Source organism: Stenella coeruleoalba (assembly GCF_951394435.1).
Source record: "Stenella coeruleoalba genome assembly, chromosome: 5".
Taxonomy (NCBI): domain Eukaryota; kingdom Metazoa; phylum Chordata; class Mammalia; order Artiodactyla; family Delphinidae; genus Stenella; species Stenella coeruleoalba.
The window spans coordinates 3,299,160-3,442,566 of record NC_137150.1 but is presented as its reverse complement, the minus strand read 5'-3'; the positions used below and the strand labels follow the sequence as shown (position 1 = coordinate 3,442,566).

At 44.3% G+C, this 143,407-nt stretch overlaps 3 protein-coding genes across 7 annotated transcripts; 2 read left to right on the top strand and 1 right to left on the bottom strand.

Annotated features, from left to right (window-relative positions):
* Positions 1-33,162: 33,162 nt before the first annotated feature.
* Positions 33,163-109,908, top strand: UBE2E1 (ubiquitin conjugating enzyme E2 E1). Of its 2 annotated transcripts, XM_079922472.1 has the most exons (7): positions 33,588-33,603; positions 33,808-33,893; positions 34,919-35,103; positions 39,069-39,119; positions 105,954-106,086; positions 107,814-107,961; positions 108,997-109,908. In XM_079922472.1, the coding sequence occupies exons 3-7, from the start codon at positions 34,952-34,954 to the stop codon at positions 109,092-109,094; spliced, it is 582 nt and encodes a 193-aa protein (XP_079778598.1). In that variant the 5' UTR covers positions 33,588-33,603; positions 33,808-33,893; positions 34,919-34,951; the 3' UTR covers positions 109,095-109,908. The 2 variants fall into 2 exon arrangements, with proteins under 2 accessions (XP_079778599.1, XP_079778598.1); XM_079922473.1 differs by having other exon boundaries at positions 33,163-33,967.
* Positions 109,909-111,217: 1,309 nt separating this feature from the next.
* Positions 111,218-134,470, bottom strand: NKIRAS1 (NFKB inhibitor interacting Ras like 1). 4 transcript variants are annotated; one of them, XM_079921655.1, is made up of 4 exons: positions 134,093-134,470; positions 126,491-126,601; positions 118,930-119,171; positions 111,218-112,143 (listed from the first exon to the last, which is right to left on the bottom strand). In XM_079921655.1, the coding sequence occupies exons 2-4, from the start codon at positions 126,582-126,584 to the stop codon at positions 111,901-111,903; spliced, it is 579 nt and encodes a 192-aa protein (XP_079777781.1). In that variant the 5' UTR covers positions 126,585-126,601; positions 134,093-134,470; the 3' UTR covers positions 111,218-111,900. The 4 variants fall into 4 exon arrangements, with proteins under 4 accessions (XP_079777781.1, XP_079777780.1, XP_079777782.1 ...); XM_079921654.1 differs by having other exon boundaries at positions 134,324-134,470; XM_079921656.1 differs by lacking the exon at positions 134,093-134,470 and adding an exon at positions 126,714-127,722.
* A 60-nt stretch (positions 134,471-134,530) lies between these two features.
* RPL15 (ribosomal protein L15) lies at positions 134,531-138,177 on the top strand. Its single transcript, XM_079922828.1, has 4 exons — positions 134,531-134,619; positions 135,249-135,430; positions 135,630-135,766; positions 136,620-138,177. The coding sequence occupies exons 2-4, from the start codon at positions 135,259-135,261 to the stop codon at positions 136,923-136,925; spliced, it is 615 nt and encodes a 204-aa protein (XP_079778954.1). The 5' UTR covers positions 134,531-134,619; positions 135,249-135,258; the 3' UTR covers positions 136,926-138,177.
* The last annotated feature ends 5,230 nt before the right edge of the window (positions 138,178-143,407 follow it).

The following is a 143,407-nucleotide window of genomic DNA, read 5'->3' as shown; positions in this document are numbered from 1 at the left end:
GCAGTCAGGTGAACTTGAACAAGTAATTTAGCTGTGATGAGCCTTGATGTCCTTGATGGCCCCGTGGGGTGGTGGCAGAGCTAGGGACTCCTTTGCAGCATTGTTACGACACTTAAGTGAGAAATGAAAGTGGTGATGGATCAGTGGGACCGTCATTCTGATTACATCATGACCAGAGCCTCCCTGGTAACGTGACCCCAGGATTCATGCTTACGTCTCTCCAAAAGCGTGACTTCTTTGTAAAAAGGAGTTTGGCACGTCAGGAGATGGAGCTCAGTCCCAGGGACACTGTGGAGCCCAAGATTCCACCACATTCTCCTTCAAGGGCCCGTGCAAGGGTTGTCTACCCAAATATCCCCCTTCTGAGGAGGTTCTCCGCAGCCCCACAAGGGAGGCCTGAAGGAGCGGGCCTGGAGGCCGTGTGCTGAGTCACGTGGCTCTGCTGTCCCAGCCCCCTCAGGACCCCAAGTGACTGGACCAGGGAAAGACATGTGATCTAAGGTCAGCCTGTCTTGGGCTGGCCAGCACTTTTAACACTTGGGAACTTGAGCTGGGAAACCTGGAAGGCCCTAGGCTGCAGCTCTGGGACCCAAATCTGACGGTCATAAAGCTGGGAGACGGGGGTACACGGTGGGAATCAGAGCACCCAGAGGAAGAAAACAGAGCAGACCTGTCCTCCAATTCCCTTTCCTGCCCACTGGTCCCTGACCACAAAACGCCTTTCTTCTGGGGCCGAGGAAACGAGGGACACGCCACGTCTGGTGTAGCGGGCTGACCTTGGCTCCAGGAATGACATGTCCACATCTTAATGCCTGGAAACTGTGAATGAGACCTTATTTGGGAAAAGGGTCTTTGCAGATGTAATTAAGGATCTTGCAATGACATCATTTTGGATTGGTTGTACCCTAAATCCAGTGACAAATGTCCTTCCAGGAGACAGAAAAGGAGAAGACACAGAGAGAGACGGGGAGGAAGGCATGTGAGGACAGAGGCGGGGCCTGGAATTATGGCACCAGAAGTGGGGGGCGCCTGGAACCCCCCGAAACTGGGAGAGGCAGGGCAGGATTCTCCTCCAGAGCCTCTGGAGGAGGTACAGGGCTGCCCACACTTCTATTACCTACTTCTGGCCTCTAGAACTGAGAGAACATATTTCTGTTTTTTGTTTATTTGTTTGTTTGTTTTTATCATTGAGTTTTATTTTTTTAATTTAATTTTCGTTTTATATTGGAGTATAGTTGATTTACAATGGTGTGTTAGTTTCAGGTGTATAGCTAAGTGATTCACTTATACATACATATATATTTATTCTTTTTCAGATTCTTTTCCCATATAGGTTATTACAGAATGTTGAGTAGAGTTCCACGTGCTATACAGTAGGCCCTTGTTGATTATTTATTTTATATACAGTAGTGTGTATCTACTATATATAGTAGTGGTTAATCCCAAGCTCCTAATTTATCCCTCCATGTTTCCCTGTTGGTCACAAATTTCTGTTGTTTCAAGCCACCAAGTTTGTGGCAATTTGTACCAGAAGCCACGGGAAACTAATACATCTTGTGAACCGAAACGCCTGACTACAACAGATGTGTAAAAATTCAGGGAAAGTTTCTCTTTGAGGATTTATGACTACCTTAACCACCTCCTCAGTTTTCATCCCTAAATTTTGTTTACTGCTGCAGCTACAAGAAAATTATAATAGAAATGGCTACCGTTAATTGAGCACATACTATGTACCAGGAAATTTAATGTGTTTTATACTTAATCCTCACAGAAAATCTTTTTTCTTTAACCCTGACCTAATATCATTCCCATTTTATAGTTAAGGACATGGAGGTTTACAGAAGTGAGGTACCCAGGGCTAGAAGCCAGAGGAAGCCCTCCAGCCCAGAAGGGTGGGCATGTTCTCTGCTTCCACATCCCCAGGGGCAGAGGCAGAAGGGAAGGAAGGTAGAAGGAAGCCAGGTGGGAGAGGTCTCGGCAGGCTCACGGTGACACGTTAGATCAGGTACATGTGTCGGGTCCAGGTTACTTGGTTGGCATCGTGGCAGGTGGAAAGAAGTTGGTCTGAATCCCGGTCCCGACGCTGCTTCCTGGCTGAGGGACCTTGGGCCACTACTTACGCTCTCTGAGCCTTGTTTCCTCTCCTGGGCAAAAGAGATTAGAATACTCCTTGTCTAGCGTTAGGATAAAAATAGAACATTGTGCTCAGTAGGGCTCAGAAGTTCAGCAAAGCTTGTCTGAGCAGGGAGAAAGCATCAGATCCCAGGCTGGTCAGACAGGTGTTTACAGTCTCTCTCCAGAAAGCCGATTTCCCCCTTTTGTCTTTAAAACTACGTATTTTGGGACTTCCCTGGTGATCCAGTGGTTAGGAATCCTCCTTCCAGTGCAGGGGACACAGGGATCGATCCCACATGCCAGGGACAACTAAACCCGCACGCTGGGTGCTGCGTGCCGCGGAGCGGCTGGGCCCGTGAGCCATGGCCGCTGAGCCTGCGCGTCTGGAGCCTGTGCTGTGCAACGGGAGAGGCCACAACAGTGAGAGGCCCGCGTACAGAAAAAAAAAAAAAAATCCCTTTCCAGGGCATCAGCCTGGGTGCATTGAATGAATCTCTACTATGGGGAAGCCTGGGAATCTGAATTCTTTCATAAGCAGTCCCAGATGTTTGTTCAAATCAGAAAAGTTTAGGAATGTCTACACTAAAGCAGCACTTTTATTTTTTTAATTTAATTTTTTATTTTGTATTGGAATATAGTTGATTCACAATTTTGTGTTAGTTTCAGGCGTACAGCAAAGTGATTCAGTTATACATATACACGTATCCATTCTTTTCAGATTCTTTTCCTATACAGATTATTACAGAGTACTGAGCAGAGTTCCCTGTAGGTCGTTGTCGGTTATCTATTTTACATACAGTCGTGTGCAAAAGCAGCGCTTCTTAAACTTCAGTGGGCATGCCAACTGCCAGGGGATATTGCTGAAATGCAGGTTCTGGTTCCGCCAGCTGGGTGGGCCTGGGAGTCTGCATTTCTCACAAGCTCCCAGGGGATCCCCGTGTGGCTAGTTGGGGAACCACACGCTGAGCTGCAGAAGTAACGAACTAGCAGGATGTGAATGGAATTTACAAGCTTTAGTTACAATCCTCAAGGTCTATCAGTGCTTTAGTCTTTGCAGGACCCACACTGGTCTCCTTCAACCATCAGAACAATCGTAGGGGTGACCAGTATCCCCTTTCTACATATGAGGGTCCCAGCAGCAGGGCAGTCAGGCAGCTTTCCGTAGGGAAAATCGTAGTTTTCCACGGATGTGCATTTATCAAAGCCCGAGTTCCCGGCACACGCTCCCTCATGCCTGTGTGCACCCCCAGAGCAGAAACGTCGCCCCCCCCCCGAGGAGAGTGGGGCTCTCCGTGCTCTCTCCGCCTGTCGGGCTGACTTTCTGGTCCTGGAAGTGCTTTGGTAGCACTTTCAAGCTGTGTCATCCCTTACAGAAGTTTCCACTCTGGAATCTCCCCTTGAGCCACCCCGCCTGTCACTCTAACTGTCCCAGTTCCCACGCCTGTCTGCTCAGCGGGGTGAAGCTCTCGTCACTTCCCCACTTTCCTGAATTTAGACTTCCTTTCCCTTCGGCCTGGGTGCACACACTCATTCTTTTTCCCTAACTTTTTACATTAAAATAATTTCAAACTTTGAGACGAGTTGTAAGAACAGTACGCATAGCAAAGTGATGCAGCCACTTTGAAAACACAGTTTGGCAGCTCCTTTGACAAGTTAAGCATCCATTTACCATATGATCTAGCAATTTCACTCCTAGGTATATCCCCAAAAGAAGTGACAAAAGGGACTGGAACAGGTAGCAGCATTATTCACAGTAGACAAAAGGGGGGAAACAACCCAAGTATCCATCAGTGGATAAATGAATAAACAATATGTGGCCTCGACATAGAGTGGAATATTAGTCAGCCATAAAAAGGAATGAAGTCCTGATATATGCTACAACGGGGATGAACCTCAAAAACACTACGGTAAGTAAGAGAAACCAGATGTATAAGAGCACATAGTGTATGATTCCTTTTATATGAAATAGCCAGAATAGGTAAACCCATAGATACAGAAAGTATATATTCCAGGGACTCGGAAAGGCTGGAAATGGACATTGAGTGCTTCATGGGTATGAGGTTTTCTTCTGAGATGATGAAAACGATTTGCAACTAGGTAGAGATGGTGGTGGCACAGCACTGTGACTACATTAAATGTCATTGAAGTGTACACTTTTACATGGGTAATTTTATGTTATGTGAATTTCACCTCCATTTTTTAAAACTGTGCTAAGATTTATGGGACTCTAATTTTTTTCTCTCTCTGAACCGTTTATGCCAACCAAATAGTTCAGCATGAACAAAGACCGCTTACATAACTCCAGGAAAATTATCAAATTCAGGAAATTTAACATAATACAATACTATTACCTAAGCTACAGTCCACGATCAAATTTTGCCAATTTCCCAACGATGTCATTTATGGCAATTTTCCTCCCAACGCAGGATCCAGGATTATATAACGCATGAGTTGTCAAGTCGCTTCACTCTCCTTTAGTCTGGAACAGTCTCTCAGCCTTTAAAATGTTTCTTTTTAAAAAATTTTATTTATTTATTTTTATTAAAGTATGCATTTACTTTTTATTGAAGTACAGATTTACAATTTTGTGTTAGCTCTAGGTGTACAGCAAAGTGATTCAGTTATAACATATATATTATTTTTCAGATTCTTTTCCATTATAGGTTATTGCAAGATATTGAATCTAGTGCCCTATGCTATGCGGTAGGACCTTGTTGTTTATCTTTTTTATATATAGTGTGTATATGTTAATCCCAAACTCCTAATTTATCCCTCCCCCCACTTCCCTCTTTGGTAACCATAAATTTGTTTTCTATGTCTGTGGGTCTGTTTCTATTTTGTAAATAAGTTCACTTGTATCATTATTTTAGATTCCACATATAAGTGATATCATATGATATTTGTCTTACTCTGTCTGCTTTACTTCACTTAGTGTGATATTCTCTAGGTCTTTTTTATGGGGGGTGGCGTCTTTCCTGACATTGCCAGTTCTGAAGAGTCTAGGCCTGCTGTTTTGTAGGCTGTCTCTTGACATGCGTCTGTCTCATATTTCCTCGTGATTTGATTCAGGTTGTACACCTTTGGCAGGAATACCCCAGAAGTGATGCTGTCCTTCTCAATGCATCAGGTCAGTTTGTCCTCTTACTGACGACATCCACTTTAATCACTTGGTTCAGGCGGTGTCTGCTGGCTCTCTCCACTGTAAAGCTGCCCTTTGTCTCTTTGTATTTAATAATAGTGTGTGGAGAATATAAAGCTATATATATATATATATATATATTTATATTTATATATAATTTAAGATAGCCCCTGCCTTCAAAGAGCTCATTGCTTTGTTGGGGTGATAGGTTCCAAAGTCCCCAAATTCTGGAGTACTGATTCTGCCCATTATATTAGCTACTTCCTTTTTTTTTTTTTTTTGCGGTACACGGGCCTCTCACCGCTGTGGCCTCTCCCGTTGCGGAGCACAGGCTCCGGACGCGCAGGCTCAGCGGCCGTGGCTCACGGGCCCAGCCGCTCCGCGGCATGTGGAATCTTCCTGGACCGGGGCACGAACCCGTGTCCCCTGCATCGGCAGGCGGACTCTCAACCACTGCACCACCAGGGAAGCCCTTAGCTACTTCTTTTCTCAATTTTGTTAAGCTGACGGCAAGAGAAACGTGTATGAAAATCAAAGACAGATATAGTCACGCTGGCCACGAAAACCGAGCACTTGTTAAGCCTTTTGCCCACAGTAGGACTAATGAGTCTAGAATATTCCCCTGGATTGAGCAAAGAACTGAAATCATAGTACACAGGCTAATGCCCAGAGTTTTGTTGTAAAACCTGTTTCAATATTGTGTGCTTTTAAAATGATCATTGCTTTTCCTTTCAGCTTAATAGTTTTAGTGGGCTGATTCTTTGAATTGTTGGGATAAAACCTGAATTAAAAGGAACTGAGAGCGTAGTAAGAAGTAAGTCCCACCTGGGGGTGTGGTTAAAGGGCTGCCGTGTGTCTGCAAATGGGTGTGTTTTCACCTATTCACTTTCCCTTATGTGATTAATCTTTACTGTCTCCACCGTGAATCGTCAAAAGGAGGGGAAAAAAGCATACTGACAAAAATATATTTTTTTGTGCAACTTCCAAGTATTTATGAAACTGTGTCACTTTATTCATTCTGAGTGCTAGAAAAGTGATAAAAATACTATGTGGAATTAAAAAAACATTTTACATATGGCTCAGATATTTTAAAAGATAGTCCCCACTCTATTATTTGCTTGATTTGCATAATTTCAGATTGATTTGACTATTAAAATTACCTATTTTACTGCAAATATATATATATATATATATATATATGTATTTATTTATTTATTTATTTTAAATCACCTAACAGAATATAGGCTCAGTTTCTAACAATTTCACAGCAGCTTGGAATAAATGTACTAATCCAGTCACATTTTCCGTGACTTTTTCTAGAAAAGACAGGCACTATGGCCACAGTGTACCTGACAAAACACACAAGTAAGCAGCCCAAGGAGGGGGTCAATGGGCATCTTTAAGTCACTGCCTTCCAAATGTACGAAAAGCTTATTTGCTCTCAACTTGCCTTCTTGTAGGTCTGCTTACATTTCTAAATCTGTCAGCTGTGATATAGTTTTAAAAGCAGCTCTTACTTTGTACTGTTTAAGTCCTTTATACTCACCACAGAAAAGGTAGAATACAGCACAGGAAAAGAAAAAAATCACTCATAATTCCTATCCAGAAATAATCACATAGGAACTTCACTGGCGGTCCAGTGGTTAGGACTCTGCCCTTCCACTGCAGCGGGCATGGGTTCAATCCCTGGTCAGGGAACTAAGATCCCACAAGCCACGCCATACAGCCAAAAAACCACACAAACAGAAATAATCATGTGGAAATGATTGGATATATGAAACTTTTAAGGCATGCTGCGTTCCCTTTCATTGGTGAAATACATGTGTGTGTGCAATACCCAGGAAAAATGAAAACCCACCATCTCTCCCCCCGCCAAACCCCCGCCAAACCTTGCGCAGGTCCTCTGAGGCCCAACCAGAGAGCAAAGACAGCTTTTTCTACTCTTTGATTGCTAGTATATACATAGGGGCTGTGCCTGCTGACCTCCCCAACTCCACCACTGGGCAGGCAGCAGGGGCGCCAGGCAGAAGCCACCCTGGCTGGTCACTTCCTGCATCTCAACTCAACAAGGTAATAGTGATGTCTTCAAAATTGGGGGCGAACAAAAGCAAGGCCTGGGTCCCTCTCTTTAGACCCGCGTGTTTTGGTGCTGAGGCACAAAGGCTCAGGGATCTCAAGGAAATAAAAGAAATGATGGAACGGCAAACAAAATTCTAGGGCAAAAGCTGGATGGTCCCAGTAAAAATGGCCAACATTTAACAAGCACTGCTGTAGGCCACTCGTTGTGCTAAGGACCTAACTTTTTTTTTTTTTTTTTTTTGCAGTTCGCGGGCCTCTCACTGCTGTGGCCTCTCCCATTGTGGAGCACAGGCTCCGGAGGCTCAGGCTCAGCGGCCATGGCTCACGGGCCCAGCCGCTCCGCGGCATGTGGAATCTTCCCGGACCGGGGCACAAACCCATGTCCCCTGCATCGGCGGGCGGACTCTCAACCACTGCGCCACCAGGGAAGCCCCAGGACCTAACTTTTTATTCCATCCTTCCTACAAGATAAAAACTGTGAGTACTCTCAGTTTTCCATAGTACCGGAGGCTTAGAGGGTATAGCAGACACTCCAGTCACTCCACCCATATCTCCTTACCATTTGGGAGCAACTGAGTCTGGCTCCCAGTGGCCTGCCCCTGTATCTTTGTAAGAACCGCCTTTAGGCTGCAAAAATCCACTTTGCCCATGAACATGACAGGCCAGAACTGCCTGGGAGTTGACTACCCCCTTGGGAGGCCCTTAACGGGTATCCAACATGTAAGGGGTATACGTACCCCAGCCCCTTCACCCCTTGGCTGGGATGATTGTGAGTTTTGTGTTCCATACTGCTTCCTGGCGTTTCCCTGCCGGTTGAAGCTTCCGTTGCCCACTGCGGTAGCTGGCTTAATAATGCACCCTGTTGGCTGCTTCCATAGACTGAATGTTTGTGTCCTCCCCAAAATGTATATGTTGAAACCTAACCCCCAATGGGATGATATTTGGAGGTGGGGTCTTGAGGAGGTGATTAGGTCATGAGGGTGGAGCCTTCATGAGTGGGATTAATGCCCTTATAAAAGAGACCCTTGGGAGTTCCCTGGTGGCCTAATGGTTAGGATTCCAGGCTTTCACTGTCATGGCCCAGGTTCAGTCCCTGGTCAGGGAACGGAGATCCCGCAAGCCGCGTGGCATGGCCAAAAAAAAAAAGAGAGAGACATTAGTTGCAAACTTCTAGTTATGAGATAGATAAGTCATGGGAACATCATGTACAGCATGGTGACTATAGTTAATAATACTGTATTGTATATTTGAGAACTGCTAAGAGATTGGATCTTAAAAGTTCTCATCAGAAGAAAAAGAAATTGTCACTATGTGTGGTGATGGCTGTTAACTGAACTTACTGTGGAAATCATTTCACAATGCATACCTATATCAAATCATTATGTTGTATGCCCCCAATACAATGCTATATGTCAATTATATCTCAAAAATATTTTAAAAGGCCCTAGAGAGGGGCTTCCCTGGTGGCGCAGTGGTTGAGAGTCCGCCTGCCGATGCAGGGGACACGGGTTCGTGCCCCGGTCCGGGAGGATCCCACATGCCGCGGAGCGGCTGGGCCCGTGAGCCATGGCCGCTGAGCCTGCGTGTCCGGAGCCTGTGCTCTGCAATGGGAGAGGCCACAACAGTGAGAGGCCCGCGTACCGCAAAAAAACAAAAATAAAAAAAGGCCCTAGAGAGCTCCATTCCTCCTTCTGCCACGTGAGGACACAGTCTGTGACACAGGAGCAGGCTCTCACCAGACACGGAAGCTGCAGGCGCCTTGATCTTGGACTTCCAGCTTCCAGAGCTGTGAGAAACAAGATTCTGTTGTTTATAGGTCACCCGGGAAATGGTACCCATTAGGGCAGCCCAAATGCACTAGGACAGCTGCATTTCCCCCTTTCCCTGGGCTGTTCCTGCACCGACCAAGTCGCTCCTGCCCCGACCACTCATCTGAGGTTGGCCTCTGCAGGGACTCGGCTACAGAAAAGGGGGGACGGCCTGCCAAAGGCACTGGTGGTAACAGCGCCAAGGTTGCAATTGTGAGGTCTCTCCAGAGCCAGCTCCCATAACTTCAAAGATGAGTTGCTTCCCCAACTTGGGGAACCCCACGGGGCTGGCAGGGATCAAAGAGCTAGGGGGGAGGAAGTGGCTTTCTCAGGCTCTGTTCAGAGGCCCTACTGCTCAGCCCGCAGACACCACTACTTCAAGGCTCCCCCAGAGAAGGAGACATCCCTGGGCAGTCCTTGCGACACACCTGGCAGGCCACGCATGGTCCTCTGGTCTGTCAAACGAAGCTGCCTGTCCCGGCCTTTCTAACCTCACTCTGCGGTCCACGCCTATGTCTGGAGTCAAGCAGCCAGAGGGCGTGCGGGGACCCGAGGCTCACACCTGGGCCCTGGGCCCACTGCTGGGGCAGGAGCAGGGCTGTCTTTGTCCCCGAACAGCGTCCCCGTGGCCTGGGGCTGGCAGGATCCAGGGCTTTGCCCTCCGTCTGGCAGATGGGCAGAAAGTCTGGGCAGTCTGCGTGCCTGGCCCACAGCCTAAAAGGACACACAAATGTCTTTGTGGTGGATGCCAGGGCTGAGCCGTGCCACGGAGAGCCGTGCAATGCCTTTAGAAAAAAATGAGGCATCTTTCCTTTCAAAGGAAAGCCCGTGTTTCAGAACCTCTAGGGAGTACGCAGCCGACAACATGAAATCATTACCCTCTGTCCCTCTGGGACAGGGAGTGAGGTTGCAAGTTTCCCAAGGAAAGCATGTGATTCCTTTCTTGAAGGCATGATTCATTCCAGAAAAGTCCACTTTGTTCTCCGAGTGATGGGGAATTAGAATCAGTATCTTGAACGTAGAAACCGGAGCAATGTCCCCTGTTGTCACATAACAGAAAGCATCCGATTCGGTAGGACTCTTGGAGGGAGGAGGGATAATGGGGTTCAGGGTTTTCTGAACACTGTTACTATCTCAGATTGTGGGAAGAACCATTTTAGGCAAAAGTCTCTACCGTACATTAAAATCTGCTTTAGCACGGGTTATTACCTGAAATCTATCGTGGCAGCCCTGACGGGAGTACCCAGTGGCACATCTGAATTTGCAGGAAGGACCCAGGTCTGCGTGGAGCAGTAGGTGGCCCTCCACTCAGAGGCCAGCCTGCCACCCGCCGCCTGGGCGCCACCACACTTCAGGACAAGCTTCAGCTGCAGGCAGCCAGGCCTTGCTCCTGGGAGAGACCACCTCCCCGGGCAGGTCCCAGCAGTCAGATCCTTTGCTCTCTCCCACAACCCCCCAGCACCGTCCTCTCTGGCTCGTAGCAGCATCCCTGCCTCTCAAGCCTAGCACTGTCCTCCCAGCTTCCCTTTGCTTCTTGCCCTTTGGAAAAGCCCACGGGCCCTTTTCACAGGATGCTCTCATCACGAATTGCAGGGAGATGCACTAGGAGAAAGAAGATCAACAACCACGGGAAAGATATATATTTTTTAAACCATCATCGAATTACAGAATGGCTCTTGTGAGGATTAAGCGAGGTTATAGAGAAAGACTATTCAATGCAAGTTAAGTAAAAGAAATGGTAGAATTGCAAGGTTCTGATATGGGCCATGCCAAGCTGAGCTGTCTCAGTACTAACGGCCACCTCTTTTTTTTTTTTTTTGCGGTACGCGGGCCTCTCACTGCTGTGGCCTCTCCCATTGCGGAGCACAGGCTCCGGACGCGCAGGCTCAGCGGCCATGGCTCACGGGCCCAGCCGCTCCTGCGGCATGTGGGATCCTCCCAGACTGGGGCACGAACCCGTGTCCCCTGCATCGGCAGGCGGACTCTCAACCACTGCGCCACCAGGGAAGCCCTCTTTTTTTTTTTTTTTTTTTTAAGGCCTCACCGTACGGCATGAGGGATCTTAGTTCCCCAACCAGGGATCGAACCTGTGCCCCCGGCAGTGGAATTGCGGAGTCTTAACCGCTGGACCGCCAGGGAAGTCCCACTAATGGCCACCTCTTAATGTTCCCAGTCTAGAGGGCCAAATCAGAGCCATCCACAAGAAATATAATGCAAACCACATATATAATAAAATGTCTAGCAACCACATTTCCAAAAGTAAAAAGGAACAGGTAAAATCCATCTTAATAGCATATTTTTTAACCCAGTATTATCATCTCAACATGTAATCAATATAAAAAATTCTTGAGATTGTTTACCATCTTTTTTGCATACGAAGCCTCTGAAACCTGGTATGTATGTTACACTGAGAGCATGTCCCAGTTCAGACCAACCGCACGTGGATAGTGGCTGTCATACCGGACAGCTTTGGTCTAACGTGTTATTTTATTTCTCCTCTCTTCGAGTTGAGAACAATTACCACTCCCGTTTTACAAACGAGGAAACTGAGGCTAAGGGCTGTTTAGTAACCTGTCAAAGTGATCAGCAATGAACAGTGGTTTGATCATTAAACAGGGTCCCGTATGAATCGTGGTTTTGCCACTTCTGATTTCCGTGACCTCTAGCAGGCTGTTGCAAGTCTCCCAGCCTCAATTTCCCCATAACTGAAGTAAAAGAGAAGAAATAACACTGACTCTTAGTTTGCAGGGATTAGAGGTCATGTATGTGGCTGGCACATTTTTAAAAAGTTGAAGGAATGTTGTCTATTCTGGTAGTAAGGACCGAGCAGAATATCTCCTCTCGGGGTAAGTGACTGACTGCTTCCCTAGGTCTGTGAGCCTAAATGGGTACCTCCCTCTTTGTCGATCTGTCCTCTGCGGCCTCGACACCCTTGTGCAGACCCAGGCTGCCCCACCCACCGGTACCTGTCCCCCTGCCAGCTCCCATGCCTCCCCTGGGACGCAGGAATCCCCCCCCCCATCCCTGTCTTTTTCCCTGTGAGACTCGCTTTCCACTGGGTGACCGTTAAGCCCAGGAACCTCAGTATGTCTGGTCTAGTTGTGTATGACTGCATAAAAATGACCATAAAACTTAGTGGCTTAAAATGACATTTATTTCGCTCACAAATCTGCAACTTGAGCATAAACTCAGCTACAAAATTTGAGAGGAGTTTTGTGTGCCTATTCAGTGCCAGGCACCCTGAAGTTGTGGACATGGAAACGAGTCCTCCCCCAGGGGTGCCTGCCCACTCCCCCTCTGGCAGGTGTTCTACTCCTCAGCGAGGACACACCTCAGAAATTCCGGGTCCCTTTGTGGGGTGGGGTTTTAATCCAGGTAGCAGCTGTGTCTGCACTTCTAGGGACCTGCAAGCCCATGGCAAGGCAGGAAGCACTGAAGTGTGGAGAGGGTTTGGGTGGGACCTCCGTTTCAGAAATGTACCAGCAGCAAGTCCCACTAAGTAATTTCATTTGAATCCTGAAGCTGGAATTTCTTTTTCTCAGTGTTTTTTTTTTTTAATTTTTGTTGAAATATAGTTGATTTACAATGCTGTGTTAGTTTCAGATGTACAGCAAAGTGATTCATTTATACATGTATATTAAATATATATAGTCATTTTATAAATTCTCTCCCATTATAGGTTATTATAAGATATTGAGTAGAGGGCTTCCCTGGTGGCGCAGTGGTTAAGACTCCGCCTGCCAATGCAGGGGACACGGGTTCGAGCCCACGTCCGGGAAGGTCCCACATGCCATGGAGCAACTAAGCCTGTGCACAACAACTACTGAGCCTGCTCTCTAGAACCCACGAGCCACAACTACTGAGCCCATGCACCACAACTACTGAAACCCACACGCTCTAGACCCTGTGCTCCGCAACAAGAGAAGCCACCGCCATGAGAAGCCTGTGCACTCCAACGGAGAGTAGACCCCACTCGCCGCAACTAGAGAAAGCCTGTGTGCAGAAACAAAGACCCAACACAGCCAAAAGTAAATAAATAAATAAATTTATTAAAAAAAAAAAAGATTTTAAGCAGGATTTAAGGTTTAAAAAAAAAAATCGAGTAGTGTTCCCTGTGCTGCACAGTGGGTCCTTGTCGTTTATCTATTTTATATACAGCAGTGTGCATATGTTAATCTCAAATTCCTAATTTTTCCCTCCCAGCCCCACCTTCCCCTTTGGTAAACCTAAGTTTGTTTTCTATGTCTGTGAGTCTATTTCTGTTTTGTAAATAAGTTCATTTGTATTGCTGGAATTTTTTTTTAACTTAAGAAAACTTCGCTGTGCTGTTGAGAGAGGAAACCCTAGGAGTTCTCATCCCACGTGAAGTCATACATAACAGGACAACTAGAGATCGTGATGAGTTCTGTGAAGGAATAAAGCGGGTGTTGAAAGAGAGTGACTGGGAAAGGGAAGGCTTCCCGGGAGAGGCGACATTTTTAAGAGACACTGAACCAGAGAAGAATCCAGCAAAGCGGGGAGCTGTAAGACTCCCTCTTGGGTTGACAGAAAGTAAGCGCAAACTCCTGGAGGAGGAAAGGGCGCTTAGCATGTCCAAGCAAGAGAAAGAAGCAGCAGAGTGAAAGGCAGCTGGAGCAGGGGGAAGGTGTTGGTCTGAGAGCAGAGTGTTTGAAGTTGACCTTTGGTACCATGACTGGTGTTGCCAAGTCAAAGCTGCGACGGGGGATGGATGCTGGAGAGGGGGAACAAATTACTGACAGTCGGGGGTACTGAGAGACCCTGATGTGGGTGTCGAAATGACCAAGAATGGGGACAGGAGTCAAATGGAGAGGAAGACAGTAGGCTGAGAAGGTAAACCTTCAGTGAATAAAGTACGGCAGGAAGGCAGCTGGTTGATGGCTGCGTGGGGCGATGCCAGGAACAGAGGGAAACTGACAAGACCTTCCTAAGTCATTTAGGTCTTTGAGAGAGAAAGGAGGTGGGATGGTTCGACCATAGCTCTGGGGAGCGAAATGGACATCTATTCCCCTCCCTGGCCTAATGGACAATTTTTTAACACCTCGAAAATGGTCTGGAATGACACGCATCCACCTAGAAGGGAGGGGCTCTCTGTGTGGCCCTAGACGAGGGAAGGGGTTGTGGGGATTGTCTCTTTTGACTCACATAGTTGTGTTTTGTTTGTTTCGAACAAGGAATGTCTATGCACCACGTGTGCATTTTTAAAACAATGAAAACAAAAGATAGGATTCATGGGGGGAAAAGCCAACATAAACACTACACCACCCCCATCACAACAATTAACAGCAGAATATTCACAGGCAATCAATGGGTCTCAGGGTAGACGGTAGGCAGGACAGGTTCCCCAGACCCTGGAAAATCAGCCACTAGACTTCTCTGACGGAGGAGCTGGGCTCGTCTCCAGGTCACCGTTTTCGTACCAGAAATGAGCAGTAAGGAACCAGAATGGGTCCAGAGGGGCCACTATAATCGACTGGGTAGTTCATGATAGTCTCAAATTTTAAAAGGAGGTGTCCTTCTCAATCTATCATCTTGAAGCTTATCCTGACAAGATTAACAAGAATTATCTTTCCATCATCTCCAAAGAGAGTCTGCAAAATGTTGGATGCTTCTGAGAGGGTCTATTAAAGTGCAGTATTTGGGGGTGTTTGCTTCTCTACAGTTCCCTATCTGCCCTCCTTTCTGGGGAGATTCCTTTGTTGGTTCCCAGGAGAACATTCCAGAAGAACTGTCTCAGCGCCGGAATCTCTAAGAAGCCTCTGGGTGGAGTTTGTGGTTTCGGGCCGCTTGGGAGGAGCTTGCATCTCACACTCCCAGGGCGCTGGCTTTGCAAGGCCACCCTGACCCCCAACCTGCCCCTCAATGTAAGGGATCCAGATCTTGGGGGGTGGGACCCAGGAACCTACACACTTTTAACAAGATTCCCTTGGTGATTTCTTCTGCACCATAAAGTTTGAGAAATATTGATGTAGGGGCTTGACTAAAGTTTTGAAGGGTAATTTCAGAGGCATGACATCCGTTCATGAAATAAATACCCTGCCTCCTTCTTGGGCTTGTAGCTTGACAGGTGCCATTCCTGAAATTCAACGATACACTTAATAAATATAAAGACGGAAAGGAAACTGTTAGGCTGGTGCATCATTGATGAACTTAGACAATTTTTGGTAAGTAAGCGAAACTGAAACGCAGCCTATCTGTCACGTTGAGTTTGCATGAAGCTATGGATTTTCAAAAAAAAAATGTTTTAATCAAGTTAAGAAAAGTCATCTCCCAAACGCCTGAGTGTTTTGAACCCTGGCATTTAAACTTTAGCCCTGTCTGAGTCTGGATTTTCCTTTGAAATAAAAAGCACTGTAATAAAGAATAATAGAGAGGAACACTGAACTGGAAGAATGGTGATGGAACTATAAAAAAATAAAATCATACCGTTGTTCTTTAAGAGTTATTCAATATTCACGAAAAAAACCCCAAACAAACAATTAAGTTCCAGGCAAGGTTCTAGGCACTGGACCACAGCAGTAGAGGAAACTAAACAAGCATCCTTGTTCTAATGGAACTTCTATTCTAGTTGAGAAGGAGATACATAAACAAATACATTAAATGTCATGTGATGAGAGATGCTATGAAGAAAAATAAAGCAGGGTTGGGGGTAGAGAGTGGGGCAGGGGATTTTTTGGCGGGGAGAGGGAGGGAGAGTGTTATTATTTTTAGGCGGGCCAGGCAGGGCATTTGAGCAGAGCCCTGAGGGAAGCGAGGGAGTGAGGCAGGGTGGAACCTGGGGTGGGAACAGGGCAGATCTGTTCAGGCAGCTCAGGTACAGTGATCAAGGGGGAAAGAAACAGGAGATGGAATCAGAAAGGTGGCTGGGAAGGCCAGATCACACAGGACCATGTCGATTCAGATTCAGATTTTGCTCAGAGCTGGACAGCCACTGGAGGGTTTTGGACAGAGCAGCGACCTGATCTGACTTGGGATTTGCAGATGCAGATAAAGAATGTTTGGGGGCTACAGTGGTGGCAGGAAGGCTGACGAAGGGGCCACTGCAGGAATCGGGGTGCACGGTGATGACGGCTGTAGTGGGGTGGCTGTGAAGGCCGTGCGTGTTGCCCTCCTCACTTGCTTGCTGTTGGCTGTCAGCTGAAGAGCTGACTCAGAGCATTTAGATTCCCTATGAAGGGGACTTCCCTGGCGGTCCAGTGGTTAAGACTCCGAGCTTCCCATGCAGGGGGCCCGGGTTTGATCCCTGGTTGGGGAACTAAGATCCCACATGTCGTGCGCACAGCCAAAAAAATTAAAAAAAAAAACCAAACCAAAGATTTCCCTATAAAGACACGGCACAGAGCAAGTCCAAGTTCACCGAACCCCTTCTCTATTCAGGTGTGCCGTCTACCCAGTTCTGCTTTTGCCACTAGCCCTTCCCGGAGCCAAGCCTCCAGGTTGTAAGGGTCACACTGCCCCATCCAGATTATTCCAGCCTTGCCAGGGGTAACAGTGTCACCCCCAAAGCCCATTCACTGAGAAGATTCTACAGATCTCTCTGCTCCCGCCATTCCTGGAGCTTTTTAAGGTAAAGTCTCCTTGCTCCTGGGGACAACACCCTTAATGGGCAGATAATTTATGCATATTCAAATGGACAGAAAACTTAGTTTAGGAAACTGGCTTACCTAGAATATTATTGACCATGGTAAACCATAGGAAAACGCTTTCTTAAAATCCCAACATCAACATATTTGCAAAAGGCTAATAAATGACACAGGTAGCCCTCCCAGGGACGCTCGTTTGTGAGAACAGGCCTTCAAAGACTGCTGCAAGGAAGTAATCGCATGGTGGAATTTGAGGTGTAGGTGAGACCAAGGGAGAGTGGCAGGAGATGCCTCAGTTGTAGCCTTAGGCGGCTGCCCACCTTCTCCGCTTCCTTCCTTCTTTCATTCACCAACTCATTTATTGACCCATTCATTCATCGATCAAATTTACTGCATCCCTACTCTGTGCCAGCACAGTGCTGAGCGCTGGGGCACAGAGACTTGAAAACAAAAACGAAAAGCAGACAACTCCTACTTGGAAGGAATGTGCACAGCTGGAAGCCCAGCTTTCATTCCCTGTCCCACAGGCGGAGTCCCTGAGATGCCCAGAACAAACGTGGGTCCCCTGCAGGGCTCTGCAGTCTCCTGGGCCTGCCTGCAGAAGAGCACCCCCCCCCCCCCCCCCCGTGAGCTACTCGCTTGAAACACATGGGTTTATCTCTGAAACCCTCAAGCGCAGGGCAGTCCCGATCTTAATTCTTAAATCGAAGTAGAAGGAAATAAAACTAGATGGAAAGACATGATACAGCAATCCCACTCTGGGGCATATAGCCAGACAAAACTCTAATTTGAAGAGATACAGGCACCCCAATGTTCAGAGCAGCACTATTTACAATAGCCAGGACATGGAAGCAACCTAAATGTCCATCGACAGAGGAATGGATAAAGATGTGGTACCTATATACAGTGGAATATTACTCAGCCATAAAAAAGAATGAAATGATGCCATTTGCAGCAACATGGATGGACCTAGAGATTATCATACTAAGTATATGTGGAATCTAAAATGTGATACGAATCAACATATCTAGGAAACAGACTCACAGACGTAGAGAACAGACTCGTAGTTGAGGGCTGTGGGGAGGTAGGGGAGGGCTGGAGTGGGAGTTTGGGATTAGCAGATGTAAACTATTTTATACAGAATGGATAAACAACAAGGTCCTACTGTATAGCACAGGGAACTATATTCAATATCCTGTGACAAACTATAATGGAAAAGAATATGAAAAAGAATATATATATATATGTATAACTGAGTCACTTTGTTATACAGAAGAAATTAACACAACATTGTAAATCAACTATACTTCCATAAAATTTACAAAAAAAAAAGCAAAAAACAAAAATAACTAGATGGAAAGAACTTTCTGACTCAGAGTCTGAGCCCAGGAAGGCAGCTTGAGTATTCACGAGCTTAAAGAATTTTTTCAATGAGAAGAGAAAAAAATTCAGGGTGCAAATGTATACATACAGAATGATCCCTGTTTGTAGAAATAATATATTTAATCACAAACACATACACAGAGAGAAAATACTGGGGGAAAAAATGCAACTAAATGTTTCCACAGTTATCTCAGGATAGTGGATTTATGGGAGAATTCTATGTTTTCTGTATCTTTATTTTCCAAATCTCCTATACTGAGTGTGTATTACTTCTATTATCACTCCAAAGTAACTTTTTGAAAGTCAGGTTTTAACTTTTTGAAAGTCAGGTTTTAATTATGCCATTTACGTAGCGCCGTTTACAGAAACTTCAAAAAAGCTCCACAGAGACCTTTAGAAAGCGGCTGCTAAGTGCCACTGAATTCTCCAATCTTGTGACCATCTTCATTGTAGAAATGAGCAACTGAGCCTCCGGAAGGTAAAAAGCAGGGCCCGTGAGGGTCAGAATAAGACCGTGGACCCAGGAAAGCAGGGGAAGGTGTAGGCAGATCGCCCAGGGGGAGAGGGTGGGTGAAAATGCAGATTGCAAACGCTGCAGGTCCAGGACCCCACAGGAGAAGCAGGGCCTGGGGTCAGAGGCCTGTGTTAGGACCCCGGCTCTAAGACTGATTAGTGGGAGACTCAGTCTAGATCCCTTGCTTCTCTGGGTCTCGGTTTCCTCATCTGTAGATCAGGAAGATTCATTTCTACCTCGTGGGGGGGTTATGAATATAAAACAGGAAGATGGTGTCGGCAGGGCATTTCACACAGTGCATGGTCCCCAGGTTACACCATACTCACTCCTCAATACCCGCCAGCCTTACTGGAATCTATCAATGCCTCTCTTATTCCAAGTGCCCCAAGCACAGTCTCAACTCACCCACATGTAGATGTAAATATTGTCTAAGGGGCCTCTGTTTGCAAGAAGGCCTGGGAAAATACTAGGTCTTTCTTTGCTGGAGAAACTTATTTTGCACTTTTTTAAAAAGGTAAGGGATCTTTGGTTGAAATGTTTGCTTCGGGGCTGAGAATTAAAATGTATGTTCCTGAACCCACCAAAATCATTTGCTGTGAAAATTCCAGTTTTAAAAATAAGTGCCAAGAACCTTGGAGGAAGAAAAGAAGACAGCGTTGTGGTTTGTTGGTTTGTTTCACAGATGCTTCAAGGGGTTTCCTCTTACACAGATGGAAGCAGGGGGTGGTGACAAACAGAAGAGGGCTACAGAAGACCCAAGGGAGAAGCATGGTTTATTCACAAGCTCCCCAGCTCACCGTGCTGTCCTTTCTCTAAGGTCTGCCTGTCGGCACAACGGGGCCTCCTGAGCAAAGGCTAATGGTCACGCGTGCTCAGGTAAATCCCAGCAAGGAGGAAAACAAGTTAGGATGGGCCGAGGACAAGTCACCTGAGTTTTGTTTTCCCTCGTTTTGCCCTATAAGGGTGGATGAGGAGGGGAAGGTGGGGTGCTGCCTCTCTTGGTTCCTGGACCAGCCACCTGGGCAGGTGCTGTGCTCAAGCCCAGCATTTCTCTTAGCGATTGCTGTCTCCGGGGTGATTGCATGGCTTGATTACACAATCAGGTTGTTGGCCATCCGTCTAGACAACCACGGTAGTGACGGCTGAAATGGAGACCAGGAAGAGCAAGGGGACTCCTAAGGTTTCTGGGGCAAAGAGCAGGGGTCAGTAAATGCAAGATGACGACAGCATCAGAGCACTGCCCCACGTGACCTTATTTGATCCTTAGGACAACCTGGGAAGGATAACTTTTTTCTATCATAAATGGTTTATTTGCTTTTTTATATTATTATGGAAGTGTTGGAGACATAAAAAATAAATAAATGATTGTTAGTCAAAGGCAACAGCTGTCATTATTTTGGTATTTATGATTCCAGATTTTTTTTTTTTTTTTGGCCACTTGTCTTGCGGGAGCTTAGTTCCCCGACCAGGGATCAAACCAGGGCCCTTGGCAGTGAAAGTGCCGAGTCCCAACCACTGGACTTCCAGGGAATTCCCAGTTCCAGATATTTTTAACGTTATAATGTAGGTTGGTTTTTTTTTTTTTGCGGGGGGGGGCGGTGTTTGCGGGAGGGAGGGATAACTTAATAGCATCGTCTTATAACAGAGAGCAAGGATGAGATGTTGTGTCTGGACCCAATCACACAGACAGTAAAGTGTGGAATAATATTGAGGCCTCCAAGTATGAAATGTGAATAAATCATATAATATCTAATACAGAAAAAAAAATAAACATTCCCCAATTTCATATGAAGTTTGGTGAAATTTATACTCTGGTCAGGCTGAGGCTGTTTTAGGCCGACAGCTTCCTATTTATGGACCTCTGTGTACTTTTCCATTTGTGACTGGTTTGGTAGTTGTTTGTCCATTCACTCATTCATTCATTCGTTTATTCATTGAACAAATAGTTACTGATCGGCTGCTGGGTGAAACGCGAGAGGATGGGAAAGGAAGACGCACTGCCTGCCAGAGCTTGGAACGGGGGAGAGGAAAAGGGAGGGATGCCCAGCAGCTGCGGACACCCGGGTAGTGCTGAGTCCTCAGGGAGGATGCCCACAGGGGCTCCGGAGGGCGGGGCGCAGGGGGCCCCTCGGCAGTGCTGAGAATCCTCTTCACAGGAAATGTGAATCTAAGTCCAGCTTCTAGAAGCTCCGTTTTGCAACTCAATTCCTTGCGTGGAGTTGTTCTAGGTTCAGCACGAGGCACTCTGCTGCGTTAGGACTTTGCATGTTCCTAGGGGTTAAAATTCGGTTGATGGAAGTGGTAGTCACTATTCTCATCCATGGGCGGCCAGGGAAGTTGGGCCCTGGAGTCAGCCCTGAGTTTGAATTCCGACTCTGCCTCCCAACAGCCGGGTGACTCTGTTTGAGTTACTTAATCTCCCTAAGCCTCAGTGGTCTCATCTGTAAACTGGGGGTAATAAATACATCTGCCTTAAAGGGCTGTTGTAAAGGCTAAGTGAAATAATGTAGATGAAGTGCTTAGGACACAGTAAGCAATCATACATCCCAGCTGGTATTTATAACACTGTACAGCCCCCCAAAAGATCATTTTTAGTAGCTTTAGAGTGGAAATAGGCTATGCGAAATTTTCAAGAAACCATGTGTTTCTTTTTATAACCATCCGGGCATGATAAATGATATTTTTTCACTTTGTGATGCAGTTACCTTACCACAGCTTGCTGAGATCTTCACTGGTGATCTTCGTGTCTCTCTCCCATATTAGACTGATGTATATATATTTTAAATCTATTTCAAAGATCTTATTGGCTTTTATATGTTATTGTAAATATTTCCAGGGTTGGGATTATTACACTTACCAAATTAAACATATTGTAATTCTGATATTTGAAGTAGAATGAAAAGGCTGGGGGGGGGGGAACCTCCTAGTGACTTCAGTGGCAAAAATCGTTCGAAGAATGCACACAGTTTTCACAGCTATCTTTACTGTGTGTGGACATAAAACGTGATGGCTCTGGCTGAGGGTTCTGGGGGTTTAGATGCCACTTGCCAAGTATGATTTCACACCTTGGAGAGGACAGATGGTCATCTGAGAGGTTGAACCCAGAGGACCCACTGATGGCCATGCCTTTTTTAGATTGCCTTACGCACAGCCTTTAAAAAAGAAATCACGTGGTCATCATGTTTGGGTATGATTGACCAACTAATTCTCTTGATTCAAACATCCTGGGGAAAAAAAAACCCCAAAACATCTTTTACAGAAACAGCAGAACAGATCCTTCCAGAAACCACAGGGTCTGTTAATATTGTTTTAGGACCAAGTGAAGCCATTTGGAAATCGATATTTAAACATTTTTATGAAGTGAGCCGTATGTCAAATGAAACAGGACAAAAGGAGCAGAGCCACGAAGAAGCAAATACAGAGTATCTGTATAGGGCATCACTTAATATGTCTTTTCCTCTAGGCAAAGTTTTTACTATTGTTGATGTGATACCTTTTATTCTGTTGTCAGAACCACCAGCGAGCGCAGGTAAGTAATAACTGATTCTGACTGTTATTTTATATCCATAATGTATGTCTTCCTCTGTAAATACCTGTTCATGTTGTGGCTATTCAAGTAATAGGATAACATCAGTGAGAGTCTGAAAGAAAACAGAAGAACATCCTCTCCATTCGCTAATGCAACACCTGGTATTACTGTGACAATACTTCGCTTTTTATACGGTACTTACGTGATTTCCCATTTCCCACGTGGGCTCTGCGGTCAGGCTGGTTGCGTTTGCATCTCACCTCCTCTTCTCACCAGCTCTTTGACCACAGACAAATTGCTTCAACGTGTTGTGCCTCAGTTTCTCACCTGTGCAATGGAGATGATAGGAGTAGTACCTCCCAGGTTTCGAATCCAGGGATCCAACCAATCGCAGAACAGAAATATTTGGGGGAAAAAATTCCAGAAAATTCCAAAAAGCAAAACTTGAATTTGCTGCATCCTGGCAATTATCTACATAGCATTTACATTGCATTTACAACTATTTCCATAGTAATTTACATGGTATTAGGCATTATAAGTAACCTAGAGATGATTTCAAGTATACGGGAGGATGAGTAGGTTGTATGCTTATGCTACACCATTTTACATAAAGGAGTTGAGCATCCTTGATTTTGGTATCTGTAGGGATCCTGGAACCAATTCCTACCGACTGTATGGGTTTTGTCTCTAGCAAGAAATTTGAAGCGCAGTGAGGCTAAATGACCTTCACAGGTTCTGAATTCAGGGCCAGTGGTATTTTTTAAGACACATGAGAGGACTTCCCTGGTGGCGCAGTGGTTAAGAATCTGCCTGCCAGTGCACGGGACACGGGTTCGAGCCCTGGCCCGGGAAGATCCCACATGCCGCGGAGCAACTAAGCGCGTACACCACAACTACTGAGCCTGCGTTTCTAGAGCCTGCGAGCCACAACTAGTGAAGCCCATGCGCCTAGAGCTGAGCCCGCGCTCCGCAACAAGAGAAGCCACCGCAATGAGAAGCCCGCGCGCTGCAACGGAGAGTAGGGCCCACTCACCGCAACTAGAGAAAAGCCCACGCACAGCAACAAAGACCCAACGCAGCCAAAAATAAAATAAATAAAATTATTTAAAAAAAGACACATGAGAAATGGTACATGTTTCTGCTGCTCAAGAGATGCCTTTTAAGGGAGAAGTCATTGCCTCTTGATGTGATGCAACGGGAAGTATGCAGGGTCACCTATGACTGGACTGTCTTGCCCCAAATGTTTAACTGGAATGAATCACACCTTTCTACGAAACCTCGAATTTACAGGATACAAAAGGGATCAAGGGGTCACGTAAACGGTACCACAAGAAAAAACAAGCAAATCCCGGACGTGGGAACATTCTGCAATACAAACTCGTTGTGTCTTTTCAACAAGCCAATGCTTCAATTAAAGAAAGGCAGGAGAGGTGGAACAGCTGAGGATGTTTCTGGGTTAAAAGAGACAAAACAAACCCAATGTGCATGGTGTTGGATAGGATTCTGATTCGAACCTAAAGGGAAATCAGGGACTTGCATGTGTACAGAATATTTAGACAATACTACAGTTATTGCTAGTTTTGTCAGGTGTGATAATGGTTATGTGGTTATTTTTTGAAGAAGCAGGTTGAAGAATTTAGGGGTAAATTGTCCTGATATCAGTTTACTTTAAAATGTTTTAGTAAATAAAAATACATAACAGGGGAATTCCCTGGAGGTCCAGTGGTTAGGACTCCACTCTTTCACTGCCAAGAGCCTGGGTTCAATCCCTGGCCGGGGAACTAAGATCCCACAAGCAGTGCAGCACAGCCAAACAAACAAACAAAACACAGATATGAAAAATATGATCAATTCTTGAATGTAGGTAGTGAGGTGAGAGTACGGGGATACTTGTACTATTCTTTCTACATTTATGAATGTTTGAAATATTCATAATAAAAAGGAAACAAACGAAATAGACAAAAGTGGAGCTTTTTAGAAAGCAGAAGCTGTGTGTTAAAAGTTGTTGCAGAGATGGCCTAGCACAGCACACGTCCAGATGTCCACGCAGTGATGGTGACACACAGGACAGCTCTGCCTGCCACATCTTACACATCATGTATATTTCATAAGGCAAGGACACGAAAGTCCCATTTAAAAAACAAAAGTAAACTAAAACACCCTATATTCCTAAGGAAAGCCTCTCTAGCCATTCCTATAAAGGGCCAAACCTAAACTGTCTGTGTAGTATTTAGATGTGCAATAAATAAACAGTGGGATGGTATCAATAATAATACGTGTGTTTTATGTAAACGTATTGGAGCACCAAGCAATTTTTTTTTTTTTTAATTAAGAGGGTGGTTGATGATTTTGGTAAAGATGGATCCATAAGTGGGGACAGAACTAAGAAAAATCTATAGAATTTGAACTCCCGATTCTGGGCTCTGCTCTAAGCCACTCATTTACAAGTGAGAAAGTTTGAGCAAAGTAAATGTATTCACCTCCAGGTGCATAAAATCTTGATTTTACTCTCAAGCCAAGTTCAAGGAAAATCACAAGTTTTCATTTCATTCTCTAGCAGTTTCCAAAAATAACATCTCAGATACATACCTCTTAGACCAACCCACCATCCCAAGGATTTATTTTAAGCGAAGGCAAAACCGGAACTAAATAAATTCTAATTATCGGAGCGTAAATCTCAGTCTTCGAAAGGATCCTTCTAATTTTTCCGCCTCTATCACTCAAGGACACAGCAGTGCCAAGGAGTGACCCAGAGTTGTGAGTAACTAGCTTTTCCACTGTTGGAGGGTTTCTGAATATAAATCTCTACTTTATGTAATTATATGAAAAAAATCTGTTTTCAAAGAAAAGGTATAGCTTTCAACCCCTGAATATAGTAAAAATTTAGAACTCTAAGAAGAGGACAAATATTACCCCAATTACCGAGTTCTAAATCTCTCTCCTAGGTTGGACAGAACCTGAACAGCTCATAGATGTTGCAAAAAAAAATGACCTTTTCAAACCAAAACTGCCGATTATGATGGTGTTATTACTTCTGGGAATCCAATGTGTGACTCTTACAGGAGGGAAGAAACACGTAAGGAGACTAAACATTTGCACCAACATTGTCCATACTTGTCCATACTGTGATTGACAAGCTTCCTAGAGAAGTTCCTTGCGCTTTAAACTTCTTTGAAAATCCCAGCTTGCACACCATCGGTTTCCTTTCAGGACTCTTGATTTAACACTTTGAAGAGGCCGGACTAACCTGCCATCTAAAGAGAAAGAGAATGAATTCCGTGTAACAGACACAAATCCTCTGGAATGATCCTTCACCTGACAGTTCTCCAAACAATTTAAGTGGGAGCATCAGGTACTTGGGCCATTCTGACTCACTCATGGAAAGAAGAACGTTTCTGGTCAAACCCAAATGTTTTCTGACTTACCTGTTTGTTCGGGCTTTTAGAGGCTTGTGCCACCCTGACCACCAATCAGCAGGTGGCCACACAGCTCCCAGGGCGTGGCCTTGGGCTGGAGCTGGAATAGGGCAGGGGTCCCCCCCTTGCAATTTCCCAAGCGACAGGAAACAACCCAAAATAGTATACAGGTTGGCTGCGTGTACTTCCAATTTATTAACTCTGGAACAGCCAAAGAAAGTCTGAGCTCGCTGGATTAAGTCCTGAAAAATACTGATTAGACCAGGACAACGTGTTAGATTCGACCGATGATAGCTTAGGCCATGCCAGGCCCTGGACTAAGCAGTTTACAGACATTTCTCATTTAACCTTCTGAAAAATCGTTTTTTTTTTTTTTCCTTTTGGCCATGCCACGCGGCATGTGGGATCTTAGTTCCCCAGCCGGGGATCTAACCCGTGCCCCCTGCATTGGAAGGGCAGACTCTTAACCACTGGACCGTCGGGGAAGTTCCCCGAAAAATCTTATGTGGATAAACAACAAGGTCCTACTGTATAGCACAGAGAACTATATTCAATAGCCTATGATAAGCCATAATGGAAAAGAATATGAAAAAGAATGTATATATATGTATAACTGAGTCACTTTGCTGTACAGCAGAAATTAACACAACATTGTAAATCAAATATACTTCAATTTAAAAAATGAAAAAAAGAATCTTATGAAATGGGTTTTATTATCCCAGTTTGTTTGGCAGGTTGGAGAACTTTCCAGAGTTCACTGCTAGTCAGAGGGAGTGTGGATCTGGAAGGAGGTCTGCTCCTTCCCTAACTGCCCAGCCCTGCGCTCCTCCCTGAGGTGGTGGAGTGGGGAAGGGTGAGGCAGGGGAGGAAACTGAGCGAAGCTGAGTTACAGTGCTGTGTTCATCTCTGCTGTACAGCAAAGTGACTCAGTTATTCATATACATGCATTCTTTTCCATGAGGGTTTATCAGAGGATATTGACTATAGTTCCCCGTGCTATACAGTAGGACCCTGTTGTTTATCCATCCTATATATACATCTGCTAATCCCAACCTCCCACTCCATCCCTCCCCCAACGCCCTCCCCCTTGAGTACCACCAGTCTGTTCGTAAAGAGACTTCTTAAAGTCAGAAATGAGGAAGGGCATGTAGGAATCTTTGCTTCCAGCCTCACAGTCATGTGGGGCAAATGTCTGTCCCCACTTCACTGTAAGATTAAGGATGGCCTTCAGTTCAGTGAGTGTAATTCAGGAAGCAAGGTGTGTGTATGTGTGTGTGTGTGTGTGTGTGTGTGTGTCCGCACACATGTGCTGGATTAATGATTCTGTGCCCGGCCTGATGTCCACGGCTGAGGGGATGTGGCAGACAATGACGCAGACCAGGTCCACGGAGAGCAGTGCCGGGTGGACAGAACGAGAGCGCGCTCGCCTCCTTGGAGTTTACCTCTGGTTGCTGGGGTCCCCGCGGGCGCCCCATGTTTGAGATGTGGATTTGTCTTCTACAAGACCCCAAAGTCCACTTGCATTCCTCCAAGGGAGAGGTCTTGGTTCTGCTGCTAACTAGTTGCCTGACCTTAGGAAGCTCACCTAGCATTTCTGGACCTCAGCTTCCTCCCCTGTTAATACAACAGGGCACACTGGGTGTTGCTCTCCAGAGCTCTTCCAGGTTGGCATTCTGTAACCCTGATGTCAAGGCTGGGATTCCTTTCCATGCTGGGGGGCTAGGAGTCGCTTCAGGCCTCATCTTGGGGCCACTCGTGCTTCCCCGGCATCAGCAACACAGACCCCACACGTCCCTTATCGAGGGCTTGCTGGTGTAATCACACACCTGTGAATGACGGAACATTGGAGAAGGTGGGATAGGGGAGAACAACACTATTAAAACCATGGATGGTGGTCATTTCCTGCGTTCTTTTTTTTTTTTTTTTTTTTGCGGTACGCGGGCCTCTCACTGTTGTGGCCTCTCCCGTTGCACAGCACAGGCTCCGGTCGCGCAGGCTCAGCGGCCATGGCTCACGGGCCCAGCCGCTCCGCGGCATGTGGGATCTTCCCGGACCGGGGCACGAACCCGTGTCCCCTGCATCGGCAGGCGGACTCTCAAGCACTGCGCCACCAGGGAAGCCCATTTCCTGCCTTCTTTGGTTGTGTATTGCATGCCTACCAAGTGCCAGGCACTGTTCTAGAATAGTTCTAAGCAGACATGTTCTCCGCTATCACGGGATTTAAACTCCCCGAGCTCCAGCATTAAACAGTGATTAATGAGCACAGAGAATTAGGAATTAGGAGCTGCTTCCCTGAGCCCAGACTCCTCTGAGGGCTTCTTCCTGGTTTCCTGACTTCTTCCCCTCCTTCCCGGCTTTTCTATCGAACTAATCTTCTTAAAGCAGCCCTTAGGCTAAAATACCTCTAATGTCTTTTTCTTGTACTTTTATCCTGTAATGAAATCCAGGCTTCTCAGCTCACCTCTGCAAATTCGAGGTGACTACGTTTCACCCTTCCAGCCACCGCTCACTTTTCTAAGTCCTTCAAACAAATTTGTCTACTCACGGCCTCCCCAATCACTTCCTGAGTTTTTCTGCTTCCATATATTTTTCTTCTTTAAAGATTTATGTTTTTGCTTTTTTTTTTGATGTGGACCATTTTTAAAGTCTTTATTGAATTTGTTACAATGCTGCTTCTGTTTTATGTTTCAGTTTTTTGGCCTCCAGCCATGTGGGATCTCAACTCCCTGACCAGGGATCGAACCTGCACCCCCTGCACTGGAAGGCGAAGTCTTAACCACTAGACCACCAGGGAAGTCCCTAGTTGTTCGATTTTTAAAACGTAGTAAAAGAAGGCACACTTCTGTTAAGAAGTGAAACAGTACAGGGATATGTAATGAGTTGGCAGTCTCACCTCCATTTTCCCCCATTTCATCCCTCTGAGGTAACCACAGTTTTTCCCTCCAAATTTACAGGCAAGTCACAAGAATAATTGATACAGAGAACATTCTTCCACATATCCTTTACCCAGATTCACCGATTTGCAACATTTTGGCACATTTGTTTTCTTCCTCTCTCTCTCTTTCTAACACACATATTGTCATCTGTTTTTCTGAGCTATTACAATAGTTTTCAGACATCCTGCCTCTTTACCCCTTGATGTTTCACTGGGTATCTCCTAAAAACAAGAATATCCTCAGTATAGTTGTCAACCTCAGGAAATTTCACATTGATACAATACCTTTATCAAATCTAACTTCCATACTCCAATTTTTTCAGTGGACCCAATTATGTCCTTTATAATTGTCTTTCCCATTTTCCATCCAGTACAGGATCTGTTCCAGGATCATATATTACATTTAGTTCTCATGTTTCTTTAGTCTCCTTTCATCTGGAACCTCAACTTGTGTTTGTCTTTCATGCCAGCGACACTTTTGAAGAATAAGGGCCAATTTCTCTCTTTTAATTTCTGATAATAAAATATTTTGTATTTGATCATTTGTGTATATTTATATTTTAAAAGTAAAATGTTTTGACTCTTCCTGATGTTTTCCATATCTTTTTAAATGTCATTTCAGTCCCTGGTGATACCTCTCCATCTTTTCAAATCCTACTTGTTCTAGGTTCAGTTATAATCCCTTCTTCCCTGGCCTTTGCTGGAGGCCAGAGGATACCCCATAGACTTTACGTCTGCCACGCACCGGCACTGTGCTTAGCATACACAGGGCCGTTAATACATATTTGTTGATTAATTGATTTGGGGCTGAGACATGGGTACCGTCTGCTGCAAAGACAGAACGCATCAAGCAGGCTTAGCAAGTCAAGATGGGTATCTTTGCTGCCAATTGCTTCTGGGCCTTGTAATTATTGAGGTAACTTTTGGATTCAAAACTGGATCCTTGATTGTAGATTTGCCACACCATGGAACTGTGGGGAAGTTGATCCTTTTTTAGAAAGTTTCACAATAGACATTTAAGAGCGTGAAATAAAAGTAACTTTCCATACTATTTTATTCCTCCAAATTTCAGGAAACTGAAATAGTGTTCAGTTCAAGAAAAGGTTTCGGAGACTAATGAACCAAACAGTATATTCGAATACAGTCTGTCCTTACGTTATCAAAAACGTATAGGAGGTTGAAGGCTAGTGTGTTCAGAGGATAGGCCCCTCAGAGGAGATGCTAAATTATAAACTGAGAAGAAGGCTTTCATACTAAGCACTATCGGTTTGTCGACATCAAACCAACATTTTTGCCCTTGCCCAAGAAAGCTTTAGACTTATCAAGTCTTGGTAAACTGTGAAAATCACATGGCTGTTCAATGCCTCCATGTGGTAGAAAAAATAATTTAGCTCTGTCCTAGCTTCCTGTGATAGCAAGGTTCAGGACCAATACAGTCGCACAATGCTTAGGGTCCTTCAAAGGGATCAGTGCTTTTTGATAAAAAGGCCTGTGGAAGAACGACCCGAATTGAAAATAAAAGCCCCAGATCTCATTAGGCTTCATGAATTGACCCTTCTTTGCAAACCTTCCTTATCCTTCTGTATAAGGAATGGCTTTTTCAGCAAAGGAGCGTCATAAAATAAAACAAGTGGACTGAAATCCACAGTGAACCCACCTTTTCAGAAAAGCTTTACAGAAATTCTTTTTACATGCCAAACATAAGGTTTTTTTCTTTTGACAAAAAACAAACAAAAAAGGAAATCCTTTCTATCCAGCCATAGGGTAACTTAAAAATACATATATGTATATTAACAAATGTTAATATATTATTAACAAATTTGCTTGGCAATTCTTTGGATGTGCAACTGGCCAAAGAGCACGGTCACCCTTATGAAATATTTGAAGTTCCGTGTAAGCAACAAGCCAGAAATAGGTGTGCTAGAAAGTCAGACGGGGTCTCTTTCTTTTGAATCAACCGTGTCATTTCACCTCCTAGGGATCAGTCAATACCTTCATCTTCAAGGGCTTCTACTTAAACGTACTTGATACTCTAAAGATGGCTTGAAGAAGAGGATTGGATCATTCTGAGAATCCGGAATAGGCAGTAATAAAAACTGGAGCCCACTTTTTCAAAGCCCAGGGACGTCACAGTGTTGCACCACATGGCCTCTGTGGCTGAATGCGTCTTTTAAATGTAGATTGAGCCTTCCTATCAAAGCAGCCACTGTATATGGGCACATTAGCCCGCACTTGACTTCCCCAGCGTTGGGGGCAGGGGCCGAGGGATATTGTCGTGGTATATCCTTTGGTTTCTTTAGGATAATATAGCATGAGAATGTATTACCTACTTAAAATATACCCGTCAATATGAAATAAAGAAATAATAAGGATTATTCTCAGAATGGGGAGTAGGGAACTTCAATAGGGGTCATTAATTGATTCAAGTCAATGTTATAAATTCAGTGATTCCCTTCACTCGCTTCCATTTTTTTCCACTTTCCCACCTGTCTCGATTGTTAATATGTTCTTTAAAATATTATCAGAATTCTTTTATATTTAATATATTGTTCTTCAGTGTAATTGAGACTCTTTCCATCACCACCCCCGTCCCCCAGCATTGCCAGGACTGGCAAAGTCATCGTGGGCCACAGTCACAATTCCGCCACTGACTTACTGCTTGACCTTGGACAAGACACGGTGGCTTCCTTTGCCTTAATTTCTTCATCTGCAACATAAGGAGTCTGAACTCAAAGCTATCTTAGGCCCCTTCTTGGAAATAAAATCCTGTGATTCCTCAACCCGATCTTTCTCTTAGAAGGTTTCCTATATTGTCATCAATTCTAAGTCATAAAGACCCCGTGTCCTAACAAAATTCCTGAGAAGTAAAATAAGGGTGGGATTATTAATACTCTGAGTAACAGTTAATAAACCACTTTTTACTATAGATACACACTTGATCCTTCTTACAACCGACCAGTGAGTACAGCGCAGGTATTGCCCTTCTTAAGCTGAGGAAAGGGAGGCTTAGAGGGGTCAATTTATCTCCTTAGGCCTTGCAGCTAATAAGTAGAGAGCTAGAAGATTACAAATGAATTATTATTTTTTTATGACGGAGACAACTGTACATGTAAAATAATCTGAATATAAAAGAATAGTCTTTCGAGAGCAGCGGATTCTTTTCTAAACATTTTGAGGTTATCATTCCCCCTCGGCAGGTCATTCCCGAACCATAAAGCACTAACCAGGGTTAGAGATAAGAAAGACTAGTACACAAAAGAGAGCTAGTGTCCCTCCAGACTAGCTTGGGAAAGCGCTTCCCTATAGAGGAGGGGCCCTCCCATTACATGATTTATTTCCCCAGGGACCAGTCTCATCCAAGCATCAACAATGCAACACAAAATACTACGTTCAGTTTTTTAAAAAGTATTATTATAGTTAGTATCCACATATATGATTTATGCCAACCAAAGTTAAAGAAAAAAAATTCATCCACCGTCCCAGTCACATCAGCAAATCAAACCTCTTCTTCTCCTGTATTCTCTGCCAGCTCTCGTCTTGATACATATATGAGTTTTTACTGGTTGTACTCACAGTGTGGACATGTATTTTAAAGTATCAGGAACCCAAAATTTTCGTAAGAGGAAGTCTCAATTTTAATAACTGTCTTCAGATTATTTTTTTCATGTTTGCTCATTGTTTTATCTCGAATTTATGTTTTTTTTTTATCAGAAGTACGAAAAGTATACAACCTGGTTTTAAGGAGATTTGGGGGCGTTGTTTTCAAATAACATACAACAGGAAATGTTATTATTTTTATATCCTCTACCAAGACTCCTGAAAGCAAACACACGCCTGGCATCTTTTCAAAATTTCTAGGCATTTGAGTGACTGAGGGACTGCTCCGAGGTAGGAGGCTGAAACGATGACGGGTTTTTCTCAGCTTTTGGACCCCTTGATTCTATGACAGTTCTTGGTAGATACAGCTTTCCTGGTAAGGATTGAACAAGAAGTCTGCACAATTACTTTGAGTCTTAATAAAGTTGGAGTTTCCTGTTGAGTGCTAGAAGGGGTTGAGGTGGGTGGTAGTAAGAAGTGGATATGCCACCGGCTTTATAGCTTGTGCTGTCCTGTGGTAACTGAAGCCACACTGTTGCCATGGAAAAGGATGGTAATTTGAATGAGACAATTTAGAGTGGCCCATGGAAATCTGACTGGACAGCTGCTGAAAGCACCAGACCTAGTATGTGTGACACCGCACCTATCTCTTCAATTCCCTTCAACTGAAATGACCAATAAGTGAGAAACTAAATTGTAATTTGATGGCTTAATCTTAAAAAAATCAATCTTCGTAAAAATACTAAATAAGGAACAATTCAGAAGAATTAGGACTATTATAGAAATATTATGATTACTTGAATAGCATTTATATCGCCGCTGCAGAAGGTACAGCAGGCCCCCAAACTTTAATCCAATTTCCGACACCAAAAATTCTAAATCCAGTCTCCTTCAGTAGTAGAGGGTTAATTCCCATTGATTTCTCGCATTTGTGAGGCTGTCACAGTCGGTTGGTTTTACCTGTCACGAAATCCTTTGTATCCCTTTTATAAAACACCACCTCTTTCTATAAAAAGTGACTGGAAGAATCCACAATCGTAAAATTGCACGTGCCTGAGCAGAAAACTCCTATCTTGGGATTTTCTCACAGGCGTGCCTAAACCGACCTCTGCTCCTGGAAGGTAAGTTGCCAGAGGGAGAAGCCAGGGTCAGCCCACAGGAAACCCTGTTGCAGGATTTCTAATTTCCCCCTTAAGCTGATCACTTTTTTAGGAGTTCCCGGGCATTCTCTAGTCCAAAGTCCTGGCCACCAGGTTACCATCTTTTTTTTTTTTTTTTTTTTTTACCAATTTGCCATCCCCGCCCCTTCCAGAAGCCCTTTTGGGAAGAACTGACTCTCGTGACTGCCCTATTCCATACAGTTCCCGGCGCCCCCCCGCCCCCCCCGTCTCGAAACGGCTTCCCCGCTCCAGCCCAGGAGCCGGGGGTCCCCAGACCACTTGAGAGGAAATTCACAGCCCTCGCCCGCTGGCTCGGCGTCCCGGGTGGTGAGGGCGCTGGGCTTCCCGGGGTCCCCCGAGCGCTGCTCGCGACCCGCCGGAGGTGTCCAGGGGGCGGGGAGCGCGGGTGGGTGGGACCGGGCCGGTGGGGGAGGGGCGGGGAGGAGGAGGAGTGTGTGCGAGCGTGTGTGGCTGGGGGAAGCCATTGCCTGTTTAATAGTTGCTGTTGCTGCACTTCCGCTTCTTTCCCAGCGAGAGAGAGACACGAGTGGCCAGGCCCAGCCGCAGCCGCAGCAGCAGCCGCCGCGGCGGCACGGAGCAGCCAGACACAAAGAGAGGTACGGGGATCCCCCCCGCCGCCAGCCGCCCCCCGGCCGCGCCGCCGGGCCTTGGGGACACTCCTCGCCGCCGGGTACGGGGCCGGAGGGTCGGAGAGGGGCCGGGCCCGCCCGCGGGGGATGGGCAGGGAACCCCGGGCCGCATGGGGTGCGGGGGCAGCCCGCGTCGGGGGCGGGGGGGCGCCGAGGCTCGAACTGTCAGCGCTGCCCCGGGAGCCCCCCGCTGGCCGCCGAGGGGGCCGGGAGCGGGGGAGGGGAGGCGGGGGAGCCCCGTTTTCCCCCGGGGCGGGGGCCCGCGGGGATTAACCCCTCCGGGGCTGACGGGCTCATTGTTATTCCTCCGCCAAGGAGGCCGAGTCCCCCCCCCACCGGGGGTGCCGATCGGGCGTGTGCTCGGGACCCCCGCCCCGGCCGCGCAGCCCCGAGCCGGACGGCCGAGGGGCGGGCGGCGCGGAGGGGCGTCGGGGCGCGGCGGGGGCTTCGGGCCTCGCCGCCTCGGCCCCCCCGCTGGCCTCTCCCTTCCCCCACCCTGGCACCCGCTCCCCGTCTCCGTCCCCCCACCCTCTTTCGGCTTCCTCTCGGCCCTCCTCTCTTCCCGACCTCGCCAAACTCCGCTCCCGGCCCCCCGGTCCCCCGCGACCCCCGGAAAGCCGCCGAAAAAACAGCCCGAGGCCGGTCGGCCGGTCGCCGGGACCTTCCCTGCCCGCTCCGGCCGGGCGCCCCGCGCCCCCGCCCGGCCGGCTGCTCCCCTCCCTGCCCCGAGGGGAGCCCCGGGGGGCGAGGGAGGGGCTGCTCGCTACGCCCCCGACCGTTTTCCCACCGCGTCCCCCAGTTGGGGCCAGAGATAAACAAGCAACGTCCGATTTGCAAAAGCCGTGATGGGCCTGAAGACTTTGGAAAGCGAGTGGAGGGCGGTGGGCGGCCGGGTGCACCCCGGGCCAAAGCCCTCCTGACAGCGCCCGAGTTCCTTCTGTACACTGGCTGCATGGTTTTTGTGTTTCTGTTTTGTTTCCCTCCCCCTGCAGGGGCTGTTTGCGGGGTGGGGTGGGGGGTTCGCTATGTCGGATGACGATTCGAGGGCCAGCACCAGCTCCTCCTCATCATCGTCCTCCAACCAGCAAACCGAGAAAGAAACAAACACCCCCAAGAAGAAGGAGAGTAAAGTCAGCATGAGCAAAAACTCCAAACTCCTCTCCACCAGCGCCAAGAGGTACCGTACCCCACCCCCCAACGCCAGCAGGCTTCCTATTTCCCGAACGGACTGCCTCTTGCTGCATTTGGTCTGCCTCCAAGGAGGGTAGCTTAAACGCTCCCCACGGGTTATGTGTTTTTAAAAAGGAAAAAGAGGGCCTTGGAAGCCCTAATGGTTTTTCTCTGTTGCTTCTTCTGTTTTCTCTTTTAATCATGGTCCACATGCAGCTGTTGTGGCTTGCCTTTCCCATATCTTGCTGCAGTTTGTAAGAATCCTTGTTAGTATTATTAGCGACCCCCAAGTCTGATTTCAGATGACTTGTCCTATTATAATCACTAATCTGTGACCCTCCCCAAGGCTGGCATCCCACTTTATTACTAATACCTGCCCGGACAGCTCTATCACAGCGAATTCTATTACCATTTTACTTCCTTCTCACCTGTTGCACATATGATCTGTTTCACAAATTGCATGAGGAATAACTAACTCACATTAGCAGAGTAAAACATGTAATAGGTGGAGATAGATGTTTTCGGATGGAATTTAAAGAGATGTTTCTGCTTTAGAGAGTTGAGGCAAGTGGATGAATCAATAAACGATGTAAAATGGTTATTTAGGCTATTTGGGGGATTCTTTGTTGTTCTCTTTCGGAACTTCAGTTTACCAAATTTCAGGGGAACTCACATTTTTTTCATGCTATTTTCTCTTAGGCTGTACAGTTGTTTTTTGGTTTTTGTTTTCAAGATGAATTCAAGCAGTGGCTCTTTTTCTTTCCTCTCTTCCTCTTACGTCTCTGGAAGAAGCTACCTTTTACCTTAATCTTTTTTCAGTAGCAGTATCCTCTGATCCCATGACCCTTAAAGTAATGTCTAGCAGATTCCTGGGAACCCTCATACCTTTTCATAAATCCTTCTGCTGTCAGGTGTACAGTCATTAAACTTTAAAGTGGCAAACCAGAAAGATAGTAAGGAATCCAAATGGTAGGTTAGAGAGAGATATCTGTCTTAAAGAATGTAAAATAAAATGGAACATGAGGCTTTAGATCTCTCCACCGAGTAGTGAGCCAAAACTCTCAGAGTTTGAAAGTTTGTCCTGTCATTCTCCCTGACTTGAAATTTGGAAAGTTGGTAAAGTGCTTTGGTGACCTGACCATAGGAGGTTGAAGGAATGACTTCAGCTTATTGCAAACAGCGTAGAGGTGTAGAGTTAAGTGGCAAGATGTCTTGGCAAGATTGTTCTCATTTTCAGAGGGTTAGTTTGATTGCGTCTCAGCTTCCCAGGAGTCCTGACTGGCTCTCCTTGATTAGCCTTGTGCTGGTTCTCCCCCAGAATTTTGGCTTCTACCCTGCCCACTTTGGATGGGGCTTTCCTTAGTCACCGCCCCCCCCCCCGCACCCCAGCTTCTGGGCTCCCCGTCCAAGCTGGGGCAGCTTTTGGCCTGACCTAAAGGTAGAATATGTGCTTTAGGTCATTAGTATTTTCATATTTTGCTGCATATCCCTGGTGTACATGAATATATTTGGGGATTAAAGGCACAGGCATCAAATATAAAATAGTCTGCTTTGTGTCAGCAAATTACAGAGGGGATTTTTTTCATTAGACACAATTTGTCCATATATGCTAAGGAGGTTAAAAACTCATTTGGAAATGCTTGAGAAAGAGATGGTAGGTGTAAAACAAATGAAAGGTGGGAAGCTACCAACGGTACTTTTATGTATAAAGTTAACATCAGCTTTAGCTCCCTGGGAATCTTGCTGAGAGAGTGGCTGTTAGTGCAAAGCAGAGCTATGGTTAATGGTAAAGGTAAAGAAGTGGAGAGGGACAGTGTATCCAGGAAAGAATAAGGGGAAAAGTCATGGTAGTGGGACCCTATAGATGCTGCTCTGGGAAATGGGTTGATTTGGAAGGTGGGTGTTGTCCATAGAATTGGAAAAGGCACATAACACCAGGAGATAGAATGAAAGAGAAACCTGAATTGGCAGACGGAAGGTTACTTAACTGCATGTTGGAAACGGCATGTTGGTTTTGAGTCCACGCGTAAAGGAAAAGCCCCCATCAAGGGTGGTGTGGACAAGAATGACTCTGGAATGTATGTGTGGGTTACTCTTACGAATCTTTTACCAGTACTCTAGAAACGGTGCGGGTGTTGGTTGTAGAGATGAAGTGGACAAAGCTGTCTGGCATTATACTTTTTAGGTATTAAAGAAGCAGCTACCTTTTCAGTGAATGTTTTATAGGGAGAGGTTGGGTTGACAAGGAGAAGTGAAGTCAATGTGTGTTTTTATAAAAGTTGTGCTCAGGGCGAGGTTATTTTGGCCCGTGTACATAGGTCTTAACATATACAGTTATTCTAGTAGATGCAGGTAAAGAATCAGGAAGCCAGGGTTCCAAACTTTTAGTCTGACATGCAATAATGAGTCAAACAGCAGGGATGCCAAGGTCTCCGAACTGAAATGATAATTGATAGCAATAGAATTGAGCAGGACACAGCTAAGTAGGTATCAGAGATAGTAGTGAGCAAAGCCGTTTCTAAAGTTCACCAGAATTTGTAGGGGACAGGAAATGTCCTTCAATAGGAAAGTTGAAAGAACTTCCCTAATCAGCACCCCAATCAGAATTAAATTTCTCTTTACTTATAAATGGAAAGAACAGTGTCTTCTGAAACCTATATTCCTCATTGCATCTAGCCAGCCTGTCTTTCTACCTTCAGAAAACCTCTGGGAAGAGAAAAGCATCCATTGCGATTTTATGTATGTGTGTGTGTGTGTGTGTGTGTGTTAGTTTTTTACTACTGTGCAGCCTCGGTGAGATTTTTAAGTTGTAACGTAGCCCTTTAGGGCTTTATATGATAGGAGCAGGAAAGGTTATAAAAATAGAAGGCTCCATTTAGAAGGTGGAGGAGGCTTAAAGTCCTCAAACTTTGTCGTAGGAATTGATGCTCGAAGCGCCTAGGTAAGCTGAAGACAAAGGCCATGGCTCGGTGTGAACTGCCGGGTGGCGTCGGCCTAGGGGTGGGGGATGGGCTCTTTGTAGCGTCGCGGGCCGTTGCGGAGATGGGAAACTGGGTGGGGGTCCCGGGTTCTGAGCCGGTGTGGGGTGCAGGCCCAAGAGAAGTGAGAGGGTGTCCGGGCTAGAGCAGGGCCGGGCAGGTGAGCCGAGAGGGCGGCCGGTGCGTGCGGCCGGTGCACCTGTGCGGGCCGCGGGCCGGGGTGTCCGGGAGGCAGGCGGCGGGCGAGCTGTGGGGTCCCCAACCTGGCCCGAGGCTTCGTCCGCGGCCGGCGTGCGCGCGGGCAGGGGGGCGGGGTCGCCGGCGGGGGCGGGGCGGCCCACCGGGGTCCCCCGTGCGGCTCGCGCCGCCCCCAGCCCGACGGCGGCGGCTGGTCAGCCAGCGCCCGCGGGCCTCGCCGGGAGCGGCCATGTTGGCTTCGTCCCCGGGGACGCGGGCGGCCTGGGGGGGCGCTCTGGGGGGGAAGGGGGAAGCACCCGAGGTGCCGGACGGCCTGGGGGGGGCGCTCTGCGGTGGGGGAGCACCCGAGGTGCCCGTGCCCGGTTGCCGGGGGGGGGGGCGCTCTGTGGGGTGGGAGCACCCGAGGTGCCCGGCGGCCCGGGATGGAGGGCGCTCTGTGGGGGGAGGGAACCTGAGGTGCTGGGTGGGGGGGCGACCGCGGGCTCCGGGGTGGTGGTGGGGACGTGCTCTCTCGCCCCCCCCCCCCCCCACATTGTGATACAATTCCGGAAACTAGCTGCGAGTGAGGAGCTTCAAAACGATTTCCTAAGTGGAAATTGGTGAGAAATAGCCCTGCCGTAGTGCGTGAGGCGGGATTCGAACCCAGGGCGGTGGAGGGCCGGTTCTTTCCTCGCGGGGTGCAGGTCCTGTTCCCCGGCAGCTCGGTCCGCGGCGGCGGGGTGGGGGGGGGTTGTCTGCCCTGCGGGGCGGCCGCCCACCCCTGATTCTCTCTCCCCCCTTCGCTTCCTGTCTCCAGGATTCAGAAGGAGCTGGCGGACATCACTTTAGACCCTCCACCCAACTGCAGGTGAGCTCCTTTTACATTTTTTTCCTTTTTTTCTGTTTAAACTTTTAGGTGTTTTTTCTCGTCATTATAAACTTTTGCTTCTGTTCTTTGGTTAATGCTTGTTTGGGTGCTGACATAAAGTTAACAGCTGAAATTGAATAACCTGAATATAACGTTTTGATGAGCGTCTGACCATGCAGTCTCATGTCGAAGAGAAGTGGTGGATTTATTTGGAGTGGACCCTTGTACGTATGTGTAAAGTGAATTCAAAGATGTATGATCGCCTGGTCAGGGATCTTTGATAGGTCATTAAGGATGATGTAAAACCTTTTAGATGCTTAGGTACATTTTAGTTTAGAAAATTGCTTTGCTGTCTTAATCTGTTATTCATGCTCTCTACTAAGCTGATAGAGCATAGAGTTAAATCAAGCACTGGATCCTCAAACTTCTATAAATTTTGTTGGACTTTGGGCAGACCTATTCAGGACATAATTTGTGGCTTTGATAAAAAGGTTTTGCCTTAAATTATTGTATAGATTTAAACTCTTCCATGGGGATATTTTTCCTAGAAATTGCTTTATTTAGACTGTATACATAATGTGTGTTTCAGTTTCAAAACAATTTGATACCAGCTTTTGAAGGATTTGGTGATGACTTGATTTTATTTAGAATAGCCATTTGGTCACTGTTGAGTCAAGGTGGAAGACTTGATGATTTTACTAAATCAGCAGTGAAGTGAGGAGGGACTTAAATTACAACAGAGCCATTTGAGAGAGATTAATTGTTCCATTCTATTACTCCCATAGTTTAAAAATTAAGTATAACAGTTAATCTCATTTTCAGTTCTCAGGATTGTTATTGGAATGGGATGTGAGGTTTCAGAAGTGTCCTAAACTTGTAGAGGTAGAGGAAGAATTTGTTACCCACAAGAAAATATTCAGTGGCTTTACACAGAATTTAAAGGGAGTCTGTGGAAATATTCAGGAATATTGAAAAGGGAAATGAAATATTTTGCTTATGAACACTGAACTTTCTAAACTATGGTTAATGGAGTAAATGGAAGCTTTAATACTGCCATTTTGGTAACATGTTCTTAATGTTGGTCAGATGTGGGATGTTCTTTAGTAAAATTTTGTCCCTGTTTTGTAAGGAAAGTAAGTCATTTTCAGTTTGAAATGCTCTTAAACTATAGTTTGTAACCAGTTAATCGTTCTGGAGGATTTCTCTTATGGCTGTTAAGAATCTTTTCAGACTGTTGTCCTGAACAGTGGAGAAATGGGTCAGGCTTAGGGCTGGGGTGGTTTCGTTTTTCATTTTAGTGGCATCGTTGTTCTGATGGAGGCCTGGAGCTTCCCTTGGTTGGTTGTGTTGAATCCATGGGCTTTCCCCGTGGTAGATCTGTGCTGTGTACTTATTGCCCCTGTCTGGTATGACGTCTCTTCCATGTGTCTCTTGTGAGTTCAGACAGCTTTAGCTGGTCAAGTTATCAAGTTTTTAAAGCATGGTTTCAAAACTTATAACATGTATCAAGGCATAAATGGCTTTCTTATAAGTGCAATGAAATTTAAAATTGTGAGCAATTTGAAGGTTTTCATGGAATTAATCACTTTAAAAAAATCAGATAAGTATACTTCTATTTCATACCATTTTAGCTGAGTTCCCATGTGAGAGATATGTGCTGCTGAACATGTAGAACTTCTTATCCTTGGAAAACCCTCCTAATTACCCCTTCAAGGTGAAACCTCTGACCATCACCTGTGGGTCAGGCGAAGCACCAAACTGGATGGATATTGGGTGGGGGGGGGGGGGAGGAGACAAACTTCGACATACTTAAAACATTTTGAAAAAATATCTCTGATTTCAGAGAGAACACCAGGCATTTTTATTTTGCGAGAGAAGCGTGTGTTATGTAGACTTTTAAAAGTAAAAACTGCTTTATTTTCTGAAGACGTTCTTCAGTAGAGCTGTTTAAGTAATATGAACTGCAGTTTCTACTTTTGGTTGGCTTACTAGCGTTACTGACAGAATGTTATGTAGTAACCCCGATATTCAGCTAACTTAGGTGAGTTTGGTTTTATGTTTTGTATTGGTACCTTATAGGATGGAGTTATTTACTGTTTTAATGTACATTGTTTCAGATGGAAATGGATAATTTGCAGATACTTTTTGAAGTTAGCTTCCAATTAAAATGTGAATTAAGTGATCTGTTGAATGTGTGCATTTTTTTGTACTTAATGTTATTCTACATGAAAGCTTGGTTCTTATGAAGTTGTAATTTCACCAATTGTAAATTATATTTTGAATGAGTTAAATAATTAGCTTTCAATTAACGTGTTTTATACCCTGAGCTTTTGTAGAACTGCCTTTCTTCAGTCAGTATTCAGTGTGTGGTTTTAAATTTAAACACATTACTTTATTAAAATACAGCAGTGGACATATAGGAACCTCTCAGTAAACCATTGGTTGTTGCGAATCAATGGGAGAGTGCCTTCTCCTGAAGGTGTACTGGATGTGTTCAGTAATTTTAGCACTTGGCAAAAATATTTGAATTCGAAGTTATTGAACTTCAAAACTTGTGTGAAATGCAATTTCTAAAAAAGTTATAATGTGTGAGCACATCAAGTTAAATCCTCAGTGTTTTATATTATGTCGAGTAGATTTTTTTAGAACAAAATGTGGAATATATTCAATGACGAGGTCAGAAGTATTTTAAGTGAATTTTAAAAGTTGCTGTATATTGCCATTTAAGTCACATTCCTTGGTATCTCTGGACTGTTTGGTTATATTTATATGTACAGATGTAATAGTCTCTCAACTCATGTACCATGCTTTTGGTTGTTAGGCTTTTTTCCCTGCATTTTGACTCTTAATCATTTAGGAAAAAAATGCTGTCCTAATTACTGTAATGATTTCCTACAGCATTGGATTGTAAAATTATGCCTTTTAGATAGCTGGTGAACTCTGGGCCACTACAGTCGGTTTTGTAGCTATTATTTATAGCCCGGGGCTCACGCTTTGCTTAATTGACTAGTTATAGCTATGTAACTAACCTGTAGCCATAAATGTCTGTAGGCAGTATGTCTGCACATAATAAATGACACATTTTGCCCAAGTCCTTTAAACTTCAGATTTCACTTAATAGATATATTGGAATTATGAGCAAATGCTCACTTAGTGCCTCGAAACCTAAAATTTAAGATTGGGAGGGGGTTCTGTTTAGGACAAAGTGTCTTCAAGAAGTCATTAAACATTTCAAGCATGGTGGAGAATAATAAAAGTAAGATTTCCTTTTATATTACTTTATTACATTTTTACCATTATTTTTCTGTTTCCTAAATATATAAACCTAACTAAGTCAATGCTTTTTATTTTGGGGGGAGAACTAGAATGTAATCAGATATAGTTGGTTTTAAAGTTTTACAGCTAAATCGCCCATTTTTAAAGATGATGTAAAGGCTCACATGAAGAGCATTAAAAAAAAATGTCAAGTAGTTCTCTAAGAAGCTTTTTCTCAACCATCTTTTTCTCATTTATTAAAAGGGCTGAATACCTGGCTGGCCTACCTCATAGCATTGTAAAGTTCAAATGAGATTAGAGTTTTCTGACTGTGTTAGATGGTGACATTGTTGGAACTGCCCATTTAGCTCTTTTTAATAGCTCATCTTTTTTCCTAACATTGCCTTTTATTGCTTGTATTTTAAATACAATTTTAGGCCATTACACAATTATGATATAAGAATGTGTGTTTTTGAAATGCAGAAGTTGTGGAGTAAAAAGTGGAAGGATCCCCCTCATGACCTCTTCTGATCCTGCCCCTTGCACAGAGATGCTCCAAGTTAGCACAGATCGTTTCTGTGAATTTACACTGTCGTATTTTGTGGTTTTATAAAATCTCCTGGCATTGGTGGTAATAATCATGAGATGTCAGTTTAGAAATCCCAGGCTGCTAACCTTGGAGTGAAAAGAGATGATCCTTTTCTCACAACAGTAAAGGCTTATACATCTCGTCCAAGTTTAGCATGTTTTGTATACTTGTTTGGGTTTAAGAATTGGGTTCAGCAGAAGTCATCCTGTACAAAACCCTGTATCATCTTACCTGCTAAAAAATGTCCTTCCTTTTATGTATCTTTCATTCATCTACTAATGCCTTAAGGATATCAGTGTGACTTCCAGCATCTGAATGATGTTCAGTATCATCATAATTGTCATTTGGAGAGTTACTACTACAGTGTGCTTCCCTGTGTGTGCAAAAGGTAGTGTGGAAAAATAGTGAGAACTGGGAGACTGGCGTGGCAACAGATCAAAGTGGCACCCAGAGCAGGGTCAGGTTCCTGAAATTAGATCATCACCTGGGGCCCGAGTGGGTAGGGAGGAAGGAAATCTGTCTAAAAGTGAATTGTTTCCTAAGTGAGTAGGAACTCTTGTGGCTGTTGTGCTTTACCGAATGACCACGTGTGTGGATTGTAAAACTGTACTGCTGCTGTTTCTCATAAAGTGAAAAAGAATTACCGTAGGGGGACTTCCTTGGCGGTCCAGTGGTTCGGACTCCGAACCACAGGGGACTGGGTTCCATCCCTGGTCGGGGAACTAAGGTCCCGCGTGCCGAGAGGCGCGGCCAAAAAAAAAAAATTACTGTATGACCCGGCATTCTACTCCTAGGTGTAGTCCCAAAAGGATTGAAAACAGGGACTCAAACAAATATTGAGTCAGTGTTCCTAGCTTCTCATAGTAGCCAAAAAGTGGAAACAACCAAGTGTCCGTCGACAGATGAGTGGATAAACAAAATGTGGTCTATACACATGATGCAACATTATTCAGCCATTAAAAAGAATGATTTTTTTTTTTGGCCGCACAGCATGGCAGGCAGGATCTTGGTTCCCTGACCAGGTATTGGACCCACACCTCCTGCAGTGGAAGCGCGGAGTCTTAACCACGGGACCACCAGGGGAAGTCCCACGGAATGAAGTTCTGATACATGCTATACCATGAATGAACTTGAAAATACTACACTGGGGAAAATAAGCTAGACAAAAGGACAAATATTGTATGACTCCACTTACATGAAATACCTAGAATAGGCAAATTCATAGTGACAGAAAGATGAGAGGTTTCCGGGGGAGGGGGAGGGGAGAATGGGTAGTTATTTCTTAATGGGGACAGGGTTTCTGTTTGGGGTGATGAAAATTTTGCAAACAGATAGTGGTGATCGTTGCACAATGTTGTCAGTGTGATTAATGGCACTGAATTGTACACTCTCCAATGGTTAAAAATGGCAAATGTTATATACTTTACCACTCCAAAAAAGTAAAAAAAAAAATAAGACTATACTGCTGTTAAAATGTTACCGGTATTTTGAGGGAAAATTGCTTAGAGTTTAGGAGGCAACACTTCAGGTTTTTGGGATTCATGTACAGGATGCTAACGTTAGGTTCCTGTCACAGACCATGAGTGCCTGTCACGTGTGAAAAGTCACTGCCTTCAAGGAGTTCATTGTCTAGTAAGCATGGTGAGAAATGCCCGTACAGATTTGGGATCGTACTTGGAAACGCGAAAGTTACTTGGAAGGTATTAGTAAATGCAGATAACATATTTTAAAGGTTCAGAGGAGTGACATATTACTCTGACCCGGGTGCGGGGGGTGTGTCTGGAGCAGGGGAGGAGATGAGAAGTGGGTGGGAAGAGTGAGGGACACCTGTGGGGGGAGTCCAGCGCAAGCAAAGGCATCGCAGAGGAAAGGCACGAGGGTGCTGCTGGGCGGCAGGGAATCAACCTGCAGCCAAGGACGGGAAAGAGCGGGGGAACCAACGGATAAAACGTGCGTCCTCAGTGTCACCGGGGGGCCTTCAACGTGTTTTACTGATACCGGAGAACAGCTGACACCCTTTTGAGCTGGAAGTGTAACCCAGTTAGAGCTGAGCATCTGGACAGAGACAGAGCAAGGGCTGCGTGGAGCTGCTGCTGCAGTAGTCCAGGTGGGAGGCCAGGTGGGCCTGGGTTGGGGACTGGTGGTGGCCAGCAAAGTGGAGAGGGGAGAGAGGTGGACAGCAGTAGAATCAGAGAACTTGGCCACTGATTTACATGTGGAGGACTTGAAAGGAGTCAGGGGTCTTTGGGTGTCGGGGAAGGTGGTGGCGCCAGTAGCAGCCGTAGACAAGGTGCAATGATGTGCTTTGTTGGCCACGCACAACGCTTAGCATGTTGCTGCTGCGCAGCAGGCGCTCGGGAAATACTTGCGTTTCGATTATACGTTTGAGCTTATTACGAATCCGTCATTGAACTCGCAGATCTACCTAGCCTACTTTTAGACTAGACAAATTAAATAGATTATAAACTCCCTAAAAGGCATGAGCCATGATTTCTGTCTTCGATTCTGATCCTACCTGTTTTTTCCCCCAACTTTTTAAATTTGAAAAATTCCAAACCACAGAAGAGTTGAAAGAATACTGCAGGGAACAGCAGCCTTCACCCTGATACGTCAGCCGTGCACGTTTCACCTTATTTGCTTTGCCTCGGTCCCATCTCCATATATTTACTTTTGCGGAACCATTTGAAAGTGAGGCACAGGCATCGTGACACTCGTGTGTTTAGGTTTCCATGCGTTGAATCTGAGGTGGGCTGGCTGGGGGCTGAGGCTGGAACCGGCCTTGAGGGTCTACATTAGATTTGAAAGTGGGTGATAAAGTACATACACCCTGTCACCCAGGGAAGAGGAGAATTGAGACTTGTGCTCTGAAGGATGCCGCAGACGAGGGATGGGAAAGCAGAGAGGACCTGGAGAAAAAAGACGCAAGGTAGGAGGAGAGCTGCGAGCCCTAGGGGAGGTTAAGGTTAAAGTTATGCTTTGCAGAGTGAGAGGAAAAAAGTGAAAAGGCGAGAGAGGGAGATGCAGTGTTTTTTGAACACGATTGTAGAGAAGGTAGTAGAATATAGAATTGAGGCTGTAAGTGGAGAGCGTGTATTTTGGAAGGCCGGTGGCCTGAACTTGATGATGGAGGGACGGTTTCTAGAGGACTGGAAGCCTTCGTGGTCCTTGACTAACAGTCCAGCTACTTGAAAAGCAACATCTGTCCCCAGTGTTCTTTGGTTTGTTCTTTCCCGGGAGACTTCAAGTTCCTTGAGAGCAGGGGTTATGTCTTTGCATCCCGACATTGTCTGAGAGAGTGGATAAACAATAATACGCATTTGTTAAATTAAGATACAAACACAAAAACCTAACTTGGGTCTGATGATTTAATGGAACGTCCTCATTACCCTCTTCAGAAAATAATGGCAAGAGCTGGGGAAATTGCTGTTGCATTTTACTGCTGTCCGTCGCTGGCAGTCTTTCCAAGTTGGCACCCAAGCGCTTTTGGCAATTTTCACCTTCCCGGAATCACAGAGGAGCTCTGGACTGCAGTGTGATACAAAAGATGGTGCTGTGGGCTAGATTGGGAAGACGTATACAGAAAATGCCAGTACCTCTGATTCGCATGCTTTGACTTTTTAGGATTATTGTTTGCCAACAAATGAGTATGGGTTTAGGAGTGCTAAGTAAATTGGGCTTTCCGGAGACGTTCCTCACATCCCAGGGCTGTTCCAGAGTGGGTTATGTCGGAGATGCTGGCATCGCCTGAGACATCTGACACATTCCCCATCATCAGTGGAGTGAGACAGGGCTTCATAATGGGCCCATTCTTATCCAGCCTCTTTTTTTTTTTTTTAATCCAGCCTCTCTTATGCAGTCATGCTCTAACGTGAAACAAAGGGCCTAGTAACTGGTGTCAGAATACGCTTCTAATCCTCTGGGAAACTTCCTACTCTGAAGGCTAAGAAGCTCATCAGAGCTCCTTGCTGGAGAACTGTAATCCAGGAACTGCTGTGTGCTAATGGTTCCTTTCTTGAAACATACATGCGAGTGACAGTGAATTGCTTGTAGAGTCCATGCCACACTGCATAGATGACAGACTTGTAGGCCAGAGTGATGTCTCACTCAGTCAGGAAAGTCCTACAGAGCCAACAGTTTTCATATGTCAGACATAAAACTGAAAGCTATCACCGGGTTTTGCTACTTGAAGCAGCATACTGTTCCCTAATACTTGAATTAACAAAGTAGTCAAAAACTGACCTCTGTCTGCTTTCTGAAGAACCTGAACATGAGAAAGTGAACCAGAACGTGACCAGGCCAGAATAGAGAGACTGTGTTATCCAGCTCTTACATAGCATCAGCATTGCATTTGTTGCAGGTGTCACCTCTCATTGTCTATAGTGACCTGTGTCAGTACTAAGTTTTAAATAGTAATAGTCAATGAGAGGTCCCAGTAAGGTCGACCACCGTTGAAATGATGACCGTTACGTGTAAGACCAGGAAATTGGGTGTTTGTATCTATTTAACTTGATAGATGGAAAATTGATGTGGGATGGACCCAAAATAAGTTCTATAGAAAAAGACATTGAAACACATTTTCAAATAGCAATAGATGGAGCAGCTTGGAATGACTCAAAGAAAAATTTTAGAGAGGGTACAGCTCAAGGAGTCAGAATTGTAGTCAGGAAGCAGTGCTGTGGAAGAGTGACAGCAGTGTGAGTGAATGAGATCGGATTCATTTCCAATGCAGGCAGACCTTTCGTTGCGCTTCACGGATACCACGGCTTTTACAGATTGAAGATTGTGACAACCTTGCGTTGTCAAGTGATGATCAGCATTTTTTAACAATTAAGTATTGTTTAGGGTGTTTACGTGGCTTTTTTAGACACGATGCTGTTACACACTTAGACTACATTGTAGTGTAAACGTAACTTATGTATGCTCTGGGAAGCCAGACAGTGTGTGTGACTCTCTGTGTTGCGATAATTGCTTTATGGCAGTGGTCTGGATCTGAACCCGCAGTATCTCCAAGGCGTGTCTTCTGTGTGCTAGGCTCTGTGGGTGACTCCACAGACCTGGCCTCTGGCTTGTGCAGCTTGAGTTTTAGTAGGCAGTACAGACATTAGCCAAGTTAGAGGATTAGTAAGTACAGGTTGTATTGACTCGTAGGAGAGAAATTAACAGTGCGGTGGTAGAGAAAAATCGCGGAGGGGGTTACTTAGAGAAGGCTTAGAAAGACATTTAGGCAAAGACCTGAAAGGTGAGAAGAAAGGAGATGTCCTTGTGAAAATCAGAACACATCCTTGGGAAGAGCAGCCCAGAGGGAAGCACACACACAGGCTGTGGGCTGCGGGAATCACATGATGCGGGAACAGTGGGAAGCCATTCAAGGTTTGGAAGCAGGGAAGTGACATTATTTAAGTAACGATTTAAAAGTCTTTCCCCACCCTCCTTGCTATGTGGGAAATAGCTGGGAGGAAGGCACGAGTTGGATAAAAGGTGACCAGGAAGGAAGGTGTGGCTTTATTCCAGGCAGCTGGTAGTTGGGACTTGGGTAGTGGCAGTGGAGGTGGGCTTAGAACCCCTGGACCTGTTGATGGGTTGCATTTGGCAGGTGAGAGAGGACTGAGAATGGCTCCAGGTTTCTGTAGTTTTAGAAACTAGGTAGATGATGGTGATGTTTTACTGGAATAAAGCGCGCGCGCGCGTGCGTGTGTGTGTTGGGATGAAGCAGGAAAGGAAAATCAGGTTTTTTGGATGTGTTAGGTTTGAGATAGATGCCAGTGACACATCCAAATGAAGGTGTCAAGTAGATGTTAGCTGTAAGTAATTGGAGTTCAGAGGAATATCGTGAACTCCAGACACATTAAAACTTGAGATGGGTATACACTTGGGGGACGTCAGTATATAGAGGCTCTTGAATGTTTGGGGAACATCTCTAGCTCACCTGGAGAGGAAAGGTATAGTGAGAAGAGGGCTCAGGATAAAGACTTGGACATCTTTAGTTAGAGGTTGTAGAATCTGAAGGAGAAGCCAGCAAAGAAGGCTGAGAGAAAGGAGGAAAATCAGGAGAACATGGGGTCAGAAAGCAGCGAGTGGACAGGGTTTTGCGGTAGAATGATGATCAGCTCTGAAGTAATCCTGCTTGAGGTGGAAGAACGTGAAGACCAGCAAGTACCCGTTGGATTTTATGACTTCACATTGGTTGGTGACCTTCACAAGACAGATCCAACAGAGGGGCTGATTTTTGAGAAGGAAAAGATGTTTGTGTTACTGTTCCCAACTAGAAGATTTCGTTGTGTTTATCAGGGAAGTGATTCAGTATTACCAGATTTTTTACACTAGTGTAGAATTTCTTAACGTATATTATTTCTCTTGGAGGCGGGGGTCTGTCATTTTCAGTGAATTCTCAAAGGATTGGGGCGGGTTCCTTTTCTCTCCCCCCACCAGAAAAAGTTCTGCTTTACTGGATTCAAGGCTTTTGTGATCTTTACTGCTAACATTGTGGTATGGATACCATATGTAAATAGTGCAGGATTCATATATCTTGATGAATCCCTTTTGCTGGACCTAATTTGAAAATACTAGGCAGTGGATAAATTGGAAAATCAGTGCATTGCTGCTGCCATCCTTAAGCGTTTTTACATGCTTTGATTTGCATCAGTATTTTGTGCTCTTCACACTTGTGAATGCACTAGAATGAGGGGGTTATACGTGTTTACTTTTTAAAAAAATTAATTATGTATTTATTTTTGGCTGCATTGGGTCTTTGTTGCTGTGCGTGGACTTTCTCTAGCTGCGGCGAGCGGGGGCTACTCTTCCTTGTGGTGCGTGGGCTTCTCATTCCGGTGGCTTCTCTTGCTGTGGAGCTGGGCTCTAGGCGCATGGGCTTTAGTAATTGTGGCACATGGGCTCAGCAGTTGTGGCTCACGGGCTCTAGAGCACAGGCTCAGTAGTTGTGGCACAGGGGCTTAGTTGCTCCGCGGCCTGTGGGATCTTCCCAGACCAGGGTTCGAACCTGTGTCCCCTGCATTGGCACGCGGATTCTTAACCACTGCGCCACCAGGGAAGCCCTACATATTTACTTTTAACACTGCATAAGTTACTCATCATAGTATTTTTTCATCCTTTTCAGATTGATTGTTATGTTAATGTTTTGGTACATTAGCTAAAATTGGATAATTCCAGGTACATTGAATGTACCTAGAACTCTTAAAGCATTATGTAAGCATCATCTTTCCAGTCATCTACCCATCACGTTTTATTAATTTGTTTCAGATTATCCCAGGCACTCTGGGTCCTGTGTAACTTGATAATTGACATCCCCTTTTCAGAGATTGGTTCTCAAGGCATGTAATTGTAAATTACACACAGTCAGTCAGGGGACGTCAAGACACCTAGAGTGATTGCTGAATGTGGTTAATAGTTTCATATGAGAGAATGTCCCACAGTGCAAATGTTTATCTTAGTTCTTCCCATCAGCGCAGTGCGGTTAAATAGCAGCTGTGTAGAGCAGTCCCGACGCCAGATTCCCGTTCAGGTTTGGGGGTGAGGTTGGGGGAAGCGCTGCACAAGCACCCTGAGTGACCTGCTTGCTGTCTTTGTAGTCACATCACAGAAGTTGTCAGTCGAAGCACTACCTTTTAGCGTCACAAATACGTTACACTTCATTGACATTAGCTGTGTTAAAAGGTGGGTCCTTTGGGTTATGAATGATACCTTTCACATCTTAAGACAATTAGAGGTTATTTTCTCATATGCCCTTATAGCAGATAAGTATTTGGAGGAGAAGTTTTTCATGATCTCTCCTGTTCAAATAACTTTGACAAATTTATGAGTTAAAATCGACGACGCAGAGGGACCCGTTTTTATTTGTATGACGTGAAGCTTCAGACTTCAGTCCTGTTGCTGGGTCCACCTGGTGAGATGCGGGTAGCCAGTAAATGGTGTCCTTTGGGTGAGTCGGTGACTCAGGCTGCCTGGAGAAGTGAGAGCAGAGGTCTGGGAGTGTTGACCGTAGAATTTAGAAATTTTCAGGATTGGGAGACATTCTGCTAGTTCAGAGTATTCGTTGGAATCACAAAAGCATTAGGTACTGCCAGAGAAAAGCAAATGGTCCCTTGTGGAGCTGCAAGTGTTTTGGCCACATGGCGCTTTGCTCCCCAAATAACTTAAATTTCTCCTACCACCACTCATAACCTTCCTCCTTTATGGGAATACATCTCAGTTTTTTCAGGAAATTTATTGGAATTGGCTTTGTAAAATTTTATTTCTTAGAAGACTTTGCTAGAACACATTTATCCTAAAGAAAAGGAGATCGTTGAAATTGGTGTACATCAAAGACTCTGAAAGAAAACACTTGTTTTACAACAAGCACCCAGGAGGATTTTTTATATAAACATGAAAGATAACTTTCCTCTAACCTAAGTAAATAGTTCAGTAAATGTGTGTTAAGTATTTATAGTAATGTGTGAGCAGAGACTGGGAGTAAAGATAGCAATGCCTTCTGTTACTTAATAGTATATGATACTGCTTTGGCCTTGGTCCTTTTTCTGAATCACTTTAGGAAAGTCCTCAATGCATAGCTTTATTCTTCAGATTGGCAGCCCCCCCAGAAAGTGCTGCTTCTTTGTAGCTCAGAATACGGAGATGTTTCCACATCCAAAATGTATTTATTACATAGTAGACATTGCCGAGTGATATGGACCAGTCCTAAAATAAACCACATGTTAAGGACGCAATTCTTGTTAGAACCAAAAATTGAAATTGGTTTTCACTCTGTCTGGCCACACTGCTGGATTCCGTGTAGATGTAAGGATTTCTTCTACTGTATTTTACTGTAACTATTTGCATTTAGGTATATTGGGAGGAAATTCTGTACCTGTAGTACCTGCAAGTTAAAACACATGACTATGAAAAAAACCCTAAAAAGCTATTAAGGTCTTGGAGCCCAAATTAATTGTTATGATGGAAATTTTGTAGCTTGGAGGATTGGATGCTCCCTCTCTCTGTTTCTGTGTCTTGTTTACTATGAGATGAGTGAATTTTCATCCACAGATGACTGGTGGTGTGTTTGTCTTTTTCCAGGGCCATTCTTGAAACCTTTCTACATTTAGAGGTTTGTTACAGTCCAACTCTCATTGCTTTCCAAAGGTTTATTAAACTTCCCAGCCTGGTAGTGAGGCCCTCCAGTTCTGAAGCTTCTCTGAGATCCCACAAGCCCCTAGAGAAGTGTAAGGTTTGCTGATGGTAACATTTACTCCTTGCCATTTGACCTGGAAGTGCAGGAGAAGAAATGCTGTCTTGTTGAAAGGGCTAACTCAAGTCTCCGATACTAATGACATTGCCGCAGGCTTAATTTGCGATTCCCTTTCTGGTTGCAGTCTTTGTCGGTTCACTCTGGCATCTCTGGCCCCTCATAGCCCGCTGTGCTGCCTCCTCTCCCGGTCCCTTCAGAACAAAACAGTTAGCCAGTTGGGTGAAGTTTTCTCGGTCTATTCTGAACATACTCGCTCGAGCCAGAAAACACATAGTTTGTGACACTTGACTTTTTGAGGAAGAGATACGATTGTGTGTATCCAGACTATATATGTGAATTGCTGTTGGCCTAAACTTTGAAAGTATGATTCATTCCCCAGCAGGTATTTACCAGGCCCAGTAGATTAGTAATTGTGTTTCTTGAATGAGTTTTTAAAATAATGTAACATACTGAAAGCACATGATTTGCATCATGAGAATTGTCTGTAATAATAACAGATTTTTGTTTGTTCCAGTTCAGTCTTATTACTAGTTTTGCAAGTACATGAGGCCTGGCTTGGTTATCAGTGACTCAGCTTGGGTGGGCAAGGCGTCTCCTGCCTGCCCCACCTGTGTTCCCCGCCTGCCTGTCTCCCTGTGACCCAGGCTGAGCAATACAGCTCATTGACAACACTGCCGGCGCCTTGGTCTGTGTCTGCCCTGGCGTGTTCCATGCATGGCCCTCTGACTTAAGACACAGCTGTGATCAGCTGCTCCTCAACCATATTCAGTCGCTCATCCTAACATATAGTGGGCATTTCCTGTTGTGCCAGGTACACAAGACAGAGCAGTGGAAGAGCTCTCGTGGAGGTTACATTCATATGGAGGGAGGGACAGTTTTAAAAATGTACAGAACAGCTCTCATCACAAGAAAAAAACTTTTTTCTGTTTCCTTGATTTTATGTCTGTATGAGATGGTGGATGTTCACTCCACTTGTGTGACAGTATTTCATGATGTGTGTAAGCCAGACCGTTACACTGTACACCTTAAGCTTACACAGTGTGTTATAACAGGTGTTACACTGTACACCTTAAACTCACACAGTGCTGTACGCCAATTATACGTCAAAGAAACTGGAAGGAAAAATGTACCAAAAAGTAATTTCAGGTAACAATACTAAGAAATTAAAACAGAGAAATGGCATTAGTGAATGACAGGGCAGGTGGGAGCCTTGGTGATGCCACTTGGGGGAGATGGCCCTGAATGATGACAAGGACCCAGCCATGAGAATGGCATTTTTAGGCCCAAAGACAACAAATAGAAGACTGGACATTATGAGTGAGGGTGAAGAGTAGTAGAAGATGAGGTAGGCAGGGGTCCGATCTTACTGATTCCGGTAGAAGGCCATTGAAAGTTTTAAGTAGAGGAGTGATCTACCACCGTGCTTGGCCTGTATTCAGACAAAATTTCCAACTCATAAAGAGAGCTTACTCTTTGTAAATATCCTTGGTTTTTGTTTTTTCTGTTTGTTTGGGTTTTTTCGGCCTTATGAACAGATTCATTGACATTTCTTTATATAGCAGTTCTGTTTCATATGGATGTAATAGATCTATCATACCTATTACATCTAGATGTAATACATAGAATATGTAATACATAGAATATTCTATGCTGTGCAGACTTCAAAAATAGAATAAAACTTAAATAGCGATTATAGCAGCTAACACTTATGTCATTATTATTGTTACTCCCCTTCTACGGATGAGGAAGGAGAGGCTTAAGGTGGTTACCCAGCTTGCCCAAGGTCACTTAACTGGGGGAGCTGTGTTTAGGCCCCAGCCTTTCAAAGCCTGCATGCCTAACCGTCCTGCTCATACAGTAGCCCTGAATTGAACCTTACGTCACGATATCGCCTGTTCAGTTTTTACTCCACAGAACTGTGTTTAGATTAAAACACAGCTTATTTCACAACTTAGCCACTGACATTGTTGCATCAGGCTGGCCACTTACCCCTCTGTGTGTTCTCCAATGTAGGTTTCATCATCATGGCATTCCTCTTTTAAAAATCGAAGGACTCCAACTGCCCTTAGAGTTAAGTACCCCAGTTCTTTATGTGATGTAGAAATCCTTTACAGCCTGATTCCAGTCCACTTGATCCTCATCTTGTTACTTCTGCACCCTCACCCCGCCCGTAACTTAACTACACTCAGCCTACTCCCTGGAGCGTTCTCTCTCCCAATTTCTATCCTTATTATTTTTCAAAGCACAGACGAAGGGGCTTCACCCCACACAGCTCTCTCATCTGTCCCCCATTGGCACTTTATACTTACCTCTTTACAGCATTTATCACACTCACTTACCATTATTTGTGTTTTCTTTAAAATGCAACTGTTTTATTTCTTGAGCCTAACACCAGGAGATGCCTAAAAAGTTTGAATGATTACTGAAACAAATTATTTGACTAGCAGTAGTTGTATAAATGTTTCTTCAGATGTTAACATCAGTCACTAAGAAATTATAGTCAAGTTGAAGTGATGAAACCAGTCAGTTTTAATCTTTCATTGGTAGAAACAAAACAAAGTTATTTCTGCTACTTCGTGTAAATGTAATGTTTGTCCTTAAGATTTTAAATATAGGTGTAATTTTTAAGAAAATTAAAGAAAATACGCACTATACCTAGTGATTTAAAATTTAGATCAAAATGAGAAGATGGGATCATGCTTTGGATACCAGTGTTAGGTGACGCACCTGCTGGTAAAGGCATTGAAGTTGCTGCATTACAGATAGATGTAAAGTTACTTTTGCAGTAAAATATTAGAGTAACGGTCACCATCAGAAAAAAAGATTTGAAAAGTTTTTTAAAGATGTGCGAGGGCTTTCTCCAGTTGTGGCAAGCCGGGGGGCCACTCTTCATCGCGGTGCGCGGGCCTCTGAAAAGTTTTATTTGACTAAAACGATAAGCTGAGCATTTATTTATGTGTCTCTCTCTGTGTGTATAGCACTAAATTAGATTGTGTGCCAATAGATGCTCTCAACATAAAATGACATGAAACAGGTAGTGAACAAGACACTGTATATATTAAGGTTCGTTAGTGACCTAAGATATAACTGTTTGATTTTTTTCTAACCATAGTTCCCTTTCATCTAAACCTTCTGTCCGGTGATCCGCAGTGATTGCCAGTTGAGTCCCTGTTGCAGCACACCTGCGGGAGAGGGACTAGCCTGCCTATACCGGCCTTGCTTTCAGTACTGAGTGGAGGGGAAGGGAGAGGAGCAGTTAGCTGGGGGCTGGGAGGTAAAAGCCCTGCAGCGGTTCTGAGGGGCCTTGGAGAGGGAGGGGGGTGGCCTGAGAGGCAGCTGCTCCCTCTTCTCTTCTCCTCTCAGGGTGAACCAGGGGAAGGCAGTATGAACTGGAGGGTTTACAGACCGAGGGAGTCGAAGGGAAAGGTGGTCCTTGGGAGGCTCTGAACCGAGAAGGGAAAGGGGTCTAAAGAGAGGTGACCTATTTCTCTCGAGGTCAGAAATGGGGTCTCGCTTGTTTTTCCCCACAGGCTACATTTACATCCCCACATTTGCTATTTTGTACAAATAAGATACATCTGAAAGAGAAGCAGAAAAAAGCAAAGGAGAAACCGTGGATTGATTGGCCCTGCTGGACCTGGGTTCCTGGGAAGAGGAGCCCCAGAGTTTGCCATTATTTCAGAATTCCTAGAGAAGCCCCAGCGCTGTAAGATTGTGGACATGCTACACGCTTCCCGTCTCCCCTCTCCTTTTTACTACCTCGATGGCTGCACACCTGGAATTTTGGCTCTAGAATAATTTAAAAAACATTTTTGCCAAGAAAATATCTTTGGAAAAAATCATGTATGTATGATTTTTTTTTTTAAACTACTTCCTGGCCCTTCAGAACTCTTTGTTTTTTCCCCTTTGCCTTTCTTCCTCCCTCCCTCCCTCCCTCCCTCCCTCCTTCATTCCTTCCTTCCTTTCTTTCTCTCTCTCCTCCCCCTCCCATATGTCTTTCTGAGGTATAACTGACATACAACATTATATTAGTTTCATGGGACTTCCCTGGTGATCCAGTGGTTAGGACTCCAAGCTCCCAATGCAGGGGGCACAGGTTCGATCCCTGGTCGGGGAACTAAGATCCTGCATGCCACACGGCCAAAAAAACCCACAAAAAACAAAACGTTGTATTAGCTTCAGGCATACAGTGTGATGATTGGATATTTGTATATGTTTTGAAATGATCACCACAATAAGCCCAGTTAACATTTGTCACCGTACATACTTACGGGATTTTTTTCTTGTAATGAGAACTTTTGAGATATACTCTATTAGCAGCTTGCAGCATGCAGTAGTGTTAACTGTAGTCGCCATGCTGTGTATTGCATCCCTGTGACTTATTTATCATTGAAAGTTTGTGCTTTCTGACCACCTTCACCCATCTCCCCCTATCCCCCAATCACCGATCTGTTCTTTGCAGCTATGAGCTTGGTTTTGGGGTTTTTGATTCCACATAAAAGTGAAATCATATGGTATTTGTCTTTCTCTGTCTGACTTATTTCACTCAGCATACTGCCCTCAGGGTCCATTCCCATGATTGCAAATGGAAGATTTCATTCTTTCTTATGGCAGAGTAATATTCCACTATTTGTGTGTGTGTGTGTGTGTGTGTGTACACACACATCCCACATCTTTATTAATTCATCTGTCAGTGGGCACTTGGGTTGTCTCTGTATCTTGGCTGTTGTGAATAATGCTGCAGTGGATGTGGAGATATAGATATCTTTTCAAATTAGTGTTTTCATTTTCTTTGGATAATACCCAGAAGTGGAATTCCCAGATCATATGATAGTTCTGTTTTTAGTTTTTGGAGGAACCACCATCCTCACCAAATGTTTTCATTGCCACCAACAGTGCACAAGGTGGAACCCTTGATTTCTTTCTTTTTTTAAAAATTGAAGTATAGGGCTTCCCTGGTGGCGCAGTGGTTGAGAGTTCGCCTGCCGGTGCAGGGGACACGGGTTCGTGCCCCGGTCCGGGAAGATCCCGCATGCCACGGAGCGGCTGGGCCCGTGAGCTGTGGCAGCTGAGCCTGTGCGTCCAGAGCCTGTGCTCCGCAGAGGGAGAGGCCACAACAGTGAGAGGCCCGCATACTGCAAAAAAAAAAAAAAATTGAAGTATAGTTGATTCACGATATTGTATTAGTTTCAGGTATACAACATAATAATTCAATATTTTTATAAATTATACTTCATTTAAAGTTATTACAAAATAATGTTATGTTCCCTGTGCTGTCCAATATATCCTGTTGCTTATCTGTTTTATACATAGTAGTTTGTATCTCTTAACCCCACACCCTAACTTGCTCTCCCCCATCCCCCCTCCCCTCTGGTAACCACTAGTTTGTTCTCTGTGTCTGTGAGTCTGTTCCTGTTTTGTTAATTAGTTTGTTGTATTTTTTAGATTCCACATATAAGTGGTAACGTAGAATATTTGTCTTTCCCTGTCTGACTTACTTCATTTAGCGTAATACCCTCTGGTCCATCCACGTTGTTGCAAATGGCAGAATTTCATTCTTTTTTATGGCTGAGTCATATTCCATGTGTGTGTGTATATATATGTATGTATATATATATATATACCATATCTTCTTTATTTTTTCATCTGTTGATGGACACTTCGGTTGCTTCCATATCTTGGCTATTGTAAATACTGCTGCAGTGAACACTGGGGTGCATGTATATTTTTGAATTGGTGTTTTTGTTTTCTTTGGATGAATACCCAGGAGTGGAAATGCTGGATCACAGGGTAGTTCTATTTTTAGTTTTTTAAGGAACCTCCAGACTGTTCTCCATAGTGGCTGCACCCATTTACATTCCCACCAACAGTGCAGGAGGGTTCCCTTTCCTCCACACCCTCTCCAGCATTTGTTATTTGTGGACTTTCTGGTGATGGCCATTCTGACAGGTGTGAGGTGATATCTCATTGTGGTTTTGATTTGCATTTCTCGGATGATTAGTGATGTTGAGCATCTTTTCATGTACCTGTTGGCCATAAGTTTGTCTTTGGAAAGATATCTGTTCGGGTCTTCTGCCCGTTTTTTTGTTTTGTTTGTTTTTTGCAGTACGCAGGCCTCTCACTGCTGTGGCCTCTCCCGTTGCAGAGCACAGGCTCCAGACGCGCAGGCCCAGCCGCTCCGCGGCATGTGGGATCTTCCCGGACCGGGGCACGAACCCGTGTCCCCTGCATCGGCAGGCGGACTCTCAACCACTGCGCCACCAGGGAAGCCCAGAACCCTCTATTTCTTAAAGGCAGGTGCTTGATCTCTGGGCTGCGCTTGGGCCATGCTTAGTCCTAGTTCAGTGAGCCCTTCGGGATGGTGTTCAAATTTATTCCAAACTCTTTACATCGAGTCTTCTGATATCCCCTTGACAGGACCACGGATGGGTTTAGTATCTCAGTTGTTACCTATTATAAATAGATTTAAGTTTCACAGATGTTGGTAGCCTGATTGCCCGATCCCCATTACATGCGAAAGTAAAAATCACAAATAATGAAGAATCGTAAAGTTTATACCGGTCGGGGTGATTGTTTTGGCAAGCTGAAATCATCTGCTGAATCTGAAAGCATGCAGAAGCCTTTAGGTTTAGAAGATGAGCGGAACAGAAGGGAGGGCCGTGGTGGGGTCTGGCTGGGTGGTGCCTGGGGCTGTGGGTCACCCAGTACTGCTTTTCTGTCTCCTGTACTGCTCTTCCCCACTCAGCAGTCGCGGAACCTGCCCCAGCCCCTGCGTGAGAGTGGCCCTGCCACCCGCCCCCATGCTGTAGGGAACGTGTGGAGCCAGGTGAGGGGTCTCAGTTGGAGCATTAGTTCCTCCGTGGAGTTGTGCTAATGGAGCAACAAAAGCAGTAACTCCTGTCAGCAGTTACTATGGCGCAAGCTTTGTTTGCTTTGAGTGTGGAAACGCATTTAAAAAATTTAAACCATTCCTAGTGGTGGGTACTGTTGGGCCCATTTTACAGATGTTGAAGTCAGGGCCCAGGCTCTGTGTAGCTAGTGTGTGGAGGGGCCAGGAGAGGTGCCCAGGCAGTCTGGCTCAGGGGCCGTGTTCTCAGCCCCTCTACTCTGGTGGGGGGGAGTCAGGGAGTCCCGTCTGATTCCACTTTTGTCATTGGTTAAGACTCTTTATGTTGCAGGTAACAAAGTCCAGTTTCAACTGGTTTAAATAAAAAGAGGAGATTATTGTAAGGACATGCAAGTGTGTGACTCTATCAGATAACTCAAGGCCTGAGCTGTTCTGGGTCACAAACAGCAGAAGCAGGGATTCTTTCGGCTTCTCACCTCTGCTGCTCTCTGCACGTGCGCCTTGTTCTTTGTCACCTGCCTGGAGGAACAGGACCACAGGCACTCAGAGAAGCTGACTTTTTTTTTTTGGCCAATTCTGAAACTTCTGGATGGGGGGCCGGTTAGTGCAGTTTGATTGACTTCTGGGCCAAGCAGCTAGTTTGGTGACTGGTGCAGAGGACACCAGCGCTGATGGTTAATTTAACAAGATGGAAGAACCCTGTTCCCTTGGCTCTTCATAACTGGCCGTGGAGGTTCCTCAGTACTGAACGCTCTGTGCCAGCCCCCTAGCCGCGGAGCGCTTGGGAAATGGTAGCTGCCCAAGTGTTTACTGAATGAAGGAAGGAAGAAGTGAATGGTTGTCCTGAAAAAGGAACACTTCTAAAGACAGCATTTGGCTTTCTGGTGGTTGCCCACGGCATGGCATAGATGCAGATAGTCTGTTTGGAAGACTTTCCAAACGGGGGAAGGGGCTGTTTTTCCCGGCTGTGAAGTGTTAAGGTGTCTTTTTTTTTTTTTTTTTTTTACGTCTTTATTGGAGTATAATTGCTTTACAATGGTGTGTTAGTTTCTGCTTTATAACAAAGTGACTCAGTTATACATATACATATGTTCCCACATCTCTTCTCTCTTGCGTCTCCCTCCCTCCCTCCCACCCTCCTTATCTCACCCCTCTAGGTGTTCACAGAGCACTGAGCTGATCTCCCTGTGCTATGCGGCTGCTTCCCACTAGCTATCTACCTTACGTTTGGTAGTGTATATATGTCCATGCCTCTCTCTCGCTGTGTCACAGCTCACCCTTCCCCCTCCCCATATCCTCAAGTCCGTTCTCTAGTAGCTCTGTGTCTTTATTCCTGTCTTACCCCTAGGTTCTTCATGACATTTTTTTTCTTAAATTCCATATATATGTGTTAGCATATGGTATTTGTCTTTCTCTTTCTGACTTACTTCACTTATATGACAGACTCTAGGTCCATCCACCTCACTACAAATAACTCAGTTTCGTTTCTTTTTATGGCTGAGTAATATTCCATTGTATATATGTGCCACATCTTCTTTATCCATTCATCTGTCGATGGACACTTAGGTTGCTTCCATGTCCTGGCTATTGTAAATAGAGCTGCAGTGAACATTGTGGTACATGACTCTTTTTGAATTATGGTTTTCTCAGGGTATATGCCCAGTCTTTTAACTCCGTAGCACCACAGCTCCCGTTTCTTTCCTCTTCCTCTGCTTTTTGCTCAGTCTCCGCATGTTCACCTCTCAGCACTGCCTTAGTATACAGTGGAGATATTTGGTTTTCATTTTGTATTTCTTAAATAGAAGTTTTGGGCTGCCTGTTTCTAACCTAAAAAAAGAGTAGTGGGTGTGCCTCCCTTGAAAATGAACCATTTGATAGTCAGACACTAAAAAGTAAGAATGTAATAGGCTATCCCAGCAAGGAGGATTTGTTTCCTAGACACCTTTGGAAGCAGCTACATTAGTTAATTAATTTACATGTAATACGTAAATTAATTTAATTTATGATGGTTTATTCTTTTTGACAATCATTTCTTTTCCCCATTTTGAGATTATTGGTAGTGATTCAGAAAACCGCATGCCATGTGGTCTGAAAGCCGTCCTGGAGCTGTTGTTAAAGTATTAAAAGTCATGGGGTAGAAAAGGATGCTGGAAAGCAGTGGCAGTGTTAGCAAAACTGGAGGGAGGGTGAGCTTCTGCAGTTAACAGCAAATTTTGTTGCCGATGTAAAGAAAATTACAGGCGTGACTGTGAAGAAAGAGGCTGATTCAAGATATCAAAAGTTTTATATCAGGAAATGTCAACTTTTGGTATTTATGACTTAACAGCTTGACTCCTGGTCCGTGTGCGGACGTTTTTTGAAAGATCTTTGGGCAAGGCCCACACTGCTTCATTGTTACAGAGCTGTGCAGTTACCTTTGCTGTAATAAGAGCTTGGTTTTGAGTCTCACAAAATGTTCATTCAGGTCTTAACTCTGCTTCTTGGTAGCACTGTAACCTGGGGCAGATCACTTAACCCCTCACAACTTTATTTTCTCATGCATAAATTGGAGATAATAACCCCTATCAAATTCTCCTTCAGAGGGCAAATCTTTGTCACCATTTAGGGTGGTTTTTCTAAAACCTGTCAAGTTGTTTTACTTTCGCACTTAAGGTCCTTCCTCTCCCCTTCAGGAACCTGGAGCAGTTCTCCACCCAGCAGCTCTTCTGAGGTCACTGCTGACGTCCCTTCCTCTAGTCTTCTGTTCCCTTTGAGATGAGGAATTGGATAATTTTTTTCTTACACTTTTATGTTTTACATGTTTTAACTTAAACTGTTTTTATGATGGGAGAGTGCCCTTCGGGGACAGTTCTTCAAGTAGGCCACTCTCTGGGTGCTGACTGCACGCAGCGCTCACCGCTTTTCGGTTGAGTCACTGTGCCTTTACCTAATACGTAAGCAGAAAGACAGGCCAGGGCTCGAACCTCTTGCTTTTCTGACTTGGTAATGGACGAGGAGGACATGTTTCAGAAAGTCAGTTTTAGTGGGTATTCCCTTTCTCCTCTTTTAAATTAAGGAATTTCTTTTTAAAATTAAATTTGCACTGAATTTTGTTTTAAGGCTTGTGGTATTCCCTGGAATGCATACAAATCAGTGTGAGGAGTCACTACGCCAGTTGATAGTGCTTAAGTTTAGAAAAAGACACTGAGTTAATTACTTGCCGGAAGTAATTGCTTAAAGCAGTCTAGCATTAAGTGTTGTAGTTTAGTGCAGTGGTTCTCAACTTCGTTGCTGTCTCAGTTACATGTAGCATTTTAAAAAATATTCAGAGGCCAGAGCCCACCCCAGCGAAGCATCATCCATCTCCAGGGGGAGGCCCAGACGTCTGCATTAAGACAAAATGCACAAGCCAGGGTAAGAAGGCATGTAGTATGTATTTTGCATAGAGTATACTTCTGGCCCTAATTTCTGTTTTTATAATGTAATCATAAGTTATTAAAACAAAGTAAAAAGGTAGTCATTCAATTTTAGAAACTTATTTCATTTTTCAGGCTTTTACAAGGAAAACCTCAGGGCGTAAAGATGTATAGCTTTATCAATTCATAAATAATTGTTTCAAGAACCCTGGTTAATTGAGACTGCGTTAAATTTGAGTGTGGGCCTGTGCATAATCTACGGAAATAAACCTCAAAGTAAATGGTTTATTTCAACATTGTAATAGCTTTATACTTAAAGGCATTAGGAAAAAGGTTGGGGGGCTGGGGGCGGGGTTCAGTACCTGTTCCTCTGAGTTTTCAGCTGTGTCTGATGACTTTTCAGCTGCTGCTTTTATGATCTAGTTGTAGCATAGACAAGGTATATGTATTTCAGAAAAAAGTTTTGAGTGTTTACTGTTGATGTTATGACGACTTTTTATGCTCCATGGGTCTTCTGGAACAAAAGCTGCTTAGATGTAGGTGAAAAATATTGAAACAGCAAGAACTAAAGCATGTTTAAGTCTTGTGAACGAGTCTTTAAAGCACAGTTTTTGTAACTAAAGTCAATAGATATATCTAAAATGAACATCCAGCTAATAAAATTAGCCACCCATTCATAGGATTTAGGAAACGGCTGATTTAGAGTGCTACATAAAAATATTTCCTCGTTTCACTTACTGCTCACAAGTTTTCACCTGCAGTGCATTCACTCATTAAACATCAGGTATCTTCCACAAGTCAGGTACATTGTTGGGGGAGCACATGTAAACAAGACAGGCTAGGCCCAGGCCCAGTAGGAGCTCTTATTCTGGGGGAGCAAGGGATTTTAAACAAGAAATAAAAGGGCTCTAAATGTTGCTCTGAAAACTACAAGGTGCTTCGATTCTCCTGGTCAGAGGCAACTCTTTAGTTCTTTTTTCTGAAGAGCAATATTGGCTTTTAGAGCTGAAAGGAAACTTAGACCTAGTGCAGTTCTTCATTTTACAGATGGGAACACTCAGGCCTAGGGAGGTGATGTGACCTTCCTACAGCAGCAGAGCTGAGGACTGGTGTGGTTGGGAGAGAGCACCAGCCTTCTGATTCCTGCCGGAGCACAAGTAAGCGATGTGTGAAGCAGGACCACGCACACCCGGAGTGCATCCAGCACCTTCCGTGGACCTGCTTTATACTCTCTTTGTGCTGGCTGCTGGGATTACTCACAATGAAGGGGACAGAGCTCTTGTCGCTAAATAGTTCACAGTCTAGAGTGAAAGACAGGCAGCTTTGAAAAAACGTTTATAAAGGAGTTACTCGTTTAGCATATGGATTAAGATGACAGGTTCTGAAATCAGACTGAATTAAAATCGTAGCTCCCCCCTTATTAGATATGTAAATTTGGGAGAAACATAAATCTCTGCACCTCAGTTTCCTTATCTGTAAATTGGAGATAAAAATGCTGATTACTGGGGGCGTCCCTGGTGGTGCAGTGGTTGAGAGTCCACCTGCCGATGCAGGGGACACAGGTTCGTGCCCCGGTCCGGGAAGATCCCACATGCCGCGGAGTGCTGGGCCCGTGAGCCATGGCCGCTGAGCCTGCGCATCCGGAGCCTGTGCTCCGCAATGGGAGTGGCCACAACAGTGAGAGGCCCGAGTACCGCCAAAAAAAAAAAAAAAAAAAAAATTATTACTGGGTTCACCAAAAGGTTCGTTCAGTTTTTTCCGTAAGATGGCTCTAGTAGCACTTAGTTGTCTTTAACTTTATTCGAAATAGTTTTGTTAGATTGCACGTGACAGCTGTCATATCAGCGTGCATTTAAAAAAAGACCACAATTGGTGAATTTTTGTGTAGCCATTTTAATATAGAAGATGGAAGAAAAGCAACATTTTCGGCATATTATGCTTTATTATTTCAAGAAAGGTAAAAACGCAACTGAAACACAAAAAAAGATTTGTGCAGTATATAGAGAAGGTGCTGTGACTGATCAAACGTGTCAAAAGTGGTTTGCGAAGTTTCTTGCTGGACGATGCTCCATGGTCAGGTAGACCAGTTGAAGTTCCTAGCGATCAAATCGAGACATTAATTGAGAAGAATCAATGTCATACCACGCGGGAGAGAGCCGACATACTCAAAATATCCAAGTCAAGCACTGAAAATCATTTGCACCAGCTTGGTTATGCTAAATCGCCTTGATGTTTGGGTTCCACGTAAGTTAAGGGAAAAAAACCTTCTTGACTGTATTTTTGCATGCGATTCTCTACTTAAACGTAATGAAAACGTTCCGTTTTTAGAGCAAATTGTGACGGGCGATGGATACTGTACAATAATGTGGAATGGAAGGGATTGTGGGGCAAGCGAAATGAACCACCACCAACTACACCAAAGGCTGGTCTTCATCCAAAGAAGGTGATGTTGAGTATATGGTGGGATTGGAAGAGAGTCCTCTATTATGAGCTCCTTGCAGAAAACCAAACGATTAATTCCAACAAGTACTGCTCCCAGTTAGACCAACTGAAAGCAGCACTCAACGAAAAGCATCCAGAATTAGTCAACAGAAAACGCATTATCTTCCATCAGGATAATGCAAGACCGCATGTTTCTTTGATGACCAGGCAAAAACTGTTACAGCTTGGCTGGGAAGTTCTGATTCATCCGCTGTATTCACCAGATATGGCACCTTCGGATTTCCCTTTATATCGGTCTTTAGAAAATTCTCTTAATGGAAAAAATTTCAATTCCCTGGAAGACTATAAAAGGCACCTGGAACAGTTCTTTGCTCGAAAAGATAAAATGTTTTGGGAAGATGGAATTATGAAGTTGCCTGAAAAATGGCAGAAGGTAGTGGAACAGAAGGGTGAATACACTGTTCAATGAAGTTCTTAGTGAAAATGAAAAATGTGTCTTTTATTTTTTCCTTAAAAACTGAAGGCACTTTTTGGCCAACCCAATACGTCATAGGTTTTTAGTATTTAAATACATAATTGTATGCAAAACACTTGGAGCAGTACTGTGCTCATGGTGAGCACTCAATACGCAATAGCTATTATCTGTGTTTTTAAAAATTTTTATTGGAGTATAGTTGATTTATAATGTTGCATTAGTTTCAGGTGTACAGCAAAGTGAATCAGTTATACATATACATCTATCCACTCTTTTTTAGATTCTTTCCCCATATAGGTCATTACAGAGTATTGAGTAGAGTTCCCTGTGCTATACAGTAGGTCCTTAAATAGATAACTAATAAAAGCATTCTCTTTAAAAAGTTACACTCTTCCGGTTGTCCTCCGTTTTACAGAAGAGGAGGTTGAAAGCATAAAGTTAGGTAACTTGCCCGTGATCACACAGCTAGAAATTTTGGGAGCCGGGATTTAAAAACAGGAGGTCTAACCACGTGCTCTGTGTAGATTTAGGGGGCTGAGCCAGAGTGTGTTCTAAACTTACTACCATACTAGATAAGCTCTCAAAATTCTAAGCATCCAGGATATTGGTGTCACAAAAAGATAGTAATGTGTTAACTGTGAAGTGTTTAGTGATACATTTGCTTTCTTCTGAAGAGAGGAGGGACTATATTTTGGGGAATATTGCCTGCTTCACCCAAGTCCAACTTGCCATGTATTTTATTTTTAGCTGTTGGTTTATCCCAACTTGAAATTCAGAGGATTTCTAGTGTGTTAAAAATCGTGTCTTGTTGGATTTTCTAAAGCATTGGACATAGTACTTGGTTGGTTGGTTTTGGTTTTGGCTTTTGTTTTGTTTTTTAATAGTAGTAACCTACATCTGATTTGAGTGAGAATGGTTTAAAATAGCTTTTTTTTTTTGGAGGAACTTTTGACATAAAGAGGATTAGATAGTATGTAGTAGTATGTACTTTCAGTAGAAGACGGACTCTGGTAATATGGAGAATTGAATATTATAAATCTTTATCATTCTCTTATAAATTTCCCTTTCTTTCCACCCGCCCATTAATCTGTGTTGCTTTATACTACACGTTGATACTTTTAAGTCCCTGCAGGAGAAGTTTTTCATATTGATTAGTACGTGTCTAATAAATGATAACTGGTACATGAGTTTTTAATATTTAAATATTTCTTTTAAGCAGCATGTAGGGACTTCTTTTCCAATTTGACACTCTTTGTATTTAAATCGGAATGTTCAGACCATTTACACTTAATGTTATTGTTGATGTGATTGGGTTGAAATCTACTGTCTTACTATTGGTTTTCAGTTTATCCCATCTGTTCTTTATTCCCTGTTTGTTTTCTTCATGCTTTCTTTTGGGTTGAGTTTATCTTTTAATGATCACATATGCTTTGTTGGGTTACTGGCTGTAACTCTTTTTTTTTTTTAGTGGTTGCTTTAGAGTTTATGAAATATGTCTTGAGCATACTATAGTCTGCCTTCAAGTGATGTTATGCCCCTTCCTTATAGTACAGGATCCTTCATCATTTATTCCTCCTAGCAGATGTGCTGTTGGTATCATAAATTTTATTTCTACAGATTATAAACCCCATAATACTTTGTTACTATTTTTGCTTTAAATACTTAATTATCTTTTAAAGCGATTTAAGAAATAAAAATTTATATTTTCCAAATATGTTACTATTCCTGGTGTTCTTTATTCCCTTGTGTAATGCCAGATACACACCTATTATCATTTCCCTCCACCTGAGAGATTGCTGATGAATTCTTTCAGTTTTTGAATATCTGGAAAAGAAAATATTTTGCCTTTGTTTTTGAAACATTTTTGCTGAGTATAGAATTCTGTGGTAACAGTTTTTTTCTTCACGTATTAAGGATCTTGCTCATCTGTCTTCTGGCTTGCGTTGTTTCCTACGAAAAGTCTTATAGGAAAGACTTATCCTTGTTCTTCCATGTATTGTCTTTTTCCCCCCCATGTATTGTCTTTTTTCCCTGTGACTGCTTTTAGGATTTACTCTTTATTACTGGTTTTATGCAGTTTAATTATGATCTGCCTTGTGTAGTTGTCTTCATGTTTCTTGTGCTTACGGGTTGTTGAGCTTTTTGTATCTATGTGTTCATAGTTTTCATCAGATTTGGAAATTTTTTTGGCCCTTAATTTCTTTCAAATATTTTTTCTGCCCTTTTCCTCTTTGTATATTAGGCTATTTGAAGTTGTTCTGCAGCTCACTGATGCTCTCTTCAAAGTCTTTAATTTTTTTATTTTTGTCTGTTTCATTTTGAATAATTTCTATTGATGTGTTTTCAAGTGTATTCATCTTTTCTTTTGCAGTGTTTAACATGCTGTTAATCCCATCCAGTGTAATTTTCGTCTCAGATACTGTATTTTTATGTCTGGAAGTTTGACTTGGGTCTTTTTATAATTTCCTAAATTATAATTACATATTTATAATATGTATATTTATAATAATATTATAATTTATAATTATATATTACCTAACACTCAGGTATTTGTCAGTCATTTAGAACTTAGAGAATAGTCATAACAATGTTTATTGTCTTTGTCAATTAATTTTATTATCTATGTCATTTCTGGGTTTGTTTCTGTTGATTAGTTTTTCTCCTCGCATTTTCAAACTTTTCCATATCTGGTAATTTTTCATTGAATACCAGACGTTGTGAATTTTACCTTTTTGGGTGCTGGGTATTTTTGTGTTCTTAAATAATACATTCTTGAGCTTCATGATTGAGATGCTAAGTTACTTGGAATTAGTCTGATCCTTTTGAGACTTGCTTTTTAAGTTTTGTTTAGAGTGATCAGAACCGCTGTGAAGCTTACTTTTCCCCTTTGCTGAGGCAGTACCATTCTGAGTATTTTACCCAGTGCCCCGTCTTCTCTAGCAAGTGGGAATGCAGACTGTTAGCCCTGAGGGAGCCCCGGGGCTGTCCCCTCTTTCCCTTGTGGGTGTTCTTTCCCTGCAATTGCGTGTGCCGATAAGTACTCATTCGGACCTCTGGAGCTCTCTTCCTGGGCACCTCTTCTTTTCCAGCAGTTGTGTGCTCTGGCCACCTGGGTTCTGTCTCTGTATCACAGGGACAACTGTAGCTCTCCGTGTGTGTGTGTGTGTGTGTGTGTGTGTGTATGTGTGTGTGTGTGTGTGTCTGTGTGTGTGTCTGTGTTTCTTTCTCAGGAATCAGCTGCCCTGAGATGCCTGACATCCAGTGTTTAGAAACTATTGTTGTTTCATGTATTCTGTTTTGTTTTTTTTTTTTTTCCTCTTTCAGAGTTGTTTAAAGCGGTAGGGTAAATTTGGTCCCTTGTTACCCATCTTGGCCAGAAGCTGAAGTGACTTAACAAGGCCAGGACATTTTTTTGTAAATAAAAGTTAGTCATTAGAAAGCAGTACATTTATGTTATTCCAGTTTTTATACATTTATTATAGTAATACTTTCAGAAATGTGGGTGAACTGTTTGAAGATTGGAAAGATATAAAGTTACTGGATTCTCGTCATAATGATTGGGGGAGGTGGAAATTAAGTTCATCTTAAATGGCTTGTGTTTCAAGGTTTATCTGCTATAAATGAATAAGAGATTTTATTTAAAATTTGTCTTGACATTTGGAGACTGGTACTATTTCTAGCCATATCAACTGCACTTTGCAATTAGAGTTTTTAGTTGTTTCAGACTGTTGGTTTATTTATACTCCTCTACTCTTATTGACTTAGGGTTAAGTGTGCTTTGAGTACATACTAATTCTAACATGATTATAGGTCAGGCCACATCAGAAAAATATTATGTGTTGATTATAATAGGACTTAAATGGCTACATTGTTACAGATTACACTTCTGTTTTCCACAAATTTCTGTTGGATTTGCAGATGAAATATTCTGAATCTGATAGGGAGAAAATGTAAAGGCCATATATTCATCTCTTGCACTTCTTTCATTTTTAAACATTGCCTTTTCTAAACCAGTGCCATTCAGTGGTGGGATTGTGGAGCTACGTTTGTAGTCACAGTGTTGTACTGTACTGTTCTGACACAAATTTGAAATCCTGTTGGTTGGTGAGTGAAAGAGCCACATGCAGCTTAGAGTCCCAGTTTTATATCATTGTCCTAGATCTTCTTGTTTTGTGGAGGTGTGTTTGGGTGGTGGTGGTGGTTTGCGGTTCCGGTGGGAGAGGGCTGAGGGCATTCTGGGGGAACTGCTGTTGGGGGGCAAAGAAGACTTGAGGCACACGGTTTAGTACTGTGATTATTCTAGCAACTGTTACACTGGACCAGACAGTTAATTTACCCTAGAACGTTTATTGTAACCAGATAAAAGTAAATATGGTTATATAACTTTTAGTTTGACTGTAATGGGTGGTAAATCTCAGATTTAATAGGCTTTATGTTGGGATCAGGCAAGAAGGTAGATTTGAACTATTTCGTGGCTCATTGGGGATTTTTTTGATTTTGGGTGAATAGCAGTTTTTATGGCATGATGTCGCAAAAGTTTAAGTATATTTTTAGATTATTAAAATTTGATTGTTAAAGTCATACATAAGATTTTATACTTTTTGAGGAAGGGAAAATTCCTTATTGCAGAGGACTAAATGGAATAGATGCTTACAACTTAGACTTTCCTGGAATAGCTGCTCAAAAGCTTTATTTTTCTTTACTTGATTTACGACCTCTGAGGAAAGCAGTGGCTTATTTTACTTACGTAAAGAACCTTATCATACTATAGTTATGGTAAAACTACCATAAAGTATACCGTGCTGTTATAACATAGTATATATTCTATATATATAAATATGTGTAAATATATAAATATAATACTATACACTATCGTATACAATACTAATTATTATTGTAATACACCATAGTATATATATTATATGTAAATATATATTTAAAAGTATGTATTATAGCAATATAAAGAATGGTATAAAGCTGTTTTTCTGGCAAGAGCACAGTTTGAGGACAGCTTCCTTCAGATTTCTAAGATTACAATTGACTTTCTGTCTCCCCAGAGTAGGTTTCGTTGGGGGTGGATAGAGGGGCAGAGGGGTGTCCATAACACCTTGACTTAGTCTGTATAATTGTGAGGTTCATGCCAGTCTTGTTAACCACAGGCTGTGCAATGCCTAACATATTGTCTAGCACATAGTAGATGTTAAATATTTATTGACTGACATTCTGAACTGTGCACAGTATTTGCTGTCAATAAGAGTGAGTCAGGGCCACTGCATCGCACAACTCTGGAGCACCATTCACATAGTAACACTCTAGATTTTCTCAGTTCTTTGTTTGCTTGCAGAAATCTGTCTTAAATCTTTGGCGCCTACTGCTGTTAAAGTAGAATATAATGGCATGTGAACACAGAGTTATGTATTTAGTCTTTATTACACATGGTCAACTTTGAGTAAATGAGAGCTGCAATAATTTACTCCCTGCCTTCACTCTCACGTTCCACAGTCATTTCCTGCTCTGCCTCCTAGTGGTTTGTTTTGTTTGAAAACCTCCCCGAGCATCCGTATCATTAGCATCCTGTACGTCTTCCACACCACTGTCATCTTTAATAACTCTCTGGCAGGTAGAACAACGGGCAATCCGGATGACTCTCAAATGCATGTCCAGCCATCCTTGACTGTCCTCTGGGGTCGGTGCTTTCAAGCAAACATTGGAACTTAAAAGCAAAACATGTCTAAAATTATCTAATTCTTCTTTCACCCAAATACCATTCTGTTGTTCCTTTATCTCTTAACCGGTATCATATTGTTTACCCATGTTAACAGATATTGCCGTCTTTATCCTGCATTCTGGTTATACCAGTACCAGTTCAAGATGTCTTTTTGATATTTCTTTTTACCATTTATAATTTCTTACACTTAGGGCTCCTTTAATAAAGGTCTGTTAGACGTGAAACTGGAGTAGGTAGAAATACCCAGCGGTAGAGCTGTGGTGTGTGCCTGCGGTGCTGTGGTTGGGTGGCATCTGCAAGGTGCAGGCTACAGCAGCTAGCTTGGTGGGTGCTAGCGCTCTCCCACCCCAGAGTCGAGGGTTCGTATAAGCTAGGTTCCTTTTTCTCCTCGTCTCTTCTTGCTTGTTTTATTCCATTTTATCCTCATTTTCCACCCGTGTTAACCCCCAGAGCACCCATTCTGATGTGTTTCAATATACCATGGGTAAGTGCTCTTGCCAGTGTATTCGGTGAGTTTGTGTTTTTAACTTACGTAAATGACGATGTCATTTATGTAAGGACAATGCTTTAGGCGCTCTCGCTGTTGCTGTGCACAGGTCTGAGTCATTGCTTTGGTCCGCTGCGTGGCACTCTGTAGGGTGTATCCATTCTGTCCCCACAAGCCCAGCTTGCCTGGGCAGCTCCGTCCCCACCGGCAGGGCCACAGCAAGCGTTCAGTATGCATCCTTTCATGGGCCTCCTTAAGAGTTCAGCCAGGCTGCAGGGGATCATAGAGTTGGCTTAAATTTAATTTAAGTTGTGCCAGGTAGCTCTGCAGAATGGCTGTCCCCATCTCCATGCCCAGCAGTAGCAGGGCACGGCAGTTCTTGCAGCCCCGTATCTCCTTGGAGGGCTCTGATTTTCTAATTTCTGCCAGTCTGCAAGTGTAAGGTGGTATCTTGTAGTTGGATATGTATTTCTTGGATTATGCCACCTGTTAGCCTCTTGTCCGATACTCGTCACGTTCTTAGGTATCCTAGTCTGTATATTGCCTAGTCACCATTTGTCCACTTTTCTATTGAAGTGCTGTCTGATGCCTCAGATATTAAAGCTTTGTTCCACATTTTGTAAACGTCTTCTCTCTGACCACTGTTAACTTTATAATATAGAGATGTTATTTCTCCCCCTTATAAATTTAATTCAATCCCAATTTAAATTCCAGTTGGAATTTTTTTTTTTTTTGAGGCAACTCTATAAACTTACTCTAAACTTATATATGGAGAACATATCCAGACAACTAGGTCAATCTTAGAAAAAAAAAAAAGCAGCAGTTGGGTGGAGGGCAGGAATTGTTGCTTTACCAGATGTGAAGACGTGCCCCAGTACTACACTGTTTCAGCCCTGGCCTTGTGGTTAGGTAGAGCACTGTGGTAGGTTTATAGAGTGCTTAGAGATAGACACATGTACATGTAGGATTTTCATATGTGATTACAGTGACACTCGAAAACCAGTGGGGGAAAGGATGGATTGCTTAATAGATGGTGCAGGGGAAACTAACTCACCCTATGGAGGCAAATAAAACTGGATTCCTACCTAATACCATATATGGGGAGAGAGCAAGATGGACTAGATGGATTAAATGCCTACCTTGGAGATGTAAACTATAAAGTTAAAGAAGAAAATGGGACCCACGGGCTAGGAAGGACCTTTTAAGCATAGACCTTAAGGTGAAATGAAATTAATTTATCACATGAAATTAAAACGTCCCGCTTAGTGGACTTCTCTCTCCCTCAGACCCTATAAGTGCCTGGCACGTGCATGGCGTGTTCTTTTGGGGAGGGGCCGGGTTGGCTGTGCGTGTATGTACTGTTGGCAAGGGGCAGGAAGCCTCTGCACTAAGCTCTCCCGTCTTGCTCAACTATGAAATTAGAAGTCTCCACGTGACACGTCCCCCTTCACCTGGGCATCTGTAGAGGAATAGTGTGCAGAGCAGTGTTTTCTGAATAATACAAGGTCTACAACAGAATTACCCACGGTGGCTGTTTAAGATGAAAAGGCCTCTTTTCTCCATCTCTCCCTCCCCTGTTGTTTCAGTAAGTGGAGTGGAGAGGATCTGCCTTTTCCTGAAAGCCTCTAGAGCAGGGGATGGCAAACTTGCAAAGTAAAGGTCCACATGGTAAATATTTTAGGCTTTGCAGGCCGTGTGGTCTCTATTAAAACTGTTCAACTCTAACCATAGTATAAAAGCAGCCATAGAAAATAATACATAAATGAAAGATCATGGTGGTGTTCCAATACAAATTTATTCATAGACACTGATAAAATATTAGTGCCACAAAACGTTCTTTAAAAAATTTTTTCAATTATTTAAAAATTGTAAAATTCTCCATTCTTAGCTTGCAGATGGAACAAAAACAGGCAGTAGGCCCGATTTGCCCCGAGTGTGTGTGTGTGTGTGTCATAGTTTGTCAACCCTGCTCCACAGTGGTCCATAGGCAACTGAAGTTTGAAAACTGGTGCTGTAAATTACCTGATATAATTGTTATTGTTGGGGGAAATGTCTTATTTCATTATAACAAGAACTTCCAGGACCTGTGAGGGGGAAGTATTATATTTTGTTTTTGTTTTGAGTATAATTGCTTTACGATGCTGTTAGTTTCTGCCGCACAGTGAAGTGAATCAGCCATACGCATACACACACACCCTCCCTCTTGGACCTCCCTCCCCGTGCATCCCACCCAGCTAGGCCATCGCAGAGCACCGAGCTGAGCTCCCTGTGCTATACAGCAGGTTCCCACGAGCTATCTGTTTTCCACATGGTAGTGTATTTATGTCGATCCTAACCTCCCAGTTCATCCCACCATCCCCTTACCCCACTGTGTCCACACCTCTGTTCTCTACGTCTGCCTTTCTCTTCCTGCCCTGCAGATAGGTTCATCTGTACCAGTTTTCTAGATTCCACATATATGCGTTAATATACGATATTTGTTTTTCTCTTTCTGACTTACTTCACTCTGTATGACAGACTCCAGGTCCATCCACCTCACTACAAATAACTCAACTTTGTTTCTTTTTATGGCGAGTAATATTCCATTGTATATATGTGCCACATCTTCTTTATCCATTCATCTGTCGATGGACACGTAGGTTGCTTCCATGTCCTGGCTGTTGTAAATAGTGCTGCAATGAACATTGGGGTACATGTGTCCATTTGAATTATGGTTTTCTCAGGGTATATGCCCAGTAGTGAGATTTCTGGGTCATATGTAGTTCTATTTTTAGTTTTTTTGAGGAACCTCCATACTGTTCTCCACAGTGGCTGTATCAATATACATTCCCACTAACACTGCAAGAGGTTCCCTTTTCTCTGCACCCTCTCCAGCATTTATTGTTTCTAGATTTTTTGATGGTGACCATTCTGACTGTTGTGAGGTGATACCTCATTGTAGTTTTTTTTTTTTTACATCTTTATTGGAGTATAATTGCTTTACAATGGTGTCTTAGTTTCTGCTTTATAACAAAGTGAATCAGTTATACATATACATATGTTCCCATATCTCTTCCCTCTTGCGTCTCCCTCCCTCCCAACCTCCCTATCCCACCCCTCAAGGCGGTCACAAAGCACCGAGCAGATCTCCCTGTGCTATGCGGCTGCTTCCCACTAGCTATCGGTTTTACATTTGGTAGTGTATATATGTCCATGCCACTCTCTTACTTCGTCCCAGCTTACCCTTCCACGTCCCCATGTCCTCAGGTCCATTCTCTAGTAGGTCTGTGTCTTTATTCCTGTCTTACCCCCCTAGGTTCTTCATGACATTTTTTTTTTTATTTGCATTTCTCTAATGATTGGTGATGTTGAGCATCTTTTCATGTGCCTCTTAGCCATCTATATGTCTTCTTTGCTGAAATGTCTGTTTAGGTCTTCCACCCATTTTTTGATTGTGTTTGTTTTTTTGATATTGAGCTGCGTGAGCTGCTTGTATATTTTGGCGATTAATCCTTTGTCAGTTGCTTCGTTTGCAGATATTTTCTCCCATTCTGTGGGTTGTCTTTTCCTATTGGTTATGGTTTCCTCTGCTGTGCAAAAGCTTTTAAGTTTAATTAGGTTCATTTGCTTACTTTTATTTTTATTTTCATTACTCTGGGTTATGGGTCATAAAAGATCTTGCTGTGATTTTTGTCAAAAAATGTTTTTCCTATGTTTTCCTTTAAGAGTTCTATAGTGTGTGGTCTTAACATTTAGGTCTTTAATCCATTTTGAGTTTATTTTTCTCTATGGTGTTAGGGAGTGTTCTAATTTTATTCTTTTACATGTAGGTGTCCAGTTTTCCCAGCACCATTTATTGAAGAGGCTATATTGTCTCCATTGTATGTTCTTGCTTTGTTTGTCATAGATTAGTTGACCATAGGTGTGTGGGTTTATCTCTGGGCTTTCTGTCCTGTACCACTGATCTAAATTTCTGTTTTTGTGCCAGTGCCATACTGTCTTAATTACTGTAGCTTTGTAGTATAGTCAGAAGTCAGGGAGCCTGATTCCTCCAGCTCCATTTTTCTTTCAGGGTTGCTTTGGCTATTCGAGGTCTTTTGTGTTTCTATACAAATTGTATAATTTTTTGTTCTAATTCTGTCAAAAATGCCACTGGTAATTTGATAGGGATTGCATTAAACCTGTAGATTGCTTTGGGTAGTATAGTCATTTTCACACTGTTAATTCTTCCAGTCCAAGAACATGGTATATCTCTCCATCTGTTTGTGTCATCTTTGATTCCTTTCATCAGTATCTTATAGTTTTCTGAGTACAGGTCTTTTGCCTCCTTAGGTAGGTTTATTCCCAGGCGCTTTATTCTTTTTGTTGCGATGGTAAATGGGATTGTTTCCTTAATTACTCTTTCTGATCGTTTGTTGTAAGTGTATAGGAATGCAAGAGATTTCCGTGCATTAATTTTGTATCCTACAACTTTACCAAATTCATTGATTCGCTCTGGTAGTTTTCTGGTGGCATCTTTAGGATTTTCTATGTATAGTATTGTGTCATCTGCAAACAGTGACAGTTTTACTTCCTCTTTTCCAATTTGTATTCCTTTTATTTCTTTCTGGTTGCCATGGCTACGACTTTCAAAACTATGTTGAATAAGAGTCGTGAGAGTGAACCTCCTTGTCTTGTTCCTGACCTTAGAGGAAATGCTTTCAGTTTTTCACCATTGGGAATAATGTTTTCTGTGTGGGTTTGTCGTGTATGGCCTTTATTATGTTGAGGTAGGTTCCCTCTGTGCCCACTTTCTGGAGAGTTTTTTTGTTGTTGTTGTTGTTGTATGCGGGCCTCTCACTGTTGTGGCCTCTCCCGTTGCGGAACACAGGCTCTGGACGCGCAGGCTCAGCGGCCATGGCTCACGGGCCCAGCCGCTCCGCGGCATGTGGGATCTTCCCAGACCGGGGCACGAAGCCGTGTCCCCTGCATCGGCAGTCGGACTCTCAACCACTGCGCCACCAGGGAAGCCCATCTGGAGAGTTTTTATCACAAATGGTGTTGAATTTTGTCAAAAGCTTTTTCTGCATCTGTTGAGATGATCATATAGTTTTTATTTTTTAATTTGTTAATATGGTGTATCACATTGACTGCTTTGCGTATACTGAAGAATCCTTGCATCCCTGGGATAAATCCCACTTGATCATGGTGTATGATCTTTTTAATGTGTTGTTGGATTCTGTTTGCTGGTATTTTGTTGAGGATTTTTGCATCTGTTTTTATCAGTGATCCTGGTCTGCAATTTTCTTTTCTTGTGATATCTTTGTCTGGTTTTGGTATCAGGGTGATGGTGGCCACATAAATTGAGTTTGGGAGTGTTCCTCCCTCTGCAGTTTTTTGGAATAGTTTGAGAAGGATAGGTGTCAACTCTTCTCTAAATGTTTAATAGAATTCGCCTGTGAAGCCATCTGGTCCTGGACTTTTGTTTGTTTGAAGATTTTAAATTACAGTTTCAATTTCATTACCTGTGATTGGTCTGTTTTTATATTTTCCAATTCTTCCTGGTTCAGTCTTGGAAAGATTTATCTTTCCAAGAATTTGTGCATTTCTTCCAAGTTGTCCATTTTACTGGCATATAGTTGTTTGTAGTGGTCTCTTATGATCCTTTGTGTTTCTGTGATGTCAGTTATAATCTCTCCTTTTTCATTTCTAATTTTATTGATTTGAGTCCTCTCCCTTTTTTTTTCTTGATGAGTCTGGCTAAAGGTTTATCAATTTTGTTTATCTTCTCAAAGAACCAGCTTTTAGTTTTATTGATCTTTGCTATTGTTTTCTTCGTTTGTGTTTCATTTATTTCTGCTCTGATCTTTATGAGTTCTTTCCTCTACTAGCTTTGGGTTTTCTTTGTTCTTCTTTTTCTAGTTGCTTTAGTGTAAGGTTAGACTTTTTATTTGAGATGTTTCTTGAGGTGAGCTTGAATTGCTATAAACTTCCCTCTTAGAATGGCTTTTGCTGCGTCCCATAGGTTTTGGATCATCGTGTTTTCATTGTCTTTTTTGTTTCTAGGTATTTTTAAAATTTCTTCTTTGATTTCTTCAGTGATCTCTTGGTTATTTAGCAGTGCACTGTTTAGCCTCAGTGTGTTTGTGTTTTCTACAGTTTTCTTCCTGTAATTGATTTCTGATCTCATAGTGTTGTGGTCAGAAAAGATGCTTGATATGATTTCAGTTTTCTTAAATTTTCCAAGGCTTGATTTGTGACCCAAGATGTGATCTATCCTGGAGAATGTTCTGTATGCACTTGAGAAGAAAATGTATTCTTTTGCTTTTGGATGGAATGTCCTAAAAATAGTAATTAAGTCTCCCTGGTCTATTGTGTCACTTAAAGCTTGTGTTTCCTTATTTATTTTCTGTCTGGGTGACCTATTGGTGTAAATGGGGTGTTAAAGTCCCTCACTGTTACTGTGTTACTGTCCATTTCCCCTTTTATGGCTGTTAGCATTTGTCTTATATATTGAGGTGCTCCTATGTTGGGTGCATAAATGTTCATAATTGTTATGTTTTCTTCTTCGGTTGATCCCTTGATCATTACGTAGTGTCCTTTCTTATCTCTTGTAACAGTCTTTATTTTAAAGTCTATTTTATCTGATACGAGTATTTGCTACTCCAGCTTTCTTGTGATTTCCGTTTGCATGGAATATCTTTTTCCATCCTCTCATTTTTAGTCTCATTTTAGTATGTGTCCCTAGGTCTGAAGTGGGCTTCTTACAGACAGCATACGTAAAGGTCTTGTTTTCGTATCCATTCAGCCAGTCTGTGTCTTTTGTTTGGAGCATTTAACCATTTATATTCAAGGTGATTATCACTATGTATATTCCTATTACCTCCTATTACCATTTGCTTAATTGATTTGGGTTTGTTTTTGTGGGTCTTCTTTTTTTATATAAATTTATTTATTTATGGCTGGGTTGGGTCTTCTTTTTTATATATAAATTTATTAATGGCTGCGTTGAGTCTTCTTTGCTGTGCACGGGCTTTCTCTAGTTGCGGCAAGCAGGGGCTTCTCATTGCGGTGGCTTCTCTTGTTGCATAGCACGGGCTCTAGGCACGTGAGCACAGTAGTTGTGGCTCGTGGGCTCTAGAGCACAGGCTTAGTAGTTGTGGTGCGTGGGCTTAGTTGCTCCATGGCATGTGGGATCTTCCCGGACCAGGGCTTGAACCCATGTCCCCTGCATTGGCAGGTGGATTCTTAACCACTGTGCTACCAAGGAAGTCCTGTGGGTCTTTTTCTTCTCTTATGTTTCCCGCTTAGACAAGTTCCTTTAACGTTTGTTGTAAAGCTGGTTTGGTGGTGCTGAATTCTTGTAGCTTTTGCTTGTCTGTAAATTTTCTAGTTGCTTTAGTGTAAGGTTAGACTTTTTATTTGAGATTTTTCTTGTTTCTTGATTTCTCCGTCGAATCTGAATGAGATCCTTGTTGGGTAGAGTAATCTTGGTTGTAGGCTTTTCCCTTTCATCACTTTGAATATATCCTGCCACTCCCTTCTGGCCTGTAGAGTTTCTGCTGAGAAGTCAGCTGATAACCTTATGGGGATTCCCTTGTATGTTATTTTTGCTTTTCCTTTTGCTGCTTTTAATATTTTTTCCTTGAATTTAATTTTTGTTAGTTTGATTAATAGGTGTCTTGATGTATTTCTCCTTGGATTTATCCTGTATGGGACTCTCTGTGCTTCCTGGACTTGATTGACTACTTCCTTTCCCATGTTAGGGAAGTTTTCAACTATAATCTCTTTAGATATTTACTCATACCATTTCTCTTTCTCGTCGTCTTCTGGGACCCCTGTAATTCAAATGTTGGTGTGTTTAATGTTGTCCCAGAGGTCTCTGAAATTGTCTTGAATTCTTTTTTCTTTATTCTGCTCTGCTGCAGTTATTTCCATCATTTTATCTTCCAGGTCATTTATCCATTCTTCTGCCTCAGTTATTCTGTTGATTCCTTGTAGAGAATTTTTAATTTCATTTATTGTGTTGTTCATCATTGTTTGTTTGCTCTTTAGTTCTTCTAGGTCCTTGGTAAACATTTCTCATGTTTTCTTCATTCTGTTTCCAAGATTTTGCATCATCCTTATTATCATTACTCTGAATTCTTTTTCAGGTAGTTTGCCAATTTCATCTTCATTTATTTGGTCCTGTAGGTTTTTACCTTGATCCTTCGTCTGTAACCTTTTTTTGTCGTTTCTTTTTTTTTTTTTTTTTTTTGATGGGTGGGGCTGTATTCTTGTCTTACTGGTTGTTTGGCGTGAGGCGTCCCACACTGGAGTTGGCAGGCAGTTGGGTAGAGCTGGGTCTTGGTGCTGAGATGAGGACCTCCAGTAGGCCTCACTCTGATAATTATTCCCTGGAGTCTGAGGTTCTCATTCCAGTGGTTTGGACTCAGCGCTCCCACCACCGGAGCTCAGGCCTGACTCCTGGCCTGGGAACCAAGATCCCACAAGCCACATGACGTGGCAGAAGAAAAAGAAAAAAAGGAGCAGTACAATAACAAAGAATAAAAAATAAAATAAAATTAGAAAGGTAAGAAATATATTAGGAAAAATAAAAAATAATTGAAACATCTGCAACAAGATAAAACAAAACCACAACAGAAAAAGGAAAGGAAAGAAAAAAAGGAAACAAGCGAAAAGGAGCAGAACAATAGCAAAGTATAAAGAATAAAATTAGAAAAGTAAAAGATTTATTAGAAAAAATAAAAATATAAATGAATCAACAACAAGGTAAAACATAACTACAGCCTAGAAGAGGAAAAAAAATAGAAAAATAAAATAAGGAAAAGGCTTTGGCTGTGGGGGGCAGAGCTTAGGCAGGGGGTGGATCTTAGGCAGAGGTGGGGTTTAGGGTGGGGTGGGGCCTAGGTGGGGCGATGTTCAAGCGTGGGGCGGGGCCTAGGCTTAGGACCTGCGAGGCAGGGGAGAGGCAGCATGTCCAGAGGGGTCCTGAGTGTGGAGTTCCGGACTTTGGAGGTAAGGCCTGGGTGAGGGTGTGTGTGTGTGTGGGCTTAGGCCCAGCGCAGTTGGAGGGAGGGGGTCTTCGAGTGCAGAGGTGGGGCCCGGGGGGTGGTGTAGGGGCAGGGCTTGGGCTCTGCATGGCGGGAGAGAGGCTCCAAGGGCAGAGGATTAGGCCTGGGAGCCTGACATGCTCCCTGGTGCCCAGATGGGCAGGGAAAGCGCTGGCCACCCTCCCCTCCTTTCCTCCACTCTCCCGAGGGTTTCTCCCGTTGCCGCTGGACCCCTAACCCTGGGTGGGTCCCGCTGGGTGTAGGAACTCCTCCCCTCCCCCAGCCGCCCCTCAGCGGTGCAGGTCCCGGAGGTCCTGCCTTTACTTTTGCTCCCCCTTCCCTCCCTCCTGCTCCCTCAGGACCCGCGCGGCTGGAGGGGGCCTCGTTGGGCAGAGGATCAGGCCTGGGATCTCAGCAGGTTCCCAGGGGCCCAAGCAGGCAGGGGAAATCTGGGTGCGCTCCCTTTTGATCCTCTGCCCTCCCAACGGTCCCCCGTTGGGGATCCTTTCCCCTCCCCCAGCCTCCCCTCGGGCGCTGGTTCCGTCCCACCTCCATTCCTCCTCCCCATTCACTGCCCCCATGCCCCACGTCCTACCCAGTCGCTGGGGGTTCCTCCCGTCCCCTTAGGTGTCAGCGGCCCCCCACCGGTGCCTGGTAGGTGCCCTGGTTGTGCGGAGACACGAATTCTGCATCATCCTAGTCTGCCATCTTGACTCCGCCGCCTTTAATATTAAATATTAAGCAGGTATTTAGTGAATGTTAGGTCCCATCATGTTCCTTTGCCCAAGTATGTCCTTATACTTGAGGAGCTGGGAGGAAGATAAATCACAGTATAACTTGATGAAAAACAATAAGACTACTAGTTAAATGCCCAAATATGTGATATAATCAGACACTGGCCTGGCAGATCAGACATGGGAGACATCAGAGTATAGTCAGGGAAAATCTTTAGATGAAAGTAGTGAGATGGGGGAAGGATTTACACAGAAGGCCAAAGCGGAGGACACATAAGAAAGGAAGAGAGAGTAGCGTTAGCAAGAAGGCCCTAACGGGAGCCAGAGTGGGAGGTGCTGGTAAGCAGTGGGGTGCCTTCAATGCCGTGTGGTCACTTGTGACTGGCCCTTCCCTTAGCACAAGGCTGTCAGAGTTCACCAATGTTTTAGCAGGTAGCAGTTCTTTATTCCTTTTTATGGGTGAATACTCTTCCCCCGTAGGTTATATCGCATTTTATCCATTCGTCATTTCATGGATGTTTAGGTTATTTCTACCCGTGGTTATTATGAATAATGTTACTGTGAACATTCATGTGCAAGTTTTTGTGTGTTCATGCTTGATTTCTCTTGGGTATATATCTAGGAGTGGAGTTGGTGGGTCAAATGGTAACTCTGCTTAACATTTTGAGGAATTGCAAAATTATTTTCCAAAGTGGCTGCACTATTTGACATTCTCATCTAGGCAATGCTTGTTATCTGTGTTTCATTATAGCCAACCTAGTGGGTGTGAAGTGGTATACATTCAGTGTGGCTTTGATTTGAGTTTTTTTAATTGAAGTATAGCTGATTTACAATATTAAAATGAGGTATACAGCATAGTGATTCAGTAATTCTACAGATAATTGATCTGCATTTTCCTAATAGCTAATGATGTTGAGCATCTTCCCATGTGCTTTTTGGCCATTTGTATGTCTTTGGAGAAATGTCGATTTAGGTCTTTTGCCCATTTTTTGATTGGGTTGTTTGATTTTTTGATATTGAACTCTATGAGCTGTTTGTATATTTTAGAAATTAACCCCTTGGCGGTTGCATCATTTGCAAATGTTTTCTCTTATTCCCTAGGTTGCCTTTTCATTTTGTTTATGGTCTTCGTTGCTGTGCAAAAGCTTTTAAGTTTAACTAGGTCCCATGTGTTTATTTTTGCTTTTATTTCCATTATTCTAGGAGATGGATCCAAAAAAATATTGCATAATGTTCTGCCTATGTCTTCCTCTAGGAGTTTCATAGTATCCGGTCTTACGTTTAGATCTTTAGTCCATTTTGAGTTTATTTTTGTATATAGTGTTAGAGAATGTTCTGATTTCATTCTTTTACATATAGCTGTCTATTTTTCCGAGCACCACTTATTGAAGAAACTTTTTCTCCATTGTATATTAGTGCCTCCTTTGTTAAAGATTAATTGACCATAGGTATTTGGGGTTATTTTTGGGCTGTCTATTCTGTTCCATTGATCCATATGTCTGTTTTTGTGCTAATACCATGCTGTTTTGATTACTTTGGCTTTGTAGTATTGTCTGAAGTCTGGGAGGGTTATGCCTCCAGCTTTGTTCTTTTTCCTCAGGACTGCTTTGGTAATTTGGGATCTTTGATGGTTACATATAAATTTTAGGATTATTTGTTCTAGTTCTGTGAAAAGTGTCATGGGTAATTTGATAGGGATCACATTAATAATATCTGGCCATTTAAACTATATTAATTCTTCCAATCCAGGAGCATGGGGTATCTTTCCATTTCTTGGAATCATCTTCAGTTTCCTTTACGAGTGTTTTATAGTTCTTCACGTATAAGTCAATAGTGTCTTTTTAAGAGCCAAATTTTAAAATTTTGATGAAGTCCAGTTTGTTAGTTTTTTCTTATGCGGCTCATGTTTTTTGTATTCTAGGAATTCTTTACCTACCCCAGGATTATAAAGATTCCTCATATGCTTTCCTCTAGAAGTTTTGTAGTTGTAACTCTTAAATTTTGGTCTTTTCATTTCTGTTCATGAATCAGTCTTTAAGATAAAATGCATATAGGAGAGTTGGCAGGGGAAGGGAAGTACCTGTCACTGATGACTTGTTTTTTTAGTAGTGAGTAAATTGGTGAGAACAGCTAACTACATGTAAACCTGTAGGCCTGCTTGGTATAATTTTTGCATTTGATAGTCTGCCGGTGCGCCTCAAAAAACCCTGGTGGTGTTCGTTGAGGAATACTATCCATGACTGTCTCTGATGGCCGTATGTCATTTGTACACCTAACATCCCCTTGGGGTACCAGTACCTCTCATTTTATAACAACCTTTCCTGTTCCGTCAAGAGTCTCCCCTTCCCCTAGTAGTGGTTGGTGTGTGACTCAAGCCCAGCCCTCCAGAGCTGCAGTGATGGCCTCAGAGCGGGGTGTTGGACCCAGTCTGAACTGGTTGGAGCTGTGGCAGAAGTACTGGGGAGGGCTGTTTTCAAAGGTCGTCCCTTTTCCTGAGGTTGCTGTCAGTTGGATGTGAATCTTAAGCTTCTGTTATCTGTCTGTTCCAAGGCATCATGTGTGGAGAGCCTGTCTCAAAAGGAAGTCACCCAGAGTCACGGTGAGACGCTCCTAATGACCCTGGTGGTCCACGTGGGTCCGCCCTTGCCTGACCTTTTCAATTATGGGGGCCAACGCATTCTTCTTTCGGCTCAGGCTCATTGAAGTCAGGTACCTGCACTTGTAACTGAAAAAGTCCTGATAAATCTTCTCAAATAAGTGTCTCATGTGTAGGGATTTCAAGTAAGTGAGGATTCATTTTATTGACAGAGAGATGGTAGAGGAACAGTAACTTCTCTGTGTGTGCTGTGGGCCGAAGCAGCGCCTGGTGGTTTTTACAAAAGCTAGGAGAGCCTGTTAAATACCTAGGATCGTGATACTGCTTTTGCAGAAGACTGAATTTAAGTCCTAAGGTTAAATGAGAATTAACTGAGAAGTACATCTTTAAGTTTCTGCTTTTAATGAGTATATGGATTAATTATTCATTTGACCAACTTCTTGATGGTATTTTATGGGAGAACTGGATGCATAATAGAGGCTTGGCATTTATGAAGGCAGATTCTTCCCTGAACAGGTTAGGACTTTTGAGTGTAATTTTTATTACTTTAGAGTAATTATTTTGTGAGGCTATAGCTTGAAATTACAATGAGGACTATTTTTCAACTTACAGAATCACAGAGCAGTTATTTTGGGATATGTAGCTAATGTAAGAATAGAGAGTTCACTGTGTGGTGGTGAAATCAAAGCATGCTTAGAGCAGTCTTCGGGCTTAGAAAGGTATATGTCTAAACCATCGCCTTTCCCGTATTTGGGCAACTGAGGGGTGTGAATATGCAGCCTTCTATAGCAGTCACTTCCACATTCTTACTAGTTTATGTTTTTTATTTAAAATTTTATTGAATTAGTACATATCTTAATAATCCATGTAATATAAGTTAATTTTTGTATTATTTGATTTCAGTATAATGACTTCATTAATTACGTGGAATTTTACTATAATTTTGAAATTTGAAGTGAGAAGATTAACTTGATTATTGGAAAGCCAAATGTAGCTTTAGATTTTTGTGACAGCTGTTACTGATACGCAAGTAAGCAGTCACTATTTCTATGAAAATTTTATCACTTACTGTTTTTAAAATAATCGTGTGCGTTTAATAGTGCTTTAGGGCTCAGAGCCCCTTTATGTAGTCCTTCCTTTACTTCTCAGGGTCCAGCAGTGCCGTGGTGTGTACGCTCCCATGAGCCACACTCTCCAGATGAGGCTTGAACTGGGATTTGCACACGATTCTGATTTTCACGTTTCCTGTGTGTTTAGTTATATCATGCTATTAAGTGTATTTTTCAAGCTTCTTGAAAGCAGCGTAACCCTTCCTTAAAACAGATTCAGGGAAGTGAAGCATTTAAAACATAAAGCCTTCTCTCCATTTGGAGTACAGTTTTTGAACATCGTTGCTTTTTAGTAGGTATTTCTAGTGTGTTACCAAGGCCCACGAACTTGCTAATAAGACAGCACGCTAAGATTTCTCACTAAATTTGTATCAGGTTCTGACTTGCCTTCTCCCTTTCTCCTCCCATTGATGCCCATTAAAGCCGCTCTAGACCCTGTGTTTTCTTTTTGCATTGGAAAGTTTGAACTTTTTGTAACCAGGTGTTAGATTCATTGATACAGTATGAAGGAGAGATTTGATAGACCACACATTTGCCTTTGAAAGAAGCACACACTCTGAAATGAAAGGGGAAAAGAAGAAAGAGGAGTGAAGATAGAAATTCTCACGTTCGAGGACTTCCCCGGCGGTCCAGTGGTTAGAACTCCACGCTCTCACTGCCCAGGGCCTGGGTTCAATCCCTGGTCAGGGAACTAAAATCCCACAAGCCATGGGGTGCGGCCAAAAAAAGAAAAGAAATTTTCACGTGGAAGAATTGAAGTCTGAGGGAGCAAGAGACACCAAGATAAGTGAGAAGTCCTTATAAGTAACGCATTCAACACTGTAAGATGTTTTTCCCCGGGCTTCCCTGGTGGCGCAGTGGTTGAGAGTCCGCCTGCCGATGCAGGGGACAGGGGTTCGTGCCCAGGTCCGGGAAGATCCCACGTGCTGCGGAGCGGCTGGGCCCGTGAGCCATGGCCGCTGAGCCTGCGCGTCCGGAGCCTGTGCTCCGCAACGGGAGAGGCCACAGCGGTGAGAGGCCTGCGTACCGCAAAAAAAAAAAAAAAAGGTGTTTTTCCCCAAACCCATACCTTTTGGTTGCCCATCAGACTGGAGATGTGCACCAGCCAAGACCAAGTTACTCTGACTGTTTAGGACGGAGTCTGGCCACAGAGGCTCTGCCTCCCTGTCAGCTGGCTGGTGGTTTGGAAGCCCCTCGTGCACGGAACCTGCTTCTGGTGTGGGTCCCTTTGAGGACCAGGTCTGGGTGATGGAGGTGCCAGTGACCGTGCGGGGAGACAGGCCTTGCCTGGGTCTCAAATGAGAGGCGCTGGCCAGTGGAGCCGCAGGCCTGGGGCCAGGCCTCTCCTCCGCAGAAACTGCTGCAGGAGCTGTCACTGCAGTAGTGAACTTGGAGCTTCAGCACACAGAGGGCTGATGCAGGGCTGCGGATTTTAGCTCGCCTTGCAAGGACGTTGAACACAAAGTCACAAAAGAGGGAGAACTTGACATCAGAACGAAGGACAGCCCTTTTAGTGAATAAATTAAAATTTATGAAAAACATGATACTTGATCCCTTTCCCTCTCTTCGTTACCCTTTGGCGAAAACTTAGTCTGGGACTTGCGTGTAAGGAGCCCTGACCTGTATCAGGGAGGCTGCTCATTTTGGGAAACTTGTTCTCAGGACTTGTCCCCTTTCTCCACTCTGCACATCGCGAGTCTGGCGTGTGTGCGTGGGGAGGGGGAGGGAGGGTCGCCGCGTGAACTGTGTGCGGGGCCCACTTTGCTTTCGCCCATCTCCTCTGACGGCTCACCTGGCACTGTAACTTCCACGGGAGTAGGCACCAGCTCTCACACTCTCGTGACTCTTGTAAGGATTTGTATCCCGCGTAATATTGAACAGCTGTTCGTGTCTAAACAGGTGTTTAAACGGGCTGTACGTAAGACGGTTGGGTTTGTTTACGTTCTGCCCTCACCGCCCCACGCCCGGAGGCCCTGACTGCCAGAGCCGCTGAAATCTTCCTCCGCTTCCTGCTGAGGAGCCGCCTCTCCCCCAGAGCCGCCTCTCCCCCAGAGCCGCGTCCTCTGTGTCACATCTGTGTGCTCAGAGCACACGTGCCCGGGTCCTCTCGGAGGGTGGCTCCGGCAGCTGTCCCCGCGGCTCCCGGGTGCCGTCACCCTGCCTGAGTGCACGCACGTTCCTCCCCCAGGTCGGGTTTCCGGGGCGTCGGGACTGCGCCCCGGGGCCGGTGACCAGCCGACGGCCCTGGTCTTGTTTCGTCTTTGCAGCCGTGCCTGTGCGGGTGCACTGTCCCCTCAGCGCCCACTGACAAAGCTGGCTAAACGTCCCGAGTTGATGTGGGTGTTCTTTTATCTCATGCTGATGCCGTGTGGACCGTGCCTGTTTGTGAGTCTTTAAACTTGTGAGCCCTGGTTCTTAATCGGAGCACAACCCTATCGAGCTGTCAGATAAACTGATTAAAAGTATTCATTTTGCTTAAATGTGTTTCCTTCCAGTATCTGCTTTATTTGCTGTAAGGCACAAACCCATTTAAATAAAACCACAAACGCATTTAAATAGTGTTCATAAAGGAATGCTAAACCTGATATTTTTTAACTTCTTGAAATAAACATAGTGCCCGAAGTAGCATGTTCACTGTATTTTTTAACTATTGCAAACAAATCAAGCAAGCATATAGCTAATCATTTTCGGAGCTAAAATCAGGGTGTGTAGTTTTCTGAAATGTTAAGGTATTAAATGTACAAAGTTATATACATAAACTCAACATTTTGTTTTTTAGCAAATAAAATGACTTAACCAAGTGGTAGTTACTACCTAACTACCAGCACTACCATGTAGTTAGTTAACTAAGTACATGGTAGTGCTGGGAAAGGTACTTGGGATTTGTAGTCAACAATACTGCGGAGAAAGAGGCTGGGAATGCTGGGGAGAGACAGTTTGGATTCTGTATTTGTGTGTGTGTGTGTGTGCGCGCGCGTGTTGATCAGAGGATCTGTGCTTTATTGATAACCCTTCAGGATTGTTACCGTGAAGTACTTCCGATTTCCCCAGAGACAATTCTGTTCTCACTGTCGCTGCTCTAATCCAGGTTCTTAGGTTCCCATAGCCTCTTAGTTAGGCGCTCTGCTTTGTTCATTGAAGGTTGAATGTGTAGCTTCCGATTTCTGAATAGGTTGATGTTTTCAGTGTTTGGGGTTTTCTACTTCTTAAAACAGTGACTTTTTTCACTACACTCCTGTAGGCAATGCAAAGCTATTAAAATCTAAATTGCTGGGGTTTCCCTGGTGGCGCAGTGGTTGAGAGTCCGCCTGCCGATGCAGGGGACATGGGTTCGTGCCCCGGTCCGGGAAGATCCCACATGCCGCGGAGCGGCTGGGCCCGTGAGCCATGGCCGCTGGGCCTGCGCGTCCGGAGCCTGTGTTGTGCAACAGGAGAGGCCACAGCAGTGAGAGGCCTGTGTACTGCAAAAAAGAAAAATCTAAATTGCTTGGTAGGTATTTAAGGTCCTCTGTGACTGGTTCTTCTCATGCAGTCTCTCCAGCTCCATTTTCAACTGCATTCCTGCAGGAGACGCACATCACACACACGTCTGTACCCGAAGTTCTCCATTTCGGTTACCCCTCCCCTGGAAAAAAAGCCGAATTGGGCTCTCTAAGCATAACTTAGATGCCACTACACTACGGGACCTTCCCAGTCTCCCTAGAAGGAACTTATCTCTGTTCCTGTTTCATATTTTTGTTACCATTTTAGTTTGCGTTTTACTCTATGTGGTACAGGGTGCGTTAAACTGTATGTAGTGAATCCGTGATGTTAAGCCAGTATTTTATGCTTAATTTCTTGTAGTTAAGTGGATGATCCTTTGGCGAAATAGCTCACACACACACTGTTGTACTTGGAGGGCCTTGAATCGGTAAAAAGGAGCTGTGCCACATGGTTTTAAAGTTTTTGGTTTTCCTTTCCATCTTTTCTTGGATTTTAACAACATAGTTTAATATTTCTTTAAGGTATGTTTCAAAGGAACGACTGTTCCCAGCAGCTTTCCCCATGTTTGGCTTTCCAGAGGCAACCACTTGCGCCTCTTCGAGCTGGTTATTTTGCTGTTCACCTCCCCATTTTTAGGTGGTATGTCCAAGTTGACTCGCTGTTTCAATTTTTGGCAGTAACTCATTCACAACAATGAATGGTGATGATTTAGTTATTTCCTCCCCAGCTACCCCCCATACTCTTTCTGTTTATATCTTTTGTTTATATTTTGATATACGCTATATATCAAAATATCCCTGTGTATATTACGTGAACATTATTCACAGCTGTACGTGGTACTATGGACCACGGTAGCAAACTGCGATTACTTTTTTCACCTGCATAACCTTTTCCCTCTGGAGTTAGTTTTTCTCTCTCTTGTCTTCTCTTTCCCTCTCCACCCCAGAGCTTTCCATACTTACCACTTCACATGCTTTCATGATCTTCTACATCTCCTGAAAAGACAGGCAGATGCATTGGATAGTTTATGAATTTCATAATTTTGGAAGAAGTCTCTCCTGGAGCCTCCTGACCTGCTCCAGTCTAGACAGACGCCACTAAGTCTATGCACAGCTGTCGCGCCGGGCTCTTCACATGGTCTTTTGGGGGATTCTCTCTACTCTCTACTCTCCATTGAATCTTGTTTCCTTTCTCTTTCTTCTTCACTCACTCCCAGTGTTGCTGTTGAAATCCAAAGTCAAGCGGATTGATTCATTGTACCTTATCTTTTTTCCTCGCTGAGTAGTTGATGTGTCTGTTTTCCCCCAGTGTACTGTGCCCTTTCAATCTGAAAACTTATGTCCTGGGAAGTTTTCTGAAATTACCTTTCATGCTCCTCTCTGTTTACTCCTTTTGGATCACTGTTAAATCTATTCAAATCTTGGACCCTCTTATGATCCTTTAATTTTTATATGTTTTCTCTCCTAATTTTTACCTGTCTTTTTTCTACTTTCTTGAAAGATTTCAACTTTACCCTTCATTACAGTTTTGAAATCTTTTGTTTGCTTATTTTTAATTTCCAGAAGCTCCTTTTCTTCTCCCCCCGCCCCGTTTTATTGAGCTATAATTGACATAAAGCACTGTGTTAGTGTAAGGTGCACAGCGTGATGATGTGATCTATGTGTATATTGCATAATGTTTACTACGAAGAGTTCAGTTAACAGCCATCACCACACACAGTGACAGACTTTTTCTTGTGACGAGAACTTTTAGGATCCACTTTCTTAGCAGCTCTCGAACGTACAGTATTGTTGACTGTGGTCCTCGTGACTTATTTATTCTGTTATTGGAAGTTTGTGCTGTTTGACCACCTCACTCATTAATCCCACCCCTTTGTCTTTTCCGAACGTTGTTTCATTTTAGCCATGTTCTTCTTTCATTGATGCAGTATCTTCTGTCTCTCTGGATATGAACGATAAGTTTATTTTGAAATTTCTTTTGTCATTTCTCTCGTCTCTGACTGGCCACCTTGCAGTCTGTCTTGATCTTTGTTTGCCATGTGAGAGGAGCCGCGCCCCTCGGTTCTGTTCCTGTCCGAGGTCCTCCCTGCTGCCCTGGCGCCCAGGAGGAGGGCTGGGGTCCCGCCGTCTGGCCCGCGGCGGGTGCGGAAGCTCCCTTCAGCTCAGCATCTCCCTCTGCCCTCGGCCAGGGTAGGTACCCTGCTTCAGAGACCCTCAGTTTTGGCCTCTCCAGAAAGTAAACTGCAGTCCGGCGGGATTTGTCTCTGTGTAGCAATGACTGCGACTTGAGCAGCTCAGAACAGCGCACACATTCAGTACTGTGGTGAGTGTGGGTGTGGAGTTGGGGCACCGCGCTCCTGGGTCCTGGGTTCAGGGTCTCTAGAGGCCGTGGTCGAGGGTGCCCGGGGTCCTCTTCCAGCTCACGTGGCCGGGAGAGAGGTCAGCTCCTGCCGCCGTGGCACCAAAGCCACCGCTCCTTCCAGGCCAGCGGGGGTGCCTCAGTCTTAGGGGAGCCGGATGGAGACACGGCCTGACCCGGGCGGTGGTGCCCACCAGCGTGGCCTTACTCTGCGGGGAGGGACGGTGCTGCCCGGCTCGGGAGTGGCCTCACAGCCGGTCTGGGGACGCAGCTGCTGCTTGTGTGCACTTTTACCCGTCCTCACTGTACAGCCTGTCCCTGCCCCGCCCTGCACTGGCACAGGCGCCTCAGCGCCTAGTCTTCTGGGGACTTTACGTGGGACAGTGGGCTTGGCTTGATCTTAGCCTCCCGACAGCCGCTGTAGGATTCAGTCTTGGATGCCAAATCTTTGACCACTTGTCTATTTATTTGCCTTCTTGCTTCCAGACTTTTGTTGGCCCCATCTTTGTAGGTTTTTGCCTTTTTAGGAAGTCCCTTTCCGGTTCTGTGGGTGGTGCTTGAAGAAGGAATAAGTGTTGGTACATGTGTGCAGTCTGCCATCTTGATGCACATGTTCTGAGACAGCCTTTTCCCTCCTCTGGTCCGGCACTTACATTAGGTTCGGGTTTTTTTTTTTTCTCTTCCATAAAAGAAGGGGAAAATGAGAAATTAAATATTTCCCACTTCAGGGGCTTCCCTGGTGGCGCAGTGGTTGAGAGTCCCCCTGCCGATGCAGGGGATGTGGGTTCGTGCCCCGGTCCGGGAAGATCCCACGTGCCGCGGGGCGGCTGGGCCCGTGAGCCATGGCTGCTGAGCCTGCGCGTCCGGAGCCTGTGCTCCACAGTGGGAGAGGCCACAGCAGTGAGAGGCCCGCGTACAGGAAAAAAAAAAAAATTCCCCACTTCATAGTTCATATTTGTTTATTCTTTAATCTTATTTTCCAGTCATGTATGTGGGCTCTTAGCACGCGTTATGTGCCCCTGAGCGAAACTCCTCACCTTGGGCTTGGAGCAATTGCCGCCTCTTCTCTTAATCAGAATTTGTCTTGCCTTTTGGCCTTTTCTGTCAAACTTATCCTGAATAGATAGGCATATCCTTCAGCAATTAGTTCTCTGAGAGTATATCTCATATAAAATTGGAAATCACTAGCTGACATTTTTGGTAGGACCCTTTTCTGTTTGGGGAGAATGCCCTTTGGTATTAAATGATTAGAATCATTTTAGGAGGCAACTGATCCTAACATGAGGAAGCGCATATGTGCGCTACGTGTGTTCATTTACGGGCCAGAGTGTTGGCTGGCCAGTGGCCCCTGGTGAAGGTCCTGTGCATCTGCTTACCAGTCCCAGTTCTGGATGTGTGAGACTTGGGCAGCCGTGAAATGTCACATGTGAACGCTACACCTGGGCGTCTTTAGCAGCTGCTGCAGGACCCGACTCGATGAAAGCTTTTATCTCTACTGCTCCACCAGAAGGTGTGCGTAGCTAGCAGCACAGAGATTTGGCTGTGACGTTTCGCAGCGGGAAAGAAACCAGACCCTCCCCTCCAAGTCCAGCCTTGTATTTTTGAGATACAGGGCACAGCCTCGCTCATTCAGTCTCTCAGCCCTTTGCAAATATAAACAGCCTTCTTCCCCTTCTGTCCTGGCCAGCTGGGGCCGAGCAAGAAGCCAGTGACTCTCCAAATGCAGTACATAGCTGTGCTCACATCCTGACCCTGTGATTTCCTGGTGGTTCTGAGTTGCAATGGAGACGGAGGGAACAAGGAGGCTGCAGGGGCCCCGGCTTCACAGAGCACTGAGCAGGGGTGGTGGGTGGTGGTGTATCCTCAGGCGGGGGTTGACCTGCCTCTCACTGCAAGTCAGTTCGGTGATGGCCGGCCCTCCTTGGTGCCGTGTGAGCTGGAGTGGAGTGGATCGGAGCTCCGGCGCTGTGTCTGGGACCAAACGAACTTCTCAGCTGCGGAAGTAGATGTCATGTTCTATACCTGCTTTTTAGCTTTTGTCTTCGCCTGAAGAATTGCATTTATTTCTTTTTGCTCTTTGCAATTTAGGAGCATAACATTTGGACTGTTATTCAATTGAACTGATTCTTGTTTCCCAAAACCATCTTTGGTTTTCATTAAGCGGGGGATTCTCATCATTTTTGGAGTTGTCACGTCATCAGCAAAATCCCCTCTCTCCACACTAAGTAGGTACTGTGTGGTGTGTATGTATTTCCAGTTAATTCATTTCTACAAATGAAGTGAATCAATTTTTGCTTTAAGAAATTTTAATAACACCTCTTAGCAGATCACAGGATTTTCTTGTTCCTGTTTAATTCCAGCCTCCATCCAAATGAGAAAGAGAAATAAAATAATAAGGTAGGAGAGGCAGACTAGTAAATGTGATTAAATGAAATTGGTGGTGAGTCTGAAGACAGATAATTTTATCAGAAGCTCCATGGGTGTAGTGGAAAGAATGTCAATGTAGGAAAGCCTGGATTGCATTGGCCAGAGCTGTGACTTTCTAGCTTTAGGACTTTGTACAGGCACATACATCGCTTAACCTCCTGCATCTGTTTCCCCATCTTTAAAATGGGGATAATGCTACCTTTCCTGATGCAGAAGGTTTGGGTAAACATTGAAAACGTCAAAGTTTATGAAAGAATTGTGGAAATGATAATGTTTCTCTGCAAATGTTGGGTGTTTTTCTGCTTTTGATTTATGTTGGTTCTTGGAGTGGAATTTTAAATGTGCATATATTAGGTTAGAACAAACCGATACCTAATAAATTCTGGAGAATTGAATTCAAACATTATTTTGCTTATTATACTTGGATAAATTTCTGTCTACTTTATTGAGGAGTACTTTGCATACAGTTAAATCCACCCACTTCAGAGTCTTTCATGTTTTGACTCTTCAGGTAAACTGAGTACTTAGATAGATATTTAGGTAAATTGAACAGATCATCTTAGCTAACAGTTGGTATGTGGTAATGTGTATGCTGAGTGGTCTATCAGATCCCCCTGCCTTGATCTGAAAAGTGTTTGCTTCCTGCTGTTGGTGTGTATGTGAGCTGCTTTGGTTTACACTGCTGGGGGGTTTGTAATCTCTCGCTGAACTAGTCTCTCAGCTCCTGGTTGGGGGCGCGGTGCAGAGGAGAGGCTAGGAGGGAGCCCCTGAGTTGAAGGGAGGAGGGAGGAGGACAGGCTGGCGGCGCCCGTCGGTCTCCGAGCTGAAGGTCAGGGGAAGCCTCTGTCATAGGGCTGTAAGTTGGAGCAGGAGCGCTCACAGTCATTGCCTGTGAAAGGCTATTTTACATATTCACCCGAAGGTGCAGTAAGTCAGTGGGTCCCTGTGGAAAATGTCCTTGGGCTCTGAAGAGCAGGAGTGAATTCGTCTGAAGTCTCCTCTCCACGACTCTGTTCTAAACCACAGACTTTGAAAACTGGGCCTCAGTAGCCCAGATGGAGGACCCCCATCCCCTAAACCCTTAAAGGTCTCGCTTTCTCCTCAGAAGCCCTGTTTACCCCAGGGTAACCACAGTTAACTTGCCTTCTCTGTTACTAGGTGGGTTAGATTCCATTTCTTCTTCTACCCTTTGTAGAACAGTAACACTGTAATCATGAAAGTTAAAGATGATCGTTTTTAAAAATCCCAGTAATTTAGATCTGTTTAAAGGAGAAAATAAACCCCCCGTCTCTCATCCTGCAGGTGGAATCACTGTTAACAGTTTGGTTGTGTGGTATGTCTTATAAAAAATGAGATTGCTTTACATACTGTTATGGAACCTGCTTTTTCAGTTATGTACATTATGGATTTCTTTAAACCCTGTTCAGGATGCATACTTCATCTCATTTAAGAGCTGTAGAGTGTACCATTATATGCTTTACCACGATTTATTTAACCTATCTTCTAGTGATAATTCAGCTCGTTCCAAATTTTTTTTTATCATACATAAGGTTCTTATAAATATCCTAATACTATAGCCATGTGCACGTGTCCAGTTATTTCCTTAGGTTAAGTTCTGAGAAGCAGAATCTCTGTGTCAAAGGGTGTACTGGATTTATATTTGAATATCTTATACCTAATCACAGTCTAAAAGAGCTGCTAATTTACTGTCCCACAAACAGTGGAAGTGAGCGCCTGTTTCCTCATACAGTTAACACGGAAGGTTTTCAGTGTTTTAAATTTTTGCCAGTCCTTAGAGGTAAAATGTGTCTCATGTTTAATTTGCATTTCTTTGAGTCTAAGCAAGATTGACAGTTTGTTTATTGGCCATATGGGTTTCTTTTGAGAAATGCCTGTGTACTTTCATCCATTGCTGTTAGTATGTTCAACGTTTTCCCAAAGTCAGGATATTAACCCTCGATCACGTACCCCAGCCTTTGATAAACTGTTGATGACATCTTTCTCTTAAGGGTCTTCGGTTTTTGTGTAGTCACATATGTTCATCTTTCCCGGCGTGTGTGTGTAGCTTCATTGGTGTCTCAGCCTTGGTTCCCGCCGAAGGAGACTCTTGAGATGAGAATTCGAGCACAAGTCGTTTTTGTAGTGTAAGGAACAAAGGTAGAGGTGGGGAGTGAGACGGAAGGACGAACGCCTACTTGCCAGCACTCCGCCGATGGCTGAGGCTGCTCTTGAGAAGTGTTCAGTAGTTTATTCCTGCCTTACGAGAACATCGCAAACTAAACCCTGTGAAACAGCTACCAGCATGTGTAGCTGCAGCTCGCAGGCGTCTGCAGGCTTCCTGACGGCTGTCGGCCGGGCTGCGGAGGCTCGGGCCTGAGGGCTGGGACGCCGAGCCTGCCCAGGCCTCCCGCGCTTGCTGCGCTTTGTCCACAGCGTCCCCAGTGTTCAGGTGCCCGGTAGTTCAGGTTTTCCTAGGTGCACAGAGAGAGTGCCAGACAGCTGCGGCGGAGGGGGGTCTCACCACCGAAAGAAAGGACCCAGCCTGGGGAGTCTCGCTGTGCCACTTAGCTGTCACTCTGACCGGCCCTATTCAGAGGGAGGGGAATTGGACTCCGCCGCTGGGAGCGGTGTCAGAGGATGGGGGGACTGTGTTGCACAAGTGCCTCAGGTGGTTACTCAGCTGCACTCCTGCCTGCTGGCCCCGGGCGGGCCGCTTTTAGGCACCAAGTCGCAGACGGGCAGCTGGGAGCGGACCGGAGCCGGAACGGCGAGGCAGGAGGCCGTGCGTGAGACGCTGGCGGCCTCTGTGCAGGGCGGCAGGTTGAGAGGTCCCCAGCCCCAATAGCAGACTCCTCGCTCACATTGCTTTCTAGTTCCTGTTGAAAGCTCTTCGGGTGTTTTCTGTTTTGTTTTGTTTTTTAAATATCTGATGGGAGTAAGAGTCAAACACTTATTTTAGTGGTTAGCCAATTGTGCTAATATTATTTTAAAATAATCTACCCAACAGTTCTCAAACTTTTTAAAAAGTTTCAGGACCCCGTTACGTTCTTAAAAAATTATTACGAACAGCAACAAAGCTCTTGTTTATGTGGTTAATAATTATGGATTTTTACTGCATTCAAAATTATAGCTGAAACATTAAAAATATTAATAGTTCATTTAAAAATCATAAAAGACAGGTTCACATATAACTCTATTTTCCAAATCTAAAAAAACCTAGAAGAGTGACAGTGTTTTATATATTTGCAAATTGCTTTAATGTCTGACTTGAGAAAACAGCTGGATTACCCTATCTGCTTCTGCATTCAGACTGTCCCCATATCACCCCTCGTGTAGTCTCAGGAAAACTTCACGGTGCAAATGGGAGAGATAGAGAGGGAAAAAAGGCCAATCGTGTTAGAATTAGGAAAGTAGTCGTGCCCTGTGGGCCTGTTGAAGGGGTCTCGGGGAAACTGCCGATCTAGTCATTTTGCCTGATGATGTCAACGCCAGCTTGAGCTGAAGGCGTTTTACCCTCCAAACCCACCTGGGTTCTGTGCTGAGGGAAGAGGTAGGGCCTGGACCTAGGATGGGGAACACCTGCTTGGGGTGTTGTACTCAAAGTCCCGGAAAAAGGGTGCAGGTTGAGGATGGAGACCCAGCGGCAAGATTGCTAGAAGTAGGAGACCGCGGGGGAGTCTGCTCCAAGCTGATGGGCCAGTGCAGGAATGTGGTCTGAGATCCCCTCATACGTTGATTAACCATGTCACCTCCAAAGTGGAACACTTTAAAGGACAGTAAAAATTTAAAATTATTATTAAATAAAAGCTGTATCAGACAATAAAATAATTACATAATTCACACCACGTAATAAGCGACCCCCCAAAATCCCCTGCAGCAGGGTAGTTCAGGCAGGTCTGTCTCTGGCGGATGGTGAGCCTCGTTGTGTGAGCACTTCCACTTAATGCCACTGCCCACGTTTCCCACTGTGAGGCCGTCCCCTGCTTGCCCACCTGCAGTCGGAGGTGGCCAGCAGCTGCAGAGTGGAGCCTGCACAGAAGGTGATGAGTGTGAGTGGATAGGAAACCTTTATGAGAGAGCTCTGTAGCCAAAGATGTGTTCCAGAATCTTTTCTTGGAATTGAGTGGAACCTGGTAAGTTCTTTGTTGAGAATTTTGGTGTCCTTTAAATAGCTCTTCCTTGTGGCACTATTGCACTTGAGCATCAGCGCTAAGGTGTGGAGGGTACAGGTGTTAACAAGTGTGCCTTATCCCCCCAGAAGTCTAAATGAGAGGCTCTCTTTCCCCCCAACTGCCTCTCATTTACCCACAATACAGTCACCATCCTGACAGGTGAGCTGGTTGTGCTTAGTAGACCCTGTGGACTGATGAGTGTAAGAGCCAGACTAATAACTGATTTCTGTTTACAGTTGCCCCTTGAACAACGCAGTGGTTGGGGGGTCCCAAGTATAACGTTCGACTCCCCCCAGAACTCAACTACTAATAGCCTGCTGGTGACTGGGAAGCCTTACCAATAACATCGACGTCGATCAACACATATTTTGTGTGTTGTATGTGTATATACATTTATTTTATGCCTTCGTGACATACCTAATTTGTCCTTAATTTTTTCGATATTTCTAGGCTATGCAGTTCGGCTGCGAGTTTTTTCAAATTGTCGCAAATCCCCCCAGATTTTTTAATATATTGATTGAAAAAAATACACACATAAGTGGACCCTCACAGTTAAAGCTCGTGTTGTTCAGGGGTCAGCGGTACTCAGCAGTTTTACATCAGTATATGCTGATGTAAGCACTGCACCTGAAAACTCAGGACTCAGCCACGTGACTCTAAGGCTTCTTTTAGTGGCGATAGAGGAGTAAGAGCCTTAGAACTTGACCTGCTCTGACCATTTCTCTTACCTCTCTGGGGAAAAACACCAAATTAGAATTGTTCTAAGTCAGGCTTGTGTGGCTCCTGCAGAAAAGAGCTCTAGGCTGATGCACTTGAATCCTGAATAGCACCTGTTTAACGTGGTGTAGGAACGTGGCTTGTGAGGCACGGGGCGTGCTGATCTTTCAGTTCTCTGCACTCTTTCCTGTGTCGTTCTCCCCGCCTCCCCAGTCTGATGTTCTAGTCCCTTGACTTGGGACTAGTTTATCATTTCACTTGCTCGCTACCTACCCCGCACTCTATACCCAGTAGTTCAGAAGTTAAAGCACGATTCTTGGCTCAGTTAACTAAAAACTCTCATTACTCAGCCGTCGCTCGTTGGGAGTAAGGAACCCCTGAGGGCCATGGTTTTTTAGGTCTGCAATTCTTTCACTATCCCTAAGGGGGTGTCTTTCAAATTATCTTGAAACTAGTTTTAACTAATTTTCTTTTAAAAATTGTGTCTTTATGTGCATCTGATTTTTTTTCAATATTGGAATGTGAATTTACAGAAGGCCCTGTGGCTTTTTTCTAAAGCAGTTGTGTAAGATAAAACTATAATTGAACGGCTAGCTGGGCAGGATTGAGCTTTCGTGGTGTTTTGATATTTCACCTAATTTGGAAACGTTGTCATATAACCCTAGACAGTGGTACGTATTTTGACCAGCTAATTAAACACTGTTAATCACTATCAGGCCTACAGACCTGTAGTCTGTGTGGGAAATGACTAATCTCTAGAGACTTACCATCTGACATAAGAGAGGTCGTGCACCCACATAGCTGTGGCGGTCTGTAAATCACCCACAGACAAACCTGTTCTCGTGAGAACAGGACTTCGGGGGGCCTTGTGGGAAGGCTTCCTGGGGGACGTGGATCGTGTTGTTTTCGATCCTGAGCTTGAGTTCGTTTCCCTCCCATACGTAGGAAAATGTACCCCCTATTTGGACCCACTCTCTTCCAGAGTAACTGCCTAGACACACAGGATACCACTGATGTGAGTTCTTACCCACGTGGGCACCAGCTTTTCTGGGGAGTACTTTAGGTTGGCCCTTGGCCTAGAAGTTCTTTATGAGGGACAGTAGCCAGAACGGTGTGTGCGACGCAGCCCTGCCTTGTGCTCGTGTGAGGAGGCCTCTCAGAGCTACCAGGAAGGATGCACAGGGGAGTGCCCCAGTTCTTCACAGCGCTGCCCAGGCCGTGTCACTAGCCTGCTGATCGCTTGAGTGAGATCTGCTGATCTTTCACGTTCCTTCTGCCACTCGCTTCTAGGTTACGTGGTTACTGTTTTACGAAGATATGCCCAGGACAACACAGTTTTTGGTTTTGTTTTTATAAAATTCCTCTGGGTGTGTTAAGCAGATCTCACGGAGAAGGCGGCTTTCATTCCCTAGAGCATCTGTCTGTTGAGAGGTGGTTGTGGGAGATGAGGATTCCCTCTGGTAAACTGATAAAATAGATTCATGCTATTTTATCGTATTCTTCTTGAATTTCTCAGGAAAAGGAGAGTAAATTAAGAATGGATTTTGAGTAGTATGCTTTGTGGTAGGGAGCGTAGATGTGATTGTGGATCTCTTCCTATAAGCATTTTCTGAGTTCTGTGTGTACGGTATCGATTTTACAGTCTTAACAGAGCAAGGCATCACCAGGGTTAATACTTGTTTCTTACTGCAGAGAATTACAGACGGACAAGGAGAGAGCTAGATAATACAAATAAATGGTCATCTGAGTCTAGAAGATTGGAAAGGAGAGCTGCTGTCCATTGCCACTTAGTTTCTCCATAGCTGGCTTCTCAAGCTTTAATGCGGTTAGGCATCATTTGGAGTCTTTGTTAAAATGCAAATTCTGATGCCTTAGGTCTGGGGTGGAGTCTGCATTTCTAACAAACACCCAGGGGATGCTGGTGTTGCTTTATTCAGGGACCACATTTTGAGTAGCAAGGGTCTGTAGAACACTAGAACACGTGCAAATCTAACGTTTTTGGTTTTGTTTTGTTTTGGCCGAGCTACGCCTGCCTTTGCCTTTGGGGATCTCAGTTCCCCCGACCAGGGATGGAACCTGGGCCACGGCAATGAAAGCGCCGAATCCTAACCACCAGGGAAGTCCCGCAAACCTAACTTATAATAATGACAGCCGTATGTGTTGAATGTTTTTTCTGTACCGGGCACTGAGCAGTGGGACAGAGACCAGAGGGTGGGCGCTGGAGTCTGGCAGTAGGGGTTCGAGCTGAAGCTCTTCTCTTTCCTGTCTGATTTTGGGCACATTTTCTCTAAGGCAGGACTCTCAGCCTTGGCGCTGTTGACCTTTTGGCCAAGAGAATTCTCTATTGCGGGGGCTCTCCAGGGCATCGTAGTATGTTGAGCAGCACCTAGCATGTACCCACAAGGTGCCAGTAGCGCCCCCCGCGCCCTGTCCTGTTGGGACATCCAAAACTGCCTCGGAGGCAGCATCACCCCCCCGCCGTGGGGAACCACTGCTCTAAGGCTGCTGTTGAAATGGGGCAATTGGGGGATTTTGTGACGTGCGTGATGCACTTTACATAAGCAACTAGTTTTGCTTTATCATGTCGCTCCTACAGAGAAGAGGAGGAAAGACACATGGACTAGCCAGTCCACAGTCTCTGCCGCATCCCGTTTCCTGGGGACTATCGTTGGGTACTCCAAGTGCCAGTTCTTTATTTTCATGAAACGTTACTCATTGTACTGCGGGATAATAGCAGGGATTCCTTGGGATGTTTAGGTGGGAAGAACCGAGCTGCTAACCAGCTGGTCCTAAGCCCCTCCCCTTTCTCGGGGCGCGCCGGCACACGCTCCCGGCCTGCTGCTGCAGTCCACACGCTCGCGTGCGGCGTGTTTCTTATCTTTCTGTCTCCGGACCTCTCATCCCTCGCTTTTTTCTGGGGTGTGAGACTAGATAACTAAGTCGTCTTTCAGGATTATGCCTAAAAGAACATCTGAGTTAGGGTTTTCTATGTTTGTAAGCAAGGGTCATCTCTCCCAATAACAATTAAAAAATTGATCAGGTAGAAATACCATTTCTTAAAATCGATTATAATTTTTGCCTTGCTTTCAGGATATTCTTTATAAGAAATCGGTGATACCTTTTGAAAACTGAAGTGCAATTTTGGTTTCTAACAGTTGAAATGGAAGCTAAGTCTTTAATAAACTAATACTGAGGATGGGAATGGGGGAGGATGGAGAAAAGCATGATTTTAAGACAAAACACAACGAAGCTTAAACGTTGGCTTGTGCAGTTTTCTTGGAGAAGTCGGTCCAGAGGGCACATTTAGATGCCAGTAGTTAGACTGCTCTAATGACAGTTTTTAAGAGTTGGTTTTATTAATTTCTTTGGATGATACCTTAAATGACTTGTTAATTACTTTTTATACTGTTCAGATTCTATTTAGGACCATATGTGCTAAGCGTTAGTTACACCCGTCAGCAGCTCTGTGCTTCCTGTAGCTCCCCAGAGAGTATCTGGGAGACAGGAGAGCTGCAGCGTTTAGCGGCCCTTCCCAGCGCTCACTGCCGGGAGGCCCTCGAAGGTGGGAGGCCTGGACCACGGTGAGTGCCTGCCAGCCGGCGGGCTTCATACGACCCCCGCTCCCACTGTTGATGGGTCCGTAGGGCATCAGAAACCACTACAGAAATAAGAAAATACTGTGTCAAAAGTAGAAGTTACTATCAATTTTCTTAAAATGTTTACTGCGGCTGTATTTATTTTGACCAGAAGGGAAAAAACAGAATTAAGGGCACAGTTCTTTCTTTTTGCCTTGTATAAGAGTTCTGTGTGTTACACTTTTTTTTTTTTTCCCCTTGGCTGTTCCGCGACCAGGGATTGAACCCCGACCCTCGGCAGTGAAAGCGCGGAGTCCTAACCTCTGGACCGCCAGGGAATTCTTTTGAAAAATGTTTGTGTTGCAGATAAACGTTATGTCCCTGTTTAACAGAATCTGGAAGGCAAAGGCATGGGCTCGTTTTCCCTTCTCAGTCTCAGCTGCCTGCAGAGATTCCAGTCACAGTTGGGTTTCACTGTCTCCAAACAGGGATGTGTATTTTTTGTTGTTGTTCCCATCTTTCCCTTAATGCCTTAAATTCAGTCCCCACATCTCCCAATTCAGAAGTTTCCATCCCTTCTAATCACTTAGACTGATTAGAATACTTCAACTGGTATTTAAAATTGGAGTTACGTTTCTTGTTGTGAAACCAGAAGTATCTTCTGTTACAGGGAGGGGGTTGGAAGGCAGGGGGAGGCATGTGCTGACCTGAGGGGTCCAGCCGGTCACTTTATGGAGGAAGGGGTGGGGTGCTTGGACACACTCCCCCCGGAACAGCCTCACGTAGCTTCTCCCTGACAGTGGCCTTCTGAGAGCCAGGGACTTGTGCCCTCGCCCCCTCCCGTGCCCCCCGCCCCCTGCCATGGGTCTGTCTACTCACCTTCTGGACAAGTAGAGCCCAACTTTTCCAGTGAGAATTGGAAGGAAGAAAAAAAAAAGCAAAAGTTTTGCAGGCCCCATATCATAATTTTTGTTTTATTCTGTGATTAAGAAAATGCATAAGACAAAAAGCTACGTGGATTCATCCAATAACAGCCTCTGAATAGCTGAAGCTTTTATTCAGGCAGCGTTGCTTGGTCTTTTCGGTGGGTTCTCAGATCCCTCACGGTAACTTCCAAGCCTCCTGGTTGAGGACCCACAGGTTAGGGATCTGTGCTGTGGAATCTCTTGCAGAGCTTTAGCATTTCAACTACATTGGGTATTACTTCACTCATGACTTTTCTTACTATAACCCACCTTCATTCTCCACTTTTTTGAAGCTTATGTTGTGTGCTTGATTCTTGAACTCTCTTTCTCCATACTTTTTTCTGAACTTTCCAGAAGGTTCACAGCTGAACTGAAAGCTGATTACAGACAAGTAGCGATCCTGATTTGGATTTCTAGCTGTATCACAGGTGACAAGCGTGAAATGTTAAAGCTCGCGTTCTCAGCCTGTCGTCCTACTCCCAGTCACCTGTACAAGGGGGTCCCAAATGCAGACCACCTGCTCAGAGGTCCCCAGAGGAGCTTTTTAAACATGTAGATTCTCGGGTTTAAGCTCAGGAGGCCTGGGCTTAAAGGTCAGGAATCTGTAATTTTTAAAGTTCCATAGATTATTTTGATGATGAAATTTCTGTAGTCATAAAATCTGCTTGTAGTGGCATGTTGTTAGACCTTTGTTCTTCTTTTATCGTTTTTTCTGTACTAAGGGGCCGGCGGAATTGGGCCTCTGCGAACATGTCCCCGCCAGGGTTGGACTGACTTTACTGTTACTTTTTTCTGGGTCTCCCAGCGTCACCAGGCTGACGGGGAAAACAGCATGGCTGCTGATGCGCTAGTGTTCTGGGTGGCCTAGCTTCTGCTCTTGGCCTTGGTTCCTGTCTGTAAGAAGAGGGGTACACACTAAACGATAGCCTCTTGCCTTTAAGTCTTAGATGCCGTGAGTTCTTATCTAGTTGGATAAGAGAGAATAGTGTGTCTTTTTATCCGCAGCCTCTGTGTCAGTGTCATCTTCATCTGCTCAGTCCACTTTTCAGTTAACTCCAGTCTGGTAATCAGGTATCATAGCTGCATCAGCCATGGCTTGTGGACTTTCTGTTCAAGTACATATGCTGGATGCAGACATATAAGCAGGTCAGCAAACTTCAGATGGCCAAGGACCAGTTCTCATCTCAGGCTGTGAAGCAGCAGCAATCAGAGTTGCATCCTTTCACTTGGAGGGGTTACTGCATGTTTTTAGAGGGAGAGGGTGGGTTAAGAGCGCTCCCTACCTTGCACCTTCTGAGAACTGTGGTCAGATGTCATGCAGAATCGGAAGTCGGGGAGTCGTCTTTTTTTTTTTAAACTCGGAGATTGGTGTCTGCATATACGTGTGACTTAATATTAGAGACAGTGTTAATTAAACGAGCTCTCTTCCCATATCTGTCCAGTGTAAAACAGGTTTTTAATAGTTGTTGGGAATACCCATCAATCACAAGGATATATTCAGGGACCATAGTATTTGAGCCAGTGGGAATAATCAGATAACTGGAAACGGAGGTGACAGCTGCCATTTAATGGGAGATTACTGTGGGCCTGTTGTTCTGCAGAGATAGTCATGCCCCCCCCCCCATATTATCAGTATTTTAGTTCTCAGAACATTCCTGTGAGGTGGGTGCTCTAAGCTGAGTAACTTGCTCGGGGTCACACAGCCAGCAAGTGCTCAGTGAGTGTCTGAACGATTTCTACCTCTTGACCAGTTTGGGCCCTAACCCTCCCCATTGGCCCCTATCCTTTGTCTGTATCTTCTCCCTCCTTTTTTGCCACAGCATGTTTTCCCCCCGAACCTGTTTTCTTCGGGTTCTCTTTTACAAGCTCATTCCCCTAACCTATGTTGCTGTTGTTTCTCCCGCTCCAAATTTCAGGTTGAAAGAAAAAAATCTCTGGTGGGTTTGAGGAAAGTATAGGGCCACAGGTAGGTTTTCTCTTTATCTTTTTTCCCCCCTCTCCCTTCCTGTTCATCTCCTCTTTCTCTTAGAAGGACTTGAACCCCATCTCTAACCAGTTAGCAGCGGGCATGTTGAAGGCAAGCAGTTCTTGTCTTGTGCGTTAGGGAACCTTGGCATATAGCATCTCTGTCGGGCATGGGCCGTCCGTGAGTGTGTGGGGAGTGGATCCAGTTCACACCATACGTTAGTTGAAAAGAGCCTTGCCTGCTCTGTAGAAATTATGCTGTGTATCCACTGGGATCTACAAGCCTCTCCAAGCGAAGACCTTTTGTTGTTTGGCCAAAACACACTGCTGTCCTCGAAGCGGCTGTTAATAGTTAGGCTTGAGCGTCTCAAGTGAAGCCGTGTCAGCGAAGCCATCCACGCCGTTACCCGTTACCCTGCGCTGTGGGCAGGTCTGTCTGCATCGGCACCGAGACCGTCGCCCAGACTTGCGTCTTCTCTCTCGGTAGCGGGGCTTTACGCTTACTTGTGTGGACAGATGTGTTAGCTAGCCCTCGGAGGTCTTGCTTGTATTTTTGTTTATTAATACGCTTGACTACAGAGCACTCTGTGAGCCGACACAGTGCTGTGGCTACGCGTGAAAAGCGCTGATCTCACGGGTGAGGGTAGCTTAACGTGTAGAGAGAGAACCTGATTGTGGAATCTAATGTGTGCAGAAGTGAAAACTGAATGACTGGTAACTGGATCCTTTGTCCCCCTCCTGCCCCACCCAGCATGGTTTCTGCTGTAAAGAGAACTGCAATCTATTGGACTCCTTTTAGGGTAAGATTATGGAGAAACAAGGACAAGGAGGAAGAGCCCCAGGCAGAGGGTCAGAAAGGAAGCTTTGGTGCTTAAAATGGTCCTCAAAGATGATGTAGCCGTGAGCAAAACTTTGTCACTAATTTAATGAGTTCTGGTGTGCTGAGAGGCGTTTCTCTTTTTGTAAAGTATCGTTTACATTTTCTTATGATGTATCAAGGAGAGGGTTTGAGAAGTGAGGGGTTTATTGCTTCTTCACAGTTAAGCGGGCATAGACTGGTTTCAGCGTCCTTTTTTACCATATACTTGACCTAGGGCTTGTTGGAGGCCTGCATCAGAGGCCTGTCTGAAAAATACCTGTGTTTTGTGGAGAGAATCCACACACCAAACAAAAAGGAAGGAGAGGCGACCTTTCCCCCTTTGGGGACACACTGTAAACGTGGGGATGCCCCGCCATCTACTCACCTTCTGGTGTATTATTTCACAGCGCTGGTCCCAAAGGCGATAACATCTATGAATGGAGATCAACCATCCTAGGGCCTCCAGGGTCCGTGTATGAGGGTGGTGTATTCTTCCTTGATATCACTTTCACACCAGAATATCCCTTCAAGCCTCCAAAGGTAAGAAACTCCCCCTGATTTATGCTAAAATTTACATACTCCCGTGAAAGGTTATTCAGGCTTTTAAAACTGAGTTGTTAATCGCAAAGAAATAGATTTCTGTTATATCTTGACAAATCTCTAAGTACACTTGAACATACACAAAACACTTCTTTGGGTTGACTTTGCCTCTTTTGGCAAAGACCATTTCTAAGAGTACGTGCTTTGTTTTGGTGGGGCTTAAAATCCTGCTAATATTTATAGTAACACAGTCAGCAGCCTATAAATAATCCTCTATTTCCCACTCAACAGAAAAAGTTTCTGAACAGATAAAAATGGTGTCAGAATATCCACGCACTAAAGCAGTTAGAGAATCTCCTACCAGACAAGCCTTGGATTCCGCTCCTTGTCATCTTCTGGTCTTGTTCAGATCCTGCCCCAAGCTTGCGCTTTCTCGTCTAGGATGGGCAGGGGTAGCTCAGTCACTGTCTCCTGTAACACTCAACACTGTGATTCTCATTCGCCCAGTCGGAAGGAAAACCTCTTCTCGGGGATGGGGTGGACTGCTAGGGAAAGAGGTACAATTGCAGCCCAAGAGGTGACCGCAAGTCTGTCACTTTAAAAAAAAAAAAAAAGTGGTAAAGTGATAGGGTTTTTTCACTTTTGAATGAGTCAGTGTATTTCACAAATAAAAAGTAGGAGACCAGACAAAGTAACCCAGGTTCGTGGGGCTGTTGATTCGTCTGCTGCTGTGGTCCTTACCCACCTGTAGCTCCTTACCTGTGGAGATTCTGTTTAAGTGAATTCTCTGATTTAGGTAGGCACGATGATCTTGCAAGATCTGATATATAAAGGTCAGAAAAAGCAGAAACAAACCTCATCTTCCAATATATTTTTCAGCCTTTTAGGTGTGTGATCATTGTTTGCTAAGCACTTTGTCTTTATGTACCCACTGTGTTTGTTTGAATTAGATTCTAAAGCTTGCTTTGAGGCCATGTAGTACTACCAGCTAACACAAGAGGTCAGCAAACAATTAGCTGTTCAAACTTGGAAACGTTTGGAAAATACTTAATACATTAAAACTGCTAAAGATGAATTCAAGAACTATACAGGGAACTATATCCGATCTCCTGGGATAAACCATAATGGAAAAGACTATTAAAAAAAGAACGTGGGGCTTCCCTGGTGGCGCCAGTGGTTGAGAGTCCGCCCGCCGATGCAGAGGGCATGGGTTCATGCCCCGGTCCGGGAAGATCCCACATGCCGCGGAGCAGCTGGGCCCGTGAGCCACGGCCGCTGAGCCTGCGCGTCCGGAGCCTGTGCTCCGCAACCGGAGAGGCCACAACAGTGAGAGGCCCGCGTACCGCAAAAAAAAAAACAACATGTATAACTGAGTCACTTTGCTGTGCAGAGATTAGCACAGCATTGTAAATCAACTATACTTCAATTTAAAAAAAAATACTGAGGTTACCTTGCTTTTTGTTGATGGATATTACTTTTTAAATGAAATTGAAAATCCCTGAGATTGTATCAGTGAACACTTTGTAATCTCAATTTCATGAAATAGTCTCTTACCCTATCTCTTATCAGCAGCCTTAGTTAAACTGTTTTAAAAACAGTTCACTTTTTAAAAAGACCAAATGTCTCTTTCTTTAAAAGTTTTAATTAGGACCATTTAATTGAAGAGGCAATTTAGTAAAAAGTTTGTTTGCTGTTCAGATTTCATTTAACACTGTCTTGTTTTTTAGGTTACATTTCGGACAAGAATCTATCACTGTAATATTAACAGTCAAGGAGTTATTTGCTTGGACATATTGAAAGATAACTGGAGTCCAGCACTAACCATTTCTAAAGTCCTTCTTTCTATCTGCTCACTTCTTACAGACTGTAATCCTGGTAAGGTTAATAATTCTTTACCTTGTTTTATTCCTCCTCACCTGGAAAATGGTTATTTTCCACGTAAACTAAGATTTTCTAAAGATAAAGTTCAGATTTTATTTTTGAATGGGCTTTCAAGGGACAAAAACTCATTGCTTTTCAAAGCAAGTTCTTATCAAGAGTTCAGTCTACTAGGTGAAAAATGCAGCGGACTTCACCATTACTTGACGTGTTCTAGCAACAAGGTGTTATAAACTGAAGACTTAAAAAGATTGCCTTAGGTTTTTGCATCTTCATTCTCTGCCCTTTACCTTTTTTCCCTTTTTGCGTGTTTCCCATGCAGAAACGGCACGCACACTTGGGAATGTTGTCACCCACCCTCTGCCTGCGGGTCTGCTCAGCACCTGCCCACAACTGCTTACTGACGTGGCGTTGTTTCTCTGCTGCACACTTAGTGATTACCAGACTGTGGTTTCGTCTGGGCCTTAATTTCCTCTTATTAAAGACTTTTTTTCTAGATAAAGAAATATAAATTTAATTACTAAAGATTTTATTTAGGTTTCAGAGGAACACTGTACTTAATCGGAAGTACAGGTTCTGACCTGGCAGCTTTGGGTCTTTGCGGGTCAACAGAGTAGAGAGGTAAATAGCGTTCGCCTGCAGTAGCCCTGAGGCCTTCACAGCGCTCAGTGTCACAGGTGGTGCCATCGAGCAGGTGGTCCTGTGGGCACAGCTGGGTGTTGTTCACTGCAGCCTAGGGCCTTGCGCGTCCCGTGCCCCGACGCGCAGGAGCAACACCCTTCCCGTGGGGGTGGTGGTCGGGGGAGAGACGGAATGAACTAAGGAGACGGGGCTAGACCACTCTGTCTGGATCAGGATCCCCCTGCATCCATGCTGTTTTTTAAAGGCCAGGAGGAAAAGTATCCCAAATGGTGGAGTGGTTTGATCACAGCTACTCTGTCCATTTCCTTGCAAGCTGTCACTAGCTTATTTGCTGAAACTTAACAATGTTCCTTTCCCTTCTTCGAAGTAACGTACATTCTTTTCTTCCAGCCGACCCCTTGGTGGGAAGTATTGCCACTCAGTATATGACCAACAGAGCAGAACATGACAGAATGGCCAGACAGTGGACCAAGAGATACGCTACATAAATTGGGTTGTCACAATTCTCTACATTCTTTGTCTGTCACAGAGAGAGCTGCTTATGATTTTGAAGGGGTGGGGGAGGGTGGGCGTTGGTGAAGAGTAGGGTATTTCTATAACAGATATTATTCAGTCTTATTTCCTAAGATTTTGTTGTAACTTAAGGTATCTTGCTACAGTAGACAGAATTGGTAATAGCAACTTTTAAAACCGTCATTAGTTCTGCAGTATGAGCTGAAATGCAGTACAGAGAAGAACAGACGTTTGGGTTCAGTTGCTTGTAGTCTGTAAATCTGAAACAGCTTAATTTGTACAGGTTACACACCTGGCCATTTATGTAAAGTCTTTCCAAGACTACAGTCTTTTGTTTTAAAAAATTGGAATTTGTTTTCCCTTCTCGGAGGGGAACAGTGATACTTAACAGCTTTTAGAGACTGTCATCTCATATATACAATGGACACATGGCTATAAGACACCATATAGGAAATATGAGTAGTTATGTACTTTATTTTATATGCCAGTCTACTTTCTTGTGAAAAGATAGAGGTTGAATCAGGACTCGTGAAAACCTGTAGTAAAATACCTTAAGCTGTTAACTGTAAGGCGTGGAATAGGAGTTGCTCAGTGGATTGGTTCTATGTTGTGGACTGCCTAAGTCTGCATTTGTTACTGTGCTAATAAACAATATTAAAACCACCGCCTAACGCTGCTGTATTCATTTACTTCCTTTTGCCTTTTTTGTAGTTTCTTTCTTCTTGACAGATCTTTGCTACTCAAACAGCCTAGAGTAATGCAGACTGTGCGCGCTGGTGTTGTCTACCCAGCACATATGTTAGGATTGGTACGTTACTCTGGATTTATCCAACAGCCTTGCAAGATAGGTGCCTTAGGGAAGGTTAGATAATCTAACTCATGATCTTCCAAAGGCAGAGTTCCGCTGTATCTTCGTCAAAGCATTTTCCAACTTGGAAGCGCTGTGGTGGTAAGTGTGTGCGTGAGAAGTGGGCTCTCATGGAGAAACACCCCCGCCACAGTGGAGGGAGCCTGGCGGGACCTAGGTGCACACACCTGCTCCAGAGAAGCTCGTCCAGGGCCCAGGGCGGAGGTACCTGCACGCTCATGACGCATTTAAAAAGAACGCGGTCACTCTGTGTACTAACGGATCTAGGCTGCATTCAGCAGACGAGCAAACTGCAGGATCTATTATATTATTTTTAAAAAACTGTAAAAGTATTTATCCATCTATGTAAAAAAAAAAAAAAAGGAAAGAAAAAGCAACAAAAAAAAGCTAGAAGCCCAACACCGGGAGAAAAGGCAGGAAATGACCTGACCATATCTGAGTGACAATTGTTTTACCCAAAGAAACATGATGAGAAATTTTAAATAATTCTAAATCGGCTAGTGCGGCCGCCACGTAAGTTAGTTTTCTATCTTTATATACAGTAGTTATTGGCTTGCACTCACTGAACTGAGACAATTGAGTTTACTTTTTTTTTTTTTTGTGGGAGGGGGGCCGCACTGGGTCTTCATTGCTGCGCGTGGGCTTTCTCTAGCTGTGCCGAGCGGGGGCTACTCTACTCTTCGTTGTGGTGCGCGGGCTTCTCACTGCGGTGGCTTCTCTTGTTGCGGAGCACGGGCTCTAGGTGTGCAGCCTTCAGTAGTTGTGGCTCACGGGCTTCAGTAGTTGTGGAACGTGGGCTCAGTAGTTGTGGCCCACGGGCTCTAGAGTGCAGGCTCGGTAGCTGTGGCGCACGGGCCTAGTTGCTCCGCGGCATGTGGGATCTTCCCGGCCCAGGGCTCGAACCCGTGTCCCCTGCATTGGCAGGAGGATTCTTAACCACCACGCCCCCAGGGAAGTCCCACCAAGTGAGTGAGTTTGAATTCACTGAACCGCGCCTTAAAAGTATTCAAGATACTGCTATTTACTAGACGTTTTAACATTTCTTTGCTGGACAGCTTATCTCATACTTTATATTGAAAACTAATAGTGCACTGTTTTCACGGTCAAAACCACTAAGTAGCTTGCTTCCGACTTTACAGTTAGTTAACAGTATTGTCAACTTGCTCAACATAGTCAGCCCTGCTACTCAGATCTTGCCAAAATCTTCAGAGAACCATAGCACAAACTCAGATACCTAACTAACTTGAAGACGACTCCAGAAGGTATGGTATGCCTTGTGGGAAATGGAAGCTTCACTGTCCGTAGGTGTTCAGCAGTTTCCTACAGAAGGAAGCACCAGCTGGAACGTATTTACACCACCTACTCAATTCATGCTAAACATAATTTGAACAAAGCTAAATCACAGGTTTAGCAAGATCCCTACCAGATAAAATTTAGCTTAACTTAGTACCCAAATGTTTACTGTTTGTGATCCAATTTGGACACACAGAAAATGTCCTTTCATAATCCTAGACCTCAGATGATGAGTGAACTTTTCAAAAACAAAATTAACATTTGAGCGAGTAAGTCTGCATAAAGTTACACAGAATGACAGCTTCTGAGACGGGTTAAAGGTGAGGGGAGCTACTCACAGGTACACGTGCATACCACCCAAATTTTATTCTTTTGGCAAATGCAACATAATACAGATAACAAAGGTGCTAATTTTAGGGACAAGTCTGAAACAAGGAGAACGCAAATATATTATTATTTCATGTCAGGGAACAGTAACTGGATCATAACTGGAAGTGCATTAAATTACTTCCCCAGGGTCTTCCTAAGGACCAAAGGTAGACAGAAATGGCCTGTTTTACATAAGTTCACAGACACCTCGAGGCAGTCACCATTCAAGGGACAGTTGTGCACCCTAGGGTTTAGTTCTCAGAGCTGGAGTTGCCTTTGCTTCTCCTCCCAGGCAGAGGGAAGCTCGGTTTGCTCTGGGGCTGGGAGAGTTTGCGGGCTAGCAGGGTGAAGGGCTCGATCAGGGTCTTGCGGTCTGTGACCGTCACCTCCCACAGATGCACCTTCTCGCTCCTGGCCCACCGCTGTGCCACTTCGGCGTCCACTTGTCTCTGCTCAGAAAGGTCAGTTTTGTTTCCTAACACGACAATGGCCACCTGAAAGAAACGGGTAAAAAAGATCACACTTTGCCAGCATCAGTTCCTAGACAAAACGGAGGAAGAAAACTGTCCCATTTAACAAAGTGCTTCGTCCAAACTGATCCTCAGGCGTGAGGCTGAAGGGTAAAGGGCATTACCTCACCCCTCCTCGCTCGGTGTATCTCCTTAAAAACGCAGATGCTCTACAGGCTGCTGACTACGCAACAGTTGAAGTTACTCAACTCCAGGTACGGCTGGAAGACAGACTTGGGGAAATCACTATCGAGGGTACAGGTCACGGTTTGACTGAGGTGTGTCTACATTTCAGTTTAGCTCTACCTGCTGTCTGGGAAACCTGCGATACGTACTTGAAGATACAACCACGGAACTTCTGGAGCCGTGAGAGGTCTGCAGCCCTGGGGCCTGAGTTCCTTGAGAACGGGAATTGTTCTGTTCATGTCACTCCTAAACATAGCAGAGCACCTGACAAAAGCACTAAATATGTGTTGAACGTACCACCCAATAGGTACATTTTACCCTAAATGCAAGGCAATCGATCCTTCTCTCGAAGTGGAGCGCTCGCTACCCTAAGGCACTGTTTCAGGCGACCAGAAGGGCGGTCACAGTCCGCGGGAGGGGAGACGAGTGGTGACCTCCAGACGCTGAGAGAGTGCCTGGAAAGGCACCTAAAGCAGGAGGCCGGGGAGGTGGAGGGGGGCTCCTCTGCGCCACGGCCGGGCTCCCGCCTTCGAGACGTGCGCGCGCTCCGATGGGAGGACGGAGCGGGATGGAGCGGCACGGAGCGGCACAGAGCGGCAGGCAGGGCTCTCCTCCGTCTCTCAGCAGGAGCCAGCCCTCCCGTTGCCCCCCACCACCCATCCCGTCTCTGCGGCGAAGGTTCCCTTCCCCTCTGGCCTGGCTGTGCGTGCTCGCCCGGCCGCCCGCAGGGCACAGCGGGGGAGGTGTTCTAGGCTCGGGGCCACCTCCAACGCGGTCCCTCCCTAGAAGCCCTCAGGCCGAGGGCTGCTGCTTCTGCCTTGCGCCCCGCGCCCCCTGCCCCCTGCTCCCCGGCCCGGCTGTTGCTGCCCATCCCAGCGCTGGCCCGTGGTCACCCCACACGCTACTCCCGTCATACTGGTGGTGATTTCAGCAGCCCTGGGGGTGACCCGGTAACCTCATCCCTCAGCTCCTTGACTTCAGAGATCCTAACTGCCCTCCTGACCTCAGCCACTCGCTCCCACGAACCAGGACAACCACTCTCCTCTCTGACCTCGAGTGCGGGAATCCCGCTCCGCCCGCTGCCTTCCTGGTTCATCCCCCGCACCCCTCTGCAGCAACCCCGCAAGCACCGCAGGGACCCACGAGCCCCAGCGCTACCACCTCTGTCTCGGTCCTGCAACCCCGCTGCTGCCCTCGGCGCTCCCCCCGCCGAGCTTCTCCTCGTTCGCTCCCTCGCCATCGTCATCACGCCGTACGCGCCACCTCGGTTAAGTTGAACTCTTAACTGTACCTTTTGCCGACACCATTTACCGAACGTGGCGGGAGAAAACACAACCCCGCTGGCCGGTCCCGGCTCGTAACCACCGACCTCCAGCGCGCTGCTGTTCTCCAGCAAACACATCACGTTCCCGCCACTTCCCCTGGAAGGACAGCATCTCCTACCTTGGTCCTCCTCCAACCTCCACCGTTCCCTCTGCCTTCCCCGTCTCACCCTCAGCTGATGTCCACACTACGTCAGCAAGAAGACAGGAGCAACTAGAAGGGAACTGTCAGGTGCTTCCACCGCCACGTCTACCAGCCCCACGGTCCTCTAAGCCCATGTCCCCACCCTCTTCAACCTGGACAAGGTGTCACTCCATCGGCTATCCTCTCACCTGCGTCTCTCCGCTGAATCATCCCACTGCGTACAACCATCTCTCTCATCTGAAAAACAAAACCCTCTGATACATCCTTCTCCAGCTTCTCTCTGTTCCCCTTTTAGGGGACAATATATTTACCCTTTGACTCAAAACTCTTTCAAAGAGCTATGTTTGCTGTGCTCAACTCTCTCACATCCAGTCCATCAGACTCTGTCTCACCGTTTCACTAAAACTGTCGTCGTTGAGATGTCCCAAGTTACTAAAGCTGGCCACCTCTCGGCTCTTTTGATCTGCCTTTAGTATCTGACATAGCTTGGTCACTTCCTACCTTTTAAAGTGCCGACTTTACTTGCCTTCTGGGTCACCCTTATCTCTCGGTGTTCCTCGTACTTCAAAGGCCACTTTGTAGACTCCTTTGCTGCCTTCTCACTTCTCCAGCCGGTAAATGTCAAAGTGCTCTAGAGCGAGAGCATCTGAACTAAACTCTGCTTCTCACCTTGTCCCTCAAGGTGAAAGTCAACAGTGATTTTTTTTTTTTTTTTTTTTTGGCCGCACAGCATGCGGGATCTTAGTTCCCCAACCAGGGATCAAACATACGCCCCCTATAGTGGAAGTGTGGAGTCTTAACCACTGGACCACCAGGGAAGTCCCAGAGTGATCATTTTAAAACAAAACAAAAGATGAGACTTCCTGAGAGAGTGGCATGGACATACATACACTACCAAATGTAAAATAGATAGCTAATGGGAAGCAGCCACACAGCACAGGGAGATCAGCTCGGTGCTTTGTGACCACCTAGAGGGGTGGGATAGGGAGGGTGGGAGGGAGACGCAAGAGGGAGGGGATATGGGTATATATGTATATGTATAGCTGATTCACTTTGTTATAAAGCAGAAACTAACACCATTGTAAAGCAATTATACTCCAATGCAGGGGGCCTGGGTTCAATCCCTGGTCAGGGAACTAGATCCCACATGCATGCCGCAACTAAGGAGCCCGCCTGCAGCAACTAAGACTTGGTGCAACCAAATAAATATTAAAATAATAATAAAAATAAAAATAAGTCAAAAGAGGTTCAACTTCGTTCACATTAAGGACAAATGAAACTATGAAAATACCATTTCACCCAGAAGAGTCACAAAATCCAAAAATTTAACCACACATTGTTGTCAGGACTGAAGAAACAGGCATTTTCATACCATTCCTATGGACAGTAACTTGTCACTATATTTACCTTTAACTCAAGAACCTAACTTCTGCTGGTTGATCTTTCAACTCTACGTTAAAATGTACAAAATAACAAACGTCTAAGATTCGTCACTGCAGCATAGTTCATGATAGCAAATGACCAGAGAAAACCTAAGTCTCCATCAATCTGAGACTGGTTAAATAAGTACGATACATCTACAGCCACACAGTGAATACTAGGCATCAGTTAAAAAAAAAAAAAAGGAATCTGAGTACTGCTATGGAAAGAACTCCAAGATATATTACATGAAAAATACAAGGTGTGGGGGGCTTCCCTGGTGGCGCAGTGGTTGAGAATCTGCCTGCCAATGCAGGGGACACGGGTTCGAGCCCTGGTCTGGGAAGATCCCACATGCCGCGGAGCGGCTGGGGCCGTGAGCCACAACTACTGAGCCTGTGCGTCTGGAGCCTGTGCTCCGCAACAAGAGAGGCCGCGACAGTGAGAGGCCCGCGCACCGCGATGAAGAGTGGCCCCTGCTTGCCACTAGAGAAAGCCCTCGCACAGAAACGAAGACCCAACACAGCCAAAAATAAATAAATAAATTTATTAAAAAAAAAAAATACAAGGTGTACAACAATATGCTACCTTTGGTACAACAGAGAGAAAAATAAGAAAAAATTATATACATTTCTGTTTGCTTGTATTTACACAGAGAAACTCTGGAAGGACGCCCCCAGACTAGGAAAGGGGTAAAACATTAAAACAGCACGCTTGAGGTACAGGACATAGACGGTTGAACCCAGGGGTGGGAACAAGTTCACTAGAGTCCTCTCTATAGATCATTTTCATTTTTGAACCATGTGCAACTATTACCCTTTCAATTTTTTAAAACAGACATGAAAACAAGTGCGTGCCACCCAAGCTAGACCCTGCTATCCCTTTGCCTCCCATCCCGAGGCGCCCTCAGCTCTGCCTCCTCCCAGCCCCGCCCGCTCTGGCCTCAATGCTGCTCCTGGCGCAACATGCTCCCGCCCCCGCCCCTGCTCAGCTGGGGCCTCCGCCTGGAGCAGCCTCCTCTAGACATCGGCTTGCGCCCTTCCCTCACACCCTTCAAATCTCTGCTGCAAGTCACCTCACCAGGCCTTCCCATATCACCTACAGAAAGCAGTGCCCTCACTCTCCACTCTGCTTGACTTTTCTTCCTACACTGCATCACTCCTCACAATACATACTTGTTCGTTGTCCCTCTCTCCCCCACCCCCCAGACAGAAGCTTTATGGCAACAGGGACTCTGTTCTATTCTCTACTGTATTCCCTCCGCCTCACCTAGAACAGTGCCAGGCCCATAGCCCAGTAAGCATCTGCTATCAAAACTACAATGAGGTAGCGCCTCACACTGGTCAGAATGGCCATCATCAAAAAAATTTACAAACAATAAGTGCTGGAGAACAGGGAACCCTCCTACACTCTTGGTGGGAATGGAAGTTGATACAGCCACTATGGAGAACAGTATGGAGGTTCCTTAAAAAACTAAAAATAGAACTACGGTATGATCCCGCAATCTCACTCCTGGGTATATATCCGGAGAAAACTCTAATTCGAAAAAATACATGCACCCCAATGTTCACTGCAGCACTATGCACAGTAGCCAAAACCTGGAAACGACCTAAATGCCCATCAACAGATGAATGGATAAAGTAGACATGGTACATATACACAATGGAATATTACTCAGCCGTAAAAAGAAACAAAATAATGCCATCTGCAGCAACATGCATGCAGCTAGAGATTATCGTACTAAGTGAAGTTAAGTCAGACAGAGTAAGACAAATATCATATCACTTATATGTGGAATCTAAAGTATGACACAAGTGAATTTATCTATGAAACAGAAACAGACTCACATAGAGAACAGACTGGTGGTTGCCAAGGGGGAGGGGGTGGGGGAGGGATGGAGTGGGAGTTTGGGGTTAGCAGATGTGAACTATTATATACAGGATGGATAAACAACAAGGTCCTACTGTAGAGCACAGGGAACTATATTCAATATCCTGTGATAAACCAAAATGGAAAAGAATTTTGAAAAGTATATACATGTATAACTGAATCATTTTGCTGTATGGCAGTAATTGACACAACATTGTAAATCAACTCTACTTCAATAAAAAAATTTAAAAATAAGCATTTGCTGAATGAATGTACTTCTTAAATCCCCATAATAACCATATGAGAAAGGTACTATTATTTTCCTTATTTTATAGATAAAGAAACTAAGGCAGAAAAGTTGAGAAGCAGAGCTAAGATTCAAGTATCAAGTACATGAGTTCACTGAACTATACTTCTAACTTTAGGGGGGCAGGGAGGGAAATCTGGGGGATTCTCCCCCAAATAATAACAGCACTTATCTGTCTCAGTGAGAAAGATGGGAAACAGGTAGAGAGGAGCCTTCATTACTTACCTTTTTATATCTTTTGAAGACTGAACCTTGTGAATGTTGTTATCTATTCACAAAGTAAGTTAGTATTCAAAATAATAAAAATAATTAAAATATCAACAACCCAGAGGTCCTTGAACAGGTGAGTGGTTAAATAAACTGCGGTACATACACACCATGGAAAACCACCCAGCAAGAAAAAGGAATGAACGACTCATACACACAATTACCTGGCTGACTCTCCAGAGAATTACGCTGAGTGAAAAAGGCCGATACCAAAAGGTTACAAACTGCGATTCCATTTACGTTAACACTCTTGAAATGACAAGGTTACAGAAATGGAGAACAGATAACGGTTAAGGAGGGAGAGGGGATGGGAGGGGAATGCGTGAGGCCGTAAAAGGTCCCATGAGGGGTCCCTGCAGTGCTGGAAAGGGTCCCTCACTGTATAAACGTCAGTACCTCGGTTGTGTTATTTTACTATAGTTTTGCACAGTGTTATTAGCATTGGGGGAAACTGAGTTAGGGATCTCTATTACTTCTTAAAATTGCATGTGAATCTACAATTACCTCAAAATTAAAAGTATGACATAAAAAATACATAAAAATTAGGTTAAGTAAAAATTAGGTTAAGAACACCTAGCCAGTGCTGTTAATTGGGTTCATGACACGGTTCCCTAAACCCTGAGGAGTCAGCCATGCCAAGACCCAGAGAAAGACCTGCGATGAGAGAGTTCCAGGCAGGGGAACGAGCCACTGAGAAGGACTTCACAGGGGGACAAAATTATCATGCTGGAAAAGCAGAAAGTTGACCACTGGAGTACAGTGACAGAGGAACAGAATGCTAAGGGTGAATGGACAGCCATGGGCCAGATCATCTAAAACTTTACAGACCATAGTAAGAATCTTATTTTCAAATGGTAAGTGGATAGAAGCCACTAATTATTTATTAGTTTTTTACACTTCTTTTCTTTTCTTTTTTTTTTTTTTTTTAAGGCTAAGGACAATCCTATTTCTCCAAGAAGACAATAAAAAGCCCTAGGAAACAATGATCCCAAATAACGTGAAATGAACTATGTAGTATTTGCAATATGGAGTCATTAAAATTCAAGTTGTACATGGGAAGAAGCAAAGGCAGAAAGTCAAATGCTGGTCCTGGTTGAACTCAGTCCTGTATTTCCTGGGCTAGGGAAAAAATCATGAAGATTACAGATACTGTGAATACAATTTAATGCTTTTAAAATATTTTAATTGCCCAAAAGCCCATGCTACCATTTCAACGTTATAATTCATAGCTGGCATTTTTTAACATACCCACGTACCTCTTTTTTGTCTTTGAACTTATCAATTTCCTTTTTCAGAAGCTCCACTCTTTGAAAGGATTCAAGGTTATTCACACTGTACACAAGAACAAAGCCATCAGCAAATGAAAAATAATGCTTTGGCAGCTCCACGCCTTCCTGTAGGCCTCTGGTGTCGTAAAGATGTAACTGTTCCTTGACTCCCCGATCCGTTTCCACTGAAGCCATATACACATCTTCCATTGTTTCACAGTCCTCCATTCCTGGGGTTAAAAAGGAATTACTTTTACATATACAAATATCGAATTATTACGTTATTCACCTGAAGCTAATACAATGTTATGTCAATTATGCCTCAATTAAAAAAAAAAGCTGTTACTCTTTCTGGATAACTCAATACCAATTGTTGAGTACTTTCTCGTCCTTTAGAAGGTGGCCTTCTAGGTTCCTTATTTACTACACATAAGAATCATCTTTCCATTTACTAGCTTCTTTAAAATGAAAGGTAATTGTTACAGTAAATGAACAAAGTGCTTTTTAAGATTATTTCTTCCATACAGACATAAAAAAATAAAAATTTGGCAGTGAGATTTACTATTACTTATTTTTCAGAAGTAACTTACAAGAGTCAAAGAACTTACTATCTCAATTGGAGAATTAAGGGCTGGTTTTTAAAGTACCTTCAACAACTAAGTGGCCCCATTTTCTTTTTCTTTTTCTTTTTCTTTTTCTTTTTTTTTTTTTTTTGCGGTACGCGGGCCTCTCACTGTTGTGGCCTCTCCCGCTGCGGAGCACAGGCTCCGGACGCGCAGGCTCAGCGGCCATGGCTCACGGGCCCAGCCCCTCCGCGGCATGTGGGATCGTCCCGGACCGGGGCACGAACCCATGTCCCCTGCATCGGCAGGCGGACTCTCAACCATTGCGCCACCAGGGAAGCCCCCCATTTTCTTTTTCCTCAGCGCCAAGGACAGGACCTGGGTTTGATTTTTCTCTGTACAATTTCCACTGTTTCCAGGATCTGTTTCAAGGACTCAGAAAAGTACATGTCCAGTCTGGGTCTAGGCACCAGGCCTTAATTCCCAAGTACCTACTGTGCACTTTTGTGTGAATGTCCTCCAAGTCCTTCAAACTAACAGGACTTGTTATCTTTCCTGCCCCACCTGTCCCTCCTCCTGCTTTTGTCCCTTGATCACCATCCACCTGGTCAGTCTTCAGCGTTCTCTTTGAACAAGGAAAGTATGGGTGAATGTGGTCCTAAATCAGCCACTCTACACCTGAGACATCTGCTCGATCCACTGCCTGCTTCCACTCCCCCTGGCTTGCTCCCTTCACCTGAATGACTGCAACAGCTCAGGAAACACCTGGTCAACACCTCATCCTTTCCAGGCTCTGCTGAAACGTCAGCTCTGTAGATTTTCTTCAGATTATCCACTTCCCTCCATCCTGCTCTTACTGTGCCTTGTACAGGTAATACCACTTCACCCTAAACTCGTTTCGTATCTGTCCCCTCCAGAGCTGCAGTGGAAACTCCTCGAGAGCCAGGACTGTGCCTAATCTCTCTTCGGAGCTCTGAGGACTAACGAATTGACTTACATACATAGAAAGTCCTTAGTAAACGTCTGAATGAATGAATGAATGCGTGAGCTCATAACTGGAGCCCCAATTTCATTCCCCTGCTCGCCTGAATGATGAGCCCTGTAAAATCCATTTGACTTTGCTCCATTTCTGTGGGTTTTGTCTCTTCAACTCACCTAGAACTTCCTCAAGAGAAACAACACTTCTGTGTACACAGCAAGTATGCAACAACCATTTGTGGATGAGGGGATTAAGGTGAGAAGATGAACACTTTGAATGTTAATGACTAGTGCAAGAGGTAGTCTATGGAGACATAAACTTATTGGGCTTCGATTACAAAAAATTTAAAAGCAAAAACTACCAAGACTTTTGTCATGGTGGATGTTCTGTCCACCAAAAGCCAGTCCGGTTCCCTTCCTTCTCCCATTAAGCTTAGACCTTTTGAGATTTTCTCACCCTATAGATCAAGTGAAGCTACGACTCTGCATCTCCTCTGCCACTCCACGCCACCTCTGTCCTAGCAGGAGACTAAGGCTGCACTTCTAGAAAGGGTAAAACAGGCTGCTGCGATGTGGGACAGAGGGTATGAGTCCGCAGTGAAAACAAGGGGCAACTCAGTGACGTGCCCCCTCTGCTCCCAAAACTTCGGCGGCCAACTCTTTATCCTCTAGGCGGAGGGATCTGGGGAATCTGGCCAGTGAAAATGGAGAAATCCTAAATATGCTAACCTCTGAGGTAAACCAACAAATGCCCCACCCAGGTCACCTTATAATGAAGCAAGGTCATGAACCCTATCCACATGCTTAGAGCTTTAAATTAGCTTTTCAGTTCTCCATTCTTAATTACAAGCAGACAACCAAGGATTACCAGATACCTGAGAAAGAGACCAAAATTCAGGAAAGAGCACCTGAAAAGAAAAAGACTGTGCAAAGAAAAGAAAACAGACAAAAAAACTACCAAATATTATACTCAAAGAGATAAGATAGTGCATCCATGAAATAACAGGATACTAAGAAATGACAACTCAGTAGAAGGGCTGAAAAATAAAGATGGGGAAAATTCCCATAGAGTGGAACAAAATGCTGAGAAATTTCAAACAGAAGAGAAATTTTAAAAATCAGAGGACGAGTCCAGAAGATCCAGCATCCAAAAAGAGAGCTCCAGAAAGAGAGAACACAGAAGAGAAATAATTCAGAGCTGAAGAACACACATCTCCATATTGAAAGGGCCCACCAGGTGCCCAGCACCGTGGATGAACACAGACTGATCCTATGATACACCACTGCGAATTTCAGAGCACTGGGGAGAGAGCCTACGAAAGCGTCCACATCCGAAGCAACAAGAATCACGATGGCTTCTGGCCTCTCAGAAGCACTGGAAGAAGATATTAGAATCTGGTAAACTGAAGATACACATGGTCTATGAGCCTGCGATTTCATTCCTAGGTATATCCCCCCAGACCTTGTCCAAATCATAGCTGGGATACGTGTATAAGACTCTTCACAGCAGCACTATTTCTAATAGCCCCAAACTGGAAACAACCCAAATGTTCATCAAGATACAAGAGGTAAATAGGGACTTCCATGGCGGTCCAGTGGATAAGACGCCACGCTCCCAATGCAGGTGACACGGGTTTGATCCCTGGTCAGGGAACCAAGATCCCACATGCCACATGCCACACGGGGCGAGGAAAAAAAAAAAGATACAAGAGGTAAATAAATGGAGGTATACTGAGACAATATACCTATCGTGAAAATTACACCACACCTACTTAAAACAATATGGACGAGTCTTACAACTATAATGTTGAGTGAAAAAAAAACAAACACTGAAAAATTTATACGGTATGATTCCGTTGATATCAAGTCAGTAAGAGACAAAAATAAACGATGTCATCCAGTGATACATACACAGGTGGCAAAACAATAAAGAAAAGAAGGGATTAACCAAAAGTCAAGGGAAGGGCTGAGTTTTGATTGAAGAGAGGAACACGGGGAGCTGACAAGAGTACCTGCGGTCTTCTACCTTTTGACCTGTGCGGAGGTTATGCAAAGGTTTTGTAATTATTCATTAAACCACATGCGTGTTTTATGCACTTTTCTATATGTATGATGCATTTTATAATAAAAGAAGGAGAAAAGATGATAATGGACCAATGCTTTCAAAATTTTGGAAGGAACTTATTCTCCATCTAGAATCCTATACCCATCAAAATTATAACTCAACTGTGAATGAAAGTAAAGACATTTTCAAACACGTGAAGCCTCAGAATACGTATCATGCACATTTTCTCAGGAAACTCTTTGAGGGAGGCCCGCCATCAAAATTAGCATGTAATCATAGAAAGAGGAAGACACCAGATTCGGAAAACAAAACCTCACATGAGAGTAAAGGGAAGCATAGGGACAACAGTAAATACCTTTATTCAGAAGCCCCAGGATTACTACTGTGCACCAGGCATAGAGGGCATTCTGAGGGCTGTCATCACCCGATGCCTCATCCCATTGGGCAACCTTTTCAACCCCCAAAAGAGCACTGCAAGATGTGCTCCACCAAAAGAAGGGCGTAAACAGAAGGTGACAGGAGATCTAGGAAACAGGAAATCAAACCCAGGAAGAAAGAAAAAGTAAAAGGAAGTTCTATGTTGTACAATAGGCCCAGATAAGAGAACGCTAGCTCCTGGAAAAATATCCCCCCAAGAAAGGGCGGGGTGGATTACTGATATGATTGACCTCATGGAGAACTGAGAACCATCTGGACATGTGGAAGAATCAGCAAAAGGTATGAACAAAACCAAACAAGTGATAGAGCAAATATTAGCCTCCATAAGAAGAAAAAGAAAGAAAAGAAACAATCATAGTACATAATACTGCTCAGCTGAGGATATTTACATGTGCCAGCAGTTGTCAAAGTGTGGTCTACAGAGATCCCTTGAGGTCTCCTTTCAGGGAACCCATATGGGCAAAACTATTTTCATAATAATATAAGACATTTGTCTTTTTCACTGTGTTGACATTTGCGCTGATGATATAAAAGTAATGATGGGTAAAATTGCTGGTGCCAGGACTTCCCTGGTGGCACAGTGGTTAAGAATCCGTCTGCCAATGCAGGGGACACGGGTTCGAGCCCTCGTCTGGGAAGATCCCACATGCCGTGGAGCGACTAAGCCCGTGTGCCACAACTACTAAGCCTGTGCTCTAGAGCTCACGTGCCACAACTACTGAAGCCCGTGCTCCGCAACAAGAGAAGCCACTGCAATGAGAAGCCCGTGGGAAGAAGAGTAGCCCCTGCTCGCCGCAACTAGAGAAAGCCTGCACGAAGCAACGAAGACCCAACGCAGCCAAAAATAAAATTAATTAATTAATTGAAAAAAAATTCTCTAAAAAAAAACTGCTGAGGCCTTAGTACAAATCAAGGCAGTGGCACCAACTGTATTAGAGGTTGAATTCCTCAACACCTCATACTTGCAGTTTCAAAAGAAAAAGCCAGTTTCACTTAAGAATGTCCTTGATGAAGCAGGAAAAATTACCAAATTTATTAAATCCTAATCTATGAGTATGTATCTTTACATCTCTTTAATATTCTATGTGATTAATGAGAAGTGTACATGAAGTATTTCTGCTTAATGAATAATGGTAACTGACTGGAGGAAAAGCTCTTGCGTTTGAGTTTCAAGCTGAAATAGCTTTTTTTTTTTTTTTTTTTTTTTTTGGCTGTGTTGGGTCTTCCCTGCTGCGCACAGGCTTTCTCTAGTTGCGGTGTGCGGGCTTCTCATCGCAGTGGCTTCTCTTGTTGCGGAGCACGGGCTCTAGGCGTGGGCTTCAGTAGTTGAAGTGCGTGGGCTCAGTAGTTGTGGCTCGCGGGCTCTAGAGCGCAGGTTCAGTTGTCACGGCACATGAGCTTAGTTGCTCCGCGGCATGTGGGATCCTCCCAGACCAGGGATCGAACGAGTGTCCCCTGTATTGGCATGACGATTCTTAACCAACGCACCACCAGAGAAGTCCCACTTCTTTTTTTTTTTTTAAAGAAGGAATAACAGAAAAAAACCATGGTTATTCAGGGTATCTGACAGACATTTTCTCAAAGATGAATAACGAGAGCCTATCATTTCAAGGAAAATAACTGATAGTATCTGTTGTTAATGATAATATTTGAGCTTTCAAGCAAAAATGAGAATTGTATCCATCAGCAGAAACTTGATAGCTTCCCAATACTGATGAGACTGGTGATGATATTAATAAATGGTATTTGGAAGATCTGCTTACCTCAGTTAACCAGTATTTTCCAAATGACCAATTCATAAATGTTAAGAAACCATGCATGGGTAAAAAACCCATTTGAAGTGCAAGATAAATCAATGAGATTTTAATGTAATAGAACAGGAGAAGTTCACTGATGTGGCTTCAGACTCCACACTGCAATAACCTTTGAATAACCATCACTGATTGAGTTTTAGTGAAACACCAAAGAAGAAAGTCCACAATTATCTGCAAAGCTATTAAAATATTCCTACCTTTTTCAACCACATATTTGTGTGAGGCCATATTTTCTTCACATATTTCAACTAAAAAAACATATAACAGCAGATTGAATGCAAAGGCAAGCAGATACGATAACCCAGCTGCCTTCTATCAGGCTGGACATTCGATTTTCAAAAACGTAAATCAGGGCTTCCCTGGTGGCGCAGTGATTGAGAGTCCGCCTGCCGATGCAGGGGACACGGGTTCGTGCCCCGGTCCGGGAAGATCCCACATGCCGCGGAGGGGCTGGGCCCGTGAGCCATGGCCGCTGAGCCTGCGCATCCGGAGCCTGTGCTCCGCAACGGGAGAGGCCACAACAGTGAGAGGCCCGCGTACCGCAAAAAAAAAAACAACAAAAAAAACGTAAATCAACACTCATCTTCTCACTAAATTTTTTTGAAAATATAACTATTTTTCATTAAAATGTGTTACCTTAGCATATAATAAGTTTATTGTTATTATTTTACGTGATAAGTTTTTTTTTAATTTCCTCAAGTTTAATCTCTAATACAATAAAAATATCCTAAGACACAGCCTACAGAAACAAAATCTGTTGGGGTTTGAAGAGGGGAAAGGGATTCTTTTTTTCCCCCTTTGGGCATAATTTACTTTTTCACTGGCATAAATTAGAATCTGAAGGTGAAAAATTCAGAACCAATAGTGCAGCACTGTGATAGGTTTTCAGACCTTCTGGCACAGGCATCGTTATTAATAAAAACCAAATATGGATTTAACCGAAGTTGTTAAATATTATTCTGGGAAGGTGGAAGAGGATCAGAGTTCATCAAAATGGTTAATAAAAGACAGAAATGTGCTTGAAGCCACCTGCCAGCGATAAATACTTCAAAGATCTATGATTCTACGTATATCTCTAAGATAAGCCTTGTTTCATTCTAACGTGTTATGTCTGTCCTTCCTTACCGAACTGTGACCTTAAAGCCAGAGATGCTTCTCCACCTCTAAATCCTCACAGCCTGTATCAGAGAGCAAGTACTGAACAATTATTTAACTCAATGAATGAATAAATGAATGAGATAATCCGATTCACAAAATTAGGTCATATTGCAGCAAACAGCTGGCTCTTCCATTCTTAAAACCTATACAGCAGTACTGGAAAGTCATGTTTGAAATGAGAATGAGAGATCATTCAATGTATTCTGAAGTCAGTGAGTCTGTGATTCCAAGACCACTCTTCATCATGTAAACACACTGGAAACCACATAGAGACAACATTTTTCTTACCTGTTATGACTCTTGTTCTAACAGAGTTAAGCGCAAGCACTCTGGAATTTCAACAACATAAAGATGTTTTTTTCCTTGCCCCTACTTTCCCCCCCTCATCTCTGTCGATTTCTATGACACTTTTGGTCCCTCTCGATGACACCTCACTTTTGTGCACCACCGCCCATCTTTAAGTTAGCATGACCAACAAAGGACCCTGACCAGTTCCCAGAACCTGCAGGGAAACTAGGGAAAAATAATCTTACCAATAGTATGATTCCCATAAAGAAGCTGCTCCAAAATTGCCGTTTTCCCGACAGATAACAAGCCACAAACCACAACCTTACAGCCCTTTCCCATCTTCCCTTAGGATATCACTGTGAAGAAAAGAGAAGATCTTTAAAACTGTGTACTGTTAAAAAAAAAGAAAAAAAATCAACCTTTCCTTTTTCTTTCTTTCTGTGTTCAAATTTAATTAGTAATACATACACAGGGGGAAACTGCAAGTATAAAAAGAAATGTAGAATACGGTACATCATTCCAAACCCCATTCCTGGTTCCCGTCCTCCCTTAATCAGTGTTACTAGTTTCCTATATATCTCTGCAGAGGTGACCTAGAGAAACATAAGAATACATGTATAGATATATGTTTGTTTTCAAACAGCATAAACACATCTTATACAAAGACTAGTCCAATACTAATTAAGCCTATAGGAATCCGAACCGAATCCTAGATGAAGCAATCCTTGAAAGACTGCCTGCTCGTCAATGTTTACCTGGAAAAATAAGCATTTACGTAAAAATTTAAGGAGGCATGAAGATAAAAATTTGGACAGAGAGTAGACATCATTTTTTAAAGAAGTATTAACACCATCAATGCAAACGTCAGTCTTTTCTCAAGAGTGAGAAACTGGATTTGGGGCTGTCTTAGTCGTACTTCTTTTTGCGTCACAGTTCTTCATGCTAGAAAAATTGCTCAGGCACTTTAAACTGAAAGAAAGGAAAACTCATTTCTCCTCGCTTCCTCACATACGCATGGAAGAGCAAGACTGGGTAACACTTTCTTGAATTTTCCTCAAAGTTTTTATTTTCCAGAAGGCAAGGTACCAGCAGACAAGACAGAAAGGGAAAGGGGGCTCATTAAATACAACAGAAAAACTTGGGAAGAGAAGTTAAAGTTCCACATTGTCTTTTGCCTCCTTTCCTCCAGTTCTCTTACCTAGAAGTGTGAACATGCAATAGCTCTGACGAAAAAGCACGCCACAACGCCTTCAAGTCAGAAAACAACAAGAAAGTCCAAATGAGCATTCAAATAAAAGGGACGGTGGGCGTCTTTCTGTATGTGTGTGCGCACGTGTGTCACATATCACTATTTTTTTTTATCAACACCTAAAACATTAACAAATGAACTTCCTGTAAGTCTTCTCTACTCTGTTTTCCCAAAGTCTGTAAATTTTTTTGATCGAGGTATAGCTGATTTCCAGTGTTATGTTAGTTTCAGGTGTACAACAGAGTCAAAAATTTTATAGATTATACTCCATGTATAGTTATTATAAAATATTGGCTATCTTCTCTGTGCTGTACAATATATCCTTGTAGCTTATTTATTTTATACATAGGAGTATAATCCCCTACCCCTACTTGCCCCTCCCCTCTCTCCCCCCACTGGTAACCACTAGTTTGTTCTATCTCTGTTTCTTTTTTGTTATATCCACTAGTTTGTTGTATTTTTTTTAATTCCACATATAAATGATAACATACAATATTTGTCTTTTCTCTGACTTATTTCAATATGCGTAATACCCTCCAGGTCCATCTACGTTGTTGCAAATAGCAAAATTTCATTCTTTTTTATGGCTGAGTAGTATTCCATTGTATATATTGATATCTTCTTTAACCATTCCTCTGTTGATGGACACTTAGGTTGCTTCCAGATCTTGGCTGCTGTAAATAGTGCTGCAACAAACATTGGGATGTAGGTATCTTTTCAAATTTGCATGTTTGTTTTCTTCGGATATATACCCAGGAGTGGAAATGCTCAATCATATGGTAGCTCTATGTTTAGGTTTCTGAAGAACCTCCATATTGTTTTCCACAGTGGCTGCACCAGTTTACATTGCCACCAACAGTGCAAGGGGGTCCCCTTTCCTCCACATCCTTGCCTACGTTTGTTATTTGTAGACTTTTGGATGATAGCCACTCTAACAGGTGTGAGGTGATATCTCATTGTGGTTTTGATTTGCATTTCTCTAATGACGAACGACGTTGAGCATCTTTTCATGTGCCTGTTGGCCATCAGTGTGTCTTCTTTGAAAAAGTGTCTATTTAGGTCCGCGGCCCATTTTTAAATTGGGGTCTTTTTTATATTGAATTGTATGAGTTGTATTTTGGATATTAAGCCCTTAGCAGTCATACCGTGTGCGAATATTTTCTCCCATTCAGTAGGTTGTCTTCATTTTGTTGATGGTTTTCTCTGCTGTGCAAAAGCTTTTAAGTTTAATTAGATGCCATTTGTTTATTTTTGCTTTTGTTTCCTTTGCCTTAGGAAACAGATTCAAAAAAGTATTTCTAAGATTTATGTCAGAGTGTTCTGCCTATGTTTTCTTCAGGGAGTTTTATGTTTTTTGATCTTACCTTTAGGTCTTTAATCCATTTTGAGTTTATTTTTGTGTATGGTGTTAGGGAGGGTTCTAATTTCATTCTTTTCCATGTAGCTGTCCAGTTTTCCCAGCACCAACTTACTGAAGAGGCTGTCTTTTCTCCATTGTATATCCTTGACTCCTTTGTCGTAGATCAGTTGTCAAAGTCCATAATTTCTTATGACCCAGATCAGCCATGACACTTATCTCCTGACATGAAAAAAATTTTTTTTTTTTTTGGCTGTGTTGGGTCTTTGTTGCTGTGCATGGGCTTTCTCCAGTTGCAGCCAGTGGGGCTGCCCTTCATTGTGGTGCGTGGGCTTCTCATTGCGGCGGCTTCTCTTGTTGCGGAGCACAGGCTCTATCTGTGCGAGCTTCCGTAGTTGCGGCATGGGGGCTCAGTAGTTGTGGTGCGCAGGCTCTAGAGTGCAGGCTCAGTAGTTGTGGCATACGGGCTTAGTTGCTCCGCGGCATGTGGGATCTTCCTGGACCAGGGCTCAAACCCGTGTCCCCTGCACTGGCAGGTGGATTCTTAACCACTGCGCCACCAGGGAAGTCCCAAAGTGGATTTATTTAGAGAGAAACATGCTCCACAGACAATGTGGGCCATCTCAGAAGGCGAGAGCGGCCTTCGGACAAACACACTACACAGACAGGATGTGGGTCATCTCAGAAGGTGAGAAAGGCCCAAAGGGCTTTTAATAATATTAAAATTTAAAGGAAGTTGCCACCTAACTACGTGAGAAGAGGATAAGAAAGTGATGGTGGCACGCAGAACAATTCTGTTGTCAGAAAAGGTTGCCGTTGGAATCTAAATTCTGATTTTTCTATTGTTATTTTCTATTGTTATTTCCCTTCCTCTGAAATAATATTAGGATCAGCAGATAAAGTCTGTTAAAAATATGCACTATTTTGTATCTGTGTTTGTATAAGATAAATTGGGGGATTTGTTTCAGTATTTCAGAGAAGACTTCAAGGGCAAACAGTAAAAGCAACTGAAAAGAGGTAACTCAAACACTAGGTAACGATTTTAAGGTTTTTTAGGATGGTGAGAGAAGGAAAGAAATAAAACAGATTTTGGTAAATATTTTATACCATCAAAAAGGAAACAAAGATGAGAGGGTAAGTGTGATTAATCAAAGCACACCTGAAGCATTCTAGCTTCCTAGTTGTCTTCAAGTGGGAAACAATACTACTACATAAACCTGAAGATTAGGACCTCCCTGGTGGTGCAGTGGTTAAGAATCCGCCTGCCAATGCAGGGGACACAGGTTTGAGTCCTGGTCCGGGAAGCTGCCACATGCCGCAGGGCAACTAAGCCTGTGCACCACAACTACTGAGCCCACGCACCACAACTACCGAAGCCCGTGTGCCTAGAGCTCATGCTCCGCAACGAGAAGCCACAGTAATGAGAAGCCCACGCACTGCAATGAAGAGTAGCCCCTGCTCTCGCCGCAACTAGAGTAAAAACTGAAGATTAGTGACCTGCTTTACCATCAATTAAAAAATATGAATTCTTGGGACTTCCCTGGAAGTCCAGTGGGTAAGACTTCACCTTATAATGCAGGGGATGAGGGTTCAATCCCTGATCAGGGAGCTAAGATCCCACATGCCTCTCAACCAAAACACCAAAACATAAAAACAGAAGCAATATTGTGACAAATTCAATATGGTCCACATCAAAAAATCTTTAAGAAAAAGAATTCTTGAGGTATAAACTACTGTGTATAAAATAAATAAGCTACAAGGCTACATTGTATAGCGGGCCTCTCACTGCTGTGGCCTCTCCCATTGCGGAGCACAGGCTCCGGATGCGCAGGCTCAGCGGCCATGGCTCACGGGCCCAGCCGTTTCACGGCATGTGGGATCCTCCCAGACCAGGGCACGAACCCGTGTCCCCTGCATCGGCAGGCGGACTCTCAACCACTGCACCACCAGGGAAGCCCCATAAAATTAATTTTTTCAAAGTATGTGTTCTGTAAAAAAAATTAATATCTAATGTAAGATTTTGCATGAATAACATTAAATACACATACAAAAACACTTTATTTTCCATATATGATCATGATGGCAGGGACTCACGTTACATATAAGAAAGTTGTTCTCACACATATATATTCAATATGTACAAAATAAAACCTACTAAAAGGTTAGTTCTATAAGCATTATAATATTTCATAATTCCCAAACACAATAAATAGGCACCATTCCCTTCCAAATATAAAGGGAGGTCATCTGCGGCACCCTGAAAGGGCAGGGAATCACATGAATAGATCCTGGGGGTGGCCACGCCTCCTACTAAACCCAGGTTTCCAGAGTTTGAAAGGCCCCAGAGTAGATGGATGACCTTTAAGGTCACTTCTAATACTGTAACGCTATGAGAGCGGAAACTACTTACCCGGAAACTGCATCAACACGAGGTTAATACAAAAAGCGGTAGCTACAGCTACCTGTATAGTCCCTACCCTAAGAAACTGCTGGACAATACAATTCAATCTGTGACCTATTAATCCCTGACAGTCTGATGTAAATGACTAAGAGTGTGTGCTTAACAGGCAAAATCCAATGCAGTCTAAATACATATTGCTTTGCTTTCCAGGCTAATCAATAATGTGTCTAGAGAATAAAAATTGATCTGATCCATTCTGCTGAAAACACTGAGCTTGGTCAGTATTCTCTTTGAAAAGCCATCAGAAAGAGCTACCCAGAATTGTCAGTACTTCTGTTCTTCCTCTGTTCGTCTAAGGAAATCATTCTAGTTTTAAAGTAAAACACAATTTTTTAATGCAAACTGAAAAATATTATCACCACAACACTGTTAACGTCATAAAGAGATGTCATAGATCTTATTCTGCAAGCATTACAGGAAGAAAACCTCTACACTCCGTATTTGTTTATGTAAACATCATGGATTGTGTGCAATACTTTCACTTAGCCATAGATGAATACACTTTACATACATAAACACATATTAAAAGAGTTTTGCAAACAATACTGCCCAAAATGAAATACTATAAACAGATTCCAGTAACCATTCTTTTACTCAATCACTAAATATTTACTGAGAGATTATCCTAATGCCAGGCATCAGGGACAAACTAGGAGGCAAAATCAGAAATGATCCCTGCCCTCAGGAATCTCAAAATCAATTGAAAATACCAATCCAAATCTTGCAAAATTGCTAATTGAGAAACTGCAAACTGCAAATCAACAAACGAAACTGCAAAACCTAATTAAGAAATAGCAGTGATTAATCACATTGCCAGAATCTTCTTTCCAAATGATTATTCCACCTTTGTAGTCAATCCTTCTTGACTAATTTTCCCCATAACCCACATCTGATCCATCAATAAACCCTCTACCTTTCAAACACATCCAAGGCTGGACCACTTAGCACCTCCATCACTCATGAAGTAGTCCAAGGCACTATAGTCTCTCATCTGATCTCTCAAAGATGTCCACATCATAATCCCCCAAATCCATGAGTATTCTACTTTACATGGTAAAAAAAAAAAGACTTTGTGGTTGTGACTAAATGAAGAACCTTGAAATGGGGAGATTATCCTGGATTATCTGAGTGGACTCAATGTAATCACAAGTGTCTTTATAAGGCGGAGACAAGAGTGGCAGAAGTGAGAGAGAGAGAGATTTGAAGATGCTATGATGCTGGCTTTGAAGATGAAGAGGCCAGAAACCAAGGGATGCAGGTGGCCTCCAGAAGCTGGAAAAGTTAAGGAAATGGAGTCTCCCCTAGCACCCCTAAAAGGAACACAGCTCGACTGACAACTCGATATTAGCCTAGTGAGATTTCTGACCTACAGACCTGTAAGACGATAAACGTGTACTCTTTATTTTTTTATTTTTTGGCCGTGCCACATGGCATGTGGGATCCTAGTTCCCCAACCAGAGATCGAACCCGTGCCCCCTGCATTTGAGGTGCAGAGTCCTAACCACTGGACTGCCAGGGAAGTCCCTTTGTACTCTTTTAAGCCAGTAAATTTGCTGTAATTTGTTATAACAGCAACAGGAAAATGAATACAACCTCCTAACCGTCCACACTTTTTCCCTTCTTCCTTTTAGCCTCAAATAATCCTTTTTCTTTTTTTCCTTTGGCCACGCTGCGCAGGCTTGCGGGATCTTAGTTCCCCAACCAGGGATCGAACCCAGGCCAAGGCAGAGAAAGCTGAGTCCTAACCACTGGACCACCAGGGAATTCCCCAAGTGATCCTTTTAAAATGTAGGTCACATGAAGTCACCCTTCTGCTCAACATTGTCCCATGGTTTCCAATCTCAGAAAGTTTGAAAACCCGAAGTCCGTAAGAACATTCGTCTCTTTGATGTCACGGGCCAGTTTCCCCTCTGCCTCCTTGCTGGTCCTGTATTAACACAGGCACGCTCCAGCCCTGGCGCTCTTCTCCCTGACTGAAATCAGTCCCCACACCTCCAAGGTCTTTTCTCAAATGCCACTTCTCAACACTTACCTGAATATTCCACCCAAAATTTCCACCCCTGCCCCAACACGCCCTACCCGTCCCCTCCCCTTAATATTTGTCCTTAACACTTATCACAGAGCATAATATACATGTTATGTCTATTGTCCTTTTCCAAGAAGCTAGAATTGCTGCGACGACCACTGCTACCATCCCAGCAGCTGGGCACATAGGAGGCCCTTCAGAAATATCTGTTGAATGAATCAATGCACCTGTGAGGGCTTTTACAACGGTAAAGCTGCAATTAAAAAAACAACAACAAAGGATATTAGGAAATGGGGTAAAAAAAAATAACCAAACCCGCTAATTTACAAGATAAGAGTCTCTTAAACCTTCGCCACATTTAAACTTAGAATTCGTAAGAGAATTAAACCACATGACTTTTCTAAAATGAAAATATTCTGGAGATGCAAAAAAGCTAGTAAATAAACTGTCAATAAAGAACGCAACAAAAAACGCCTGCATTTTCTCGGCTTTTTTCCCCAAAACACTCGTACCTGACGACCAGATTTGGGCATATAAATATTTCGCCTTCCTAAAAAGACCGTGGTTCTTACGTAGCAAATGTGGAACCAGATCTGCAAGCAGGAAAGGCACGGACCTGGGAAGGCGAGGACCCGCCTGCAACACCCCCTCCCATCCCCCCCATCCTTTTGGTGCAAAATTCCTCGGAGCGGGGCCTGCAGCCCCAATTGCTCCGGGGGGGACAGACGCGGCTCCCACCGCCAAGCCCCCGTACCTCGAGTGCCCCACCTGCCGGCTGGGGCAGCGCCGCCGGAGGCCCCAGTTTCTGCGCGCGTCCGGGGAAAGCGGGGAGCCCACAGCGGCCCCCACCCCAGGTGAGGCGCCCGCAGCGCAAAGCGGCCCCGCCGGACGCCCCCGACAGACCCGCAGGCCCAGAGGGGAGCGGCGCGCGGGCTGCACAGCAGCACCGCGGGCTGCGGCCCCGGGAGCCCCGCCCCCAACTTGCCTCCTCGCGGCGGCGGGATGTCGGGACGCTCTCCAGCCCAGGCCTTGCCGCGGACGGTCGCCGCCGGCTCGCCTCTGCCTCTCAGGCTCGAATCCCGGGGAGCGGGGCACGGGACCCGGGGGCAGGTTGCGCCGGCCTAACCCCGCCCAGCGGGCTCTCTGCTGGAACTACATGGCCCATGCGGCTCTGCGCGGACGCCGCTTTCCACCGGAAGGAGGCTCGCAGAGGAGGGGGAGGAGCGCGGAAGGGATTGTGGGAGAAAGGGTCGTTCCTTTCCGTTTGGCGGCAGCCATCAGGTAGGTTGTGGTGGGACATTGGCTATTCTATCCGCCGCGGATCTCTCTTCATCTCCGCCATCCAGGCTCGGGGACCCTGCGACCTCGGAGCTCCTCCTGTCTCCTGTGCGGCGCGGGTTCGGTCGGGATGCGGGGCAGCGCGGGCGTGGAGAGGCGGCCCCCCGAGTGGGCTGGGGGGAATGCTGTGATGGCGGCGCGAATCCGAGCTGGGGCCAGAGCGTGGAGGAGAGGGAGGCGTGGGGGCTGAGGGATGGGCGGTCGGGCCTGGGGCGTCCGAAAGCGAAGCTGGGGGGCTGGGGGGAGGGAGAGCTTTTCTTCGAGGAGTAACCCTTGGCGGTGGCGGCGGCACCTTCCCCTCGGGGGTCCCGGCAAGGCCTCTGCAGGCCGGGCCTGGGGCGCCGCCCGCCTCGGTCCCCCGCCCCCGGGCGCCCAGGGCCTGCTCGGTTCCTTCGTCCGGCAGCAGCGTGCGGGGCGCCGAGCTGGGCCGGCTGCGCCCCGCGTTCGTGCAGAGCCGTTTCTTCTTCATCGGGGCTTTCCTTGTGGTCGGTAGGGACTCGGGCGGGCGGACGAGGGCTTGTCGTTACACGTGAAAAGGGTGTTGTGTTTCTAATACCTGGTTTACGTCAAAGGTGAGCCGAGATGGGCGCTTACAAGTACATCCAGGAGCTGTGGAGGAAGAAGCAGTCGGACGTGATGCGCTTCCTGCTCAGGGTGCGCTGCTGGCAGTACCGCCAGCTCTCGGCGCTGCACCGGGCCCCGCGCCCCACCCGGCCCGACAAGGCGCGCAGGCTGGGCTACAAGGCCAAGCAAGGTGAGCGGGCCCTGCGCGCAAGCCGGGAGGAGATGGTGTCCCCCGGGAAAAGCCGGGAAGCGGTCTTCGGGGAGCCGTCCCCCTCGCCCAGGGCCTCGGCAGAACCCGGCTGCTGGCCTGAGATAACGGTCGGTGTCGGCGCGTTAGAGACAAGGCACTGAGTCCCGCGCGCCCTTCTGTGGCCCTTTTCTCTAAACAGGTTACGTGATATATCGCGTTCGCGTGCGCCGCGGTGGCCGCAAACGCCCGGTCCCGAAGGGCGCCACCTACGGCAAGCCCGTCCACCATGGCGTCAATCAGCTCAAGTTTGCCCGGAGCCTTCAGTCTGTTGCCGAGGTAAGTGGGTTTCGAGTCGCGCTTGCGTTGGCCGCCTCCCGGAGGAGGATTTGGGCACCTTTCCTCGTGGTTCGTTTGGACCCAGGCGAGCCCTGTTGCGTTTAAAATGGGGTTGGGTGATTTTTTGTGTGTTTTTGACTAATCCCAGCGAGGAGTTGGTAGCGGACTTTGTCAGTTTTTTGTTGGGAACCTGCCTTTGCTGACGTAGAGGAAAGTGCTTTATGATCAGCGTGCATCCGTGGAGCCTGCGCTTTTAAAGGGCAGCGAACGTTGTCTTGAAGAGCGCGCCTCCCCAGGCGTTAGAGAAGCTGTGTGTGTTCGCACCACTGATTTCCTGTGCTCGGTAGGAAGCTGTCTTTCTTGGCTAGTCAGTTCAGCTGTGCTCTGTTGTAGAGGTTGGCAACAGGGCCTGTTGCCCTCCACGAACTAAAAAGGTTTTGTGTTTCAAAGAATAGGCAAAGAAGACCATTCGAAAGAGACTCGTGGCCTTCACAGTTTTCTGTAAGAGTTTGCTGACCCTTCTATTGTGCTAGAAAAATGCATGGTTCCAGAGTACTAGATTTGGTTAGCCAGATACTAGCATTCGTGTTTTACTTGGGAAGGAGGAAGTAAGAGAGAAGGGTTTCAGATCTAAGCATGTCTGTGTGCTTTGTTTTATAGTAAGTCTCTACCTTATCGTACTTAGGGTCCCAGCCTCTGGGGAGCAAATCAGTCTAAGGATATTTATGTGTGTTGCGTAGTATGTACATCTACCTTATCATAATGGTCCCTGCCTCTGGGGAGAATTCTTGCTGCCTTATTGGCCACTAGGATGTGTGGGATGCTGACCTTGGACCTTTGTTTCCTGTTCTAGGAGAGAGCTGGACGCCACTGTGGGGCCCTGAGGGTCCTGAATTCTTACTGGGTGGGTGAAGATTCTACGTACAAATTTTTTGAGGTTATCCTCATTGATCCCTTCCATAAAGCTATCAGAAGAAACCCTGCCACCCAGTGGATCACCAAACCAGTCCACAAGCACAGGGAGATGCGGGGGCTGACGTCTGCAGGCAGGAAGAGCCGCGGCCTCGGCAAGGGCCACAAGTTCCACCACACGATCGGTGGCTCTCGCCGCGCAGCCTGGAGAAGGCGCAATACTCTCCAGCTCCACCGCTACCGCTAATATAAGTAATGTTTGTAAAATTCTTACCTAATAAACAGTTTAGGACATCCACGTCTGCTTAAAAGTGTTTTTTAATCTGTCTGTTAAAACTAGTTGTCTGCAGGTTGCTTCACTGAATGCATTGTCAAATTCTGAACGTTAAAGTGCAATAATGTTTGAAGATTTTAAGTGATGGTGTGTCTTGTTTCTAATAAGGGAAATGCCTTTGTTTTTGCTTTATTAGGCAGTTGATATGTCCGTGTGTAAAGTGCTGTCTGGTAACAACAGGTGTAAAATTCTGTAAAAGAGGAGCGCAGAAACTAGCCGTGTAGATTTGTTGGTGCATGTGATGAAACCTACAGCTTTATTGGGGTGAGGCAATGCTCTGCTGGTTTACTCTAAAGTGGCTGTTTTATGGAGTTTGGCAAGGACAAACTTTAAATTGGGTTTTCCTTGGGAATGTGAAGGATGTCATGATCGTTTATCATGGTCATTATGCCGAGAAGTAAAGTTGACTAGGGCCCACATTGTTAGACTTAATCTGCTATTCCATATATGTAACTGCTGCTGCCAAAAGGCAGAAAGTAAAGGGTTGCCACCATTTTTTACGAGAATTTAATAAACCTGTTGCAGGATGTTTCTCTTACAAATTGAAACAAATCCTGGTTAGCCTAAATTAAATTGCCTTGGCCTCCATGGTACCACTGAAGTTCACATAAAAGGTGGGAGCTCCTGGTTCAATCCCGTGGCTCTGATCTGTAGAACACTTAACTTCATGCAAAATAGTCATGGTATTTACACTAGTGTATATTGAAACTGATGGAAATTGAACATTAGGTAAATGAGAAGGGAGTTTTTAACCCTAAGGTTTGTAAGCTAGTGATGCTAGGATTGGGAAATTGGTGTTCATAAGGTCCCTTTCAAGTGTGGGAGGATAGAAGGGGCTTGGATCAAATTTTTAAATGTTTTATTTTTAGTATTTGTGACCCATTATGAAATCTAAGCCACCTTGGGGAAAATTGGGTTGGTTTTATTTAAAAGTAACATTGCTAAGTCTAATCAGTGTTATCTTGGGTCAAGCCACTTTATCCATTCCCATAAGGCTACTAAGAAGAGTCGTGTAGTTGGTGTCAATACAAGTTCAGTTGGTTTCCGATTTTATGTGTGGTCTACAGTTATTTTCTCATCCCTGCTCAAGGTACCCCCAAGAGCCTCACATTCCACAAACGTGCCACGCCACCCACCGGTTGTGCTCGGGCATACCACCACATTCTGCTGGCATCATGACTTCCCCTAGACTGAGCTTCTGTTTCCCAGGGTGGAGTTGAGTGCGTAGGAAATATGGAAGAGGAGTTGCCCCAGTTCTTTCCAGTTCTTGGTTTGCTATCTTAATAGGTAGTTTAATTTGGAAATCTAATTGCTGGTTTTCTTGCAAACCAATTTTCCTTGTATTTTCTTCAAGGGTCTTATAAGGCCCACTTAAATGATTTCCAGAAAACATGTAGCAGGCTCGCAAAACCTTCTGAGACCCAAATTCCTTCCCACTCAGAAAATCTTAAACCATATTACTTTGTGTGTAGAGGTGGTTCAACTATATATAATGATAGAATAAACGTCTTATTAAACTAAAACAAATGGACCTCCTGTTATCTTTTGTGATCTAATACTAATAATGTGCTTTAAAGCAAACAGTACCCTGCAAAAAGATACAAAACACGGCAGCAACAGTCAAGAATTTCAGGGAAAATAAAATGTTTAGTCTTGAGTTTTTCTCTCTTGGTTCTTTGGTCCTTGCATGAATTAGAAAAACTCATTTAGAAGTTTTTTCCCAACTATTGCAGGATGCCGACTTAGGGAGGGGAGGGAGGATTCACACTGAAGGTCAGCATTTACGAATCTCCCAGAAGGGCTTGCTGCCCTACAGGTAGTCTACACACAGCAGCTAGGGGATCACAGGAAACTAAACCGCAAATGGCTTCTGCCATGGTCTTCCCACTCCCACCCTGAGATCTCGTGTACCTAGTGCTGTCCTCATTCCGTCTCATCCACCTTCCTTGCAGTTTCTCAGACGCACCAAGCACTCTCTAATGCCTTTATCATGGGAAAACTCCCTAGGCGTTCCCTGACTGCCTCACAAGCTGTACCTTTTTAATATTTCTAGATCAGCAGGTGGTTCAAACACACCCCAATTGATTCTATGAGAGTTTTCTTCAGAAGTAGAGCAATTGGTTTCTTACAACCCCACAAGATGGAGGCACTGATTCTAACCCCCCTTTTGTCGATGAACAGACATAAAGATGAAGCAATTTGCTCACGGTCACACAGTGGCAGTCTGAATTCATATCCTCCATATAAACATTTTAAAATTTAGTGGGGCTTTCCTGCTGGTCCGGTGGTTAAGACTCCATGCTCCTAATGCAGGGGGCCCGGGTTCAGTTCCTGGTCAGGGAACTAGATCCCACATGCATGCCACAGCTAAGACCCAGTGCAGCCAGATATATTTTTTTAAATAAAGTTTTGATTAGGTAATACATAGGCATGGCTAAAAATCTGAAAGATAAAATAGGGACTACAATAGAAGTCTCCCTGCCCACCGCCATCCCCCCAGTTCCCCTTCTGGAGGCAAGCAATGTGATCAGTTTGTTTCTTCCTGACCATCAGGAGAGATTTTCATAAATGTACAAACATAATACATACGTATTTTTTTCGTTTTTACCCAAATGGTAGGATATTATACACATTGATTTTTTTCATGTGGTTATGTATCTCAGAGCTTATTCTATCTCAGTTCATGAAGAGCTTCCGCATTCTTTTTTATGACTGCATGGTATTCCATCATATGGATGTACCATAAGTTTGTTTAATGTGGACCCTGCTGATGATTATTTAAGATTTTTTCCAATCTCTTGCTTTTACAAAACGTTTTTTACATAGATCTTAGTTCATCTGTAGGAAAAATTCCTAGAAGTAGAATGGCAGAGTTAAAAATCGTGTATCGACAGATTCTGCTCTGCAGCCTGATAGAATAATATTGTTCTCTAGTTTGATAGAATAATATTGTTCTCTAGTTTTATTTTTGCACTTCTGAGTGTGGCAGAGGCAAAGCCACACACACACACACACACACACACACACACACACACCCTGTATCTTCTTCCCTCTCCCCCCAGGCGTACAGCTGAACTATGTTTACCAGGTGCCTCGTACATTTAGGTAGGGGTCTTAATGACATTCTTGCTAACAGAATGGGAGCAGAACTCACATTACCTCCTTCAAGGCAATTAAGAGTTGGTATGCCAATGGAGGTTAATGATTCGTAGCTAGAAGATGGAAGAAAAAGCTGCTCAACCCCTATCAGCCTGCACAACTGAGAAAACTTTGTTAAGCTACTGAGTTAGGTGCATTTGTTGTTATGGTAGCATGGCCTAGTTTGACCCTAACCAATTCAATAACTTGAGCATGCTTTTTATATTTAAGAGTCTTATGTTTGCCTTACGGTGACCTTCCATTGTAATCTTTTGTCCATTTTTCTGTCAAAATCCATACATCTGGGCTTCCCTGGTAGCGAGTGGTTAAGAATCTGCTTGCCAATACAGGGGACACAGGTTCGAGCCCTGGTCCAGGGAGATCCCACATGCCGCGGAGCAACTAAGCTCGTGTGCCATGACTACTGAGCCTGCGCTCTAGAGCCCAGCGAGCCACAACTACTGAGCCCATGTGCCACAACTACTGGAGCCTGCACACCTGGAGCCTGCACACCTAGCGCCTGTGCTCCACAGCAAGAGAAGCCACTGCAGTGAGAAGCCCATGCACCGCAACAAAGACCCAATGCAGCCAAAAAATAAATAAAAATAAATTTTTAAAATGATTAAAAAAAACCCATAAAAACAAAAATCCATGCACCTTTAAGTACCATGCCATATGAAATGAATTGGAGGGTGGCTGCTACCTTATTGCTGCCATGCTTCATCATTTCCCTGCTCTTAAGCTTCTTTTTTTTTTTTTTTTTTTTTTTTTTGCTGTACGCGGGCCTCTCACTGCTGTGGCCTCTCCCGTTGCGGAGCACAGGCTCCGGACGCGCAGGCCCAGCGGCCATGGCTCACGGGCCCAGCCGCTCCGCGGCACGTGGGATCTTCCCGGACCGGGGCACGAACCTGTGTGCCCTGCATCGGCAGGTGGACTCCCAACCACTGCGCCACCAGGGAAACCCTCTCTTAAGCTTCTTAAAGGTGACTTTATGTAGAATAAGTTCTTGAAAGTTCAACTCTTCATTTTATCCTTTCAATTCTAAGATCTCATTCCATCTCTAAATTCTGAAATTCCTAAGGGAAATTAGTAGGTATACTGCATCAGTCAGGTAGACTAGATCAGGCTACAGTAACACACAACCCCCAAGTCTCGGTGGCTTAAAATAATAAAGGTTTATTTCTTGAACAAATTACATGTTCATTGATGGTTGGTCATGGTCCTCATTCCAGAAACAAGGCTACTGGAATAGCCACTGCCTGGAACATTGCCAGGTGCCCATAAGCATGCCCTGGCTTTTAGAGCTTTTTCTCAGAAAGTTGTCTGAAAACAAGTCCCAAGGCTACACCTGAGTTCAAAGTGTGGGGAAGTGAAATCTCACCAGTAAGAGGGAGAACCAAATATTTGTGAACAGCCCAATGGCTAATCCATTTGATTTCCTTTTGTCCTTGTACACACTTGAGGTGTTGTGGAGAACAGTTTGTATACCAAGAGGGGAGCAGGAACCACTACATTCCACACTGGCAGAGAGGGGTACTTTATCACTGATATTGCTTAGAACTGTCAGCATATGATGATAATAAAAACAGACTTTTAATCAGCTTTTGTTGTTTTTAAATTCTCTACAGACAGCCCTCTGGTTCAGTTGATTCGTTTGGCAAAATACGATTATCTGCACACAACTCTGCAACCAATTTACCTGCCTCTTCGTTATGTGACAGCTTCTTTCCTATAAACCACAGACATATTTACTGAAAAATACATTAGAATTGCACTATCCCATACGGTAGCCGTTAATCACCTGTGACTAAATTTAGATCTAAATTAAATATAATTTAGAAGTCAGTTATTCGGTCACACTAGCCGCATTTCAAGTGCTCAGTGGCTGCTTTGACTACCATATTGGACAGCACAGAAAACATTTTGGCGATCACAGCAAGTTCTATTATACAGTGCTACTGTAAACCTTGACATTCTTTTCTCCTTTTTTGTGGTGTTTCTCAGTAGATAAAGATGAGGCATCTGAAGTCTGGTTTTCCCACACACAATGTATTTGAAGCTTAGATTTCATATTAGAATAGTATTTGTTGCTACAGATTTTTAAAGGGTGTAATGATCACTTCCTTTGCCCAGTTGGTATTGGGTTTTTAGAAGTTTTTAACAAGAGTTGTATCCCAACAGTACTAACTATAAAAAAAAGAAGGAACCGCTACAACACCTTTTCTAACAATAAAGGTTTTGGTCTAAAAAGACCTAGTTTCCCACTGGTTTCCACTGCCGGATACTCAAGTTTTATAAATACGCATCATTGGGAGAAAAAACAATTCTTTGTTTTTGTCCTGGAAGCGTCAAGCTGCCTGACACCAGGAGTGAGGTGACATGCAGCCTCCAGCTACATCTTGATGATCCCACAGAGACTCACCGAAGTGGAAGTTTTTACCCAGGAACCCTTTCCCCATAGCCCACCACCAGCCTCCAGTTCAGCCTTGGGAATGTTGGCTGGACATTTACAGCGTTCATAGATTTTAGCTCTTGTTATTCATGCTGCAGTGAATATCATCATTATACATATAGTTTTTAAAAATAAATAAATTTATTTATTTATTTTTGGCTGCGTTGGGTCTCCGTTGCTGCGCGCTGGCTTTCTCTAGTTGCGGCGAGCGGGGGCTACTCTTCATTGCGGTGCGCGGGCTTCTCACTGCAGTGGCTTCTCTTGTTGCGGAGCATGGGCTCTAGGCCTGTGGGCTCCAGTAGTTGTGGCGTGTGGGGTCAGTAGTTGTGGCTCGCGGGCTCTAGAGCGCAGGCTCAGTAGTTGTGGCGCACAGGCTTAGCTGCTCTGTGGCATGTGGGATCTTCCCGGACCAGGGCTTGAACCCATGTCCCCTGCATTGGCAGGTGGATTCTTAACCACTGCACCGCCAGAGAAGTCCCTATACATATAGTTTTCAACAATTTTTATATAGGAAAAATAAACTTACAATACAGCCTGTTAGTAGGAAACACTGATCAATTTCCTTAAAAAAAAAAGTCTGCTGAAAAGGTAGTATCAGGTAGTGAAGCCTGTACCTTTAAAACTCATCATCAAAGCACTCAAATTTAATGAAGCAGTCAGAAAACACACCTCACAGCTCGCTCTCAAGTCCTGGTAAAGGGCAACTCACCATCCCTCTGAAACTGATCAATCATTTAATTTAATTAGTATGCTATCAACCTCTGAACTCATTTATTTGCAATTCTCATTGTCATTTAGAGAGAGG

Bases quoted from the DNA above. Each gene is read 5' to 3' on its own strand.
- UBE2E1 (XM_079922473.1), top strand. From the start codon at position 34,952: ATGTCGGATGACGATTCGAGGGCCAGCACCAGCTCCTCCTCATCATCG. The intron at 39,120-105,953 runs GTGAGCTCCTTT...ATTATTTCACAG, and splicing joins GACCCTCCACCCAACTGCAG to CGCTGGTCCCAAAGGCGATA. The intron at 106,087-107,813 runs GTAAGAAACTCC...CTTGTTTTTTAG, and splicing joins ATCCCTTCAAGCCTCCAAAG to GTTACATTTCGGACAAGAAT.
- NKIRAS1 (XM_079921655.1), bottom strand. From the start codon at position 126,584: ATGGGAAAGGGCTGTAAGGTTGTGGTTTGTGGCTTGTTATCTGTCGGG. The intron at 119,172-126,490 runs GTAAGATTATTT...TTTTAACCCCAG, and splicing joins TTATGGGAATCATACTATTG to GAATGGAGGACTGTGAAACA. The intron at 112,144-118,929 runs GTACGTGGGTAT...CGTTTCTTTCAG, and splicing joins AGTTCAAAGACAAAAAAGAG to GTGGCCATTGTCGTGTTAGG.
- RPL15 (XM_079922828.1), top strand. From the start codon at position 135,259: ATGGGCGCTTACAAGTACATCCAGGAGCTGTGGAGGAAGAAGCAGTCG. The intron at 135,431-135,629 runs GTGAGCGGGCCC...TTCTCTAAACAG, and splicing joins GGGCTACAAGGCCAAGCAAG to GTTACGTGATATATCGCGTT. The intron at 135,767-136,619 runs GTAAGTGGGTTT...TTCCTGTTCTAG, and splicing joins GCCTTCAGTCTGTTGCCGAG to GAGAGAGCTGGACGCCACTG.